This window comes from Convolutriloba macropyga, chromosome 12, assembly GCF_964194025.1.
Source record: "Convolutriloba macropyga chromosome 12, txConMacr16.3, whole genome shotgun sequence".
NCBI classification, from domain to species: Eukaryota; Metazoa; Xenacoelomorpha; order Acoela; family Convolutidae; genus Convolutriloba; species Convolutriloba macropyga.
Genome location: NC_134479.1, coordinates 33815697 through 33959875, shown reverse-complemented (window position 1 = coordinate 33959875; position 144179 = coordinate 33815697). Strand labels below are relative to the sequence as shown.

At 34.9% G+C, this 144179-nt stretch overlaps 1 protein-coding gene across 1 annotated transcript; it reads right to left on the bottom strand.

Moving 5' to 3' along the window:
* Nucleotides 1–39378: 39378 nt before the first annotated feature.
* On the bottom strand, nucleotides 39379–120476 carry LOC142350337 (ubiquitin carboxyl-terminal hydrolase 9X-like). Its single transcript, XM_075402170.1, has 21 exons — nucleotides 119928–120476; nucleotides 119698–119810; nucleotides 119266–119433; nucleotides 109470–109598; nucleotides 107983–108120; nucleotides 104784–105245; nucleotides 93476–95923; nucleotides 93107–93195; nucleotides 85814–86882; nucleotides 83234–84521; nucleotides 82610–82815; nucleotides 78581–78732; nucleotides 78034–78260; nucleotides 76313–77068; nucleotides 75246–75421; nucleotides 72549–72749; nucleotides 67461–67628; nucleotides 56049–56241; nucleotides 55066–55544; nucleotides 52458–52650; nucleotides 39379–40502 (listed from the first exon to the last, which is right to left on the bottom strand). The coding sequence occupies exons 1-21, from the start codon at nucleotides 120412–120414 to the stop codon at nucleotides 40255–40257; spliced, it is 9390 nt and encodes a 3129-aa protein (XP_075258285.1). The 5' UTR covers nucleotides 120415–120476; the 3' UTR covers nucleotides 39379–40254.
* Between the last annotated feature and the right edge of the window lie 23703 nt (nucleotides 120477–144179).

Below are 144179 nucleotides of genomic sequence, written 5' to 3'. Positions count from 1 at the left end.
AATCATTCAAACAAAAAGTCGTGAAAGCCTAAAATAGGTAGTAAGAAGAAGAGAAAGAGCTGGGGTAAATGTAAAAAAAAAACTAAATGTGTTTTGAATACTTATTTTTTATAAGAACATTTTGACTTTGTTTTTGTTTTCAAACAGCGTCGTAAAATCTATTCTTATTATGGTTATATAATCTTCTGGTTATATAATTTAATATCCCTTTCATCCCCTTTTTCCTCTTTTTCGGTTTTCTTTTCAGTTTTTTGAACAAATGTCGTTTTCCAACTTGCGAAAAAATTGAAATTTTTAAAAGATTAGAATTAACTAGTTAGGATTACAAAATGGCTTAAGACTTATGACTTATTGAAAAAGAAGCCGGCCTCACATATATATTTCCTGGTTTTGAAAAACGTTGGAAGAAAAAAATGCGTCACAAAAAATTGTACAAAAAGAACAAAAGAGATATGTCAATCTGGCAAGTTCTGATGAAATTCATTGTTAATCAGGCATGTTTTAAAAAAATTCTCTGGATTTTATTTTAACAAGTAGCGCACTTTGTTGAAACTGCTTTTCTTAGGCAGTCTTAGTATTCAATCTTCAATCTGCTTTCAGATTTTAGTTCAGATCTCTTTTCTAGAATTTTGTATTTAGACTAGGTTAATAGACGGGGAGACTCTACCCCCCGAAATCCTAATACGAAAGATTTAATTTTGGTAGAAAGTTGTTCTTCAAAGTCTACTCTTAATGTCCCCGGTTTGCTCTGCCTCAGGCTTGGAATCAAATCAGTTGCTCAAATGTAATTTGATATAATTCAATAGACTAGATAAACAAATTCGGGAATAAATCAATTGGGTTTTGAGCAACAAAAATTTATTCAAGGTACTAAATTGGAATTTATCAAAAGATCCCAATCTCTCCAAGTCACACTTAATAAGCACAGTTGTCTATTCTAACATCAGCCTCACAAATCTTGAGTCTTAGGCTCATAATATTCTTTATGAAAGTTTTTCTGCTTTAAAGAAAGACCAACTTTACTCGACAACAACAACTACTCTCTCTCTTTCTCTCTCTCTCTATCTCGTTTGGTTACTCCAGTTGAACTCTTCTACGATGTCAGAGTTTTTTTGAGTTTTCTATAACTCCGCTGCTAGACTTCTAGAGCAAACAACCATCGTGTTTTACTCTTCCTTAGCAACTGTTCGAATCACCACGTATTAGAACGAGTGAACAACAACTATAACCAAACTGCTATGGACTGCTATGGACTACAAAAAATGCATCGCCCTTGCGTAAAGTTTGTTATGACTTCAAACGAACAATTGAATAACCTGAACGCCTTCTTTATACATTGCTGACTTCAAAGCAAGCATTCAAATTAAAAACATAATCAGTATCAGACTTTTTACGCTACCAAATAATCAATCGGTCAAACTATGAACTCAAGAATTTAGGCCTTATTTGGAAGTTTAAAGTCCGCCACAGTATCTATAAAACAAATTGCCCAAAAGTGTCAACGATGGAACTTGCCCCAAGCTACGTACTAACACCTTGCCAAGTTTAAAACAAGTTTAATTGAACGGGGGTAAATAACGGATGATAAGAAAAACTTTCAAAAATTTGATCCCAATCAGAAATTCAATATTGCATCCTCACAGCTCTAAATTCCACCTTATATGGTTGCACATATATCCTGTTTGCCAAAGGCCGTTGAAATCCAAGCTAATACTCTCACTGACAATTTATGGGGAACAGAATTTCGAAATTCAAGTTCTATCACTTTCAATTACGACACTTTTGTTATAAAAGTAGGATTTTGAGTAACTTGATGGCAATGCGTAAAATTGTTAAATTGTAAAACTTGCCGATTCATTTTTTCTGTTTAACTCACGAACGAGGTTATGAAATCTTTTCAATTCTCTCTAAATTTTGCGTTTTTTTTTCATCACCCATTTCAAGGCAAATGAGCCAAAATTGCGTTAGAAAAACCATGTGTAATGAACACAAATTATGCTATATATAGCTTTTTGTTACCAGACGGTCTTCACAAAGTTAGTGTCAGTTTTTAAACACAAAAAACCGCTGGAATTTTTAGGCGTAAAAATTTTCCTGAAAAAGCAGTAACGTTAATTATTGATGTACGCGAATCACAACAAAAAATTTTAAGCACAAAAAATTGAACTTACCAAACTTTATGCTTCCATTTTTTCTCCTTCTTATACGCGTCATGATGAAACTCGCTCACGCCGTTTATTTGTTTTTATTCACTGTCGGAAGGAATCATTAATGAAGGTACATACAGCATTAGAACATAACAGATAATACTCTTTTGAATTCGGCTTTTAATCTCAAACTTGAAAGCTTTCAAACTCAATTATTTTTCAATTATACTTTCGCTCAAACGGAACAAGGAAAAATTTGAAGACTGTTAGAGGAATATTTTTGCGTCATTAGGAAACAAAAACAATTTTTGTCAAGTGTTTGCGACGCTTTAACACTTAGAACAATTGAAAGACGTTTATTTCTTTCAACATTTCAGCGTGCTACGAGAAACTAGAATTTTAAGTTGAAGTTTTATTCTGAAATGACGAAAAACAAAAACACGCTTTCTAGTAGGATTGATTTTTTAATACATTTGGCCTATATGCCTTAGTTTTAAAAGACATTTTGTGACGTCACTGGTATACAAACCACGCAAATAGAGAGAATTTTATTGAAAGATTGAAAGAGTTGAAAAGCCATGTTTATTAGTGCTTTTACAGTTTCATCAACATAGCGAAAGAAGGTAGCTGTTTTTTATCAAAGAAATAAATGACAAAAATAAGGTTTCAGAATTCCGTTTTTTCCGTAATTTGAAGGGAGTGTATTCAAGCAACGCCTAAAGCAATATATACATGCGTGATTCTGGTCACCAATAATCAGAAAAGAACAAAACAAGTGGCAACGTCATGCAAGACCTCTCTTATTTAGACATTACGATACAAACAAACAGAATTATTACCAAGGACATTTATCATCGCAATTCTCATTTTCACCACGTTTAATTTTTCTCACCAAATTTTTTACCAGGATTGATTTTTAAATGCTTTCACTATTAAAAAAGTATGAATTGGGCAAAATACGGCGAATTCTTGTAAGGACGAGGGCAAATGCCGCTAGATTCACATCATTTCTTCGCGGTGCTCAGAAAAAGAGTTGTACGGTGTTAGTCGGAAGCGCAGTCAAGCGAAAAAGATTTTAAAAACAAATAGGCAAAAATTGTTAACAAAATGTTTGTGGCCGTGTCCGGACAAAACAGTCCCAGACAAAAAATTGCCAGACAAAACAGTCCCAAATTGCAAAATATTCCCAGACAAAAAATTCCCAGACAAAATAGTCCCAAGAAAACAGACAACAAAGTGCCAGACAAAATAGTCCCAAAATAGTCCCTTGACAAAAAGAAATAATAGAAGTCCCCACCCAATTGTCTTCACATGATACTGACTAGAAGAAGTGAAAGTAAATTAACCCCTTTTTCCAATATCTGATATTAATTGTACTGTAACATCCCAACTGTCGCATAAGATAACTTCATATACAGCTAAAGAAGTAGAGCTTAGAGGACTCGAACACACTATTTCCAGAACCCGGGCACGCGTAATACTGTTGCATCTGTTTCAAGCTCTGATGAAGTAGCAGCTTTGTTAGCTTGATATACAACAAGCTGCGTTACTACACTACACTTATTTCAACACATTAGACCCACCCGGACTGAACGGCAAGTCAACATCAGTACTTGGCACGTCAAATTGCAAGTCTTATATCATTACTGATTCAGAGCAATGATCATGTCACTTTTTACACTTGTCAGTATAAATGCAAGTCTTGACCAAGACGTGCAAGTCTAAATGCAAGTCTTGGCCAAGACTTGGCACGTCTAAAACACGTCAAAAATAGCCCAAAAGAACGTCAAAAAACGCATAGCTATGAAAAATTTATGTTTAAATATACTTTTTCAGCAGCTGGTTTTGCTTTTCGTACAATGAATGGGATATTATCAGCTGATATCTGACGTAATTTCTATTTTATCAGACCTAATTTTCTTTGTCCATTTTGATATATGCATTTGGGTATTTTTCCCCATGGGCATATTTGATAGCTTTTTCCGTTTTGGGCTTGATCTTGGGACTATACAGAGAAGTTCTCTGCTGATTTCAGAAGCTTTTGTTTTATATATTGTGAAAATAAATTTGATCGATTCTAGTAACTCGTTCTGATAATCATCAGAAAGGGTTGACTGATTAAATTAGATTGCTTTTGTGTTTGAGAAATATAATAAGTGTATATAAAATGACTACCAAAAAATGTTCCTGGAAGTCATACGTAAGACATAAATGACGTGCATAGTCTTAGACAACATATTTAGAACCATAAAAAAAACAAATTACAGCTCAAACAATCTCTGTTGGACAGCAGTTGATGTCTTAGTTGTCATAATCGTGTCTACTTTCATTAAAAACAATCAAAAATTTTCAAAGAATAAATCCATTTTTTGGACAAAACTGAATAACAAGAGAAGTGGTTAATAATAGGATATACAAAGCCATGAATTAAAGTAATGTTTTAATGATACGCCGTTATTTCTATCAAAATTTGCATTGAGTATTCGATGGCATATGTCAGACGGTTTATGCTTTGCAGAAACCAGAGCAAAAAACTGCAGAAAATATTATTTCGTCTTTAACGGCACAGTTTTCAGAGGTATGATTGTCCAAAAGGTATGGTTTCATATCTGTTTTATAGGAAAGGCCAACCCGGGATTGTTAACCAACGGTGAGCAACATGGGCTGATCAGTGAAACTGTGAATAATTGTCACCATTAGTGGAATTGAAAACCGATTTTCTCAGTTCTCGATGCAATATAAAGCAATACGTTTATTTCTGAGAAGAAATTTCAAACGCCACAATATTTTTCCCTTTTTCCTGGATCTTATTCAGTCTAATGTAAATACTACCTGGATCTGACGCATCTATTGCAAAAGCAATTTTTCTATGTTTGAGGCTTTTGAGGTTTTTTGCGAACAAAAGTGGCCATACCCTGTTTTGAGGTTTTGTCGCCGCTTTCCGCAATACAAAACCTATACCTACCAATAACTACAGACACAGACAATAGTGACGAAGAAGAAGAAAGCATGAATTTGATTACGCTTATTCTCGGATAACGTAGCAACTGTCTGTGATTTTGAGCAATTTTTAGAGCAAGTTTTGACTTTTTCTCCAGATGTTCTGATGTTCTGAAATCTCCCCATTCAAGTATTAACATATAAATATATGTATATATATATATATATATATATATATATATATATATATATATATATATATATATATATATATATATATATATATAAAAATTTTAAAAATGAGCAAAAATTACGAAAAAATTGAAAAAACAACATCGGAAGTTAGGCTAACGTTTACAAATAGTTTAATCTCCGTAACTCCTCGGATCATACTAAATTCCTAAAAATTGTGTTTTTTGAAATTCTACGATTGACAAGCTTTCTAATAATACCACTCACAATCCTGTAGACGATTACATCGATCAGCGAAAATTGACTAAACAAAAAAACAATTTGAGTATATAGTTCCTCCCCAACTAAAGTTGCTGGGAACAATAATGTAACATTACCTGATACAAACAGTCATAAAAAACGTCTGAATGTATTGAGATGCGGCCGAAACATTAGGATCGTCGCAATTAACCCTTAAAAGTTTTTGGTCTTCGGTACCAATATTAAAGTTACCGAGAACAAAAATGAACAGGCGTGAATTGAATTGTCCTCGGACGAATTTGACATGAAAAAAAATAATGTCTATAAAATGGCTGTTTAAAACAACGAATTGCAATGAAATGATATTAAGAACTTAAATTTTAAATTTACATATATATATATATATATATATATATATATATATATATATATATATATATATAGAAATTCTAAATATCATTTCGCTGAAATCCATTGTTCTGAACAGCCATATTCCAGAGATTGTTGTATTTCATGTCAAACTCATCCGAGGGCAATTCATTTCCCGCGATAAGCATTTGCGTTTTTCGACAACTTAAACCACTAATTGTAAAAAATTATAGTTTATTTTGATATTTTCAGAATTTCATTTGCAAAGAAAACTATGAAAGAGTTTTATTAGATCAATTGCGCTTTTTTAGCAGCCGCGCAGCGATATTAAGGTTAGTTTTTTTCTCATCATTTTTTTCGCAATGAAAAATGATTGGGATTGTACTTTGGGTCTCTCCTCTTGTAAAAATATTTCGCATTTTTTTATTCCAATTATCAGAAATTCTTTTATCAGTTAACGATTCGACAACTAAAAAGACTCTTTATGTTCGAATAAGGTCCAATTCAACAATATTGTGTTTTATGTGTTACACCATGGTTTTTAGGGCTCTGACAAATTGCTTTCATTAATTTCTGGTAAACACTTGAAAAAGATTTGCCAGCACTTGATGTTCTTTTTGTAGCCTTATGACTGAGTCTAATCATTTGCATGTCTAATTCAGTTTCTAAGGAGCTTTAAAGGAATCATCTAATGCTTTCAGTTGATACATAATGGTATTCTGGTAATATAACTCGATAAGTATCCAAAACTCACCATTAGTTTTTGATAGAAACGACTTTGTGGTCAAAATAGCTATTTCGGCAAAAATTGGCATTTTTTTCAATTTAATAGAAAAACAGAAAGAGCGAGACTTATTATGGTATTCTCGTGGAGTTCTATAGTTCAAAAATAATTGGGATAGTAATTTTTGTCAACTACAGACCAAAACTTTTCCAGTTCAAACCTCAATTAATGACAGGTTATATATATATATATATATATATATATATATATATATATATATATATATATGCAAATCACGGTCAACAAACATACATGCTAATTTCAAAGAAAAGCGTATGGTTTTTTGGCTTAAACAACACTTGCACAAAATTTTACCTGAAATTTTGAGCTCTGCCTGTATTCACTGATAATGTTTAGTCTTTTGACTTGTCTCACTAAGGACATGTACAAATGGCTTCCTAAGCAGTTACATATAAACTTATTGGGCAATTATCCGTGGAAGTTTTACGATTGTTATGTCTTACGCTTTTGAAAAATTTGTTTAAGAAAACCGGTCCTTTCAGATTTCCATTTTAATTTTCTTCCGTATTTTTTTTAGCGTAATCTCAGCGATGGAAAATGTCGCTTTCTTTCTCAAGTGAAAAATATGGTAGTCTTCGTTGCTGGTTTTTTGAAGTTGTGGATTTTTGTCGCTGATACTACGAATTAACGTAAATTTTTGATTTTATATGATAATTTTCATGTTTGGAAGTTCTTTTTTGCTGTCTGTTCTGATCAGCAAAATAATGGAAAATTATCGAAGAACAGCGTATCACATTATTGATGTTGAATATGGCACAGTTGGTAAAATTCAATTATGTTGGTGAATGTGTTTTCATCTTATAAGTCGACACCGTTTCATCGCAAAAAATGAAGACTTTTTGATTTTGTTCTTCTTTGCTGTTTTTCTCGGCCAACAATTATTCCTAAGGGTGCTGCAATTGATATAATAACTCATAGATAAACTCATAGCTTAACCAAAAACATAGAACCAAAAAAAATTACCGAAAAATGCAACAAATTTGTAACCTTAAAAAAACACAAAGTTAAGTATATTGATTTACGAAATGGGTTCTCAAAAAACTATTTACGTAATCTATAATGCTTTCAGAGCGCAAGCCGGTTTTTGGCTAAAACAATCAGCATCACATCCAGAAGAAACATATCAAAAATTTAGATGACTTAGGTGCAAAATTGGAGAACTTTTCTTCACTTTGAAATTCAACGCATTTCAATTCTTCTAATAGTTTGGTTAAAACTGGACTCTGTGATTTCCTGAAATTTTGGTGCCTTGATTTGGCACTAAATGCTTACTCAAATAATCGATTTCGATTGTAATTTCAAACCTACAAGGCGGCTCGGTAATGTGCAATGGCACATAAGGTTCCGACCCCGCCCATCCACAATTTTGGCATAATTGTCTACCAAATGAGGAACAGATAGAAAAACCCAAAAATTATTTTTTGCGAATCCCAAAAAAGCCCAAGTCTTCTTCAAAAAATTCTGTATGAACGATAAGATAACCTCCAAAACAAATAACTCAGTGGAGTAAAAATTGATGCATTAGATTGCTGTAATATGTCAATATTAAGAAAGCGAGTCAAAACGAACAGCAAAATCAAACAACAACAACAACAAACATTAATTACATCAAAAAATTTATGTCCCTCTTAAAAACTAAATTTAATAACAAAGTCAACATACCGTCAGATAAACCTGAAACAAAACAAAAATAACTTATAAATCACCAGAAAACATATGCGACCAGTCCATAAAAAGGTTTGGTAACAATTATACAAAAAAGAACAAAAACAGAAAAGTAAAAAAAATTAACTGATTTTTTTGAAACAATTAACTTCAAAGTAATAAATACCATTAGGAATAAATTAATATTACCACAAATTTGCGATTACCACTGCTTCTATAGAAGGGCATTAGGACCTGACCTTATTCATTTTTTAGAGCGGCTAAGAAGAACAACAAAGACAAAGAACAAACAAAATTTCAATTGAAACTTGCCAGAAAACGCTGTCAAAACCGTCAAGCCAAATTTTGGCACTCAAAAAATATTTGATTGCGCCTTCTTCAAACAGCTATAATGTAGTACGTGGCCATTCATTAGTAAGACTAGGTAACAAGTAGACAAAAAAGCGAAGTGCTAAAGTATGTAATACTTTTAATTTTTTTTTCGAAACAAAATTACATTCAATGTCATGAAAGGCATTAATTACAAAAAGAGCTATTTAAATATCGTCGTTTTTTCATGAAAAAGAAATCCTCGAGACCTGTAATTATCCAGAATATTTCTTGCATCTACAAAAAGAACGTCAAATATGACAAAAATCAAATTAATTTAATTTTTTTTTGTGAAAAAGCGGTGTCGAAGCCAGTAAGGTCGTAACAAAATCTTTAAAAAAAAGATTTTGGGACACCAATCCCTTTTATTCCCTTGACACCCATAATGTCATAATTGACCTGTAATCAACTAACGAGATTATGTAAGAAAAAGAAACATAAAAAGAACAAAATTGCGAAGTTAAAAAAGTTTTTTTTTAATTTTGGAAAACGATGGGTTTGAAAGTCATAAAAGCCATCAGCTATCTGCTAATATCAGAATATCGGTTTTTCTATTCTTCCATGAAAAGCCAATGAAAGCTATCACTATACAGGAAATTTCATACGACCGAAACGACAAAGTATAAATGACAGTTAGGACAAAAATTAAAAAACTCAATTGATTTCTTCAAGAAAGAGGCGTCGAGGCCATTAGAACGATGATTTATATCTTTCAGGATTTTAATATGTTCAATTGTGCTTTAATTTGAATGCTAATAAGGTGACATGAGAACTGTCAATAATGTGATAATGTGACAAAATTCGAAAACGTGAAAAACTGGCAAATATCAAAACAAACAAAAATCTAAAATCTTGTAGTATCAAAGCCAGAAAACAATAATTTCAGGCTTAAAACTGCAACCGAGAATAAATGTTAACTCAGTGGAAAGAGGAAGCAGTCTTTTTTTGCTGACACTAAGCTGGAAGTTGAACAAATTAAGAAAAAAATAGAGGAAAAGTTAATTAAGCCATTATTTATTGAAAAGTCAATTATTTTTAAAAAAGAAACGACCATAAACTTTCAATTAAAAAACTAAATGAAATGCATTAGCCTGGAGCTGTTTAGCAAGCGAATTGGTTGGACCTATCACTCCTGAGCTTTGATTTGATATGTTCTGTTCTTTATTATTAAAAAAAGTCTTTTTTTTAAAAAAAAAAGACCGACTGATTACAACCCGATTTTTTTTGGATTGTAACAGTCTAAGAATGGCCCAAAACTACCCTTGTTAATACTTATTGTCCGTTAAGAACAATTGATTTTTCGAATGTTGTAGATATAGATAATTTCTGAGTTGAAACTCAAAATAAATTTTGCATTTTTGATATTCAACGAGTAAAGTTAGCAAAAAACGGCAAATTTTAACTACAAGGCACTCTCTGCGGACTCTGAAGTAGAAATAGCCCCCCTCTGAGTCTACAAAGATTGTATGAGTGTTGTTTGGGGGTGTACTGTAGGCAAATTTAATCAAAGTGGACTAAAGTAGCCTATTTCGTGCTGTTGTTGATGAAAAAGGCTAAATTTTGAAATGTTTATCCAGATTTTTTGACCAAAAAATTAAATCAAAACAATCAAAAATGCTTGTTCGTCTTCAAAAATAAAATCAACGACACTATTCTTAAAAATTATTACAAATTTTAGCAAAATTGACGAAAATTTAGGCAAGAATTCCGGAAAATGTGAATAAAAACAACGTGAATTCACTCTTCTTTTCTCAGAAGTTTAAGCCTCGATAACTCCCTGTAGAAAACGAAAATTAAAAAAATCTTTTTAATTCCATATTCTACGCTGGACGAGCTTTCTAATGATACCAGTCTCAACTCTCTACGAAGAATATATCGAGCGGCGAAAATTCACGGAACAAAAAAAACCCAGTTGAGTATATAGTTCCTCCCCCCTCAAGAGGGTCGGAACAACAAGTATGAAGAATAAAGACGAAATCTTTATTTGAACAGCTGCGTTCTAAAATTAACACAACTATTTGTGCTTTTAACTTTGTCAAGATGTCCAAAATTCTGCTGTTAATAAAGTGAAATATTTGGCGTTTAATTTCAGCTGAAAAAGTTCAAAATGTTAGCATGTTTTATGTTTTCGGCCAAAACTTTTAATTATAAATCAGGACACTTCATAATAAGAGCAAAATGAGCACACGTCACTTTTATTGAAAATTATACAAAAACTGAAAACGACTAGTGACTTGGAAGTTCAATATCAAGTTAGAACTATATTTTGAAAAATCATCCCAGACATTGAATTATCCTGCATAATAATGATTTGTCCGAACAGATCCAAAAGTCTCTAAATTTTGAATTAATTTTTTAAATTAATGTTCTTAACTCCTGGTAGTCTTTCTGATATAATACTAACTATTCCCCCAACTTTTTTCTATTCTCACAACTAATTCTTCTCTGACCTTTAAAGAAAAACATTTGAAAAGTGTAGTTCAAAAGTTTTCAGTTTATTTGCTTTTATATGTTCGTAATTTCTGTTAACTTTTTTGATATGATACTAGCTATTCCGTCAACTGAGTTTGCGAACGAATTCTTATGTATACTCCTTTTAGAACACTGAAAACTGCTTCTCAAAAGTTTTCTAATCGAAATGAACAATCATGCTACAAAAAAGTACGAAATGTTGAAGAGCTCAACTGGAATTAACATAAAAAATAACTTAATTGTATTATGAGACATGATTTGTAACGTGTAACTTAAAAAAATCTTGTAAATTAACCTTATCATATATTGAGTGTGCGAAAACTAGGACTAAACGAAAAAAATTACACAAAAAAGGCATTTTGTTTTAAAAAAAGACAACATTTGTAAGGTGTAACTTAAAAAATTTCAGTTTAATTGTTTTTTGATGTTTGTAATTTCTGCTAATATTTTCGATATGATACTAACTATTCTCTCAGCTGTGTTTGAGAATAAATTCTTATAAAGACTCTTTTTAGAACACTGAAAACTGCTTCCCAGATTATTTTTAATTGAAATGAAAAACCATGCTACGAACGAAAGTTCTAGTGGTAGAAAAGCTCGGCTGGAATTAACTGATAAAAATCTTGCAAATTAATATTATTGTATAATGAGTGTGCGAAAACTGAGATTAAACGGAAAATATAACACAGAAAAGGTTTTTTTTTAAAAAAAAAGACAACATTTGTAAGGTGTAGCCTAAAAAATTTCTGTTTTATTTTTTTGATGTTCGTTATTTCTGTTCATTCTTTTGATATGATACTAACTATTCCCTCAACTGAGTTTTCGAATGAATTCTTATGCACACTCCGTTTAGAACACTGAAAACTGCTTCTGAGAATATTCTAATTGAAAAGAAAAATCATGCTATTAAAAAAAGTACTAGTCGTAGAAGAGCTAAGGCTGAACGAACTTAAGAAGATCTTGCAAAAAAAACTCGAATCGCAACAACTGATAAAACAGCCACTTACAATCAAAACTTACATTATTTCAAAAAAAACTTATTGCAATATATTGCAAATAAATTGCAAACTGTGTTGTTCTATGGAAACTGTATTAACAAATGCGTTTAATTCGGTGTACATCATTTTTAATTATAGATATAAGTTTAAAACAAAATTATTTGAATTCTCTCCAGAAAAATTTCTTATTATGATGGAAAATTCCTGCTAAAACAGACAACGAAAGTTCACTCTTTGATACCAGTTGAAAAAAAACTATTTTATGCTAGCATCAATCTTTCTGTATTTAAATCGATTTGCCAGCTAATCAACCGATAATCGTCATTTTAGCTTCATATTGGAGGATCAGCTTAAAGTCGGAGCGAATGGCGCTAAATACAAACAAGGATGCTCGTTAATGTGCGTTCGCACACGATGCTCCGACCCGAGCTCATCTACACTTTTGACTGTCATTGCCACAAGTTGACTACAATTGCCAATCAAATGAAGACATAATAAAAAAAAGATGTTTGAGTATAAAAAAACGTTTAAGAACCTAACTACTTAATGAATTACATACTGCCATGCCCAATTACAGCGCTCACAAGATCTTTCATTGAAAAAATTAAAAAAAAACAAACAACAAAAGAAGCAAAAACAAAAATTTCACGGCAAAAACAAATTATCTAAATTTGAACGCACCTAGTAAAAACGCCAAAATGCAATCGTATAAAATCTTAGCTGCACAAAATTTCTTTGTCCATGCTATACAGCAGATGTAAATTTTTTTTAAAGAGACTAGGTAACAAATTCGACAAAAGGAAATAATAAGGCGAAATTGAAAAATCAATCAACTTTTTTTCAACCGAATAATTTGCAAAGTCTTAAAAATCACTAGCTTTTAATGAAATAGTACTTAATAAATTTACTGAACATTTATTATGAAACCAATAGGACCTGTCGTTCGTTAGATTTAGCCATAGGAAAGGACTACAGAAGCAGAAAATCTCAAAAAATTAAACAATTTGCGAAAACACAAATTATTGAAGCCATTAAAATCATTAGCTATTATCTGAACACTATGTATTCTTCCTTCCATTTTCATTCACACTACTGCCAATAAAAAGATAATGAAAGATTAAATTAGTGCATTTGGGCCACAGTTGAAAATCATTGGGATCTGTTATTACTCGAATGTGCTAAAAGAAGAGAGTAAGAAACACAAGTACACCACGAAAACTTCTATTTAAACGCATATTGTCCACGAACAAAACATCAGTTATGACATGATATCAATGGACATTTACATTTTTTGAATACAAATCATTGAATTAGACCTCTCAATGAGGACAATAAGCTACAAGTTGACGAAAAAAACGACAAAAACTGAAAAGTTAAAAAAAATCTTGGAAAATGTAAATTATCAAAAATTTTGAAACTATTCGCTATAAAATGACTGCCTCGGCTAAAATCAGTCCTTGATTACTCAATTACAAGCTTTTGAGACCGGTCAGCTTTCTGCGCCTACCTAAAGATTAAAAAAAAATAGGCACAAACCGATAATTCAAAAAAAAATGAGCGAGAAGTGTCGAAGCCATTAAAAAATAACTTTTCGCTAATGACTTTTCTATCAACCATTAACTTTAACAACATGAGGTTCTTTTTATTGAATATGACTTCAAAATATCGAGAAATATGAACAAATACATTAAAACCACGAAACTTCTGAGAAAACCTGTAGTATCAACGCCATTAAACTCAATTTCTTTCAGAGAAAGGCAATAAAAGCTCTCGACGGGAGCATAAGAGTTATGCCTCGTTGGGACAACGAGAATGTTTGTCATTGACAAGTCATCGATAAGACATTACAATAATAAGCAATAAAATATTACAATAAGTCATTGACTAAGAAAACATCAACAAATACAGGCAAAACCAAAAATTCAATAGAAAATTGCAAGATGAAAGTGTCGAAGTCATTTAAATCATAAGCTTTTTTTGAAAACTTTATCTATAATCCATTGAACATCTTTTCTAAGCCAATTGGAACTAACACTAAAACGACAATGTGATGAGATTTCAGAAGAACCAGAAACAAATCCAAAAATTTTCCAAATGTCCAAAATTTTTTATGAAAACTCGCGCATAAATTTATCAAACCAATAGTTAGAAGATAAAATTGAAAATTATATTATTATTGTTGAAGTAAGTAGAATGGAGTTCTGGTAATAAATGAGGCGTTTGTAAGGTTCACGAAGATAAGTTTACAATTGGTTAATGTTAAAAAAAACTTTCGATAATTTTTTTTGAAGTCTTAACAACTGTTAAATCCAATAGCTTTCCAAAGAAGTCAACAAATCATGACTTGACAAAAGGACGAATATGTTTGTCATGCATGGTTAATCAATAAGATATCACAATAAGTCTTACGACTATGGAACAAAAACAAAAACAGAAACCAATAATTCATTAGAAAAGTGCAGGAAGAGAGTGTTGCAACCATATCCTTTTATCTGAAAATTTTACCTATGCTCCATTTAACGTCTTCTCAAAACCAGTGGGAGCTATCAATATTTGGATAATGTGATAGGATTTCAACAGGAACCAAAAAAATCCAAAAATTTAAATTTTTTTTGAAATCTTGTGGCATCGAAGCCATAAAACCAGAAGTTAGAAAAAAATGGTCACCAAAATAATTTAAATTGCTGTAGAAAAAAGAAGAGGTTCAGTTTATTACTGAGAATTCTTAAAAATCATGAAAATAAGTCTAAAATTGGTTAACGTTCAGTAATTTTTTTTGAAAAATTATTTTTAATTATTTCTAAAGTCTTAACAGACAATAAGTTCAATAGCTTTCAACAGAAGCCACAAAATACGCTGAGTAATGACTCGATAGAAGAACGAAGATGTTTTTTATGCATGGGTAATCAATAAGATATCACAATAAGTCTTATGACTATAAAAGCAATAACAAATACTGGCAAAAACCAAAAAATCAGTAGAAAAGTGCGAGAAGAAAGTGTCGAAGCCATTTAAACCACAAGCTTTTCTCTGAAAACTTTATCTATGATCCATTGAACATCTTCCCTAAACCGATGGGAGCTATCCAAATTAGAATTTTGTGCCAAAATTCCAAAAGGATTCAAAAATATGAAAATATCCAAAAATTTTAAAATTGTTTTTGAAATCTTGTGGCATCGAAGTCATAAAACCAATAGCTAGAAGATAAAACCGCAAAAACAGAATAGTTTTAGTTGCAGTAGAAACAAAGGAGATCCTGTTAGTACTGAGACTGACTTACAGTTTACAAAAATAAGTTTATGATCGGTTAATTTTAAAAATAAAAATTCGAAAATTTTTGTATAAAGTCTTAACAGTCATTAGCTGTCCAATCGTAGCACTGAATAGCTTAACTAATGCTCATTACGAAACCCATCGGACTTTTAGACAACGATTCTATGCCATAGGGCTCCCGAAATTCAGTAAAATCTCAAAAAGAACATCAAAATTTCATTAAAAATTACAAAAGCTCAGAGTCGAAGCCATAAAAAACATGTGCGATTCAGGTGTTTTTTGTTCATTAGGCGTCATTTTACTGTATATCAGGTTTCTCGTTAACCAAACATTGATATGAAAAGCAACCATTCTCTAGATGACCTAAAAATTATGAAGTTTTCTAAGAAAAAACAGCTCTGAAATAGAATTAGAATTTTTTTATAGTAAACTTCCATATGAGACCAGAACTAGTCTTTTTTACCACCTTTTGTGTATTAGGAATACGAAATTGATTCCTTTTGTGGCGTGAAATGTAATTTTGAATGAAAAATTTTTAACGAAAAGATCATAATTTGAAAAATTACACTAAAAGTGAACGAAATCATACCAAATATGACGTGTTCACACAAAACTTCAATCCTCGATAACTCCTCGAAAAAACGAAATTCAAAAAAATCTTTTTACTTTCAAATTCTAGGTTGGACGAGTTTTTTAATGATACCACTCACATTTCTCTACGATGAATATATCGATCGGCCAAAATTGACTGAACAAAAAAAACCCATTTGAGTATATAGTTCCTTCCCCCACAAGTGGGGTCGGAACAATAGACGAGCCGACATTTTAGAAATATAAATTGCTCGTAAAAAAACTTTCACTTACTTGTATTTTTGACGGCGATTGCTTTCTTTGCCGTAAAAGGCAGTTGCTTGTAATGAAAGATGGTAAGTTCAGAAGTAACGTTATAAATTCAAATGCTTTTTGTATCAGAACTTGACACGAACATTGCACCAATATTACTATTCAAGTTCATTTAATCCATCAATTCTGCATAATAATTGGTATAGCTATAAATTATGAAAATTACTTTGTATTAATTTTACGGGAGTAAAACATTCATTCAAGCAACTTCAGTCAAATTTACTCAAAACTGATAAAAACCTAACGCTTAAAACGAGATCGAATTGAATTTTGTGCTAAACTTTGAATTTCGAAAAGTAACGAAATAACGTTTCAATGTCAGCCAAGTTCAAGAATCAAATTTAACGTCTTTTGTTTTGATAATCAGTTTAACTTTGATAATTTGAATTTCGAAATTTGGTCGTTTGTATAACGGGTTGTGCGACTCTTAAATAATAGAGCCGTAATTTGATGCGAAACTTTAGTTGCTTAGGTTCAAAATTTCGAATTTGATGGCTCAAACTAATTTTGGTCTTCGCATTAATGTAACAGCCGTTATAATTTTATATAAATAATGAAATGTATTTATAATTATTACCAGATTCGTCATAAGAATACCATGTCATAAGTTACTTCATAGCAAAAGTTTTACTGGAACGTTGAAAGTAAAGATTCTCAGATTGTTTGGGAATGGACGGCATTTCCCGAAACAAAAAAAATTAAGTTGAACTAGTTTATAGTTTTAACATTTAACTCAATTCAAAACCAGGGGCTTAAAATACCAAATATGAGCGTCAAAAAGGTCAAAACATTAGTAATGATTGAACGATAAAACGTTTACGTAAACTCTTGTATACACGTACATTTTTTGCCCTTCGGTGTTTTGAAGTACTGCGGGCAGGGGGGGGGGGTTGTAAATTAAACGTAAAATAGCAAAGAGCTCTTGAAACCATAAAGATTTTGTTTTTAGAGTGGAAATGGTAAAATACTATGATGTTCAAGTTGTAATTAGCAACTTTGGCATTTTAACAGTTGTTCAATTAGCGAAATAATTGCACACGAAAAGAAGTTGTCATTTATAGTTTTTTGTTAAGGGCTATGGTTTTTGTTTATTTCACGCCAAAGTGCTTTAAAATGGTCATATAAGCACGTTTGCGTATAAAACGAAGTCGATACGTAACGCTTTTCTAAAAGGAATTGCCGTAATTTTTTCTTTACAAATAATTGCTTTTATAGCTAAAAATAACGGCGTATAAGCTCGCCTCAGCACGGCTTTCAGTTTTTAGCCATAAAAACTAAACACAAGATGTGAAATCGTGGCAAAGATGTGAAAAAACTAAGGAAAAACACACAATAAACTATAAATACTTACATAAGAGTGGGATTTTTAAGGTATAAGAAGGATTTTTAAGGAATTTTGCGGAGGGAAAAGTGGTAAAACAATCAGAACAAAAGCTAGCTCAATTTTAAAAGTAATGAAATCTAAAACCAGCAATAGATAAATTGCAATGGCATTTTAGAAGCCATAATTTGAGCCATAATTTGTAACCGCGTACCATATACTACATTGTAAATAGCGATACCATTGCGCATTTTGGTAATACAATACGTAATATATTCCTAAAATACACCAACTGAAAAAATGCTCATCTAAAAATAGATGAAAAAATTTCCTTGTCTAAATTGGATTTCTTTTCATGTTTCTAATGAACTCTGCTTTTAATCGCGTTTATTAAGCAAACAATTTATTCTCAACAAAAATTCCCCTCAAAATTTTTTAAGTGAAATTCAGTCCCTTAAATAGATTTTGATAAAACTTAAATTCTCTCCATTTTGCATAAATTTCACTCCGCTCCTCTATTTTTCTTTGATTTAAACTTAACGAGAGTTATCGATGCATAAATTAAAGTAAAAATAGATTATCAGGTCGCTTCAGTTTTCTAGCAATGTTATTTGAAGTGTTTCGTAAAATCTCGTTTCATCTATTGATAATTGAATACTATTTATCGCGAACTTTTAAAAAATGAACTGGTTAAAATATTGGTAAAATTTATTACCAAAGAGGTTTTTAAAAAGCAGTTTTTTACGGTACTTTCGAAGCAAAATTTGAGACACGAAAATTTATATATGAAATTCATACATTAATTATAATGTGGAGAGAAAAAAAGCTGTTATTTTTTTCAGAAAGTTTTCTGGTAATTAAATATGATTAAAATTATATTAAATGTATTGCTAAGAAATAAAAATTCGTACAAAAATCAGCATAAACAACGCATAAATAAATGTTAAGTGAGGTTATGAGAAAAGTATTGAAGTTCGAAAATCACGCAAAACGAACCCGGGTTTAAGTTCGCTCCGCGGAGAAATGAACGCAAAAATGGCAAACGTTGAGCTAATGGAAAATTGGGCTGAATATTTTGGCATTCCCCTTGTGCAATTTTATGCGTGGGTTTGAGCCCAGGAAAATTCAGCGAACATGCGATATTCTTTCAATTGACTAAAGCTAAGTAAAGTAACTTAAACTAAAGCCCCATGAAAGTTCTAAATTCTTGATTTTGTCTCACAAAGCTGGTTCCAAAAATGGTATTTAATGTCTGAAGTTATTATGTAAAGCTAGCCGCATGAAGTTATACTTAATAATATTTAACAAAGTTTATTGTAGTCCAGAATTTCTCTGCGAAAACTGAAGTATTAAAAATTGTATGTGGTCATTGCAAACTGGATATTACCGGAAGATAGGAAAATTGTTGGTTAGAAAGTACCACAAAAGTTAAATTAGGTTTTATGTTTTCGGATTTAAAACAAAATTCTTCGAATTTTCTTCAATTCAACGGAGTAAAAGTTCTTGTAAATTACAGAGCGCATATAGAGTGAAATTTATGTTCGAAATAGCGCTATAAGAATTTCTCTGTGTAGTTATAACTAACGACTAGTTATAACTACCAGTTCGCTATGTGTATTGAAGGAGAACCCGGGCTATATATTGTATAGATTTTGAAACCCTCTTTTCATTTTTTCTTCGAGTAGCACTTTGTATTGTAAACCCATTTAAGAAGATTCAAAGCCCATTTCTTCATTGAACTGCAGGTTTAGTAGAAACAAAGCAGAGCTCGTGCCAGGTAGACGAAAAAAAAATTAGCCGAATTTTCCCAAAATTCTGATTCAAAAAGGTAGGAAGGAACTTATCGTCAATTTTGCCAAAAATTAATCAACTCATTACTAAAAACTAAGAGATAAAAATTTGGAGAAGTGATATGTTGTTCATTGGTAAAGAACAAAATTGGAAAGATGAAAAAAACTGAACAAAAGCAAAAATTTCTGCTGAAATGACAATTAGGCATTTGTTTCGGCTAAACTTTTGGTTAACAAAATTCTCAAGATTATGCAGGTTCGCGCATAAGTAAGAGATCTGTCTATATATTTAGCTACCGTCCATAGAAATAGGAATTTACAAATTGAAAAGCCTTTAAGAGCTTGCTAGTTCCTAATTCTTACTTAGATCAGTCGAATATAGCCTGCGAACAGAAATCGGACTTATTATTATTATGAGAATATGAGAATATGGCCGTTCGTGGAGGAAAAGGAGTGGGGCGGTGGAGCGGGGGGGGGGGGGGAGTTAAAGAGTGCGCGACGATAGGGGGAGGGGTTATCGATAGCCAACCAAGCGTATTTTATAAATTTAGAATTTCAACACTGACGTATGCTTATATATGTACTATGCGCCTGCTTTATATAACTCGCTGTAATGGTTAGCGCTATAATATTATAAATTTAGTTATCTATTCGTGAGGTCACGTTGTAAATAGATACTTTGGTGGTGGTAGGTTATTACAAAATGCATTAGCGCTATCGAGGGTTGAAAAAAGACCCCTCCCCCATCTCGCCCTCTTCCCAATTTCCTAATTCCTCCAATTCGGATGACCATAATCTACCAGCTTGAAATGTGGCACAATTTTGATAAGGAATTACAGGGAGGCGATTTTGAGTTCAATAAATGTCATTACCGATGAACTTTCAATTTGCATATTTTAATATCGCATCTGGAGGTATGCGCACACTGATTTGAAGCTCATCTTGTCATCAATCTATTTTGTTAAATAAAATTTAATATACAGCCCATTTGATTTAACTATTTAATGGAATTAAATGAGATATCTGAATAATAGTGCACTAAAAAGTTTATAAAATAATTTTAAAAAACCAACCACCCTCCGTCCACTCCATGCCCCCTCACCACCAACTTGAGAATCCACACCCCCCCCCCCTCCCATGAAAGTAATCACACACATACTCGCATTATTTAACACTCAATTGTTCTTATTACTTATTGAAAAAAAACTAAGAAACAACTACTCGGAGCCCACATAACGAAGACCCATCACTCCCCCCCCCCCCCCCTCCATTGCCCTAAATCCGGATCTGAAGAACCCTTGCGTGCCCTTTGCAATCACAGCAGGTGTGCGCGAAATTCTATCTCCCAAAAACAGAGACACAAAAGACTATACGTAAGTATACGGAATTGTAGTACTAGTAGTATAATATAGTAATAACAGGCACCACTGTTACACACAGGAGACTGAGATACATTAAGTACGCTATTGTATCTTATTCTCCCCAGGTGGAAATATTGATCGGAAAGAGTGGAAATTTACACTGCGTGATTTGCCCAGAACCAAAATAAGAAATAATACCTGAGAAAATATAGATTAAAATTCGTATAAAAAACTCTAAGTGCAATATAGGGATTGATTCGAAACAAAGTCTTGAGTGAAATAAAACAAAAAGCAACAAAATAATTTTTGAGATTGTTTTCGTGTTTTCTTTGCCTGAAAACGCTTTTATAGTGATGACAATCGTAGAAAGCAATAAAGGAAGATTTTAATCAGTTATATTTCCATTTTTTTATTTTGAAATAATCATTTTTTTCAAAAAAATATTGGTACTTAAATAACAGTTTTAGGTCTAGAAATATGAAAAGACGGTTATTTGACAAATTACCCAATGCCGTTATACCCAATGCATTTTGATATTTTCGTTCAATAATCCGACTACAAATTAGCAGTATTATCAGTTGCTATTACACGTATATTTTACATACTTAATGCTCGACAATGTTCGATCAATGTGTTATGAAAAGACCATGCTTGACTCAAATAGTCTCGATTTTCAGTACATTTTGCAATTTTTTCTATGAAAGGTCATCAAGGATTGTATAGCATTAATGTGCTATTTTAGGTCAAGCTTCGTTACCTGAAGTTAAAACCTGTTAATTGAAACCGCTTTAGTTCATGATTGTCTGTTACACTTTAGACATTTATTCACCGCTTTTTGTCCTTTGAACCTTGTTTGACTTTAATCTAGAACCCGACTATCTTTGATTCACCTGTCGCTTTAATAAGATAGTTTGTTCAGGATTAAACCTTTAGGTACAGTTCGTCGCCTTCAAAGAAAACCACCGATTCCATTTTTCTGTGCAGCTTCAACTTGACCTCTAATGCTTTGCATGCAGGTAACTAAACGCGGCAATCATGAATCATATCTCAGCATGACAAAATCATGACTCAAATTTTATCAATTATTACATAATTGTTATCAACAAACAAAATGCGAAAAACATAGATGACTCTGGGAAAAACATAGATGGCTAGATGATTTTGGGAAAAACAAAAAAAACTAATAACTCATACCAAAAAGAGATCAGCTCGGATTGTGTTTTTGCAACTAATCAATCAGTGTTGCAGGATAAATCTATAGCTGCTGGAACTAGTTACGACATTATTAACCAATTTGAAACACTGGATTTGAAATATTGTTTCGAGATAAAATGTTTGAAAAGGTGCATTTTTGAAGATTAGATCACTATTTTGTCTCTCACCTTTTATATTATGCAACATCTGTTGTCATAATTGCCATCAGAATCTCACTTTCCAATGATACCAATTTTTCAAGTGATACGTTGTTGGAATTGCGGCATGAAAAGAAAAATTAGCAGCAAGTTATTCGAAGTCGACGAACTACAAAACAAAACTAATACTCTTTTTATTGAGCAGATTTCTTTAAATGTCTTGCTCTCTTTGTGATTTCATCCTGCTTATCACACTAAAAAGGGGTCTTTCCATTGTACTAATTTTCCGTTATTTGTTCTATCAGTTATGAATTTTACGTTTAAAATCTTTGTAGCAAACAGTAAAAAAATCCGAACTCATGCAATATATCAAATGACTAAAATAAATAAAACGGCAACATATATTAACAACTAGTCTCTAGCTTAAAACACCCATCGAAATCCCACTCAATTCTTCTTTGAGTACTCTTGTCAAAATATATGTTTCCGAACAATCAATTTTAAAATGAGAGTGAAACTTTTCTAGTTTTTGTACTTCATATTTTTTAAAACTTCGAAAACGAAGTTTTGTTCAAAGTGAAGTATACGGGAGAACTAAATAAAGCAACCAAACTTACATTAGTTATGACCATTCTCATTTTCTCTCAAGTGTGTTTATTTACAAAAATGACGTTTTCAGTTTTATCAGGGCTTTGGAATAAGAGAGCGAGAGATAGAGAGAGAACAATTGTCGAAAAAGAGTTTGGGCAAAAAAAATCGAAATGTTCAGATGTTTCGAAATCCTTTCATGTGCGAATACATATCGAAAACACTCGATCTTTCAACCTAAAAGAAAGTAAAAAATGAGTTGAAAACTCTCCATTTTGATCCTTTTGGTTTCTCTAAACACTTCAACTGGCCAAGAGACTGGACATTTCACTGTTATATTTGACTGTAACAGAACAAAACTGAACATCAATCACATAATTAAAGTTAAAAGAAATAACAATAAACAATAGTTTCCGAAAGAAAGTGCGAAAAAATCTGTTATTTAATCCATCCAACGTTGATTTTGCAATGGACATTCACTTTGGCATCTCAAAAAAAAGCACTGCACTGAACAATTTAATTCCCAATTTTTTTGATCCGCGAGAAAGCTTTCAGTTTGTTCATAATGAAAAACAGAAAAAACTTAGCTTCTCAGGAAGACTTCCTTTAAAATATCTTGCACACTCAGATTCGCTGTATTTGTACTCTTTTATAAATTTACGTATATTATATATATATATATACACTTATATATATATATATATATATATATATATATATATATGTATATATATATATATATATATATATATATATATGTATATATATATATATATATATATATATATATATATATATATACATATTCGAGTTCGGACAATCCATCATTCTTTTTTCGGGATAAAAGACATTTGAATGGGCGGAAACTGTCTGTTAGATTTTTACAGAAAGCATTGACTGTAATTTGGGTGCAATATTTAGAAAATGGCCATCGGAATCTCGTTCTTTCTTGACACAAATTTTCCAATAAATAGCTTGTTGGAATTGTGGCATCAAAGGAAAAATTAGCAACAAGTAATTCCTAGGAAAAGAACTTCAACACAAAATATTTTTTTTCTGCAGACTTATTTAAATGTCTTGCCACTCTTTATGGTTTCTTCGCACTTACCATAAAAAAATGGTTCTTATACCTATTGTCTGTTATTTGTCGGATCAGTTATTATTTTTATGTTCAAAACTTTGTAGCAAACAGTAAAAAAAAATCCGAAATCATGCAAATTATCAAATGACTAAAATAAATAAAACGGAACATGTATTAGCAACTGGTCTACAGCTTATAACGACCTTCGAAACTTCACTCAATTTTCTTTGAGTACTCTTGTCAAAAGATTTGTTTCCTAACAACCGATTTCAAAATCTTAAGTAAAATTTTGTAGTTTTTGTACTTGTGAAAATTTAAAAAGGTAAAAACGAGGTTTTGATCAAACTGAATCATACGGAAGAGCTAAATAAGGCAAAAAAAGCTAAACTTCTTATGACCATTCTCAATTTCTCTCAAGACTGTTTATCTATAATATTGACGTTTTTCGATATATATGGGCATTGGAATGAGAGAGAGAGAGAGAGTATAATTGCTGAAGAAGAACTTGGGCAACTCAAACTGAAATGTTCAGATGTTTCGAAGTTTCTTTCAGTGCTAATATACATGAGATACCAGATATTTGGTATTCGAACCTTAAAAAAAACAAAACAGGTTTAAAAGTTTCCAGTATGACCTTTTCCTTTCTCTAAACACCTCAACCGGCCAAGAGACTGGAAAGTTCACTGTTATTTTGAACAGTCAGAGAACATCATTCACATTATCAGAAATAAACGATAACACAAAAAACAGTAATTTGCGAATGAAAATGAAAAAAACTCCCTGGTGTTTAATCCATCCTAAGTTGATTTCGTTCTGGACATTCACATTCACCGCGCTAAAATGTCGCTGAAAAAATTAATTTGAAATCAATATGATCCAAAAAAAGTTTTCACTTAGTTCAATGATAATATATATATATATATATATATATATATATTCGCTATATATATATATTATATATATATATATATATATATATGTCTTTTATATATATATATATATATATATATATATATATATATATATATTCGAATTCGGACAAACCATCACTTAATTTTTGGGACAAAATACAATTGGATGGGCGGACACTGTGTGTTACATGTTCACAGTAGCCAACGGAGCTAGTTTACGGGCATTATTTTGAAAATTACAGCAAGGCTTTATTTTTCAGCAAGCTAATGTTCCTCTGTATAAATCAAATACTATCGGTAGTGTAATCAAATTAAAGGAGACGGAGGTACTGGAATAGTAATCAATCAATCCCGCCTAAATCCAATTTAATTTTTGTGGACAGTTTCTGAGCAACAGTTACGAAAACAAACAATTCTTCGGATAAAAATGGAGGCAAAATTGTCAGAAATATCACTCAGATGTCGTTATAAACTTGTGTGAAAATATAAAAACAATCTACTAGATGTTAAAGAAGATAAAAACGAATTAACTTGTTTTTTGAGAAAAGATCTGAAAATTTTATGTGTTCACAATTTTTGGTATAGCTTCTCTTTTCACCCATAAACATTAAAAAGTGAGCGTTTGGAACAGTTTGTCTCATTTTACATATATTCTTATATTTCGATCTAAATTTCCACTTAAAAACACTTGAGTGTGTCCTGACTGATTTTTTTTTTTGCTTCTGGCCCAAATTTGTTCTTTTCAGATACTAGCAGAGCAGAATTAAATCCAGTTCAAATTTTAACCTGAATCGTAAAACAAGCTGTTGATCTTTTTCTGTAAGAAAACTCTGTAAAGCAATTAGTTTTGAGAGAATCGAGCTTTGAATTTACTCAAAAAGCAGATGTAAATGACTTAAATGTCATCAAAAATTCGACAAAACTGAAATGTGACAATGAAAACAAACCTTTTGATTATAGTATAATATGAATGAGTTACAATTTAATACAGTATGAAGTAAGCTCAAAATTAACTAAGGTGCATAACGATTACGAAGGATTTAAACTGCTACACGATTTATAAAACGGCAAGTTTGAGGATTTCAATGACCAAATCGAAGACCATCAAAAGGCTAATGTAAACTTAAGGTGTCCCAGTTTTAAATAGTTTAATTGTTTCCCCATAACTTTAAACGCATGCAAATCAAAGTCGCGTTTAGAGCTAACACGCATTTTATGGTTGTACAGCAATCGTAAATCATACACCACTTGCGCGAACCGAGCTTCGAGGAGTGAAAATGCCATGAAAGAAACAATTATGACAAAATTGAAGGTCTAGATATATGCATGGATAGAAAGGGAAAATCCTACAAAACAATTTGAGGTTTTTGCATTTGTCCTGGTCTCCGAAACGGGTGAAAAAAATTCAATATGTTGCATTTTAGTTTAAAATTGGAACTAAAAAATACAAAATCTCGCTCGTATCTATAGTACTTATCTATGCAAAAATATACAGAGCAAATTTTGGATTAGTCTTAAATTATTTTATTTGAATGGCATCTGAATGGTTTTCGGTTCTGAATCCCGGATGTGATTTTCTATTTTCGCTACTTTCCATGAGAAATATACATGGCCGCGATACATTGGAGTTCAGTACAATTTAACTTCTGAAATCTGATTGATAAGTCAATAAGTAATGATAGCGCCAAAAAAGAATTAGAATCAATTTTAGTTTTGTGGCCATTATTTATAAGCTCAACTTTAGAGATCGTAGGGTAAGTTTTTCTTTTTTGCTGAACTTTAATAAAAAAACCTCAGATGTCTTAATGTTTATTCACAACCATCACAGAAAGAAATGCTTATATCATCATTAGGTCACAAAAACAAAAAAACCCGATGACCGTTGATAATCGTTGCAATGCTTTCTTAAGGTTTTAGAGCGATGAAATATATTGCTATTTGGGCAAAATACTGTGGCGCAAAAAAAGGAATACACGTTTTTGAGTACTATAGCCGGTAATTTTTTTTAAACGAAAGTACAAAAAATTTCCTACTGTCGACACAACTCCAGACAAAATTGTTGAATTCATGACGTTTCGAACTTGTTGGATTTTTCAGTTGTCTATTCACTTGCGCAATTTCTAATTTAAAAAAATAATAAGAGTTATCCCAACAAAAAATAGGCCTTTCGGAGAAACAAGTTTGAAAAAATAATTTTTTAAACAATAAGCCAATAAATGTTGCTGTTAAATTGCTACGGCGCTAAGAATTAGAGGTTTAGAATAACTCCATCTTTTTCCTATTTCTCCAGCTACCAAGGGAGTTGGATGTGAAGAGATTGAAATAAATATGGAAAGATAAAGATCATCTTGTATACTTTGTATTGTATAACTGCTAACCAGACTGTGTTTAGTATTGCAAGAGAACCAAAAAAGTGCAAAATAATTCGGTGATTCAAATAACTTGCAAATTTTCAACAATTCAAAGAATATTAAGAATGCATTCTTTCTACTGTTAGAAAACTAGTTTACAGGCTTTTTGATTGTGTGATGACTTGATCATATGTTTAAAACACTTGATAGTTATCACAGCGTCTTTCTTAAGCACTAGATAGTTATTTCGTTGTTAATGTTGCGAAATGGCTAATCCTTATAATTTGCCTTAGTTTTTGTTTTGAAAATGTATTCAACTTGGGCAAAAAATGGTTCTGAGGTATTTAAAATTACTTTAAAGTGATGTGTGGAAAATGGAATAAGTGCGGAAAAAACAGTCGGGTTTTGATGATTGTCAGCTTGCCTCCATTCTACTATCATTCCAATTCCCTCAAAAAAATTGGGCACCCCATGGACTGAAAAATTCATTTAGTGACAAAACATCGTCACGTTGTTAACAAGGAATTTATTTAATTTCAGACCACAGACTAGAAACAAAAATAAAAAATAGGAATCGTGTTTCGATATTGTGGAACATACTGGAAAACTGTTTTTGATTGCAAGCGTTAGCGGTGTTTCCCTCAGAAAAATAGTTTCAGTCCATCAAAAACGATTCACCAAAAGCGTGTACTTTCATAGTAATCAATTTTTACCAATGCTGAGTAAAAACTATTATTAATTTTGTACAAACAATCAATATTTAGGAAATTAGCCGGGCTGCTCGTATTTAAAGGCTTTTTAATGTATTTTTTGGAGCTATTTGTTTTCTCTTTTTGATAGGTAATTTTTTCAAACGATATAATAGTACATAATAACTGTAAACGCTAGTCTCGCCGTTTATAAAGCAAACAAAAGTTATAATTAGTGAAAAGAATCGACAAACTTTTCCAGGAAAGATAGCAAATAGAGAAAAGGTTTCAAAAGGGAATAGGAAACGTATTTTGAAAAATTTAATTAAAATTCATCAAAATTTGATTTTTCGGGATAAAAGGTTCTCATATAGAGAGCCATAAATTATCTTAGTACGGTTACTAAACAAGTTCATCCAGGATACCGAGTCAAAGGTTTTCCATAAAAATAAATTGGAAAAGGGAAAGGGGGTAAAAATAAAATTTATTGCACTTAGAGAAGAAAGAGAGAATTCTAATAACTCTATAGTGTGAGCAAAAGTGAATTCATATCAATCCACTGTTAATTACACGGTGAAAGGAGTGTATGAAGAGTAAAGATTAGAGTGTATTTTTACATTATTACACCATTGCACTCTCTCAAAACCAAAAGTTAACAGTTTATTAGACCTTACTATGCTTTTAGGCTAAACAGTCTTTCTGATCCCTTTTCTGAAAAAGGGTGAAATATGGGGTACTTTTTGGCTATTTTGGCACTGGATATTTTGTTCTGACACCTGCCTTTCACTCTTTTCCCTCGTAAAGGTGAATTAAGGGTGAAACTTTGACCGGGGCAAGCAGGTCATGCACATACTATCATAGCGCGGGGTTAGGAACTCAACATTTAACTCAATTATCAAAATTGACGCAATGAGCTGATAATTCTATACCAGTATATCTTATCCAAAAAATGAAACCCGGATACGACCCAAATTGTTTTGCAACTTAAGATTTGCAATTGAACTTCAGAACTGAATTCTCCGTTTTCCTGAGAACCAAACCATTTATTTCACATAAACCCGCCAGCGTCAAGTTCAATTCTAAGCCCAAAACCATAATATAACTTGCAACCCTTAGTATTTCAAAGGGCTTATTTTTGCGGAGTTCGCGTGCAGACAAGGGTTAACCATTAAAGCCGGCGGAAAACACGCAAAGCGTAAATAAAACACGTTTCGCCGTCAAGACGTCTGACAAAACGTTCCAATGATATACCTCACACGTAAGGACATAAGCAAAAGCAACACAAATTGTATAATTTATTCGGCGTATTTGTTGACTTTGCCCATGAATAATTTCAGGAAAAGGCAAGCTTGACAAGAAACTTTTGTAATCTGCAGTAGAATCATGCAAGGAAAATGCCACCCACCTCGATTCAAATTGACCCCATCACCAAGCTAGCCGACAGTTCTTAAAACAGAAAGTACTCGAACCATTGTTGTCTTAGTTTCCGTATTTTATTGGTCATAGTTACATAATAATATTTAAAACTAGCAGGATATTTGGCAAGTATTTATACCTTTAATTATGTTTACGTGTAGTTTTTTTTAAAAAAATTTGAAGATGTTTTTAGATATATTTCAGTAATATTTTGAGTGTTTTTTTTTATTTAATGACAATTTTACGTTATGCTGTTTACTTATTTTTTGTCTACATTTATTTTGAATAATAACTTGTGGTGAATTCGGAAATTGAACGCACATTGAGTGATATTGAGATATTTTCGGCTTACCTTTCGTTAGGCTTGAAAACAACTAACTCAAACCAAACCACAGTGCTACAATATTTAAACACAGAAGGAAACAAAAACTTTAAGTGGAATATTTGACTCGCGCAGAAGCATAAAAAGAACAATTTAACCAACAAAATGTATTTTAAATAGTCTATGAACACATTTGAGGCAGTTTAAAACCACGTGTGTGAAAGACAAAACGTTCATGCTTTGTAGATTTCTGCACAGGGGGTTTATAAACTTTGGAAGTTTATTTTCTTTACATGCTTGTCGTTTTATGAATCATGACAATGGGTCTAAATTTTATGGAGTACAGTGACTGAATTTAACGTACAAAAAATGGGAACAAAATGCTGCAAGCGTGAACAAATAGGTCCAGCAAATATGCTAAAGAAGCAATTATTCATGAAAATAGTGACAAAGGACAAATAACAAGATCGAAAAATCTGTATAATAAAAATTGCTGTGTGTGAACTTGTTTGTCACCCAATGAGTGGGGACAATGCTAATTTCTTCCGTTCAACCTGATTGTTGGGTTGATGATGACGAAATTTTGAAGACCCAATTGTGAGGGTTTCTGGGAACAAACAAAAGGCAAATACTCAATTGCGTGGGCACCATGGTGATTTGTGGGCACAAGGCTGATCGTAAGAAAACTTCCTGAGAATCGACTGAACTTAGAAATGATTTCAACCATGAGTTACCAGGATCTTTTCAACAATTGCCCCCCCCCCTTTGGTACCTAGTAGAGAATCGTCACCCCTTTTGTGCTATACTTTACCACAATATTAGTTGGCCTACAGTTTAGATAGCCGAATATCAGTTTAAGTGCAATTGCGGACCGCTGTTCACAGCCATGCCTCTCACGCGCTGTGGGATGTAATCCGGAAATCGCGGGTCGGTTATCGCGGCGAAGCCGGGACGCGCGCGAGGCGCGCCCACCGACCCGCCAGTCGGAAATTCTTTTCGCTTTGTATTCCGGTTCGGCTAATTGCCCTAGCATGGCGCACTTTATTCTATCCAGTTTAACACAGTATGAGCATACACGGAAAGTTTAGTCGTCTCTGATTGGTTAATAAATCGCTCGCTTAAATTCTATTCAAGAATAGCCCCCCCCCTTTTGCAAAAGGGGGGCAATTGTTGAAAAAATACAGTTCCCAACCAAGCATACCTTAAGTTTATGATTTTAAAATTTAAAAAAATAATAAAAATTATATTGCATTTAACGACATGGCGGGAAATTTTAAAGTTAAGGTGTTACAAATCAGTTCAAAAAAAATTTTTGTGCATTTTATTGAAACTTTTTGAAATAAATTTCAGCAAATACCTAAGGAAAAACACCTGAGTAGTCAGTACTGTTTCTTGAAGAAAGATATCGAACTTAGAGTATCCCTTCTTTTGGAAAACATTTTACAAGTTGCATCATTTTGCAGATAGGATTAACTAATCAAAAAGCACATCAACAGATTAAATTCAATACACGGAATTGCTCATTTATGACTCAAAATACATGTTTTTCGAATTTCATGCCCCTATCAACAATTAATCCATTAAAAAATAATTACCGCAACTTGTTAGAGATTTTCTAAGTCAGCTCAAAAAAAGCTTGTTACAGTGCTACCGTATTACCGCTTTTCGGGTTCTAAACACGATTTTGGCCCTAGATATTAAGTACTTTACTATCAACAAACAATATAAAATTTACTACTACACAAAACTATGGCAAAATGTTAACATAAGTTAGTAACAAAAGGGCCATAAGACCGATCCTTGAGGAACTCTTGTGCTTACTATTTTAGACGTTTATTTTTTTTCATTTATTTTATTATGACAACTGAGAGCTGTTCAATAAATATAAGCACAATCACTTCGTGCATACGCCTCCTATTCCAAAAACGCCAGGAAAATTATTACAACTTCAGTTTCAAATTTTTTTCAAGTCAATCGAAACTCCTAGTGCTTCCTAATTACTTTCAACTATTTACCAATTTTCAGCAAACAACACATCAACGGTGGTCACTCTTTATAGAAACATAAACGGTTGGAATTGTCGATCAGAGTGCTCATTTCAAAATTCACGCATTCTTGACCAAACACTTTTTTTTCGGAACTTCAAGTGAAGCAAAGCATTAATGAGAGTGATCTATTATATTAAAATCTTCTCTGAAACAACTTTTATGTAGTGGTATTACATCAGCCAATTTTAGTTGCTCAGAAAAAGCCATCAACTTTTTTTTCCATAAAAGGAGTAGGCAAGACATTTTCAGAGAGAATCTCATCATTTTGCAGATAGGATTAACTAATCGAAAAGCACATCAACAGATTAAATTCAATACACGGAATTGCTCATTTATGACTCAAAAGACATGTTTTTCGAATTTCATGCCCTTATCAACAATTAATCCATTAAAAAATAATTACCGCAACTTGTTAGAGATTTTCTAAGTCAGCTCAAAAAAAGCTTGTTACAGTGCTACCGTATTACCGCTTTTCGGGTTCTAAACACGATTTTGGCCCTAGATATTTAGTACTTTACTATCAACAAACAATATAAAATTTACTACTACACAAAACTATGGCAAAATGTTAACATAAGTTAGTAACAAAAGGGCCATAAGACCGATCCTTGAGGAACTCTTGTGCTTACTATTTTAGACGTTTAATTTTTTTCATTTATTTTATTATGACAACTGAGAGCTGTTCAATAAATATATGCACAATCACTTCGTGCATACGCCTCCTATTCCAAAAACACCAGAAAAATTATTACAACTTCAGTTTCAAATTTTTTTCAAGTCAATCGAAACTCCTAGTGCTTCCTAATTACTTTCAATTATTTACCAATTTTCAGCAAACGACACAAACATCAACGGTGGTCACTCTTTATAGAAACATAAACGGTTGGAATTGTCGATCAGAGTGCTCATTTCAAAATTTACGCATTCTTGACCAAACACTTTTTTTTCGGAACTTCAAGTGAAGCAAAGCATTAATGAGAGTGATCTATTATATTAAAATCTTCTCTGAAACAACTTTTATGTAGTGGTATTACATCAGCCAATTTTAGTTGCTCAGAAAAAGCCATCAACTTTTTTTCCATAAAAGGAGTAGGCAAGACATTTTCAGAGAGAATCTCGTCTAACTTTAGAAAAAATGTAAAACCAATAAAAATCTGCTGACTTCGAAGTTTTTATACATTTTAACTGCTGTTTCTAAAACAGTCTGAATAATCTTTGTTTTTCTGGTATGCACACTTTTGTTGAAATTGATAGGCAGCTGTGGAATTTTGCAAACGCTAAATTTCCGTCATTTGTGAAAATATTGTCTCTTGAATTAAAATTTCTCTGAAAATATTGACTCATCCGCTATTTTGAGCTCATCTGTTTTAATCTCACCGTCTATGCTTAGGTTTTTTGCTTGAGAAAGCAGAACATTTGAACAACTAACTCCTTTGAAAGTTTTTGCGCAATCAAAAGATTCGAAGTCGGAAACATTGACAGAAGTTCCCAATTCTTCTGAAAATTGTTCCAATTTATCTTTCTTTTGAAGTACTGAGGAGTTACGATAGAAAATCGACTTTCAAACGAGATGTCCACAGTTTCGCGTTTTGAGCAAATATTTGAAAAACTAGTAAATACAAGATCAATCCAAGTGTGCATAGTACTGGTGACTTCGTAGACATTTTTATGGAGAAAAGGGAAGTTTACAGAGGTCATTCTTTTTTGATCACATTATGATATATTAACCTGTCAATTAGATTTGAGTCAAAGTCTCCAATGATAATCTTATTTCTATTTTTTTTCTTCAAAAAGTTTTTAGAGAATAACCCAAATTAAATAGTTTTTCAGTTTTTATTACAAGAGGTACAAACATAAACTTATATCCTAACCTATCTAAATTTGTTTCTCTAAAAGCATTCATCCTGAAAACGATTCAAAGAAAATAAGATCAATTTCGGTTTTTCGAGGTATTTTCGAATAGATTTTATGTTTGAGCTAAAAATATAAAAAACTTACAGCATTCGCTTAAACAATGTTTTTTTGCCAGTTTTGGAAGCTTTTTCGGTTCCAATTTTAATGCTGAATTTAGAATTTCATCACGATCGACCATATCGAAATTCCCCATCTAAATAGGTCGTAAAATTGAAAACCTTTACATACAACTAACCATACAATTAACTTGATGTACAATTAACTCAATGTACAATTGACTTAACCTACAATAATTTGAAAACTGAGAGATTTAGGTGTTATAGATGTTAGTAGCCCCGGAATTTCCTTTTGTCCAGACAAATTTTGACTTGGTTTGAGAGCAGCGGAGAGTATAATTGGTAGAAGTCTGAAACACTCTGCGCCTCAAATTCAAATTTGTAAACAATTTCTAATATTAAATTTTTTTCCATGTTGATTGTTTTGAAGAATATTATTTTCCATGTTGATTATTTTGATTATTTTGGGTTATAAAGAAATTTTGAAGACCCGATTGTGAGGGTTTCTGGGAACAAATAAAAGGCAGATGCTTAATTGCGTGGGCACCATGGTGATTTGTGGGCACAAGGCTGATCGAAAGAAAACTTTATGAGAATTGACTGAACTTAGAAATGATTTAAACCATGATTTCCCCAACCAAGCATACCTTAAATTTATAATTTGCGATTTAAAAAAATGTTGATTATTCAACATTTTGCTGATTTTGCTGATTGATCGCAAAAACAACTAAAACTTTCGGCATTTCTCAATAAATTGAGCGTTTTGTCGACTGTCTTAAATGCATGTTGCTATAAAATAAATTACTGTCAGCTGTTTATTTCAAATTTTTGGATTGTGACTCACGACCTACATATATTAGTAACTAAACTACAGTTAAAGTCCAGTAATTCAAAACAGAAATCAACGTTCCAAGACAGGTTAAGGTTTGTCAAAAGTTTAATTCAGGAACAAACCCACTTCAGCAGATCTTTTCCGTTTCAGCCCCCTAATTTAGTGGGTGCTCGTGCCTCCAGACGCACAGTAATGGTTACATTGCCACGTGATCTGTGACTGCTGGTCGCATAACAAACGTACTGGGTCATAAACTGAATAGATCCAGAAAACCTGTCGAATGCCAATACTCCTCTCCGAGTTGTAAAAAGAGCGCATGCAGGACTAAAATACTCGCTACAAACTTCGTTAGAGAGCAATTAATCAATCCAGGAAAAGTTTTTGCATAAAAGAGACGCTTAAACGAGTACGATTGCTGCCTCGAGCTTGGTTCGAGAACACTTCAAAAACATAATAAAAGCATACCTTTTTTTACAAATAAAATAATACAGCATCATAAAAAACGAATGGTCCTATTTAACAACGTGGTGTCATGCAAAATCAAAGTGTCATATGCACTTTAAAATTAGACCCTCCAGGTTTGTTCCACTTATCTATATTTATTCATTTCTCTGAGCTCTCTAATGGTCTTCGAAAGCATTTCAACCTTTGAGCTATTGTCGTCACTTTCTTGATCCTGCCGTTCTACTGAACTCAACCTCCCCGCTCATTAAACGATATTGCACATATTAAAACAACCTGAACGCTATAGACAATCTGAAAGCTATTGACAGTCTCATGTTGGAAGCTTTGACTATCTGCAACCACATCCACGCGTCTTATAAAAAATGAAGGTACCGGCGGCTCACGATAGGTGTCTTTGGGTGAGACAGGGTGAGAATGGTAGTGACGCAGCTGCAGGATACGTGCGCAGTTGTGGTCGGGTTGGGAGAACCTTTGAGTGGGGTCGAATACGTGCAGTCTGAATGGAGGTGCCAGAGGTCTGCAGAAGACCGCAATTTCAAGACATGAGGTGTGAAAACTTCCTACACCCTACGGTAAGCAATGCAGAAATTGGACATAATAAATAGAATTTTGCGAATTATTTTTTTCAAAACGAAATATGACACTGTCAGCTTGATTCGCGAACGATACAAAATATTTTCAGCGCAGGAGCTGAATCTCTACGAGTGCTTAATTAAACATCTACTTCATTCTGTTTGATTGTCTTACTAGACTATCGTACCTTTTTCTCACTTTTGTAAATCAAAGTAAATACGGGATACCAAGATCCGTACACGATCTATATTAGCTGCATTTTTCAGAAATTTTGCACGATTGAAAATAAATCGTTCTCAAATATGTATGCAACATCATAGTGACACTCGAAAAAACAGGCATGACCGACATCGTGCGAATTTCTCTCAAACAACTGGCGAGCAGTTGGTTTCTTCAGTCGCTAGCTGGGCCTTAAGGAGGCTAGCTAGCTGCACTTAAGGGGAACATTAGTAGAAAAATGAGGAAAGAGGGGTGCGGGGTGGTTACAAAAAATTGCAAACATAACCGACTAACGTCTGTCGAGTTGCTCTTAAGCGACAGGTTAGCCTTCAGAGGTAGGTGTGTGTGTGTGTGTGGGGGGGGGGGAGGGTGTGTAAGGTGTGTGTGTGTGGTCAAACTCTAAGAACCGCCCTTCTCACCATGAGTATAAGTCTCCAAAACAGATTCTGTGAATCGCATACTTGAAGACTAGTGAGCTGAAAGGCTCTAAGAGTACTTAAGTCCCGCTGGGCGCCACATGTTTATCCTGCTTTTGAGGACAAAAAGTCAAATGCGTCAGACAAAAAATTGGTCAAGCAAAAAGCAAAAAATCGCATAAAAAAGACCGACAGGGTTAATATAATTGCTACAAACTTCGTTTGAGAGCAATTAATATAGACCAGACGAACTATTATAATTTCCACAAAATGTGTTTGAGAGAAGTTAATTAAACGATTCGTTTCATAATCAAAATTTAGGTAACAGATACTTCAATTAAAAACTGCAATCTGAGCTTTTAAAAGTTCTTAGCGGAAAATTTACAATTAGCCCCATCACACACTCTCGTTAGATCAACGCACCACCACCTCTCAAGCGTAGCGGGATCATAACGGAGATGTGAATAGATAATCGATCCAAGTTCTGAGCAAAAATCCGACCAGACAAACTATAACTTACAAACTTTAATCATCTGGTTCTTTCTTTCTCTCCCACTGCTGAACAACCGATTAAGTCAAAACATATAGCTGTCAAATTAAGTCAAAAACACAAAAATATAATCTTTTAACCTCCGATGAATTGCTCAAACAACTCTATTCTATTGAGAAAAAGTTACTACAGAACACCATTATTGTTCCGACCCTTCTTGGGGAACTATATACTCAAATGTTTTTTGTTCACACAATTTTGAGCAATCGACATGTTCATCGTACAGAGTTGCGAGTGGTATCATTAAAAAGCCCGTCTAGCGTAGAATGTGAAATTAAAAATATTTCGTTTTCTAGAGCGAGTTGTCGTGGTTTAACTGTTTGAATATTAGACCAATTTGCGTCAATTTTATTCAAATTTTCTGGAATTTTTGCCTAAAATTTCGTCAATTTTGCTGAAATATGTAAAACTTGTTAACAATAGTACTGTCGATTTTATTCTAAAAGACCAAAAAAGTATTGCTGACTGTTTTGATTTATGTTTTGGCTAAAAATTTCAAAATTTAGCCTTTTTCATTAAAAATTGTCAGAAAAAGGTTTCTTTAGTTCAATTTGATTGAATTTTTCGGAAGTACACACTCAAAAAAACGAGCACAATCTTTTTAAACTAAAGAGGGAGCTAGTGCTACTTCCGTTAAGGGTAGTCTGGAATCGAAATTTTGCAATTTTTGCTAACTTTACTCTATAATCTACAATTGAGCGTTCTTAACGGACGAACAGCAAAAATCAAGGTTGGTTATGGTCCAATCTTGTACTGTTGCAATCCAAAAAAAATCAGATTGTAATCAGTCGGTCTTTTTTTAAAAAAAAAATCGATCTTTTTTTTTAAAATTAAAAAACAGAACAATTCAAATCAAAGCTCACTGTTGATAAGTTCAAATAGCTTCCTAAGCAGTTCCAAATTTGTGTTTCTAGTTTCTTCACAAAAAATTGTCTTTCTGACTTTTAAAATTGTATGATTTTTAAATAAACAATGACTTACTGATCTTTACCACTATTTTTCTTTGGTCAACTTGTAGCTTAATGTCTGCAAAGAAAGAGCGCTTCTTCCTCCTCTTCCTTCTACTGAATTAAAATTGCGGTTTTAGGCGTTAAGTTTTTTGGCTTCGAAACTACTATATTTTACACACATTTTTTTAAAATTTTTAGCCATTGGCCCATTTGTTTTTTTCTCGTTTTACCACAATATCACATCGTTTACAGTTCAAATACAACATTATTGGCAATCCAAACAAGGAAAAATTGATCTTATAAAAGTCTTCAGAGGCATAGATTATGGTTTTAACGACTGCGCCAACCCTTTTTTAAAGATTTTTTTACATTTGTCTTTATCTTTAACTATGCTTTTACTTTGTCTTTTTAGTCGTATGAAATTTTTTCAATTGTTTTCAAAAATTAAAACAACACTTACTTCGCATTTTTGTACTTTTTTGATTTATTGTTACCTAGTCTCGTTAACTACAGGGAACAGATGACAGTATTGATATCAAGGGAAGGTGAAATTGTAAAAAATCTAATGTTTCTAAAGAGTTCGTTCTGAATTTACAGTCTTCAACGACGGTTTTTCGCAAATAAAAGTAAATTTTAGTTTGTCTTTAACTGATGCTCTTTTTGTAGACGTCAGACGTATTGTGAAAAATTAGGTCTCAAGAGCTTCCTTTGGACCAATGAACGGACCTATTTAATTATTTCATTTTGTAGCTAATGCCTTTCATGACTTTGAAAAAAATGTTTTCGAAAAATACAAAGTATTACTTAATTTTGTCCATTCTTTCCCCCTTTTTGTCTTCTTGCCACCTATTCTCACTAAACAGAGGTTGCATACCACCGAGGAAGACTCAATTGAAAGAAAGGAAGTAGAACAAAATATGGCTTTACGGCTTCGGCAGCTTCGACGTTTTAATTGAAGTTTTGTTTGTCGTCTCTATTTGTTGTTTTTGTAACAGCATAAAAAAAGAATGGTCTTAATGCCCTCCTATAGAGGCGTATGTGGTCATAAACATGTTGGATATTTTCATTTGCAATCTAATGGTTTTCATTACTTCGAAATTAATTGTTTTGAATATAAGCCAAATGTTTTGTCTAATTGTTACAGAGCCTAATTATTGAGTGGTCCCATATCGTTTCTAGTGAGGTAAAAGGTCATTTGTTTAGTTTCAGTTTTATCGGACGCTATTTTGACCTTGTTTATAAGATTTTTTTTCAAAGAATGGACAATGTTTTGAATGTAATTAATGTGTATTGTTAGTTGTTTGATTTTGTTGTTCGTATTGACTTGCTTTCTTAATAAAGGCTGATCTCATCAATCAAACGCGGCATTTTTTTTTTACTACACTGAGTTATTGGCGTTGGAGGCGATCTTTTTGTTCATACATATTTTTTGAAAAATACTTGAATTTTTAGGGGTTTTCTATCTGATCCTCATTTGGTAGACATCTTTCCCAAAAAAAGGATGAGCAGGGTCGGAACTTTATGTGCGAACGCACATTACCTGGCCTCCTTGTTAAAAGTGAACTGTTTTCTTTTGACTTCTAGTAGTAAAATTCCGTCTACTTAGTTCTGGACTTTAGAATTTTGAATGAGAGAAGTTAGATCATGCAAACAAGTACTTCAAAACAATTTTTCAAAGTCAATCAAAACTCAAAAACATTTTTTTTGTAAGATACGACTGAAACAATTGCTTCATACTTCGTTCAAGAGCAATTAATAGGGAACAACATGAACTGATTAAGTTGTAGGAAAAGTTCAAAACAAAGTATCAAAAAATATAATTGAATTAGGCAAAAACTATCGTAATTGTTAAGCATTTGCTTTGTATTGTAATTCAAATCAAATGTAAAACTATCATTTCGACGTTTCTTTCACTTCATAGTAAAATCACACCAACGAACAGTCAAAATATATGGTAGCATCGCAAAAATTAATTTCAAATTAATCTAACTCATTTTTTGGGGGGAGAAATTCTGTTTCCATGTGAATCCATAGCAATTTATGAAATGGGCAAATTTTAATATGACAAAATTTGGTTTGAACGAGGGGGTTAATATTCATAATAATACACTATTTCGAAAATAATTAAGACTTCACGAAATTATGAAAAGCCATTTTGTAATTTTTTTAAACAAAGCACAGAAGAAAAGGACCACACATTTATTTAATCTGACAGACGCTAATGTAATTAATAAACAATGATAAGCTGTTTGTATTATAACTACATTAAGAGTTAAAATTGCAACAAATTTAAGGAAACGTTATTTGCTCTGACTAACATTTCCTTATAAAGTATTGTTTTCGCAGGTTTTGAATGAAAAATGACTATTAAACCGAAACTTCGAAGAATAAATATGAAAACTAGATTTAGAGAGAATATTTACAGTCTTTGCTTAAAGTGTAATCTACCCAGCGTTTCACAAGCAGTTTTTTTTATCCAATTCATTGAATGACACTCGTAGAGATGAACAAATTGAGTCGTTCATAAGTCGAGAACGTCTTGATTTTGGACTATAAGGAAAATTTAGTTCATGCTTACAATTTGAAAATTTTTCCTTGTGCTTCATAATCCAGCGAATTGAAGCTTGTAAATGAAGACAAATTTACATTCGTTTCTGAGCAATATCAAAGCTATCTTCAATCATTTCGTATGTTATTACTTTCGACATTGCGGTCGTTGTTGTTGACACTATTTACATCCTGCTTGCTTGTATTATTATTGTTGTTATTTGCTTCGATGTAATTTGGCGGTGATGTAACAGTAGATGCAGAATCAGATTCTTGTGAGTGCACACTGTGAGGTGCAATAGTTATGGGTGATGTCAAGGAGCCATCGCTAATTACCACCACACTTCCGCCAGAATGGACTTCGGCTGTATCTGGTTCTGAAAACAGCAAAAGGTCAACAAGAAAAATATACCCACCACAAGAGTTTAGAACAATAGACGTAAAAAAAACAGGAGATTGAATAACAGACAACCTAAATTCCCATTTGCATCATAAGAGTTGAGAGTTTAGAACATTACATTCGTAAAAAAAACGGGAGATTGAACAACTAACAACCTAAATTCTCATTTGCAACTAAGTAAATTTTCATCTAAAGCATCGTTCAGAAATCCACCGTTAACGTTTAAACCTATTAAAATTAAGCAATATTTATTTTGAAATCGCGTTGAGGAAAACAATTAGAACAACAACGCATATCAGACGGATTGACGGAAAATAGCCGCCATTGACTCCCATAACCCGATTGAGATTGAAAGCAGAAAAGAGTGAAAATTTCTGTAGAAAAAAAAACAATTTCAAAGTGCAAACAAGTTTGATATAATTTTGTAGTTGTACAGACTCCTGTTTCACAATGACTAGACACAGTTGCTAGTATCAGCACCAGTAAGCATTAGAGACGATATCTAAGACTTATAACAAAAAGTTCAAGTAGGCAGCATCTGAAATTGAGCTATATGGATTTACTCTACTTTTGATTTCGTTTTTCGGTGCTAACTCTGTTGATTCATTATTATGCTGAGCAACTAAAGCTTAAAAACACTTTGATCAGAATGAAAGAGGAGTGAAACTCGCCTAACAAACTCCCTAAAACTAGCCAAAAAACAAGTCACAAAAAATATTCAACAAGCTGTGATTTAAGGTAGAGCGAAACAATTTTTTCTCGAGGAAGTAAAGAAAATACACCAGGACAAGTCTTGAACTAAAATTCGAAGAATTTTCATTGACTATAAAAACAGCAAAACATCAAATGGTCAGTGAATGGAACCAAATAAAAGATTAAAAATTTGAAAAACAGGAAAAGCAAAAATCAAATTGCCTCATGTTGAAAAACTCACTAGCGAGCATATTGTTGTTCAAACACCACTTTTTCACTCTAAAATTAGAGTGGAAAAAACTTAAGACAAAACACTTGGTTTTTCGCGACCCTTCCTGTTTCGTCGCGACCAAAATCATCAGTTCAATTTGAAACCAAAAATCAAGAAAATATGTGGAAATCTTTAGAAGGCAGCGCCCCCATAAGACTCCGGAACCGAATCGACGTATATATTACCTCAGGCTCCAACCAACTACTCCCAAAACAAAATCGACCTTCAACTCCATTATAGGTAGCATTCTGAAACAACAACAGTAAAATTAACATGAGAAAAGCCAAATCTGATAAAAACAGAAAAAATATACGGGCATTACTTTCTTCGAAGTTACAACTTCAAAACAACTCCTGGCAAAAAAGTTCCACAAACATAGTTTTCATTCAATAATCAATTACGAGTTGAAAAACAAGTCAACAGAAAACTGAGGAAAGGGAAAGTTAAACGGAAAAGCAAAAATACTTTTTTTACAAAAACTCAGTATTTTAAAACAATTTATTTCAGAAAAACCTTTGAAAATTCTTCTGCTCAATCACTGACCCACTCACTTCCTTCTAGAGACATACTAAATAGCAACTAAAGAAACGAAAAACCTGAAAAAAATACATAATTTGTATCAATCAATTCAGTAAAAACTGAACTGAATAAACTTAACGTGTCAGTTCCAGATGACATCAGCAGATTAAAATCAGAAGATATAGGCCAAAAACTTAGGGCATAAAAACAGATGAAACAGGGCCGTATTCGAATAAATCAAACCCCTTTTATTTACAATTATGGCTCAAAATTAAACTCAATCAAATCTAAAGACGATCAAAAACCACAAAAGTCAACCAACATAAGCGGCAGATTGCCGGAATAGCTGCGAAACAATAGACCTGCGTGCCATATAATAAAGATAGAAACAGATAGATCTAAATTGAAAAAAAAAATCGACGCCGCTCAAAAAACTAGGCTAAAAAACATTCAGCGATAAATTAATAAAGCTTGCTAAAATTCATTCCGTAGAAGCCTCTTATTAGGGACCTTTACTGCACAAATGAGTTCCTTTGACCTTAAACAAATTCAAACTAAACTTAAGTTTTAGAGTTCAAAAGTCATTTTATTGAGTGAGGTAAGTCACGTATGATCAAAATCTAATCACGCAAATAACCTAAAAACTTTCGCTAAAGCGAGTGAGAAATGACGTCACGTGCGCAAATGCCGTTAGTGAGAGGAAGAAGTAATTTTCAGCTTTTCAGCTTTGCTGTGTGAACAAATGTAAAACGAAAAAAGAGCGTGAGACGACGAAACAAAAAAAAACCAAGAGCACCGCAATATAGCTACGCTCAGCTTACAGCTTCGCAGCTATAAAAAACACCCCCCAAAACCTTTTTAAAAATGAGATAGCAAAACTGCTAAAAAGAGCCCAACAAGTTAAAATGCAAAGCTCAAAATTTCATCAGGAAGTCTAATATATGCCTCAAATGGTAAAAAATCTAAAAATACCATTACTAGCTAATATAAATGAGACAAACACCTTTAGATGGGACCGCAAAATATTCCTCGCTTGGCACAATTTTTTTAATCTACTTTTCTGCCTCTCCCAGACCGATGCTTGTACAAAAACTACTCTATATTCTCTGTCTGATTTTGATTTTTGTTCAACAGAGTGAACAAAAGTCAGTTTTACGTGCGGCACTTGGATTCGGATTTAAATGTAAGTCACCATGTAAGCCACCGATTTAAAAAATAGATCCTATTTCTCCTCTTCGAGGCGTTAAAAATGTGGCGCTATAATAGCTGACTGAGAGAATGAAAGCGGCCATTTAAGTTGCTCGTAAAAATTTTCCCAACACAGCCATCATTGATTTCAATAACCGAGATTTGGATTGAAAAAACAGAAAAAATGAAACGATTATTGTACAAAAACATGTTCAAAAAGCGGATAATTCTGATTTTGTAGTTGGGCAAAATCCTGATACTTAATCAGCGAATACAGGTGCTAGTATCAGCGCCAATAAGCATAAGATAGGGTAGCTAAGACTTATAAGGACAAAGTTCAAGCAGCGGGCAACTAAATTGGGCTTTATGGGTATATTCGCTTTCTATTTTTGATTTCGTTTTTCGCTAATGAGTTTGTTGATTGTACACTATTTTTGCTGAGCAATTGTCGCCCAAAATTCGTTTGCCACAATGAGAGAGGAGTAAAACCAGCCTAGCGAAGTCCAAAAGGTTCCACCCAAGATGGGAAAGTTAAAAAAAAACACGGCAGCTATAATAGCCGGCCGAGATGAGAGCGGCTATCAATTACAAAAAATTGCAGGAAAATATTCAGTCCTTAATTAAAACTACAAAAATCTTTTACAAAAAACTAGATCTTGCCCAGGAATGACTTCGAATGCGCTTCACAAAAAACGCATATAGAAACTTGCAAAAAACAGGAAAAGTCAAACTAAGTAAAAACCATTTATAATATCAAAATTCATTGAAAATTGTTATAACAAAAGGCATGCCGCAGAAAATTTATTATTATTAAACGTTTCTTAAATACTTTTCAAACAAAAGAAAAAAGGAGAAGACTAAATGATATCCCGATACAAGAACGACACCACTTATACAAATCTTAATGAAAACATAGCCAGCAACATAGCTGCCGTTGACCGGCTCGGCACACGGATTTCGAAACAGAAAAAGAAAACATACCCGGCAGACTGCCGGAAAATAGCCGCCGTTGATTCCAATAAGCATGATTGGGATTGAAATAACAGATAGTGAAAAAGAAAGATTTTTGTACAAAAACATTTTTTTAAGTCCTATTTATTTTGATGGCATTTCGTAGTTGAACATACTTCTTTTTCTTAGAGAGATGCTACAGGGGCTACTATCAATACCAATAAGCATTAGAGATGGTAACTAAGACTTATAGGAACGACGTTCAAATAGCGGGCATCTAAAATTGGGCTTTATGGATTTATCCCGTTTCTAATTCTGACTTCAATTTTTTATACTGACTTTGTTCATTTTGAATTGCTTTGCTGAGCAACTGATGTTCAAATTCACTTCTAGCAGAATGAGAGAAGAGAGAAACTAGCCTAGAGAAGTCAAAAAGATATCACGCAAAATGTCGAAAAAGCGGCAAAATGGTAAAGCGAAAAAAAGTTTGACGAAGTAAAAAAAAAATACGAGCGCAATAATAGCCGGCTGAGAAGATGAGGGCGGCTATTAATAAATTGACATATTTGTTTAAGTGTCAAAAAGTAATCTAATGTGATGTACAATTAATTCTATAATTATACTTAATTCACCTTCAAAAATGAAGGCAATTGAGCTTCATACTGTCAGCTAGCATCGCTCTTATAAACGTTGATAACTCACTACTGGGAGCTCTAATGAATTGCAGCCTGCTTGTGTGGGGGGAGGAGGGAGGGAGAGGGAGCCTAAATGCGACTAGGAAGTTCAATAGTGGGCTTCAAATAACATTTCAGTTAACATTAGAGGTTAACATATACCACTATTAAGATTCAAAGTAAAAAAAATGGCATCAGTTTCGGCGCACTTTTCGTTTGACTTTTAGTATTAAATTGCCGCCAATTGAGTTCAGCTGCTTGAAATTGTGATTGAGAGAGAATTTTAGATCACACGAAACGCAAAAAGTCAACGGCGGCGTAAAAGTTACTCGAAAAGTCTAAAATTGTCAAGCGAAAATTTTGCATTAAAAAGACACAGACGTTTACAATATTTGCTATGAACTTCGTTCAAGAGCAATTAAAAACTTGATCGAAATGAAAAGCAAATTTAAAAAACTTGCCTTAACGTCATTTACAAACTGTTTTAACTTCGTGTGGATATGCCTCTTCAACGGCTTCCGTGAACAGTACATTTAGAGCCTAGTAAGTTTCTAAGAGAGTTAAACGTTGATTTTAGGTTCTGGGGAATTACTAGTTTACCTCGTATCCTTTCACGAAACGTCAAAACGCTGCTCAAGGAAGCAAAAGAAAACATTAAAAAAACCGGCCAAGTGAACGCAATAATCGCTTCAAACTTTGTTCAAGACCTATAAAACATTTAAATTTATCGGGCGTAGAAAAAGGAACAAATCCCTCAGCTTTTTTTAAAACATACCTCATTAGCGTCTAAAAACACCATTGCTATAAACTGCTCTATATTGCATCTTTGAGTCTACAAAATGAAGGTCAATAAGTCTCGCAAAGGAGCCTATACCTTAATAATGTATGTAAGAGAAGCCACATGCGGTCAAATTTTTCCCGCTCGCTGACTGAAACTGTTTTCACTCGCCTTTCCCGTTATCTTTCAAAATAACCGCCACTCTCCTTTTTACTCTTTTCGACAAATAGTTGAAAACAGTTGCTTTTTCACGTGTTGCATCTGACTTTATGTCCCAAACACAACCCGACTAACGTCAGACAAATTGCTCAGGCGGGGCATTGCCCCTAGTGAGGTTCATGTTATTAGACTCGTTCGCTTTGTAATTCCAACCAGTAGCATAAAAGTTATCCAACTTCAATGTTGCCCTTTACACAATGACGTTTTGCTTTTTCATCAACTTCTGTGAATGGTACACTCACGAGCTTGAAAACTCAGAGATGAACACAGCGAAATAGAGCCTCGGGCTTTACTGTATATCCCATTTCTTGCAAATTGTCAACTTGCTCAAGCAATGTTAAATGAAATCATAGAAAAAACCGGATATGGTATAACAAATGGTAGCAAAAAATGAAAAATTAAGCAAAATTAGAGCAATGAAAATATAGCCTCCAAAGCAAATAACTCAGTGGAGTAAAAAATGATGCAATAGATTGATGATTTATGTCAATATTATGAAAGCGAATCAAGACGAACAGCAAAATCAAACAACAACAAACATTCATTAAATTAAAACTTTATGTCCGTTTTAAACAAAACCTGATAACAAAGTCAAAATAGCGTCAGATAAAACTGAAACTAAACAAAATAACTTGTAATTCACCAGAACAGATATGGGACCAGTCCATAATAAGGCGTGATAACAATAAGACAATAAAGAACAAAAACAATTAATTTCAAAGTAATGAAAACCATTAGAAATCAACTAAAATATCCCTATTGTAGAAAACATTATTTTTCAATAAAAATTATCAACCTCACGATTTTGTTTTTGTGTAAAATGCCATTTGATTGTCAAATATGCGAAATTATGAAAAATGCGTCCTAAATTAGGAACAAACGCCTTAAGATAGCCAAAATAAGCCGACATGCTTCGGAAGTATCATGAATTACGAGAATAGCGCCAAAATTCCTAAAAAAGTTCAAAAAACAAAAAATATTTTCCAGCCTAATTACTGCAGTTTAAACAATGTGCTACAAGGCCCAACATATTCTGTAAACTCAAATCCCGTAGACAAGAGAACTGACCAGAACAACCATCCACGCATTTAAAAAGCCAGAAAGGTCCACATACTAACCAGGAGAGATGCAAAAATTGGTTTGATAAGACTTATAATCCCTACAGATCTGCCAGACCAAATTCACGACTGGCAATGCGACTTTTGACAAGGCGGCTCGGTAATGTGCGATTGAACATAAGGTTCCGACCCCGCTAATCCACAATTTTGGCATAATTGTCTACCAAATGAGGAAGATAGAAAAACACAAAAAATTCAAGTATTTTTTTTTAAAAAAACTGGTGTATGAACGAAAAGATAGCCTCCAAAGCAAATAACTCAGTGGAGTAAAAAATGATGCATTAGATTGATGAGATATGCCGATATTAAGAAAGCGAGCGAAGACGAAGGGCAAAATCAAACAACAACAACAAACATTAATTACATCAAAAAATTTATGTCCGTTTTAAAAAACAAAACTCAATAACAAAGTCAAAATAGCGTCAGAAAAAACTGAAAATAAACAAAATAACTTGTAATTCACCAGAAAAAATTGGTTATTCACCAGTTCATAATAAAGCTCGGTAACAATTAGACAAAAAAGAACAAACTTAAAGTTATAAAATTCGCTGAATTTAAAAAAACAATTAACTTCAAATTAATGAAAACCATTAGGAATCAATTAAAATATCCCATAGGTTTACAATTACCAATGCTTTTATAGAAGGGAATTAAGATCTCTTGGAATTCATTTTTTTATGCAGTTACAAAAATAACAACAAATAGACAACAAACTAAAAATCAATTAAAACTTGCCAGAAAATGCTTTGGAAGCCGTAAAGCCATACTTTGGCGCCCAAATATGTTCGATTGCACCTTCGTCGAACACTGATACTGTATTATGTGGCCGCTCATTAATGAAAAAAAGCAACAATTAGACAAAAAAGAAAATGCAAAATTATGTAATACTTGCTTTCTTTCGAAAAAAAATTATTTTCAAAGACATGAAAGCCATTAATTACAAAATGAAAAAGTTTAATAGGTTCGTCCATACTTCCAAAGGAAGCCCTTGAGACTTGCGATTATCCAGAATATGTCTTACTTGTACAAAAAGAACGTCAAATATGACAAAAAAATTCAATTACTTTTTTTTTTGTGAAAAACCCGTGTGGAAGCCAGTCAAGTCATAACGAATTCTCTTGAAACATTAGATTTTGTGACACCAAGCCCTTTTTGACACCTTCCCTTGAAACGTATTATGTGACCTCTCATTAATGAAACCAGGTAACAATTAGACCAAAAAGAAAAAAAAGCAAGATTATGTAAAGCTTGTTTTTATCGAAAAAAATTTATTTCCAAAGACATGAAAGCCATTAATTACAAAATGAAAACATTGAATAGGTTCGCTTATTCTTCTAAAGGAAGCCCTAGAGACCTGCAATTATCCAGAACATTTCTTACGTCTACAAAAAGAAAGTCAAATATGACAAAAATCAAAAAATCATTTACTTTTTTGTGAAAAACCCGTGTCGAAGCCAGTAAATTCATAACGAATTCTTTAAAAACATTCGATTTTGTGACACCAATCCATTTTGACACCCTAACTTGACAAAAAATAATGTCATCTTTAACCTTTCATTAACGAGACCAGGTAACAAACAGACAATGAAAGGAACAAAACTGCGAAGTCGAAATTTTTTTTTCATTTTGGAAAACAATTGTTTTCAAAGTCATGAAAGCCATTATCTATCTTCTAATATCAGAATATCGGCTCATCTACTTTTCCAGGAAAAACCAATCAAACCGGGTCATTTTACAGGAAATTGAATAAGAATAAAAAGACAAAGTAAAAACGATAGTTAAAGACAAAATTAAAAAATTTAAATAAAATTCTCCGAGAAAGTATTGTCGAAGCGGTAAATAACCACAATCTATATCTTTAAGGATTTAAATATTATCTTTTGTGCGTTATTTTGAACTCGAAAAATGTGATATATGAACTGACAATAACGTGATAATTTGACAAAATTAGAAAACATGACAAATGGGCAAATACCTAAAAATTAAAAAAAAAATTGTGAAATCTAGTAGTATCAAAGCCAGAACACCATAACTTAAAGCGTTAAACCGAAATAAAGACCAATTTTGAAATCAGTAGAAAGAAGGAGCACTCTTTGATTGCTGACACTAAGCTACAAGTTGACTATATTAAGAGAAAAATGGAGTCAAAGTTCAATAAGCCATTTTTTATTTAAAAATCAAATATTTTAAAAGTCAAAACGACCATAAGCTTTCAAGCAATCAACTAGATAAATTAATTTCGAGCTAATTAGGAAGCTCATACGACCTATCATTAGTTAGCTTTGATTTGAAATGTTCTGTTATTTAATTAATATAAAAAAGATCGAATTTTTTTTATAAAAAACCGACTGATGACAATCCGAATTATTATTGGATTGTAACGGTCCAAGATTGGTACAGTACTAGTCCTGCTAATGTCGATTGTCCATTAGTAAAACTTAATTTTTGGAATGTCATTGATATAGATATTTTGTTTGTTAAAAAATCAAAATTCAATGCTGCGTTTTTGATAATCAACGAATAAAGTTAGCAAAAAACGGCAAAGTTTTATTTACAGCGCACTCTCAACGGAAGTTGAAGTGGAATTAGCTCCCTTTTCAGTCTACAAAGATTGTGTTAGTGTTGTTTGGGTGTGCACTTCCTGCAAATTTAATCAGAGTGGACTAAAGAAACTTAATTCGTGCTGTTTTTGATGAAAAAGTCTGAATTTTGTGACATTTTTAGCCGGAATTTGCGACAAAAAAATTCAATGAAAATAGCCGACAATGTATTTTGTCTTTAAACGTAAAATCATCAACATTTTCATGAAAAATTTTATTAAATTTAATCAAAATTGGCAAAATTTTAGCCAAAAATTCCGAAAAAAGGTGAATGAAATCAACGGAATTCACTCTATTTTCTCGAAAGTTTAAACCTCGATATCTCCCTGTCAAAAACGAAAATAAAAAAAATCTTTTTAATTCCATATTCTACGCTGGACAAGCTTTCCAATGATACCAGTCTCAACTCTCTACGATGAATATATCGATCGGCCAAAATTGACTGAACAAAAAAACCCAGTTGAGTATTTAGTTCCTCCCCCCTCAAGAGGGGTCGAAACAAACATAGCCGGCAGATTGCCGGAATAGCTGCGAAAGAATAGACCTGCGTGCCATATAATAGAGATAGAAACAGATAAAGATCTAAATTGAAAAAAAAATCGAAGCCGCTCAAAAAAACTAGTTGAAAAACATTCAGCAATAAATTAATAAAGCTTGTTAAAATTCATTCCGCAGAAGCCTCTTATTAGGGACCTATACTGTACATATGAGTTCGTTTGACATTAAACAAATTCAAATTAAACTTAAGTTTTAAAGTGCAAAATGTAAAACGAAAAAAGAGAGTCAGACGACGAAACAAAAAACATAACCGGAAGAATTCCGGAAGCGACTCGAAGCACCAAAACTTCACAAAAAGTTGAAGCCATTACCTTTTGTATTACACCATTAACTCATTACCTCCCCGGGTCTGATCTAAACATCGGTGAAATTTAAACCACTGTCTCCAAGAGAAAGAAAATGCAGCAAAACTTTATTATTGAAAACGTTTGGTAACGTTATAAAAGTCTGAAATGTTTAGGATGGTAAAAAAACTGATAGCCTGACAAAACTGACAGGGCAGTCAAATGCCCTCAGATAATTAATGATTCTAATCTCAAAAAGATCGCAAAAGCAAACGGCAGATAAAAACTTTTCAAGAAAGACAGGAAAGTCAAAATTATTCAAAAAAGAGTGCTCAATATTAAGAATCAGAGAACCACTACAATTAGATTTCTAATCACGGCAAAAATAATACATGAGTCTTCCTTGTTGTATATATGCTAGACAACATAATTTCATACTAATTCAAAAATTAAATTAATCATAGAAAAACAAAAGCAACAGAATAATATTCAAAGACAAAAAATCGTCTAAAACAATACCAAGCCCGGAAGAAAATTGCAATGAATAGTAATAAGTAGAAATGTTGGAAAAGACTTTCTAGCAAACTCCCAGTACTGCCTTATTTTGAATTAAATCAATTGCAAACCGAAGAAACCAAGATCTAAGAAAAGGCTAGTTTCATTCAATTTTTAACAACTGAAAAAATCAATATAACGAATATAAAAGTATGTGCCAGGACAAAACCAGAATGATACAAACGAGAATGTGAAGACTATGGACACATTGTTAGGAACACCGTAACAAAAAGACAAACTCTTGATTTTTGAAAGTCAAAAAATCAAATTTAAAAAAAAAACAATTTTTAACAACTGAAAAAATCAATATAACGAATATAAAAGTATGTGCCAGGACAAAACCAGAATGATACAAACGAGAATGTGAAGACTATGGACACATTGTTAGGAACACCGTAACAAAAAGACAAACTCTTGATTTTTGAAAGTCAAAAAATCAAATTTAAAAAAAAAAAACAAGAAAAACGAGTACATTTCATTGATCAGCATTCGAGACATAGAAAAGACAACGAGTCATTCGAGACAAAAAAAGTCCAACTTCCTGAACAGAATAAAACAAGAAAAAGCAGAATTCAGACATACGAAACAATGAAACATTTTGCAAAAAAGTGGTAAAAAAATATTTAAGACTGCATTTATGAAAAAAATTTATCTGTTTTTTCAAAAACTTAACACCAAAAAATGATTGAATTTTTCTTGAAACGAAATTAAAAACCCTCATGTTCCCCAAAATACTATTTCTAGTAATTAAAAGAAAATACAAACAAAAAACTGAAAAAAATTGGCAAAAAACTACGAAAATCGGATTAGCAAATGTACAATTTTATGAAACAAATTTACATCGAGGGAGAAAGAGGCATTGAGTATATGAATTATCAAAGGGAAGTTGCCATATTAACTGATTTTTTTACAAAAAAACAGCTAAAGATCCAAAAATGAAGAAATTAATAGAAAAAAAGCCAAAAATTAACTAAAAGATCAAGAAATATGTGCCAATTTCGCATTTGAAACGCAATTTCAGGCTATGCAAAATACTGTGCTATCAATTTCCGGGGTTCACATTTCAACATAGCATCGATTAAAAATTATTTCCACAAAAAACCAAATTACAAGCAAAAAAACTAGGCCACTTAGACGAAAAAACGGCTAAAAACGGTTATCTATATGTGCCATTCAGTCAAAAACTACTTTTCAATGTCAAAAAGTCATTCACTAAACGCCGCGTATGATCAAAAAACTTCTCTCGCTCAGAAAAAATTAGTTCACACTGCAATTTTACTCGCTTTCGCTTTTAGGTCAAAACATCGTCTGAACGAATAGTACTTCCGGTAAAAAAAAAAAAAACCTTAAGAAAACCAATACTCCTCTTCGAGTCGTAAAAAACCAAGAGCACCGCAATATAGCTTCGCTCAGCTTACAGCTTCGCAGCTATAATAACACAAGTTTGTGTTTCATAAGCAGCCGTAAAATTTCACAGCATAGCAATCGCTATTTTTTATTAGCGCAATACTGTAATTTACATACCAGAAGTTGTTGCGTGTTGACCTGCAGTCAAGACCTCCGGATGGCTTTGGTCGCCATGACCAATGAGCTGGTCAGCAGGTGTAGTGGCTGTGGTAGTATTTGAGTTGATGACGTCATCCTCGTAGTCTTCCACTTCGTACTGGTCTTCGTCGTCCTCGTCATCATCGTCGTCGTCTTCCTCATACTCTTCCACCTAGGATCAAATACATCAAGTTTCGGATAAATAAACTTTCAGAGAAATTAGTTTTGAGCCAGATCAAGATGCAGAAGTATTAAGTTTCTTACAAATGAAAAAACGCTGCTCGAGAAATTAAGTTAACAACCCTGCTTAATGTTTACAAAGTAAAAATTGCATTTTCAACGCAATATTATTCCATCTTGCAATCAAATTCATTAAAAAATTAACGTCATTGATTCCCAACATCCGAGCAATGCCCTCTGGGCGCTACCTGTTTATCCCGTTTTTGAGGACGAAAGGTCAAATGAGTCAGACGAAAAATCGGTCAAGCAAAAAACCGCATAAAAAAGACCACAGGACTAATATAATTGCTATAAACTTCGTTTAAGAGTAAACATACCCGGCAGATTGCCGGAAAATAGCCGCCGTTGATTCCAATAAGCATGACTGGGATTGAAATAACAGAAGATATTGAAAAAAAAGATTTTCGTACAAAAACATTTTTTTAAGTCCGATTTATTTTGATGGCATTTCGTAGTTGAACATACTTCTGTTTCTTAGAGAGAGGCTACAGGGGCTACTATCAATAACAATAAGCATTAGAGAGAGGTAACTAATACTTATAGGACCGACGTTCAAATAGCGGGCATCTAAAATTGGGCTTTATGGGTTTATCCCGTTTCTATTTCTGACTTCAATTTTTTATACTGACTGTTCATTTTGAATTGCTTTGCTGAGCAACTGATGTTCAAAATCACTTTTAGCAGAATGAGAGAAGAGAGAAACTAGCCTAGAGAAGTCAAAAAGATTTCACGCAAAATGTTGAAAAGGCGGCAAAATGAGGTAAAGCGAAACATTTTTTTATTCGACGAAGTAAAAAAAACATAGCAGGACAAGTCCTGACGTACAATTCAAAGAATTTTCATTGACTAAACAGAAAACTAGACCTAGAACGGACTATGAATCGATTGGGAAAACCATTTAGAAAAAAGTCCGATCCAAAAAATCGAAAAAACAGAAATAATCAAAGTGAAATTGCCGCATGTGAACAAAAAACCACTATCGATAAAGCGAATTTTTGTTCAAACACCGTATTCTCACTCTACTTTAAAATTAGAGCGAAAAAATTTCACGCCGCAAAACCACTCGCTTTTTCGCTCCATTTCCTGTTTCGGCGTGACCAAAATCACCACTCCAATTTGACTTCAAAAATCATAAAAATGTGTGAACAGATCTTAAAAAGACAGCGCCCCAATACAATTCAAATTCTTTGAATTGTAAAAAATAGGAGCGCTATAATAGCCGGCTGAGAAGATGAGGGCGGCTATTAATTAATAAAAGGCAATGATACCTTACCAGATACCCCAATGCAAAGTTGATGAGCTCTATCCAAGTTTTAAAAGAAAAAGAAAGTTGACTCAAAATGTAACATAATTTCATGTTTATTCAACGTACTTCAATTTTGAACATTAGAGATAAAAGATGTGAAAAGTGTGATTTCGTAATTTTTCTTCTAATGAATCTTGATGGAGTTCATCAATTTTACATTGGGGTATCCGGTAAGATACCATTGTGTTCTACCTTTATTGAATAGGAAGTCAAGATTTACCCCTAATGTAGGGGATCAATGGTGTAAAAACTGTTTCAAAAACTGATGGCAAGTTTCTAATACTGACCACAACCTACCAGATGCGAATAGATTTTACCAATTAGACCTTTTTACAATTTCAGCCCCCCCCCCCCCCCCCCCCCCTCTCTCTATGGTACCAGTAAATTGAGCATTTTAGAAAGTGAAATCATTTTGTTTTGCTCTCTCGAGATATCATATTTTCAAATTTCTGCTAAATCGTCGCTTAGACTACTTAGCTAAACATAGCTGGCAGATTGCCAGAAAATAGCCGCAATAGATTCGTAGATCGGCAGTCTAAAAAAAACAGTAAAAAAGACAGACCAAAAAATTCGTCTTTTCATTGAAGGCTGATCTGTTATATTTTGATTAAAAATCTGTATAAGTTATTGCTGCCTCTATTAGCTGATCTCAAATAACCTTCATTTAGAGTGATACACACCCATTTGACCTTATCTCTTTGAATTAAAGTAAATAAAAGTCAATTTCAAAGTGAGGAAGTCACTTTTGAGAGTGAGGTAAGTCAAGTGTGACCAAAAATTTAATCACGCGCATGAACAAAAAAACTTGCTCCACTAAGAGCGAAAAATGACGTCACACATGCAATTCAAATGAAATTGCATGAACGAATGAACACAAAATGGCTGTGACGTCATATGGTCGTAACAAAAATCATGACGACGAAATAAAAAAAACCAAGAGAAGGCCAATAATAGCCTCAGCTATCGCTGTGCGGCCATTAATAAACGAAAAGATCTTTAAAAATATTCATGGAAGCTATTAATAATGTCGAGTCTCTTTACCGGCGAGTTTGATGTATTGGGCGGAGGATTCACTCTTCTCACTCCAGGGGACAAATGGGAAGCCGGCGGGGTACCTGACCTCGGTATCAACTCGCTCGCCTTCTGAAGGGTAAAATGTGCACTTGGAGATCTCTCAAGCGCGTAACCATTCGCTGTTTCATTCGAACTGGTGCTTAAATTGACATGACCCGTAGTATTATTATTTTCGGACCATGCGTATTGAATGTTGTGCTGGTTAAACTGGAGGTTGCTGGAAGTGTTAGCGCCCGGACCCCCAAATTGGTTTCGGTTCAACTCGGACCGCAGCCAGTCCACTACCAGAGTCCATTGATGTCGGATGTCTCCGTCTCTGCGAAGCACTTCGGCTGCGGAGGGACTCCACGTGAAGAGATTGGTAAGCATTTTGATTGACAGATAGGCTCGTCGGGCGAAGTGTGTTTTGCTTTTGTCGATTGTTTCAAACAGACCGTCTTTTGAATCTAAAGACCAATTGTTTATTAGTATCACTTTCTTTACGCATATATTTTTTAAATTCATCTTTCTTGGCGCTTTTAAACCGTTGTGAAACCTGCCTCTTGGCAGTTTCATTTTATTCAAAAGTATCTTTATCAATATCCCTAATGGTAACAAATCTTTTCTTTTTCTTTTCCCGTTAATTGTTCTCGTTTTCGAAATCCCCACTGTACTCAGCTATTGCCACTGAATTGACTAATTTTTAGTATCAACTACTACTACTCATCTTAGTTCAAGACTTAGATACATTGAAAGACAAAGTAGTTGATTTTAGGTTAAAAAAATAGACGTCAACGAGCGAAAGAAAACTCATCCTACCGCATATTTAATTACAGAACGAGTTCGTAAGGAAATATCAAGCCACTAATTGTAGTCGCAACTAAATTATCTCCATTGGTTCAATACCATTGATCAATCAATCCGCTCTTTGATACAAACACACAAAGGGACCCTTAAGGATGTCAACCAACCTTGCTTATTTTTCTGAGCTCCACCCTTCAGTGACTTAATAATTCTGTGATGTTGCCACGAGTCCGGGATCTTGAGCACCTCCAGCAACAGGTCCAGATACGGCTTCAGTTCCGCAGAGTAAGCGAACGTGATCTGCCAGAGAATGTCAGTTAGCACAGCTGCAGAGAATCCCGCGTTCTCCCACGAAAGGAACTGAAACAGTACGCAAGATACAGAATGTCACATGACTACGCGCACAAATATATAGCTGAAGAGGATCTTTTTTATTTATAAACTCCGGAGAAAAAAAATTTAACATCAACATACAATATGTTGACTTTGTAAGGGGGGGGGGGGGGAGGTAATAACCCTAAAGACTAACTTTAAATTTCATCACGCGACTACAGTGATTATGAGTAAACTTAGATCGATTACAATGATCTTGCTTGTTGCACATACTTAGTGGGAGGGGGGGTTTGGGTGTAGGAATATGAATTATATGCCCACTTTTCTTTTTTCTGGAATATTACAATGGTAGGGTTTTTTTGAGATCTTTTTCCAGCAATTATTGCGGTTAAAGAAAGCTTTTAAAAAAATTTCAATTTTTACGATTATTTTGTCCACTTTTAGAGGAACATTTTAAATAACAACTATTTACTATTAATTTATTTGGTAATCAAAGTTACCAAATTCTTGTACAACAATCATTTTGGACCAATATTTTGCGAAGTCAAAAATTACAAAATTTGACGCCTAATCAAATAATTTTGGCTAATTTTAGTCCCATTTGGCACCAAACAGAGTCCTTGAGAGTTACCACCAAATTTATATTGAATACACAAGAATTTTCCTAAACACTGTTGAGATTGCACAGAATCAATCTTTGCGGTTTTTATTCCCGACTTCATTAGTTTGTCTAACTTATTTTAGTATTTCAGTACAACATTGATTCTACGAAAGTTGTATCGCCTTTGACCATATCTTTAGAATAACTTTTATTCACAACTATATATTCCGTCTAACAATTTTTGCTTTCAGATTTATCGTAAGAACAAAAAACTGCAATGTTTTGAAATTGAGACCATATTCAATGACAATTGCTCTTGTGAACACTGCTAAGAGCAAATGCAAAACCGCTTATTTTCTTCTTAATCGAGTAATAGCATCGAATAGGAAATTTCTCAAAATAGGCTTTCTTTCATTTTCGTAAAATAAATTACCAAGTAGATTACCAACAAAATTACCAAGACTAGGGGCAAAAACTCTCGGATTGAAAACAAAAAACCCTAATTTCAAAACATCCGTTTCTTTCAAAAAAAATAAACAGCTAGCAGATTGCCAGAAAATAAACGCAATAGCTTCGATGATCTACAGTAAAAAGATAGCAAAAGAAACAAACCAAAAAAAAACATTTTATCAAATGCCGAGATGCTATATTTTGGTTAAGAATCTGTTTAACTTATTGCCGCTCCTTTTAGTTGGCTTAAAATACATTTCAATTAAAGTGACACGCACTCACTTGGAATTATCTCTTCCAATAAAGGGTGGCAAAGTCAAATAAAGCCCTAAACTTACACGCGACTGAAAAACTTCTCTCCACTAAAAGTGAAAAATGACGTCACGCACGCAATTCAGTTGAAATTGCATGAACGAAAGACCGAAAAGCAGATTAGAAGAGATTGTGACGTCATATGGTCGAAACAAAAATCTTGACAAAAAAAACATCGAGACGACCAATAATAGCCTCAGCTATCGCTTCGCAGCTATTAAAAAACACTAAAAAGATCCAACACAAATTTATTGCCTTTTTAAACACGATGTCAATAATAAAAAACTTCATAGAACGGTTCGTTAGACAATAAACAACTTTGAGGAAAACTACTAAAGTAAAAGTAAATTACCAGACAATGTAAAAGGACAGCTGAAAATATATGGCAAAAAACTATTTATACGAGTGTCAATGAAAATAAGGAGTCAAAAACAAGGGAACACGCAACTGAAACGTGAACTCTTTCGACATCTATTGCACTCTGTATCGAAAGAAGACATATGTCAACTTGGATTAAAACTATTGGCGGACCACGAAACACAAGTAGAAACAAATGCAGGCAGCAGTCAAAAAGTTGAAAATTGTCAAAAACAAATATTACCTAAGCTAAATAAATCAATAGCAAATAACTTAAAACATTAAATAGATATATTTAAGCCTAATTGGAGAGCAGAGGAGACATATCATAAATGAGACTAACCGACGGGACAAAAAATCAATTACAAACTGACAACCGAAATTAATTAGAACCCACTAACGTCAGGCGAATTGCTCTCAAACGACCAGCAAGCGATTGGCTTGGTCAGTAGCTAGCAACGGCTTAATGAGGCTAGCTTTAGCTTTTTTGAAGGGAGGTGAGCGCAGCGGATGGAGATGAAGTGAGTGAGGGTACTGATGAGGTAGAGGGGCGGCTGAAAGATACTAGTGAGCTGAAAGGCTCTAAAAGCTCTCCCGGCGCTCCTTCTTTAACAAGAAAAAAAGTAAAATGGGTCAGAAAATCAGTCACGGCAAAAAATCACATAAAAGACCCTAGGATAAATACAATTGCGACAAACCTCGTTCGAGAGCAATTAATCACCATAAATTCTCTTCGAGAGTATCGCAATTTAGTTACTCTCAGCTTAAACCTCTAACCAGAATCAATAGCTAGATCACGCACAAACTAAAAAAAGCGTGAACAAATAACCTTAAGAAAAAACAGCCAACTAACGTCGGACAAATGGCTCTCAAACAACCGGTGACGAGCAGTTGTCTTATCTAGAAAACGGCATGATTAGGTAGATTAGGCGTAGGGGTTGCATTAGGAAGGGTTTTGAGCTGATGAGACACCAAAAAAATGCCTTTGCACCATGATTTTGTCCTCTCAGCAGCTTCGATGAACTGAGAATCGTAGATCTCTAAGAGAGGAGTTCAAAGACTTCCGGGCTTCATCTAGTTGTCCCGTTTTTCATGACCAAAAGTGAAAACCGTCAGCCAAAAAAGCGATCAAGTGGAAAATGAAAGAAAAATTCACCCTCAAAAACCCACCTGGCTACTGCATTATCCAATAAAATAGGCCCACAGAAAAAGGCAAAGGTGGAGGGGTAGCTTCTATCATTAGGGACACAACCCTGCTTCAAAAATTTAAACTCAAGACTCCTGGCAAACACTCAAGACTCCTGACTAGAAGTCAAGCCATAGAACTTACCCCAGGTGGTAATAACCTCAAACTAGTGAACATCTACATACCACCTTTGTCTAGCTGTGATGCAGGATAGAAGACATCAATCAGTAAACTACTCGAGTCCTGATTCCCTCATTATCGTCGATGATTTCAATGCTCATACCCCTCTATGGCAATCGAAACTACCGAAAGAAACAAGAGGAAAAAATATTTCAAGTGAAATAGACCTCTCTAATCATGTAGTACTCAACGAAAAAGCCAGCACACGAGTAACTGATTCTTGCTCCCCGGACATCAGTCTCGCCAGCTCAAGCATAGCAATGAACATCGACTGGCGTACGTAGTACGCATTAGGCTGAGACTATTTACCAATAGTTCCATTCATCACCTTAAGAGAACTACTCACCATGATCTAAGGAAATGCGCCAACAAGTTTAACGAACAATACACTCCACACCCCAAGAAAAATGAAAAACAGCAATAACTAGGAGCAAAAAGGAAACTGTAAATAGCGCGGAAGGTTTAAGTGTAACACAGTGACAGAAGCAACGAAGAGAGAACAAAAATTAAGGCGCTGGGCCCAGATTGAATAGCGCCAATCCACTTAAATTATCTAGGCCCCACACCACTACGATACCTCACTGACACCATAAACCTTTCTGTAAAAAATCCGTAACATCTTGAAAGTTGGCCCGGTTATGTCCCTACACAAGCTGGGAAACCCATAGACGAATCAAAAAGCTTCAGACCAATCGCACTCCTCTCCCCCATTGCAAAACTTACAGAAATTTTACTAAGTGACTTTACAAAGCATCCACTAAAAAACAGCATGGCTTTAGACCTGAGCAGTCCACAACAACAGCTCTCAATATTTTCGCAAACAATATACAAAAAGGCCTTAATCAAATCAAGAAAACCTGCAACCGTAATCTACTAGTAGCCTTAGACCTCACTGCTGCTTTCAACACGGTTGATCAAAAACTACTACTATGAGACATACTCGAGGCACCACTACCGAAAAGCACTATAAAATGGGTCGCTTCATACTTACAGGGCAGGTTTTCTTACGTAGAATATAATAATAATAAATCGGAGTAGAGAAAAGTCAAACAGGGTGTCCCTCAAGGTGATGTATTATCGGCAATGTTCTTCAACATCTATATGAGCAAGCTGCCTTTACCCCCCAAAAGATATAAACATCACGTCGTACGCTGGTGAATTAACTTTAACTACATCCCACCAGGAGGTTGAAAAACTACGTGACATGATAACTCCATGCCTAAAAACTTTACATGACTGGCTAGAGTCAAGAAAACTTAAGTTATCAGCTGAAAAATCAAATGCAGCTGTGTTCACAACCTGGAGCAAGGAGACCAAGTTTGACCCACACCTCACTATCAACAATTCACAAATACCAGTCGAGTCCAAAACCAAAGTACTGCGTGTTACATTTAATAGTATGCTCAATTTTGGAGAATATGTAAGAAAAACCAAAAAGAAATTACAAAAGCGCAATTACATACCAAAAACAATGCTAGTAACGACTGGGGATTCACAAAAAAGACACTCTCAATGACTTAGAAAGCTATGCGTCGAAGCGTCCTGAACTACGGTGCTCCCATTTGGGCTTCCACAATCAACAATACAAAATGGAACCACCTGCAAACGCGCAATTACTGGCTGTGTAAAAATGTCCAAGATCAATGACTCACATAATGAGGGTAAAACGGCTGTCTGTTAAAGCTCAGAGATATGTTCTCAGAGCAATTTCTAGCCGGATGTTGTCATCGTGCTGATCATAAAACAACGTCTTTAATCAGTTTTCGTCCCATGAGACCGACACTAAATGATACTTGTAGGGACCGCGTGAAACAACACACAAACCATAAAAAGCAATTAAATCGCAAAAAAACAGCACCAAGAAAAAAATCGCATTAAAAACACCGAAGGTCTAATATAATTGCTAAACGTCGTTTGAAAGCCGCGTGTTGTAAAACTGCTATGTTAATTGAAATTTAAATGTGCCAGTCAGATTCAAGGGAAAAAGAAAATTTAACAACTTTATTTTGACATGTTAAAGAGGAATGCAATGACAAAATATGCAGCTTGTATTACAATAAACAACTACAAACTGGTGTATATTACTAACAGTCACACGCACAAGCCGCAAAAATTAGTATTCAAAATATAGCTGGCAGATTGCCAGAAAATAGCAGCGATAGCTCACGAGACGTGCAGTCTCAAAAAAGACAGACAAAACGGCAGTAAAAAAAACAGACTAAAAATATTCTCGTCTTTGAGGGCTGCGATGTTAAATTTTGATTAAGAACTACTCTATCAACTGCTCTTAAATAACCTTCAATTAGTGATATACACTCAGTTTACCTTATCTCATTGAATTGAAGTATAGAAAAATCAATTCAAGAGTGAAGAAGTCATTTTAAGAGTGATGTAAGTCACGTGTGCCCAAAAAATAGTCACGCCAATTAACAAAATATTCGCTCCACCAAGAGTGCAGTATGACGTTACTCAAAAAATTCAGTTAAAATTGCATAAATGAATGAATTTGAAATGATTGTGACGTCATATGGTCGTAACAAAAATCTTGACGAAATAAAAAAACCAAAAGAAGGCCAATAATAGCTTCAGCTATCGGTTCGCGGCTATTAATCAGAAAAAAAATATAGATCTGATCTCAGCCTTGCCAAATGAAGTGGGGAAATTGACCTCATAAGATTGTCTGTTTCGTTTCTAGGATAGTTTGCCTAAATTCTCAAAACACTAAACTAATTTTCAATTCGCTCCTTCCTCAAAATGATTATTGAACTGAGAACGGAACTACTAGCCAAAAATAGTGGGTTCTGGTATCATGAAAATCAAATAAAATCGAAAAAGATGTCCGTTGGGATATTTATAGTCATACTTAGATAAGCGGATTACTATAAGCGAATAAAGTCGGGCAAATTGTTTTCAACGACCGGCGAGCGGTTAACTTCCGGAGTAGCCAGCTGTCTAAGCGTTGGCTAAAGAGAGTGGGAAACGTCACGCGCGCAAATGTTATTGAGAGAAGTCATTCATAAAATTTGACATTTTCAGCTTTGCTGTGAGAACAAATGTAAAACAAAAGAGTGTCGGACGAGGAAAAAGCATAGCCGGTTGAATGCAGAAAACGAATGGAGGAGTCGTTCATTAAATCTTCTACCTAACACTCCCTATTTCAGAAATATGAAAAAAGAAAACAAAGGTCAATGTTTCATTAAAAGCTGCACAGAAAAGTCAATGAACTACTCTAGCATGCTGAAGAAACTCGCTATACATATTAAGATGTCCGCTCAGAATGTGTACAAATCATTTTAAAAAGGACTGCACCATCAAATGAATTTTAATGCTAGGACTACTCCAAAGTCGGACAGTCTGCTGAAGGAAGCCAAAATCAATTGACAAAAATCTTAACCCTTCAAAGTTGAACCATCCTTCGTACAATGACAAATATCGGTAGCTTTTCCCTCTTCCGGTTAAAGAAGATGGACTAGGCATTCTTCTATCCGTAGACAGAGTAAACGAATATGAAACATCTATTCGGAGATGTGAGGAGTTCCAGAATCAATGCTGTAGATGCAGCACTTCATCAGGAAAATATTCTTCAAAAATTAGAAGAAAAGCGGGAAAAGGCTCGGGCGAAAACGTTGGCTCTGAAAGGTCTCATCAATGAAAAATAGGCCTATTCTCTAGATTTGGCTATAGAAAAAGGACCATCATGCTGGCTAAATGAACTTCCATTGGAAGGATATCATTTCGATTTAAATAAGGGAGTTTGGAGATTGCCCTTAGATATGGATGGGATCCCGTAAAATTGCCATAAAACTAACATGCGCATGCTGAAACCTTAAATGTAGCTTACGCTCTTAATTTTCCAAAAAGGTGGCTATACGCACATCAGACACAAAGACATCCGCTAATCTTTAACCTGCTCAATGAAGATGGGGATGATGTCAAAGTATAGCCCTGTCATCAAACTTTGCAAGGTGAAGCCGTCCCAAATGAAACTACCAATACTGCTGACGACTAGATATCAAAGCTAATGGCCTCTTAGAATAACGTTTCAGCAGAGCATTCTTCGATGTAAAAGTTTTCAATCCGTATGGCAAGAGTTAGCCAAGAAGCATGAGTCCATAAAAAAGCTGAAGTACGAGCAACAATAATCGAAGTAGAGAAGGCCATTTTCTGTCCCTTAATCTTCTAATGTACAGGAGCAACCGGTCCTCCAGCATCAAAAACCATACCGAGATTGGCTTCCAGGATCAACGATCAATAGGAAGATTCATGTTCGGACGTGATCACGTACATAAGGATAACAATAAGTTTCGCGCTTTTACGTAGCTGCATACTCTTCCACCGTGGCGCCCGCTCCATCCGCCGGCGCTTGCAGTAAAAGCATCATTAGGAGCCATTGAAGAGGAAAGGAGGCTGCGGTCTTATATTTCTATACTTTTCTAACTGACTCAAAATCACTACATTTTATTTTGATTGCTATTTATCATATTATTTTGATTATAATTGTGATGCTTGTCAATTTCGCTATCCTGCGCTTCTGTAGCTTTAAATTTGACTTCTTTCAGGATTTATAAATAAACAAAGCAGTTGACTTAATGAAAAAGCAGAAATAGCAAAAACTTAAAAAACAAAAAACTCCACAACAACTCCTTTCTCTATAAACGTTCCAGAAACCTATCTAAAAGACCTAAAAAAAAATTTCATTGGCCCTGAATTGATAAACTTAGCAAATGACTAAAAATCTAACTTTGAAATCAATCGTAATTTTTAATGAGATGTTAGGTATTAGTTTATTCAGAACAACCTCATTCTCACCAGTTGTTATTCAGTAACCCTACTTCAAGCCATAACAAGTTGCATAAGCTCAAAGATCCATAAACTAGGAAAATGACAAAAATTTTCAGAAATTTTGAAAAAATCAAATTTGTAAAACAAAACCGACCAACGTCGAGCAATTTGCTCCCAAGCGACCCGCGAGCTGTTGACTCCGTCAATAGCTAGCCACGCTTCAGTGAGGCTAGCTATATCCTTATTGGAGGGGGCGTGCGGTGAGCGTAAAGGGGGTGTACCGGGAAGCTAATGGGGGGGGCAAGTGTGTGTTTGTGGGGGGGGGGGGGGCGGTGGGAGTGTGCAACGTTGAGAGGGGGCTTTTGGTCGCAAGGGACCCTACAGCTTGAACGAAGCGCAGTGTGGGGGGGATGTGGCGTGGAGTAAGAGAGGGGGCTGATGCGGGGGTTGAGGGGTCAACCTCTATTTACCACCCTTCACACCATAAGTATAAGTCTCCTGAACGGTTCATGTGAATCGCGCCTAGTGCCTACTTGGCACTGTCTGTTTATCTCATTGGAGGACAAAAAGTCAAAGGGTCAGACGGAAAATTGGTCAAGCAAAAATTCGCATTAAAGAAAGACCGACAGGGCTCATGTAATCCCTAAAACCTTCGATTGAGAGCAATTGAAATTTTCAAAAATTTGTGATATTAAAAAGTTGAAAATCTTTGCATTGCCCTTGCAACTATGCGCAAAAAAGCTAGCAAATCAGAAAATCCTAGAGGAGGTTACCTGACCCTGAGACAAGAAAAAGTTGACAAAAGACATTTTTCAAAAGTTTGCTTTTTCAAAAAGTTGCCCAAAATCGTGACATCAAAATGTCGAAAACCATTCCGTCTCAATTAAAAACTTTGCAGAATATTACTATCAAACTCTCGAGTGGTTTTATGGGCCTTGAGCCTGGAAAAACTCAAGAGTGACAAGAATTTTAAGAAACTTAAAAATTGCAATACTTCGTATCATTTTTCTTGTTTATGTTTGCAGTGCTAAAACATATAGCCAAAAAGTGGTCAAAAAAATAATTATACCTTTCCAAAGACCTTTATCCACTCTGACAAACCTCAATTCAAGACTAAACAAACAAAAAACTCGAAAAATGAAGCAAAAACGTGAAAACTTGCACCATATTGGGCTCAAATCTACAAAAATGACATTTTAACCTTGAATTAAGGCCTTCCCAGCAGCAGAACAACTCTAAGCACTTTCTAGTATTAAAGCCAGCTAAGGGCCTCTAATGAAACTAGATGCCCGGTGAGCTTTACCTGTTTATCCCGTTTTGAAAGCTCGAAGTCATAGAAAAAGGTGTGAAAACATCTTCCAAAAAAGTAAACATAGCCGGCAGATTGCAGGAATAGCTGCGAACGAATAGACCTGCATGCCATATAATAGAGATAGAAACAGATAGATCTAAATTGAAAAAAAAATTGACGCCGCTCAAAAAACGAGGCTAAAAAACATTCAGCGATAAATCAATAAAGCTTGTTAAAATTCATTCCACAGAAGCCTCTTATTAGGGACCTTTACTGCACATATGAGTTCCTTTGACCTTAAACAAATTCAAATTAAACCTAAGTTTTAAAGTGCAAAAGTCATTTTATTGAGTGAGGTAAGTCACGTATGATCAAAATCTGATCACGCAAATAACCTAAAAACTTTCGCTGAAGCGAGTGAGAAACGACGTCACGCGCGCAAATGCCGTTAGTGAGAGGAAGAAGTCATTCAGAAAATTTTACTTTTTCAGCTTTGCTGTGTGAACAAATGTAAAACGAAAAAAGAGCGTCAGACGACGAAACAAAAAACATAGCAGGACAAGTCCTGACGTACAATTCAAAAAATTTTCACTGACTAAACAGAAAACTAGACCAAGAACGGACTATGAATGGATTGGTAAAACCATTTAGAAACAAATCCGATCCAAAAAATTGAAAAAACTGTAAAAATCAAAGTGAAATTGCCGCATGTGAACAAAAAACCACTAGCGAGAAAGCGAATTTTTGTTCAAACACCGTTTTCCCACTCTACTTTAAATTTAGAGCGAAAAAATTTCACGCCCCAAATCCACTCGCTTTTTCGCTCCACTTCCTGTTTCGGCGTGACCAAAATCACTATTCCAATTTGACTTCAAAAATCATGAAGTCAGCGGAAAAAGACAGCGCCCCAATACAATTCCGTAAAAAAAACCCGTAGAATACCAATACTCCTCTGGGAGTCGTAAAAACCATGCGCACCGCAATATAGCTCCGCTCAGCTTACAGCTAGAAACATAACCGACTAACGTCGGGCAAATTGCTCTCAAACGACCGGCGAGCGGTTGGCTTGGTCAGTAGCTAGCCACGGGGTGCACCGGGGGCTGATGGGGGCAGCACTGGGTGGGGGGGGGGGGGGCAAAAGCGCGGTGGGGGGGGAGCCAATAGTGGGGGTGGGGGGTCAACAAAGGGGGGGGGGGGTGTCAACCTTTAAGAACCGCCCCTCACACCATAAGTATAAGTATAAGTCTCCAAGACAGTTTGAGCTGAAACAGACCTGAAAGGGTCTAAGAGCACATAATGCCCGCTGGGCGCTACCTGTTTATCCCGTTTTTGAGGACGAAAAGTCAAAAGCGTCAGACGAAAAATTGGTCAAGCGAAAAATCGCATAAAAAAAGACCGACAGGACTAATATAATTGCTACAAACTTCGTTTGAGAGCAATTAATAAGTCGTGCAAACTGTTAAATTGACAAAACAAGATAAAAAATGCGAACAAATCAAATAAAAGACAGCGCACAATACAATTTAAATTCTTTTAATTCTTAAGAAATAGGAGCGCATAATAGCCGGCTGAGATGAGGGCAGCTATTAAAAAGCAATAATATTAAAAGTTGGTTTCTAAACTCATCTAAGTTACATGGTTTGCTTAATAAAATTCGATGAAATTTTTTCACTTACCTTTTTGAATTTTACTTTTTTTCCAATTGTTGCATGAGCGTATCTATTCATTTTGCCGTTAACAGAAAAAGCTTTTCTGTCTACAAAAAGAAGTTGCGCAAATTTTCCAATAATGGATCTTTTCCGTTTGCCTCCCCCCCCCCCAAGTAACAGAGCACGTGCCATTACATGGTAAATCATTATGTAAAAATATGGCACGTGCGGGTGGGGGTGCAACTAATATGCACCCACTAAGCGGGGGGGGGGGACAAACAGAAAAGATCCCCATATGTTGTAATTTTCCAATTATATTGCGCGGTTGGACCATTCTGGATTCATCCAGCTTTCCTCCAGCTTAAGCACAAATAACCTTCAGTGACTTGCAACTTCACATTCAGTAGCTTGAAGATACACTCAGTGAAGTAAACTTACACAAACAAGTGCGACAGTGTCCTCAGAGTTGGGACATTCCTCCATGATCCTCTTCACATACACAGTCTCGTCTATTAGCCTCTCTTTCAATGCAACCGACACTGGTACTCCAACTGTCATCTCCTTATCTCTGTATGGGTTACTCTGCATGTACAGCTCACGCGAAACCTACCGCAAAAAAACTTATTTAGACTATTCCGTAGTGTTGCCCGTCCTCATTACAATAACACCCATCACCCAAATAAGTAAAACTGTCCGATATGGTTTAATCCCCCGACTTTAGGGTGCTGTTTTTGGGGGAATACCAACGTGCTACATAACAAGACGCTTGCAATTGGCGTCCAGGAACGGTAAAGAGGGAGCCAAAACAGATAAGAAGCTTAATTATGAGCCAAATACGTACAAGAACCAAAAATAACCGGCAGATTGCCGGAAATAGCTGCCGTTGACGCGCTTGATGCACATCGGGATTGAAAAAGAAACATACCCGGCAGATTGCCGGAAAATAGCCGCCGTTGATTCCAATAAGCATGACTGGGATTGAAATAACAGAAGATATTGAAAAAAAAAAGATTTTTGTACAAAAACATTTTTTTAAGTCCAATTTATTTTGATGGCATTTCGTAGTTGAACATACTTCTGTTTCTTAGAGAGAGGCTACAGGGGCTACTATCAATAACAATAAGCATTAGAGAGGGGTAACTAATACTTATAGGACCGACGTTCAAATAGCGGGCATCTAAAATTGGGCTTTATGGGTTTATCCCGTTTCTATTTCTGACTTCAATTTTTTATACTGACTGTTCATTTTGAATTGCTTTGCTGAGCAACTGATGTTCAAAATCACTTTTAGCAGAATGAGAGAAGAGAGAAACTAGCCTAGAGAAGTCAAAAAGATTTCACGCAAAATGTTGAAAAGGCGGCAAAATGAGGTAAAGCGAAACATTTTTTTATTCGACGAAGTAAAAAAAAAATAGGAGCGCTATAATAGCCGGCTGAGAAGATGAGGGCGGCTATTAATAAAAAAGAACACATAAACTGACCGAATTTTTTCTGTTTTTTTTTTTCAGTGTCAAAAAGTGTTCTAAATTGGCGTAGAGTTTCAGTTGGGTTCTCAAACTATACATAATTCAGCTTCTAAACTGAAAACTAACAAGCTTAATACCAATGTCAGCTAGCAAACACTCTAATGAACTTTATTAACCTAATTCTCAATGACTTAATGACAGGGCTTTATCGGTCTCTTTCGATTTTGATCTCTTGACTTTGACAGTATTCAACACATTGCGTCATTGAATGCTTAAAAATTCGAAAATCTATTCAATTGAAACAGTGAGTAAAAAACGTCAGAAGTCAAACGTGATTTATCTAAAACGGAAAACGTGATCAAAAGGTAAAGCGACTTAAAAAAACACAGCAGGACAAAACCTGAAATACAATTCAAAGAATTGTATCCAGTTAGGACCTGACGATCATTTACTCCGCTTTAAAAGGCAAATGAGAGGCAAATGAGAGCTGTTAGTATTGAGACTAAGCAATAAAACAACAAAAGTGAGACTAAAATTCAACTTTTATTTTTTGAAATGACAGGATCAACATCAAAAAAACAACTGCTATGAACTCAAACTGCCAAATATATTCTTCTATTTCCCATTAGCAACATGTCACTAAATGTCTATTAGACCTCTCACAAATAATATAAAAGGATAAATAACCAAAAACAGCAATGAAACTCGCTGAAACTTGTTGAAAAAACTTAGTATAAAAGTCAGAGAACGCAACAGCTACCGAAGAATACAATTACATCAATTATTGAGTCCTCAAAAACCACCGTTGAGACCTGTCATCAATGAGATTAAGTAATAAGACAGCAATAAATACAATAAATAGTAGCAAAACAGAAAAATAACTGTTTTTTTAAAAAATGAACAAGCGTAAAAATTACAAAAAGCAATAGCTATGAACCGAAATGAACTACTTAAATTGAACATTTTTTAGAATCCAATGAGACCTGTCAACAAGAGGTAAGACAGTTGAAAAGAAAAACTTTTAAAACTCAAAAAATTCGATAATTATTACTGAAAACAATTAGTGTCAAAGTCATAGAAAGCACTAGCTTTGAACAAAAACGATGAAATCGATAAACTTAACTCCTAATAGCAGCATCAGAGACCTGTCCCCAATGAGATTAAATGATAACACATCAAAAGTACAATAAATACTTGCAGAACTCAAAAATTCACCTTAAAATTTCAGAGAAAAAGTAGTGTCAAGGTCAGAAAAACACTAATTATTAACTCTAGCAATTAATTTTACGCCTCATTAGCGACCAATCAAACCTGTCATTGACGATACTAAGTGATAAGAAAACAGATAATTTTAAGGGGAGTTAAATCCAAAGCAACGACAAATAGGCACAATTAGGACATATATGTACCTTAATAATATCTTAAAAGCAGTGAAGAAGAGGAAACTCTGAAAACAGACGTCAAATTGTTCAAACACCAATTTCTCACTGCAGTTTAAAGGTATTTTGAAAGTTTCACCTCAAACTTACTCGATTTTTCGCTCTCTTTGACCAATATCACCACTCTAAAATTGACTCTTCACTGACGTGAGGCAAAAAAATACGCCTTGAAACAACGCCAAATATCAAACATAACCGACTAACGTCGGGCAGATTGCTCTCAAACGACCGGCGAGCGGTTGGCTAGGTCAGTAGCTAGCCACGTTTTAGTGAGGTTAGCTTTAGCTTGATTCGACTCTGGAACGTTTAGTTTGTCAGCGCTGTTAGTATATAAAGCAAATAACAAACTGAGAATTTAAAAATGCAAAATTTAAAAGAAAAGCTTCCAGATTTCGCAGTGAAAATGTTCAAATTATTTTTTTTCTGTGGAATTATGTCAAGCAAGCCATCTGCAAGACTTCAATCGTCTCGTTGACCAGTAATGACTGTTGAACTCGGAACAGACAAAACGTGCAAATGGACAACGTGAAACTCAGAAAGACAAAGTCAAAATTTTTTAAAACAATCGCAAAGTTTATCAAAATCTTGCTAAAACTCAGGATATTAAAATCTTCAAAGCCATTTTAATGTCGCAGGAGACTATCCATTATCCCCATTTCCCGCTTTAAATAGTTTCACTGGCTCATAAAGATCCATAAACTTGGAACCTGATAATATTTTCCGAAGATTTAGAAAATAAAATTTTATCAAAAAATCGCTAAAGCTGGAGTCATTAAAATATTGATAATAATTCCATTAAGTCAAGAAACTGCGCAACAGCTTATTATCAAACCTTGGAGGAGGTCCGTAGGACCCTGGCGCCGGAAAAAAAGATATATTCAAAATATTCAAAAAACTTGGAAAAGTTGCAAATGTTTTTGAAAATTGCTGATAATAAAATCTTGAAAAATATTCCATTGCATCTAGAAGCTATGCATTAACCTATAATCAAACCCTATAGGAGGTTATGTTGCACTTGAGGCTGGAGAAACCTAAATGAAAAAAAAATTCAAAAAACCTAAAAAAATGCAAGTTGCGTAAAAAAGCTGCCTAATTTTGCGACAATAAAAGTTGAAAACATCCATTTTTTCAAAAATTGAAAAAAATTTGTACGTTTTGCCAAAAGGATGCTAAAATTCGTGATGTTTAAAAGTTGAAACCATTCGACTACCATTAAAAACTACGCAGTAACTTATTATAAAACCCTAGAGGAGGTTCCTTGACACCTAGGGCTGAAACCCTCAAAATAAAAAAAAATTCTAAAAGCTTGAAAGAATGCAAATACGTTTTAAAAAATCATTAAATTCATTATATTAAAATTATGAAAAACATTCCATTACATCTAGAAACTAAACAGTAACCTATTCTCAAACCCTAGAGGAGCTTCCTCGGCTCTTGAGGCCGGAGAAACCTAAAAACTGACAAAACCTTTTAAAAAACTTTTAAAAAAATGCAAGTTTTATCAAAAAAAATTGACAAAATTTATATTAAAAAACTGAAAGGAATTCCTTGGCAAAAAAAATTTTCAGTAACCTATTATCAAACCCTTAAGGACGTTTTCTGGCCCCTGCGTCTGGAAAGACGTGAATAAAGAAAAATAAATGTCAAAAAAATTGAAAAAAAAAATGTACGTTTTGTCAAGAAGATGCTAAAATTCTTGATGTTAAAAAGTTCAAACAATTCAACTACCACTATAAAATATGCAGTAACCTGTTTTAAAACCCTAGAGGAGGTTTTGAAACCCAGGGCTGAAAAACTCAAAATGACAAAAATTTTCAAAAATCTTAAAAATTAGTATAAAATTGCGTGTTTTTAGCGATCGGTTGTTTGTCAGTTGCCACGGGGGGGGGGGATTGCAACAGTGGGTTGGGAGCAAGAGCGTGGTGGGGGGTAAAGGCAATAGTGGGGGGGTCAACAGTGGATATGTCTTCAACCTCTAAGAACCGCCCTTCACACCATAAGTATAAGTCTCCAAAACAGTTTGAGCTAAAACAGAGCTGAAAAAATCTAAGACCACTTAATGCCCGCTGGGCGCTACCTGTTTACCCCATTTTTGAGGATGAAAAGTCAAAAGAGTCAGACGAAAAATCGTTCAAGCAAAAAATTGCAAACATAACCGACTAACGTCGGGCGAATTGCTCTCAAACGACCGGCGAGCGGTTGGCTTGGTCAGTAGCTAGCTTGGTCAGTAGCCGCCCCTCACACCATAAGTATAAGTATAAGTCTCCAAGACAGTTTGAGCTGAAACAGACCTGAAAGGCTCTAAGAGCACATAATGCCCGCTGGGCGCTACCTGTTTATCCCGTTTTTGAGGACGAAAAGTCAAAAGCGTCAGAAGAAAAATTGGTCAAGCGAAAAATCGCATAAAAAAAAGACCGACAGGACTAATATAATTGCTACAAACTTCGTTTGAGAGCAAATAATAAAAATAGACCGACAGGACTAATATAATTGCTACAAACTTCGTTTGAGAGCAATTAATCAGAATAGCAGTTCGATTGCTGGGTTACATAAACAGGTTAACTGCTGTAGTTTTTCGTAGACTAAAACAGGCAATTGCCACTACTCTTCCGTCAACAAACCTCTTTTCCACTCGACACGGCGCAGTAGTATGACAGGTCGCACCCCCTGACCAAATTTGACACAACTTGGTACAATTTGGCAAACTCCGAGGTCTGGTACTTGACGTGTGAACTGGTACTGCTGCTGCAAGCCTCGTCCAACATGAAGTTGATCATGGCTAGAGGTATTTCGCCCCCTCCTTTCAGAAGTTGCATTCGTTCCTAAAAAGTTAAGCAGTTAAAAAGACTATACAAATCAGAATCAACGTAGAGAACATTGTAGAGAATATTTTATAGAAAAGGTCGTTTTCCACAAAAGAGAAGCGGAGTTCTCAAAACTATTGTATTGACTTCCATGTGCTTTCAGAAATAATTTTTGGCGTGTCGTATCATGGTTTTCTTCGCATTTTTTTTCCTGAAGACCCCTTCGATAACAGCTGTAAGATTGAGAAAAATGTTATCAGCCCCTGTAGCCGACATTAGTACTGAGACAGGTAAAAAAAGCAAACAAAAAAGATTGCCCGCTTAATTTGGTGATTAGTTTCATTGCGAGTAAACAACCTACATTGAAAGCTACCATGCTTTATATTAATGTCAATAAACATTTGCGCTAATGAAGTCTGATATCCTAACGAAATAAGGTCCTGTTTTCATCGGTTTATATCGTTTATTTTATTTTGATAATCTGTACAAAAATCCTCACTACAATGATTAAATTTGTGGAACAAAAAAAACTCTTAGGTTGAAAGCAGCGAGTAAACTAATTCAGAGGTCAAGCGTGAGAGGTGTCACCTATCTAGAATAAAAAACGTGAGCAGAAGTTGAAACAAACAACATAGCCGGCAGATTGTCGGAATAGCTGCCAAAAAAAAGTTGCGTGCCCTATAAAAGAGATAGAAACAGGTACAGATATAAGTTGAAGTTATCGATGTTGCTCAAAAAGGTATGTAAAAATCATTCAGCGATAATTAATAAAGCTTGTTAAACTTCACTGCGCAAGCCTTTTAATTAGGGACCTTTAATACACATATGAGTTCCCTTGACGCAGTTCTAAAGTGTCGTCAGTGAGAAGGAGTCATTCCGAAAATTTCATTTCTTCAGCTTTGCTGTTAGAAAAAATGTAAAACGAGAAAGAGCGTCAGACGAAGAAACAAAAAAAAACCAAGAGCACCGCAATATAACACCGCAATTCACTTAATTTTCCTATCCTGCAACCGATTTTATATAAGCAACAAGCTTTACTTCGGAGCACTGGAGATCACTCAAAAATGATGAACGAAAGCGTGAAAAAGTCAGTGGAGAAATCAAAGAATGTTCTAGAAAAAAAGCGCAAAATTGTCAAGCGAAAAATTTGCATAAAAAGGCACACACGTTTACAATAATTGCTATGAACTGCGTTCAAGAGCAATTAAAAATGATTTTTGTACACAAACAATTTTAAAGTGCGAGCTTTTTTGATGTCAATTGGAGCTGAACATACTGCTGATTCGTAGTGAGAAGACAAAGGGGCTAGTATCAAAACCAATAAGCATTAGAGATGGTAACTGAGAGTTCAAGTAACAGGCACCTAAAATTGGGCTTTATGGGTTTATCCCATTTCTATTTCTGATTTCGTTTTTTGATACTGACTCTGTTCATTTTGAATTCTTTTGCTGAGCAACTGCTGTCTAAAAACACTTTTAGCAGAATGATAGAAGAGTGAAACCAGCCTAGAGAAGCAGAGGCGGCTATTGAAAAGATTTGATTCTGAAAAAGCGATACTCCAAAATTTGAACATTGAGCATAAAAAATTGTGCTCAAATGCTTAAAAACATATATGAACAGTTTTTGATCTCAAGTAAGGACCTATGCTTAAAAACATATATGAACAGTTTTTGATCTCAAGTTAGGATCTCAAGTAAGGACCTAAGTAATAAAACCCAAAAAATCGGACAAAAGAGCACCTCTTGGGCTCAAACTGCGCAAACTGAACAATTCATCATGAAAACTGAACAATTCACACAGCTACTTCACTTCACTTACGTTTACCAAAGCGAGCTTTGAGACTATCACAATATATGCCCTCGGTTTTTACATGTTTATCCCATTTTGAAGCTGATTGAAAGCTGGACAATTGAAATAATGAATGGGAAATCACGAAGACTTAAATCTAACTCCAGCCACTACCCTTTTCTCTAAAACTTTTTATTAAACCTGCGTTCCTGAGGGGGAGGGATCGCAATAGAGTTATAATAAATACCTTGATATTGTAACGGCAGTTTTTTTCATTATTTTCCTCTGGAAAAGCGATAACCAAAATTTGGACATTGAGCATAAAATTGTGTGCTCAATTGCATAAAAACATATATGCACTGTTGCCGACCTCAAGCAAGGACCAATTTGTATGAAACCCAAAAATCGGAGAGCACCTCATTGAGCTCAGGCTTCGAAAACTGAACAATTCACCCAGCCACTTCACTTACTTTTACCAGTGCTAGCTTAGAGACTATCACAAAATATGCCCTCGACCTTACAAGTTTATCCCATTTCAAAGTCGAAGTCATATAAAAACTGGGTGAACACATCTTACAGCAAGCTCCCATTACTATCCAAATTCATTTACATTGTAAAAAATATATAGATCTCAATTAATAGGCAATTGATCTGCGCAAGTGATCCGATGCCGGCTATTGAAAATACAATCAACTACCAATAGATCAATCTAGCTACTCTAGTCACCTTTGGGCCAAAGGAGGCGTAGTGGAGATAGAAATGGAAGTAGTGATTGAGCTGTTTGCCAGGTGAACTTAGAGAGGCAATTGATGCAGTGCTGGAGTCAATGGCCGTTCTCACGTGATGGTCTTTCCTCATCAGCTGGGCCATTTCGTATATCACACAGTCACTGATACGGATTTCTGAAACATAGGAGCTTCATCACAATGGATACACACACATACATATGAACACGTTCTGAAATGCCAGATGTTTGCAGCGTCAGATCAAAGATTGCCGAATTTTCTTATCTACAATGCTAAATTTTAAACCTTTTAAACCTCGCGAAGACCATGTTCCAAGTATGGGTTCTGTGACTTTGATGCCACTCAGAAAAATCTGTCTTTAATGGAAAACCACTTAGCGTTTCGAGATGTAAGTCAGAATTTCGAAGTGACTTCAGCGAATCACGTACCCTAGATTGATGACTCGCGCTTGTGATATCTAGCACTGCAGAAGAGATCTGGCATTTTTAACAATGCACGGAAGAGTTTCAAGCACGGTTACGTGACTCTCTTAAAGTCACCTCGTAACTTTGGCGCACATATCGAATCTCTACAACGTTCTCGACTCATGACAGATTTTCTCAGTGACTTAATAAGTTTCGTAACCTATAGAGTAGTGCAACTGCTGAGATATTTCAATAGCTCACGCGAAACAGTGATAAGAGATTGAATGCTTGACAATTGAGCCAATAAAAATGGGAATCAGCCGAAGCCGTAGATCTGACCCAGCCACAACCCTTTTACCTGTGAAAATATGTCTTATATAAACCTATGTTCACCAACTAACGCTCTTAGGACGATGTAAAAATCTGGATAGTAAAATTTCTGAAAGAGGGTGAAGAATCGCAACAGAGTTATGATAAATATCGTGATATTGTAAGGGGGACACCTCGGGATATCATAAACATTAGTTTAAAGCCTATCTTCAACCAACCCGTTTTCTTGATACTTCATCATAAATTGAACGAATGGTTCAAATGCTTGTCAAAACACTACATCGTGCATCATTTTCAAATGATCATAACTTACGTCTCGACCCGTCGTCATATCCGCCATACGACACAAAAGTGTTGTCAAAATTCGAGAAGTGACACAGACAAACCAGCAATTTCACAAAAGCTTGTCTGACCTCAGCCGAGGGTGACTCCAGAACATAATGACCAATCAAATTCTTGTGCTTCAGAATCCAGTTTTCAGCTAGCCAATGACGCGTGCTTGCTACATGTTTCAACAACCCGATCACAAGATCGGACCATTCAATTGCAGGGCCTCGCAAAGGTTTCTTCGTGTGAAGAGCTGTATTGAACATCACGTTACACAAAAGCTGTATTGAAATAATTCCAAAATCCTCCGCAATGCTAACTTTCACCCCACTTGAGTTCCGAATCTCTCTCAGATCTATCAAGTAATTTTGCTGACAATGTGAAATGAGATTTTTGATGAAGTTCAGATACTCGGGCATGAACTGAACTCGATTGTGTGCAAACAGAATTGTTTGACGCTGGACGGCTTTCGCAATTGTTTTTGGCATTAACTTGTCATCTTGTTTCTCAGCATCGCAGGATCTTATGAGTTCATCAGATGTTGACGGTTTCGGATTCTCGACAGAAGAATCGTTTCCCATTAATGCATCGCTGAAGTTATTAGTGGCAACAGACGTTGAATTTAGTTTGTTTTCAGATTTCGTCGATATTGATGTGCAAGGTTCTGTGAATTCCTCATTTAGACTCCTTCGCTCATAGACCAATAAATAGGCATTCCACCATCGCTTTTGTCTCCGTCCAACTGAAATCACAAAACCGTGCTATACATTTGTGCCATGAAATCTATTGCCATCAATCTCAATTAAACCTGGAATAATTTTGTCAGATATCACACAAAGAACTCATATTCGGACAAACAAATGTTGAAACAATAGAATCATTGAATAGATTCTATTCAAATAGCCGCTATTATTTCTGCAAAATAATTTCAGGGCTTGAGATTGATTTTTTTCTTGCAATAAATGCACATCTGATCAATTCCTTCCAAATTAATTAAATCAAGTCAGTCACGCTACACAATTCGATTCATATCTCATTGCGAACTCAAACGTGTCATTAACTCGAACTTTTGCAGATCAAAAGCGCTGTTTTAATTTAAACTCTGAAGGTATTTTATTGGCCACAATTTAAACACGCACGTTCAAATTTTAAAGCGACAAAAGTATACAGTGCCAGAAAATAAAATGCCAGAAGTTGCCTTCCATGAGCTTTCAGCATTATGAAACTTCAAGTTGCGTTTTAAGAACTATAGGTTACGTGAATGCTTGAGGCGAACCTCTGTATCGAGAACTTCTGTCTTTTATCGAGAATTGAGTAGCAGTTCGAGATGTCAAGCCAAAATTTTGAACTCACTTCTATAGAGTCACGTAACCTTGATGAAGTTCATGGAAGTCAACTTCTGGCTATGTATATAGGAACTTTTAGCATTTTAACGACAAGTGCGTGTTTTGAGCAAGTTTGCGTAATTCATCAAAATTCAGCTCGAAATTCTGGCTTAGCCTCTCCAACCGGTAAGCGGTTCTCGATAAACGTCCGAAGTTCTCAGTGACCTCAAGCAGAGTCACATAACCTATTCTTAGACCAAACTAAGATTAGATAGCTTAATTCGAACCATTAGGTTTTCTTTAAAATGTTTTTTTACCCCACCCCATCCCCTGCTTCGGGTTACTTAACCCCGACTTAATGGCATGCAATCCTTCAACGTACTGGAGGATCCTCTTCTATTGAAATTAGAACTCTGCTCGAAAGAAAACGAAGTGTTTCCTCCGTCGCCTCCACCACTTCCACCAGCCCCCACCCCAGTGGCTGAAGTTCCACCAGATGGGTGTGAAGTATTATCTCCTCCAAACCACTGACTCTTCAGCAGTTCGTTCACACTTTCGTCGTCATCGCCAACTTGAAGCTCTGAGACGTCACCATCGTCAAACTTGAACCTGGACAGCACATTCATTCACCCCTTTTTAGGATTATTCAATGCGATAATTGAATTTGCTTTTTTGACTAATCAAGTATTTTAAGACCTTAAAATGCTGTCTATTGATTAACTTTATCAATTTAGAGTTATTAAGGCAAACCTAACAAGAAAGTTTTTCAGAGGTTCCCTTTTTCGACAGCGAAGTTTAGAGCAGCCCAAAAAACAGCCAACCAGCATATATTTCTTCATTATATTTTCATTCAACTTTATACTGTTTTGAGAAAAGAACCGATAATTTCACGTTCATTTCATAGATGAAGAACCATTTCTGTAGATTACCATTTTCCAGCCCCAGACGCCACTTGATTATTGGATAGTGGATCTCTTTGTCTACACTGGATGTAGCTGTTATAATGACCACCAGAGGCCTGACCACTGTGCACGACCACGCCCATAAGCTTGTATACAAACTCGGAGGAGCTCTTCGTAACCTGAACATAATTTAGCATATGTTATTTATAGTTGTAACATCACAAACTAACTTCCAGGCTGTCTAGCTTTGCAAAACTGCAGTACCAAATGATAACTTAAAGCCAGAAGCTGAACAAAAGTGAACTTGATTTTAACATAAATGCTTGGATTAAACCAAAGGTAGAAGTTGTTTATGACAAAAACTATCCTTCATAGAAGCGAGTTGAATGTTTGAAATGCATTTACTTTTGAAACGGATGATAGGTTCAACTTAATCATCAAATGAACAAACAGCACTATTCGCATCTGCTCTCATAGTCATGGAACTAAAAGGTTCATGAAATATGTTAACGGTTTATTAGCTAATAAGTTCACAAAAACTCAATTCCCTCCGCTAGAACGTTAAATACAACTGACTAAAAAAATCTACAATTGCTCTTGAACGAAGGGTGTAGCTTATAATGGTTTTATGGGTGCAAAAAAAGTGGAGCATAAAAAAGTCAATCATGACGTCAGAAAATGTTCTAGAACAGAAGCGCAAAAACGGTCAAGCAAAAATTTTGCATAAAAAGACACGTTTACAATAATTGCTTCGAGAGCAATTAATTATTCTACACATCACTTTGATTTCAATTCATTATTCTAAATATCGCCTTGAGAGTTAAGTATGACAGTGAGCAGTTGTATTAAAAAATTACCCGTTGGCTGTTAAAAAATGGCTGGAAAATTTTTCGGGCGCGCGCTTCAAATATTGTCCATTAGTTTGATGTAGTGACATTCAACTCCACTTGCTTTACTCCTTTATTCACTTTAATTTAAGACGGCAAAACTCTAGGTCAAACTCTAACAACCACCCTTGACAACATGAATTTATGTCTCCGAAATAGTTTTGGTGAATCGTTTTAGAGTCTAGTAACGGAAAGGCTCTAAGAGAAGTTAATGCCTCCTGAGCGCTACCTGTTATCCTGTTTTTGAGGCCGAAAAGTCAAAAGGGTCAGATGAAAAATCTTTTCAAGCGAAATATCGCATGAAAAAGGACCACAGGACAGAGAAAATTGATGCCAACTTTGCTAGAGAGCATTTAAGAACTTAACTCCAATCAATTTAACTTAATAAATTGAATACACCTCTCCTAATTCAGGTATCCAAAAAGTTTTAATTGAAGTATAAAGAATAGTCTCGGGAGTACAGATTGCCAGTCTTGCTAGTTCTTTTTTCAGGAGAAACACAGATTTTTGTAAACAATTTAATCGACTGCTACCTGACCATTGGTACTTAAACGATGATTGGGCCTCAGAATACAAAGCAGATTCTAAAATACTGAGCGTCAATAAAATCTCGTTGTCCAAACACCTTGGTCGCACGAACTTGGTGACAAATAAGTTTGCACATCAAACCAATTACTGTTTCGGCCTTTTAATGTTCCACATAACGAATTGAAATATGGGAATGCATCTTAATAAATATCAGGACGATCCCCAAACAATGCAGGTGATAATTTACGCCATTGACGTCTTAACACGAATAATAAAAATCACCCTTCTGCGAGTTTTCACCAAAACATTGAAAACCTAACAGACTAACGTCGGAAGAATTGCTCTCAAACGACCAGCTGTCTTCGCCAGTAGCAAGGCACGGTTTAGTGAGGCTACCTTTAGCTTAATTGAAGAGGCGTAAGTGGGCGCAGCGGGGGGATGCACCGGGGGGCTGATGGGGTGGAAACAGTTGGGGGGGGGGGTCCAATCTCTAAGAACCGCCCTTCCCACCATAAGTATAAGTCACCATAATCGCATACTTGAAGACTAGTGATCTGAAAGGCTCTAAGAGCACTTAAGGACCGCTGGGCGCTACCTGTTTATCCCGTTTTCGAGGACGAAAAGTCAAATGCGTCAGACGAAAACTTGGTCAAGCAAAAAATCGCATAAAAATACCGACAGGACTAAAATAATATCTACAAACTTCGTTTGAGAGCAATTAATAAACATACCCGGCAGATTGCCGGAAAATGGCCGCCGTTGATTCCAATAAGCATGGTTGGGATTGAACGAATAGAAGATATTGAAAAAAAGACTGTTGTACAAAAGAATTTTTTAAGTCCGATTTATTTTGATGGCATTTCGTAGTTGAACATACTTCTGTTTCTTAGAGCATTAGAGATGGTAACTAAGACTTATAGAAACGACGTTCAAATAGCGGGCATCTAAAATTGGGCTTTATGGGTTTATCCCGTTTCTATTTCTGACCTCAATTTTTTATACTGGTTTTGTTCATGTTGAATTGCTTTGCTGAGCAACTGATGTTCAAAATCACAGAGAAACTAGTCAAAAAGATTTCACGCAAAATGTTGAAAAAGCGGCAAAATGAGGTAAAGCGAAACATTTTTTTGTTCGACAAAGTAAAAAAAAACATAGCAGGACAAGTCCTGACGTACAATTCAAAGAATTCTCATTAACTGAACAAAAAACTCGACCTAGAACGGACTATGAGTGATTTGGGAAAACTAATTCTAAAAAAATCAGATCCAAAAATCTAAAAAAAAAAACAGAAAATCAATGTAAAAAAACAGCATCTGAACAAAAAACCATTAGCGAGATATTGACAATTGTTTCAAAAAAACTAGGCCTAAAAAGAACTATGAATGGATTGGGAAAGCCATTCAGAATAAAATCCGATCCAAAAAATTGAAAAACAGCAAAAACCACAGTGAAATTGCCGCATGTGAACAAAAAAACCAATAGCAAGAAAGCGAATTTTTGGTCAAAAACCGTTTTCTCACTCTACTTTAAAATTAGAGCGAAGAAATTTCACGCCGCAAAACTAATCGCTTTTTCGCTCTATTCACTGTTTCAGCGTGGCCAAAATCGCTACTCCAATTTGACTTCAAAAATCATGAAAATGTGTGAACAAATCTTAAAAAAAAAACATAGCCGGAAGATTTCCGGAAACGACTCGCAGGAGAAAAGTGCCCATACTTATGACTAAACAACTACAACAACTATTGTGAACCCTGAACCACCACAAATGCCATACAAAATTTGAAGAAGAATAGAAACGGCCTTCGAGAACAAATTAAAACAAAAAAAAACAAGAACTTTTTTAGAAAGTTTTTAACTTGAGTTTTTATTATAGTACAAGGAAACATAAAGTCGAATAAAGTTCCTTTGCCAATGAAAAACTGGCAAAACAATTTGCAAGTAATAATAGGCTAAAAAACTTATCTAATATTAAAAAAGAAAAGCTGCAAAAAAATAAGAAAAATGCTTTATTCCAAGAAAACTTTAGCCAATTCGCATCTGAATATTCTTTAAGTAACAAGCTTCTATTCAAATCCCACTTAAAGCATAAAAACAAAAAACAAGCAAAAAATCATTAAATTTCGTCTAAAAATCAGCAAAACTGATCAAAAACCTCCAATTTAGCATTCAACTCAAATAAACTACTTGAAACCTTCAATTCCTATCAAAACAAGCCTATAACTAATACAATATCATAATTAAACCTCATAAACATCAAAAGTTGCAAAAAACCTGCTTTTAAAAGCCGCATGTTAACAAAAAAATTTCACTCGCTTAGAGAAAATTTTTTCACACATCAATTTCTCGCTCTCTCAAAACAGCGGTATGAACAAAAACCACTCTCTTTCCGCTCCGCTCTTCACTTTTGTTCAGCACCAAAATCACTCCAAAATTTTTTCACGCGTTTCATTTCCCGCTTCAGAAATCACTCCAATAAAATTGATTTAAAAAAGGACTTCTCCAATACTCCTCTTCGAGTCGTAAAAAAGACAGCGCCCCTGTCGTAAAAGACGTAAAAATGATGTAAGGAACAATTCCTGGCCTAAAACCGATGTATAAACAGATAAATTTTTATGTTTCAATCGAAAACAAAACGACTAACATCGGTTCCGCTTTCAGCATCTGCTAAATTGGCAATAATTTCTATTTCCTCTGAAGTCAGTTGTTCACTCATCAGAGAGGTGGTGGCGCTTGTAACCCTACTCGTGCTCGTTCTCTCGCCAGTTGAAGAAGCTGATGGAATTGTAGAGGTCAAAGGAGACGGCAGTTCAGGCGGTGTCTCGAACGAATCATCTCTGATTATTTCACCTGTAAACCCAAACGGGTGGAAAGAACGTGCGAAATACCTTCACTATCTTTCATCATACTTTCTTCGACTCAAGTAAATCAAAAACGAGTTTAAAACAAGTTAAAAATCGAGTTTAGCTCCATCCCTTTGAAATGCTCTACTCTTTTAGACTTGAGTTAGTGATTATAAAATTCAACGTCTTATTTAAGTCTTGCGTGATCAAAATATTTTTCCCCTTTCAGGTCAAACGTGTATACATTACCTGATTAAACAGAAACCAAGCGAAAGTTCTCGAAAACAACGTCATCGTCAAAGCCCTGAATAAAATAGAACAGCCATGCCAAAGCTCATGCTTACCAATACAACCAATAAGCGTTTACATTAATCTCGCCCTGAACTAGTGTTGACTTAACTATTCGGAAGGGATCAAAAACATACCCTCAATTTTGGCCAATCCATCTACTGTGTAAGGTTCTATGTCCAATTGGAACGGAAATTCGAAGTAATCGTTGAATTTGATAGCACAATCACGCTCCCAATCGTAATCGAATCTCTTTAACTGAATAATGAGAACAGGTGGCGCTTTCTTAATGCACATTCGCTTGACGGTGTCCACCTTCTTACCACACTTTTCGCAAAAATAGGCGTTGTCACCCTCCAGTAAGTCACCCTTCACGTATTGCTCCAAGGAATCCTTCAACGTCTGGTTATTTCGGATATCAACGCTCAAAGTTGTAAAGGGTTCCTCGCGTGAATACCTATGCGGACAATCTTTACAAATCTTCTGGTCAGCAAAAGATCCCCCGATAGTTGAAGAAAAAACCGAGGATTGCGAAACATAATTTCCCGAAGTTGAAGACTTCGTTTTATTCATGTGTTTCGTTGCCTCATCTACGCTATCGACAATACTGTTAAGGAATTCTAGTGCATCTTGCTGTTCACGCAGATTGACAGGTTCACCAGCGAACCGGAAATGCTTCCAGAAACCTTCAGGCGTGTAAAACTGAAGCTGGCTCGAGGTCAAGTAACCAAAGATTACTTGCAAATATTTCAGGACGTCTAGATGGTACTGCACTCTCGGATCGACATTTGTGCTGTTTGACTTCGATATATTCAACTGAGCCGAAAGACTTGATGATAGAGACGTCAGTTCTGACGTTGTTGCGGAGTCAATTCCTGAATCCGTTTCGGTGCCGTGTTCTGCAGACGATAACGCAGTCGGAGATGAACATTTATTCAAAGATATTCTAGAAAGTTCAGTACCCATGCCACACGCAACCGTAGCCGCTTGGTCGCTTTCGAAGTAATCATCAGCAACACCTGGGATGTTGAGAATCCCTTTTCGTATCTCTGGTACCATAAACAACTGCTGTATGACAGAGTTCATGTAGCATGTAGCGCCTGCGTTTTTTAGTCCAACAAATCCTCCGAGAGGTTTGCAACCAATAGGAGGCTGGAATTCCCATTCAGAAATGGTCGTGACATTTTTTGTGTAGAAGTACTTTTGAAGTAGCGCCACCAACAATCGGTAGTTATTGAAATTGATACCAGCAAGAGCAACCAACAGTTGGAATGCGGCATTCTGGGTCATAGGTTGATCACATATTGGTTCTGCTTGTGTAATTAAGTGATTCTCGCAAGCCTTGTGCTGAGGTGAGGCGTCAGGAGTTTGTTGTACATCAACCAGCTGAATAGTTGCTGGGAACAGGAAGTGACAGAACAGATCCTAAAACAAAACTGCTGTACATCGGCAAACTTGGAAATTTAAAATGCGATAAACAATGCTCTCATGGCTAAAAGATATTTCATTAAACAAACGACAGTTAGCTAGCCGATCTTAGGCGTTATCAGTTTAGTCCATTTCTCAAGACATAAGTCAGACGCAAAATCGGTAGTAGAAAAATCGCATCAAAAAGACTTGTAGGACTAATACAATTACTACTTGCTAACAAATTTGCTTAAGAGCAATTAACAATACCTAACAAAAACAAACTGACTAACGTCGGAAAAATTCCCCTCGAATGACAGGCGGGGCGTATTCATTACGGGTGCACAATCATCAGACGAAGGTAGGGTTTGAACCTGACGTCCTAAGCCCAATTAGTTCACCTCGACAGAGGTATTAACCACTCGGCTATCAGGGCCTTGTCATTGTATCTCTAACAATCGGTTTTGTTTGAACAACATTTTAGTTCGGAGTGAGAGCAATTGAAATCACTCAAAAAACAAGAAGGAGTGCGTGACAAAGTCACTTGAGAAGTCAAAGATTATTCTGGAAGAAAAGCGCAAAAACTGTCAAGCGAAAAATCGGCGAACAGACAAAACAGTCCCGGACAAAACAGTCCCAAATAGCAAATTATTCCCAGACAAAATGGTCCCAAAAAAGCAGACAAAAGAGTCCCAGACAAAATAGTCCGAACTAAACATAGAGTTAAACATATGCACACAAATTAACAAGGGAACCACTTAAGTTATTCATATAATTGCAATTCATTGAACAAATATTAAGCTGATTACAACATAGTTTTAGCCAAAATATGTTTTTTGAAACAATTTTTTGGTATAATCCTCGTTCATATCAATTAAAGACAAAACATTCAGAAAATTAACTCATAGATTATGGTTGCTAATTGTTTCTAGATTATTTTTTACAATTGTTTCGATATTTATTCGGGACTATTTTGTCTGGGAATATTCTGTCTGTTTTTCTTGGACTAGTTTGTCTGGGACTGTTTTGTCTGGGAATATTTTGCAATTTGGGACTATTTTGTCCGGACACGGAAAAATCTGCATAAAAAAGACACGGTTTACAATAATTGCTTCTCATTCGAGAGCAACTAATAAGGGTTCAATATGTTATACTCCGCTGCCCTTCAATGTCACATAGTGCACAAACTCAAAAGAATGTTGTTCTAGAAGGAAACGATCAGACAAAAAAATGGAAAGAAAAAGTCAAATTTAAAATAATTGCTTCAAATTTCGTTCGAGAGCAATTCATAGGACCATTTAAAATATTACCTTGATAAGCTGCGAGAGCTCTTGAGATTTACTCAAGCTCTGGTCATCGGCCGTCGTCTTAAGATCATCAAACGAAACTAACTCACGACACAAATTCAATCGCCCACAGAGATAAAAGCCATTCGTAGGTTTTCTATGATTTGACGATCCAGCATTTGCTGTGTGAATATTCTCCAACGCATTATCTTCGAGAAAAGCTGTGCACGTTTCGCAATGACTTCGTTTAATTTCTTTCAGGAATTCTATTTCTTGGGAAAGATATCGACTCAATTTGGGAACTTGAATTTGCAAACATCTAGCATATTCCAACAATTTGCAAATCAAGTCAAAAAACGAGTCACTCCTTTCCGCATTTTCTTGACAAGCTTTCGGAATTTGTTCAAATAAAAGCGAAATGAAAAAATTAATGACATGACAACTCGACTGGACATTAACATGCGTAGAAAGCATTAAAATTTGTCGATAACAGTTCAACCTTAGCTCTCTATTTTCGCATTTTAGCAAAGTTTGTTCGATTAATTTATTCCACTGATCGGACGATAGCACCATTTTTTCGAGCAAACTTGAATTCAGCACAAAACACAAAGTTAGAGCTTGCAATGCCTCGCTAGATAACATTACAGTTTGTTTCTCCGAGTGGCTAATCAAGTTGAAATTTTCTTCATTCTCACTGTCAGAATCCAATATCGTGTCGAATGACAAATTTTCCGAAACTGTCATTTCGTACAAAGCCAGAAGTTCATTTTCGGTTGGAATTAAACGTTTGAGTTGAGAAACAGTGGAATACTTCATTAGCATGGGCTTCACCATTTCGGCCGAAACTTGTCGGAGAATTGTCTCTTCAAGGCAAGCCGGAACAGACCGCAAGGCTGATTCCAGATTATCAATCTGAATTTCAATCTGAGCTTCAAATTCTTTCTGACGGTTTTCAGTGCTGTCACCAGAGCTTGCGGGTCCAGAGGAAAGAACTCTGTTTTGATTTGACAAATCCTCTGATTTCCGCAGAACTGCGAAACCAACGAGACAATATAGTAACTTGCTGATTTTTACTATGACCGTTCTTATCGTCCTGAAAAACAAAACCTTCTACGATAGTTAAATATTTTTTTGAATGGTACCAGCATGCGGTTACTTGTATGAGAACCGATTGAAGCAGTGTCAAAAATTTATTGAAAAGGTTAAGTGATAAATTAAAATACGTCTCACAGCCAATTAAAATTGCTTATGAAATAAGACCGGAAAATCGAAAATTATCAGCCAATCATTACCGCGTATTTGAGAATTGAAAATTCAATATTTGCCAGCAACAAATCTAAAGCGATTGAATGAATAATTATGGAAAATCTATCGGGCTAGGGGTATAAGCGACACACAAATTAGAAGACAAACCAACTGGCCGACCAATTTCATCAGGACGACGTGAAAATGACAGAACTGTTATTAGAAGTTTCGAGTTAATTATTCTCAGTCGTGATAATTTGCTCGGTTGTGGTACATTCATATCAAGTCCCACGGGCCGCTGAGGCATGGCCAGACCAGCTTGTAGATATAGCCAATGGTTGCCTTAAAACTAAGGGACGCTACTTTACCCGCTCAGTGCGCGGTTAATCATCATGAATTCTGGTTTTCGAGTGTCTATTTTTGTTCTAGTTGTCTAAAAGCTGTGTCGGCTAATTGCTATGTCGACCAAGAGACCAGTCACGGTAATTATCGTGTTACACGGCCATGCCTTAGCAACTCATAGGGCTTGATATGAAGCTATCAAAACTGAACATGATATCAATTTACACAAATAACTTTTCATGATACTTAAAAGTTTAGGGCAATTAAAGGCAACCTTCTGCATTCGGCTTTTTAAATCAAGTCAGATTTTGGCGCTTTCTTACGTCGGCTCTATTACACGTATTCCCAGCATGTACTTGGTTCCATAAAAAGGACACCGACAAAAAGTTTTGCGTTTACTAGTCAACAAATGTGGCAAAAACGACCCCTATAATAGGCAACAATTTCACCGAGATATTTTAACCGTATTGCAGCCAATCGCAACATTTATTTGAGCAGCAAAATAATCTGAGCTCTGGCCTTTCAGAACAATAACTTTTATTTTGGGCAAATTAAGAAACAACTGGCGGATTGCCAGAAAATAGCTGCGATAGCTTTGCAGACCTGTAGGTTCGAAAATTGAGAATTTGAAAAAGTTTTTATACAAATTACCGTGATATCAAAAATTGATTTTAAGTTATGTGCTGAAAAGTTGCCTCAAATAACGATCAACAAGAAAATACCTGTTTAACTTTAAATCACCATATTAAAGCAAGCAAAACTCAACTCAAGCAACAGGAAAAATCAATTTAAAAATTTAACTTATATTGCAAAATTAAAACATAGCCGACAGATTGCCGGAAAATAGCCGCGATAGAAGCTTGTGGCCTACCATGAATTGAAACAACTAAAGAAATAAGATTGACAGATCGACCACCAGCTTTTTAATAGACCACTGACTTTTTGGGTTAGATTCGGACTGTCAATTTTATGACACATTTGCTCTACAAGGAAAAAACCCTAATGGAGCTTTTTCAAATTAATATTCGATTACTCAGGAATTAGGGCATATAAGTTTGGCACTACTTAGATGCACACTATTGACCTTTAATTAGTAAATGTTCATGAAATTTTAAGTTCTATAAGTGAGTTCAGAAGTCTTTTTTTGAGCGAGGTAAGTCACGCAATTGACCTAAAAGCAGCAATGACGCCACGAACACAAATTTTAACTGCAAAGCAGTAGAAGTCACTGAAGTCATTGAAAAAGTCAATTCCAAGAAGTCAGGGTAAGACGAAACAAAAATCTGTTAGACGAAGTTAAAAAACATCGCAGGACAAGTCGTGATGTACAATTCAATAAAAATTCATCGACTAAAAAAGAGACCTAGAACGGAATATGAGTGAATTTGAAAAACCATTTTGAAAAAAAATCAGATCAAAAAAATTAAAACATACCCGGCAGATTGCCGGAAAATAGCCGCCGTTGATTCCAATAAGCATGATTGGGATTGAACGAATAGAATATCTTGAAAAAAAAGATTTTTGTACAAAAATATTTTTTAAGTCCGATTTATTTTGATGGCATTTCGTACTTGAACATACTTCTGTTTCTTAGAGAGAGGCTACAGGGGCTACTATCAACACCAATAAGCATTAGAGGTGGTAACTAAGACTTATAGGAACGACGTTCAAATAGCGGGCATCTAAAATTGGGCTTCATGGGTTTATCCCGTTTCTATTTCTGACTTCAATTTTTTATACCGACTCTGTTCATTTTGAATTGCTTTGCTTAGCAACTGATGTTCAGATTCACTTTTAGCAGAATGAGAGAAGAGAGAAACTAGCCTAGAGAAGTCAAAAAGATTTCACGCAAAATGTCGAAAAAGCGGCAAAATGGTAAAGCGAAAAAAAAGTTTGACGAAGTAAAAAAAAAATACGAGCGCAATAATAGCCGGCTGAGAAGATGAGAGCGGCTATTAAAAACAGAAAATCAATGCCACAAAACCGCATGTGAATAAGAAACAACTAGCGAGAAATGACAATTTGGTTCAAACAAAAAATTAGGCCTAAAATGAACTATGAATGGATTGGAAAAACCATTTAGAAAAAAATCCGATCCAAAAAATTGAAAACAGAAAAAATCAAAGTAAAATTGCCGCACGTGAACAATAAAAACAATAGCGAGAAAGCAATTTTTTTTTCAAACTCCGTTTTCTCACTCTACTTTAAAATTAGAGCAAAAAAATTTAATGCCGCAAAACCACTTTTTCGCTCCACTTCCTGTTTCGGCGTGACCAAAATCACTACTCCAATTTGACTTCAAAAATCATGAAATTGCATGAACAGACCTTAAAAAAGACAGCACCCCAGTACAATTCAAATTTTTTGAATTGTAAGAAAATAGGAGCGCTATAATAGCCGCCTGGAATTGCTTACGCGGCTATTAATGAACAAAAAGCTGATTTAGGTGAGTGTGATTTCACTGGTAATAAAAAAATTGACGAAAAACCATGAACCGAATAACGACGGAACAATTGCTCTCGAACGTCACGCGGGGCAGCATAGTTGATGAGTCAATAGCTATTTGGCAAAATTCAGAAAAATTGTAATGGTGCAAAAATTTCCCATCCAGATGGGGTTCGAACCTGAGGTCTGAGAAAATCACCCCAAAGCTTTAAGGCTCTACAACTTTCAGTGCGTATGCACACTTAATACCTTTGTCTAGAAATTTCTGAATGAGAGCAATTTAGATCACAATAATTTCAAGAACTCAAGCGTGAGAAAGTCACTCCAGTAGTCAAATCATTCACGTGAGCTGAAGAATAACCTAGAACAGAAGGGCAAAAATGGTCAAGCAAAAAACTACATCTAGAAAACTACAATCAGGAAAGCGTATTCGTGTTCAAACATGTAAGGCAATTAATGATAGGCAAACAAACTTCTCTAATTTCAAAAACAAAAGAGAAATCTGCAAATAGTGTCGAAATTAATTTTGTTTGTTATATTTTCAATAACAATTGATTACAAACAAAACTAAAACATTGGTTGTTGGGCTAATAAATGCCTGAAACAGCCTAAAAATCTTATAAAAATTGAATCTTAATTAAATTCCCAAAAATAGCTATAAAAACGTTAATCTGGTTACTATATCATTTTCAAACCATTAAAGCAGCAAACAATGGCTAAAACAAAAAACTGCTCGGAAATACCACGTATAAAATTTTACACGCTTAAATAAACTTTTTTCACACCTCAATTGCTCGCTCTCTCAAAACTAGCGACATGAACAAAAAAAACACTTTCTGCTGCTCTTCTAATTTGACCGACAATTTTTACGCGTCTCACTTCCTGCATTAATTTCACTCGAGAAACAGTTATTGATAAAAAAGGCACTTCCAATACCATCCAAGTAAAAAAAAGCAACCCAATACATTACAGATTCTGAGGCTTATACATAGATTCTATAGCTTAGAAAACAATATTAAAGAACATAGCCGGCAGATTGCCGGAATAGCTGCGAAAGAATAGACCTGCGTGCCATATAATAGAGATAGAAACAGACACAGATCTAAATTGAAAAAAAAATCGACGCCGCTCAAAAAACTAGGTAAAAAACATTCAGCGATAAATAAAGTTTAATAAAATTCATTCCGCAGAAGCCTCTTATTATGGACCTTTACTGCACATATGAGTTCCTTTGACCTTAAACAAATTCAAATTAAACTTAAGTTTTAAAGTGCAAAAGTCATTTTTAGAGAGGTAAGTCGCGTATGATCAAAATCCAATCACGCAAATAACCTAAAAACTTTCGCTAAATCGAGTGAGAAATGACGTCACGCGCGCAAATGCCGTTAGTGAGAGGAAGAAATCATTCAGAAAATTTGACTTTTTCAGCTTTGCTGCGTGAACAAATGTAAAACGAAAAAAGAGCGTCAGACGACGAAACAAAAAAACATAGCCGGAAGAATTCCGGAAGCGACTCGAAGCACCAAAACTTCACAAAAAGCTGAAGCCATTACCTTTTGTATTAAACCATTAACTCATTGCCTCCGCGGGTCTGATCTAGAAATTGGTGAAATTTAAACCACTGTCACCAAGAGAAAGAAAATGCAGCAAAATTTTATTATTGAAAACGTTTGGTAACGTTAAAAAAGTCTGAAATTTTTAGGATGGTCAAAAAACTGATAGCCTGACAAAATTGACATGGCCATCAATTGCCCTCAGATAATTAACGATTCTAATCTCAAAAAGATCGCGAAAGCAAACGGCAGATAAAAACTTTTCAAAAAAGACAGACAATAATTCGAAATGTTGGAAAAGACTTTCTAGCAAACTCCCAGTACTGCCTTATTTTGAATTAAATCAATTGCAAACCGAAGAAACCAAGATCTAAGGAAAAGCTGAATTCATTCAATTTTTTAACAACTGAAAAAAATCAATATAACGAATACAAAAGTAGGTGCCCGGACAAAACTAGAATGATACAAACGAGAATGTGAACAATGTTAGGAACACCGTAACAAAAAGACCAATTCTTGATTTTTGAAAGTTAAAAACCAAATTTAAAAAAATCAAGAAAAACGAGTACATTTCATTGATCAGCATTCGAGACATAGAAAAGACAACGAGTCATTCGAGACAAGAATCCAACTTGCTGAACAGAATAAAACAAGAAAAAGCAGAATTCAGATATACAAAACAATGAAACATTTTGCAAAAAAGTGGTCAAAAAATATTTAAGACTGCATTTATGAAAATTTATCCGTTTTTTCAAAAACTTAACACCAAAAAATGATTGAATTTTTATTGAAACAAAATTAAAGTCCCTCATGTTCCCAAAAAAAAAAACTATTTCTAGTAATTAAAAGCAAAATACAAACAAAAAACTGAAAAAAAATTGGCAAAAAACTACGAAAATCGGATTAGCAAATGCACAATTTTATAAAACAAAATTACATCGAGGTAGAAAGAGGCATTGAGTATCTGAATTATCAAAGGGAAGTTGCCATATTAACTGATTTTTGACAAAAAACAGCTAAAAGATCCAAAAATGAAGAAATTAATAGAAAAAAAGCCAAAAATTAACTAAAAAATCAAGAAATATGTGCCAATTTCGCATTTGAAACGCAATTTCAGGCTATTCAAAATACTGTGCTATCAATTTCCAGGGTTTATATTTCAACATAGCATCGATTAAAAATTATTTCTACAAAAAAACCAAATTACAAGCAAAAAAACTAGGCCACTTAGACGAAAAAACGGCTAAAAGCGGTTATCTATATGTGCCATTCAGTCAAAAACTACTTTTCAATGTCAAAAAGTCATTCACTAAACGCAGCGCATGATCAAAAAACTTCTCTCGCTCAGAAAAAATTAGTTCACACTGCAATTTTACTCGCTTTCGCTTTTAGGTCAAAACATCGTCTGAACGAATAGTACTTCCGGTAAAAAAAACCTTAAGAAAACCAATACTCCTCTTCGAGTCGTAAATAAAAAACCAAGAGCACCGCAATATAGCTTCGCTCAGCTTACAGCTTCGCGGCTATAATTATCTAACCCAGATAAATGTATAACAAACTAAAGAGTTCTCGCACTAATAATAGTCTGTACAGCCTAGTAAAAGGTTGGACTATCTATTTATAAACGTTTCGGTTGAAGATAACCTATACCATTAAGAAGGAGTAAAAATATCATTCCATGATCATTCTACTGGTGGCATGGGTTCCAGCAAATTCATAGCAACTGACTGACCTTTGCAAAGGAGGAAACATGGTTGTGAAGTGGTCTCCAGTCAACATGCTCAGAATAATCTCCACACCGTCTGCGGCCACAAAGTCACGCTAAAACCTCTGACATGAGTACCTTCATTAATTAAGAAACTAATTTATCCTGACCTAGTTTGATACAAAAATGAATGTTATTCAACACAAAAAAACTCGAGTTCAATTTATTCGAAGGCATTACAACCAAATACAATTTTAATAGGATTAGACAGCTCATTGCTGTCTCTATAAGCACCCAAATAAGAAATAATTTGCCTCGGATCCTGTATATTCTACCACGAAATATCCTGTCTCAGAACATTCACATAGCAATGAAAAAATCTTGAAACAAACTTACCCTGAATTGCACGGCCGCAGCTACGAAGGGTTCTGACGATGGTAGCAACAAACAATGAAGCACCTCCAAATAATAGAGCACCTGATTTGGAGATTTGCAACTCAGAAACAGTGACGTCACAGATGGCATCAGTGACTGATGGTGATGACTCTGATCTTCCGAATCAGACGAGCAAGCATGATCCGCGCAAACCTCCCGGATGCGATCTACAACATGGGAATCGCAGGGCAGAATTGATATCAAATTTCGTATTGACCGAAACAGTTGCGTTGACCTTTTTCGGTCAATGCAAACGTCATCATCGTCATTGATATTAGTTTGTCCAACGGTTCCCCCAACGTCGTCAATATCACGGGATCCAACACTTACTGACGACGATTCAGGGGTTCCTGCTTCTTGACTGGTTCTCGCGACCCAGTCAGCAACCATCAGTAAAAGCTGAACATGTTCATTCTGTTGACTGAATATAGTAGACGGCAGCAAGCTTTCAGCGTTCTCGATATTTCCGGAGTTCTGATTCTGACTTCCTGTGGATCTCGATGAAGATGCCAGACCCCCAGAGGAATCAACCGGGTCATCATCTTCGTCACTCGAAAGCGCCAGGGCTGTGGACGTAGACGCGGCTCCAGATCCACAAAGGGCCAAACTGGGCGAACAGGACATAACTTTCGCCAAAACCAGACTTCGCTGGTTCAAGTTGTAGCTGCCCAATGTTGTCGAGTCGAGTGTCGGCTCAATAATTGTATTGCTGAACCCGATTTCACAAATTGCATTTAAAGGTGTAAAATGAAACTTCTGCAAAATTAATTTTCGCAAATTTCCAACCGTGGCGTTCGCGTGCGTTGCTACTGAAAAATCATCCATTTGTTTATTAGAATTCATAATTCGAACAATTAATACCAAATATTTTCCGCTGTTAGCCCGATTCAATGCAACACATTTGCGCTCGGCTTGATGCAAAGAATCTGTTTTCGAAATGAATTCACGTAATGCAGTTAACACTCGGATCATTCTGATTTTGAAATTCTCTAGCTGATTTTTATTTTCTGAATTATCGTCTGAAACATTCTTCGCAGACATGAAAAACTGTTTGAACCAGTTCATACATTGACTAATAAATTCGTGATAAATTTTAACCGCTTGTGATTTGAGTTGCGGTGATAAACTAGTATAAGTTTCGATCAAAATTTGAACCGCTTTTGATGCTAAATCGTCGTTACAACTAACAATTATTTGCCAGAGATAATAGAAACCAATCAAATTTGTATCCATCAAAACAAAACCGTGTTTATTTCTCGATGTTCTCCGTAATTTATTTGCTCTGTAATTTACAAACTTGAAAAAGTGCTCGAAACATTCGACGCCCTCGTGGCATAGCAATGTTGCTTCGAGTTTCAAAACTTTCTCTGTGAAAAATTGCTGGCATATTTCCGGATCCAAATCCGGTTCGTCTTCGCCGATCAATTTCGAAAACCATCGAAAGCAACATTGGCGATCTTCATCAAAAATTGAATTTTCACACAAACAACACCAGATATCAACAGCCTGCGCTAAACATAGCCAAAGTTGACCATCCTTTAGGACAAAACAGAGAAAATTCAAGCGTTCTTCAACTTGCTCTAAATGCGAATACCGATTTCCTTTCGCTCTAACATTTGGGTTCATTTCTGTAATTTGCCCAATTTCTATGAAGTACTTTTTCCTCTGCATATATTCTGTTAGACTATTAGCTACCACTGTAACTAGCCCGTGTTTCTCCTGTATTCTATTAATTAACTTATCACGAAAATTTAAATTAGAAACTCTTGATTGGGAAAAGTTATTTTGTGACGAATTTGATAACGAATTGCTTTCGGGAAACTGTCGACAAATTAGTCGGATCATTCGCAGCGATAAAATCACCCAATCATCGTTAGTCGGACTTTTTAACTGATCAATAAACGCTTCAATCCACATGACTTTCTGTTGGTCTCGGTTTTGAGAAACGCTGCAGTCGAGAATTTTGATATGAGCACATAATGCTAGATCAACTATTTCAGCGGCTGAATTTTCTTCGCTTTTCGCTAACGTCCACAAAAGAGACAAAACTTTTTCGGCCATTTCACCCTTTTTATCATCTTCGGCTAGTTTTCGTATTAACGACAATAACTTTTCACGTTGTTTCCGGCTATTCGCGCTATGCCAACTTTCTTTAAATTTTGTAAAAAGATGATCTAATTGTTCGGCGGAAAAATCCCACGCCAACTTTGTTAATAATTCGTGAACATTTTTAGCAATTGCTTCGTGTTTACCGACTTGAGCGTTCCATGTGGAATCTAAATCTTTCATCGTTAGTGTTTTCTCTTTGATAGCAAATCGGATGATTTTTTCGAGCTTGTCAACGTATTGTGGCTGGTGTAAGTTGTCACGTAGAACTATTGTTAGGACATCATTTTCTGACAACCAGTTCTAAATAAACAGAAAACCTTCAGAATTGGCAAAAACACTGAGAGAATTGTTTTGCAAGAATAAATTTCGTTTCTCCTTTACTGTGAGAGCTATATGTTCAATACTATGGTAATGTTTCTTTGCCGACGAAATAATTATCTGCTCACCTTAAAAACGACCACTCAAAAAGTCAAGACAACATACTATATGATCATAAAACAATCGCCTAACCTCAGAATTTCTTGGAGGGATTGAGAAGAGTTTATCATTCACCGAAAATACTTCTACCACAGTAAAATTGAACCTCATAAGCAGTTTCCGCAACTCGCACAATTAGAGAATAGTAAGGCTCTATTCTGCCCCCAGTCTTTTTATGACATTACAAATTATGATTGTTTCGTTATATGGCAAGTTACTACTTAAAATAGAATTTTCGCCTGGGGGTCTAAGAGTTAAACCCACTAAGCTGGAGGGGGCGGGGACACAACAGATCCAAACTGTACAGTTAGTTCATATCACTTCATTATTTATCCATTTATCTCTTAGAAAAACGTACAACCAAATCATTTAGACGCAAAAAAAAAAACGATCGACCGAGAACTGCATTAAAAGGGCCCAAGTAATTTCAATTTTTTTTTCAAAGCAAAAAATAACCTAAGTAACTCCTTTAAAAAATTAAAAGATTACCGAAAAATAGCCGCCCCTGACGCGCTTGATGCACATCGTGATTGAAACAGAAAAAGAAAAAAGGAGATAAATTGACCATTTTTTTCGATTTTTTTCAGTGTCAAAAGTGTTCTGATGCGGCGTGCAGTTTCAGTTTGATTCAATAACTATACTTAATACTGCTTCTAAACTGAAAGCTAATAAGCCAATGTCAGCTAGCAAACCCTCTAATGAACTTTAATAATCTAATTCTCAAAGACTTAATGACCGGGCTTTATCGGTTTTTTTTCGTCTCTTTTGATATTGATCTTTTCGCCTTGACTGTATTTACTATCTTGCTTAATTCATTGAGTGAATGGATTTAAAAACCATTCAGTTGAAACAGTGAGTGAGGTAAGTCAGAAGAAAACGTGAAAGTCGTGCCTTATGTAAAACAAAAAACGTGACCAAAAGGTAAAGCGAATAAAAAACATAGCACGACAAGTCTTGACGCACAATTCAAAGAATTTTCATTGACTAAACAAAAAACAAGACCTAGAACAGACAATGAGTGAATTGAGAAAACCATTTCTAAAAAATCAGATCAAAATAAAAAAAAACAGAAAATCAACGTAAAAATGCCGCATGTGAACAAAAAACCATTAGCGAGAAATGGAAACTTGGTTCAAACAAAAACCTAGGTCTAGAATGAACTATGAATGGATTGCGAAAACCACTTAAGAATAAATCCGATCTAAAAAATTGAAAAAAAAACAGTAAGAAATTAAAGTGAAATTGCCGCATGTGAACAAAAAAACCACTACCGAGAAAGCGAATTTTTGTTCAAACACCGTATTCTTACTCTACGTTAAAATTAGAGCGAAAAAATTTCACGCCGCAAAACCACTCGCTTTTTTGCTCCACTTCCTGTTTCGGCGTGACAAAAATCACTACTCCAATTTGACTTCAAAAATCATGAAAATGTCTGACCAGATCTTAAAAAAAAGACATCGCTCCAGTGCAATTCAAATTCTTTGAATTGCAAAAAGGAGAGTGCCTAGATAATAGCCGTTGAGAGGCTGACGGCGGCTATTCAAAAGAATATAATCGAGGTTCTATTGATTTACGGCACCTTCAATCCCACACTTCAAAAATCATTGTTAATCATATTTGGGAAAAATAGCTGAAACCCCTATTGCCGCGATATCATTGCTCACGTCTTCCACACCAATACCCTTTTCCATAAAGAAAATTCAGAACTCTTTGAACAAGTGAAGAAAAATTACCTATAAACGGCTTGGAAGGAAAGAAAATTTGGGAAAAGTTGAGTTTTTTGTACCACGTCATTTTGTACCACGCCACTGTCATAGCCTCGACTGCAAATTTAATTAAAAGATCGTTGTTTTTGCGAGCATTGAATTTCTTTCATGTTTTTAAGAATTAAGCTCAAATACTAGTTTTTTATTGGCACCGAATAAATCAAAAATCCAATTTGTTAGCTTCGGTCAAAAGTTAAATTACAATACTTAATTCAGCTTCTAATAAACTATACTTAATTCGGCTTCTAATAAACTATACTTACTTCAGCTTCTAAACTTCAAGCTATTAAGCTTAATGCTAATGTCAGCTACCAATCACTCTAATGAAATTGAAACATAACCAACTAACATCGGGCGAGTTGCTCTCAAAAGAACCGGCGAGCGGTTGGCGTCGTCAGTAGTTAGCCACGGTTTAGTGAGGCTAGCTTTAGCTTGATTCGACTATGCAACTTTTAGTTTTCTAGCCTTGTTAGTAAATAAACAAAATAAAAGCTGATTTTCAAAAATTTGCAATAAAAATGTAAAGTTTAAAAGAAAAGCTTCCAAATTTTGCTGTAAAATTCTTCACAACTATTTTTTGTCGCCGGAGTTATGACAAAAAACCCATCTGCGAGATTTGAAAAGCTTCCTTGGCCAGAAAGCAAAAGGACAAAAAAAAACTTTGAAAACAATCGCAAATTTTAACAAAATCTTGCAAGAAATCAAGATATCAAAATCTTCAAAAACATTTCATTGTCTCAAGAGACTATCACGTAACTCTATTTCAAGCTTTAAATAGTTTCACTGGCTCATAAAAATCCATGAACTTGGAACAAAAATTTGAAAAATATTGCTAAAGCTAGAGTTATTAAAATATTGATAACGATTCTATTAACTCTAGAACCTGTGAGACAGCTTATCATCAAACCTTGGAGGAGCTCCCTAGGACCCTGGTGTCGGTAAAACGATGAAAAAATTTAAAAGATGAAAAAAATTTGAAAACATAACAAATTATTTTAAAATTTCTGCTATTAAAATCTTGAAGATTCCATTAAATCTAGACGCTATGCAGTAACCTATAATCTAACCCTAGGGGAGGTTTGTGGCTCTTGAGGCTGGAAAAACCTAAAAAAATGTCAAAATTTCAAAAAAACTCAAGAAATTTTAAAGAAAATTTGCATTAAAAAAGCTGCTAAAATTTGTGTTAATTAAAGTTGAAAACTAATCCATGACCAGAAAACATTTTCAAGTACCTTATTCTCAAATCCTAACGGAGATTTTCTGTTAGGCTGAAAAACCTGGATAATGACAATAAATATCAAAAAGATAAAAAAAAAATTAAAAAAAATAAAAACGCTAAAAACGCTAATTTGTTGAAATCTTGAAAAACATTGCATTACATTTGGAAACTAGCGAGTAACCTATCGTCAAGATCTAAAGGAGGTTCCTCGGCTCTTGAGGCTGGAGAAACCTAAAAACCGACAAAAATTTTCAAAAAACTGAAAAAATGCAAGTTTTATCCAACAAATCGCTGAAATTTGTCATATTAAAAAATTGAAAGCTATTCTATGGCAAACGAAATGTTTTCCGTTACTTATTATCAAAACCCTAAGGACGTTTTCGGGCCAAAGCGTCTGGAAAGACGTGAATAATGAAAAATAAATGTCAAAAACATCAAAAAATTTGCACGTTTTGTCAAAAAAAATGCCGAAATTCGTGATAATAGAATGTTGAAACCATTCCACTACCACTGGAAACTATGCAGTAACCTATTATAAAACCCTAGAGGAGCTTCGTTGACACCTAGGGCTGTAAGAACTCAAAAAATGCAAAAAGTTTCAAAAAGCTTGAAAAAATTGTGTTTCCAAAACAGTTTGAGCTGAAACAGAGCTGAAAGACTCTAAGAGCACTTAATGCCCGCTGGGCGGTACCTGTTTATCCCGTTTTTGATGACGAAAAGTCAAAAGCGTCAGGCGAAAAATCGGTCAAGCGAAAAATCGCATAACAAAGGCCGACAGGACTAATATAATTGCCACAAACTTCGTTTGAGAGCAATTAATAACAAAATGCTTTATGATTTAATGAGCGGGCATTATCGGTTTATCCCATTTCTTTTGATATCGCTCTTCTGCCATTGACTGTATTTACTAGATTGCGTAATTAAATGCGTTAAAGAATTTAAAATCCATTCAGTTGAAACAGTGAGGTAAGAAGTCAAGCGTGAAAATCGTGAAAATGTAAAACGAAAAACTTGATCAAAAGGTAAAGCGAATTAAAAAAGTAGAGCACCTAAATAATAGCCGTTGACTGTGGCGATTAATAAAACATACCCGGCAGAATGTCGGAAAATAGCCGCCGTTGATTCCAATAAGCATGATTGGGATTGAAATAACAGAAGATATTGAAAAAAAAAAGATTTTTGTTGAAAAACATTTTTATAAGTCCGATTTATTTTGATGGCATTTCGTGGTTGAACATACTTCTGTTTTAGAGAGATTCTACAGGGGCTACTATCAATACCAATAAGCATTAGAGATGGTAACTAAGACTTATAGGAACGACGTTCAATTAGCGGGCATCTAAAATTGGGCTTTATGGGTTTATCCCGTTTCTATTTCTGACCTCAATTTTTTATACTGGTTTTGTTCATGTTGAATTGCTTTGCTGAGCAACTGATGTTCAAAATCACAGAGAAACTAGTCAAAAAGATTTCACGCAAAATGTTGAAAAGGCGGCAAAATGAGGTAAAGCGAAACATTTTTTTATTCGACGAAGTAAAAAAACATAGCAGGACAAGTCCTGACGTACAATTCAAAGAATTTTCATTGACTAAACAGAAAAACTAGACCCAGAATGGACTATGAGTGAATTGAGAAAACCATTTTAAAAAAATCAGATCAAAAAATTAAAAAAAAAAACAAAAAATCAATGTCAAAGAGCCGCATGTGAACAAAAAAACCACTAGCGAGAAATGAAAATTTAATTCAAACAAAAAACTAGGCCTAGAATGAGCTGTGAAATGATTGGGAAACCATTTAGAAAAAAATCCGATCCAGAAAATCGAAAAAAACAGTAAAAATCAGAGTGAAATTGCCGCATGTGAACAAAAAACCACTACCGAATTTTTGTTCAAACACCATTTTCGCACTCTACTTTAAAATTAGAGCGAACAAAATTCACGCCGCAAAACCACTCGCTTTTTCGCTCCATTTCCTGTTTCGGCGTGACCAAAATCTCTACTCCAATTTGACTTCAAAAATCATGAAAATGTGTGAACAGATCTTAAAAAAAAAAAAAACATAGCCGGAAGAATTCCGGAAACGACTCAAAGTAGAAATCTGACTATTCTCACTAATCAGATGCATCACCAGCATATTACCAACCAACAGACATTGTAACCAATTCACAAAACATAGCTGGCAGATTGCCAGAAAATAGCCGCAATAGATTCGTAGATCGGCAGTCTAAAAAAAACAGTAAAAAAGACAGACCAAAAAAATTCGTCTTTTCATTGAAGGCTGATCTGTTATATTTTGATTAAAAATCTGTATAAGTTATTGCTGCCTCTATTAGCTGATCTCAAATAACCTTCATTTAGAGTGATACACACCCATTTGACCTTATCTCTTTGAGTTAAAGTAAATAAAAGTCAATTTCAAAGTGAGGAAGTCATTTTTGAGAGTGAGGTAAGTCAAGTGTGACCAAAAATTTAATCACGCGCATGAACAAAAAAACTCGCTCCACTAAGAGCGAAAAATGACGTCACACATGCAATTCAGTTGAAATTGCATGAACGAATGAACAAAAAATGGCTGTGACGTCATATGGTCGTAACAAAAATCATAACGACGAAATAAAAAAAACCAAGAGAAGGCCAATAATAGCCTCAGCTATCGCTGTGCGGCTATTAATAAAAGACTGGAGAAGTGGAAACTTGACAAAGAACAAAAGCAAAAAATAATATTCTCTAAAAATCCAAACAAAATTCTCTACAAAAAGATAACATGCAGCTTCCTATCCATAACTCATAGAAATCAATTAGTTATATATTTGGCTTGATCAATCGCCCACCTAGTACTTGCAGAGAAACGTTGAACAACAAACTAAAAAAAGACTAAGAAAAACTCTTTAACGAATTAGAGTTTTGTATAATTTGTTGAAATGAAAACTGCCCTGCTAAGCCTTCAAGTGCAAAATCATAGAATCAACACCTACAAAAATGCTCCTAATTGGGAAAAATTTAAAAACAAAAAAACATTAAATTGGAAGAAATAGGCAAAAAACTTAGAAAAAAGACAAAAAGTGGCCAAAATTTGTTCTGATTTACTCGATTTTCTTTAACAAAAACAACTCAAAACTATTATCAATCAAAATGAGAGACATCCAAAAGAGCTACAACAACTGAATTCCACTAGAAAACTCCCCAAATGCTATCAAAGGTTGAGGAAGAAAAGAAACGACATTTAAAACCAAATTGAACAAAAAAAAACGAGAAAAAGTAAGGTGTTTTTTTTAATTTTACAAGAAAAAATAAAGCCAAATAAAGTTACTTTGAGCAAATAGAGCAAAGAATTTCTCAAGAAATAATGGGCAAGTCATAACAAGCTAAAAAAAATTGTCTACGATTGAAAAAAAAACGAAAAAAAGCAAAAAATAAAAAAGTGGTTAAAAAATTTTCTATTTTTCTTCAGAAAAAAATGTTTTATACCAACAAAATTGTAATCAATTTATTTCCTTGATATTCTTTGGGCAACGAGCTTCTATGCAAATTGCACTTAACGCAGTAAAACAAAACAAAAGGCCAAAATACAATAAATTTCGTCGAAAAATCAGCAAAACTGATCAAAAACCTCCAAATTTGCATAAAACTCCAATTAACTACTTGAAACCTTCAATTCCTTTCAGAACGAGCCCAAATCCAATACAATATCAAAATCAGACCTCATAAACAAGAAAAATTGCAAAAAACTGCTTTGAAAAGCCGCATGTGAACAAAAAAATTTCGCTCGCTCAGAGAAAATTTTTTCACACATCAATTTCTCGCTCTCTCAAAAACAGCGGTATGAACAAAAAACCACTCTCTTTTCGCTCCGCTCTTCGCTTTTGTTCAGCAACCAAATCACTCCAAATATTTTCACGCGTTTCATTTCCCGCTTAAAAATTTACTCAAATAAAATTGATTAAAAAAAAAACATAGCCGGAAGAATTCCGGAAACGACTCGAAGTAGAAATCTGACTATTCTCACTAATCAGATGCATCACCAGCAATATACCAATCGACAGACATTGTAACCAATTCACAAAGAAAAGACTGGAGAAAAGGAAACTTGACAAAGAACAAAAGAAAAAATAATATTCCCTAAAAATCCAAACAAAATTCTCTACAAAAAGATAACATGCAGCTTCCCATCCATAACTCATAGAAATCAATTAGTTATATATTTGGCTAGATCAATCGCCCACCTAGTACTTGCAGAGAAACGTTAAACAACAAACTAAAAAAAGACTAAGAAAAACTCTTTAACGAATTAGTTTTGTATAATTTGTTTAAATGAAAACTGCCCTGCTAAGCCTTCAAGTGCAAATTCATAGAATCAACACCTACAAAAATGCTCCTCATTGAGAAAAAGTTACCAATAAAAAAAACATTAAATTGGAAGAAATAGGCAAAAAACTTAGGAAAAAGACAAAAAGTGGCCAAAATTTGATCTGATTTACTCGATTTTCTTTAACAAAAACAACTCAAAACTATTATCAATCAAAATGAGAGACATCCAAAAGAGCTACAACAACTGAAATCCACTAGAAAACTCGCCAAATGCTATCAAGGGTTGAGGAAGAATAGAAACGACATTTAAAACCAAATTGAACAAAAAAAACGAGAAAACGTAAGGTGTTTTTTAAATATTACAAGAAAAAATAAAGCCAAATAAAGTTACTTTGAGCAAATAGAGCAATGAAATGCTCGCGAAATAATGGGCAAGTCATAACAAGCTAAAAAAATTGTGTACGATTGAAAAAAAAACTAAAAAAAGCAAAAAATTTAAAAAGTGGTTAAAAAATTCTCTATTTTTCTGTCATTTTTCTTCAGAAAAAAATGTTTTATACCAACAAAATTGTAATCAATTTATATCCCTGATATTCTTTGAGTAACGAGCTTCTATGCAAATTGCACTTAAAGCAGTAAAACAAAAAAAAGGCAAAAATACAATAAATTTCGTCGAAAAATAAGCAAAACTGATCAAAAACCTCCATAAATTTGCATAAAACTCAAATTAACTAGTTGAAACCTTCAATTACTATCAGAACGAGCTCAAATACAATACAATATCATAATCAGACCTCATAAACAAGAAAAATTGCAAAAAAAACTGCTTTTAAAAGCCGCACGTGAACAAAAAAATTTCGCTCGCTCGCTCAGAGAAAATTTTTTCACACATCAATTTCTCGCTCTCAAAAACAGCGGTATGAACAAAAAACCACTCTCTTTTCGCTCCGCTCTTCACTTTTGTTCAGCAACCAAATCACTCCAAATTTTTTCACGCGTTTCATTTCCCGCTTAAAAATTCACTCCAATAAAATTGATTAAAAAAAAAAGGACTTCTCCAATACTCCTCTTCGAGTCATAATAAAAAGGACTTCTCCAATACTCCTCTTCGAGTCGTAATAAAAAAAGACAGCGCCCCAATACAATTCAAATTCTTTGAATTGTAAAAAAAAAAATAGGAGCGCTATAATAGCCGGCTGAGAAGATGAGGGCGGCTATTAATTATATGTAAGAACCAAGAAGTCAAGCGTGAATAGAAAACCACTAGAACTGACTACATTTAAAATGCTAATTGGACTAACAGGATCAATATAATCGCTACAATTTTGGTTTGAGGTTACTTGTAAGCTAAAGCTGGCATATTAATGAGAAATTCCAAGATTAAACTAACAGCAAGTTTTTTGGACGGAATAGAATCGATGGAAAGCAAACTGTTGCTGTTATAGAATGACGAATTTGCGGAATCAAATCCATTCGATCCCGAAGGTGTGGCAGATTGCAACATCTTGTTAATCTCAATGAGCGCGTTCATCTTCCCGTTAAAGGACGAAACCCTCAGCAACCGCAAAATCATCTCTAGTCGGACACCTGTGACGTCAATTGACGCCTCATCAAAAACTAAACTAGCATTTTGTTCCGATGCCGAGTTGCTAGAATTCCGATTGGAGGCGATCATTAGTTGCCGTTGGATTCGCTTCATGGCTGTCAAAATTGTGGAAATGTGGTCATTTTTAGTCTCAGAGGATGTTTTCGATTCCTTTTTCAAGTCGGCGTCTGAGAGACTTAGAAGATAGTCTTTTGCAATTGAGAGGATGGGAAGGAAGAAAGTTGTAACACACGAGTACGTCAGCACCTAAAAATAACAAGATAATAACACGTAATCTTTATTAGTGCTCTGATGACATAATAGAAAATTTGCAAAAGGTAGTCAAAAATGATCTGTTCAAATATGAAAGCAATGAAAGCTAAAACTTTCACGAAAAAATCTTTTGATTGCACAAAACCTTGCCAAATTTTCATAATTGTGTCCAACAAACATTTTCCGCAATTTGAGATTCGATAATTAAGGGTTTGCTGAATTTTTTCTTTTCAGCTATGTTGTTTTGACACATGTTAATTAAGGCCACAGATGACTTCAATTACGGCTATTTAAAGTAATTTCTAACTACATGTTTGCCTGCGAATCAGAATGTGCGTAATTCAACAATTGAAACAACCAAAGAAAACATAGCCAGCAGATAGCCTCCGTTGACGCGCATGATGGCCATCGGGATTGAAACGGAAAAAGAGATAAACTGCCCAAATTTTTTTTTCTGTCAAATTTTTTCAGTGTCAAAAAGTGTCCTAATTTTGCGTGCAGTTTCAGATTGATTCTATAACTCTCAATGAATTAATGACCGGGCTTTATCGGTTTATCGTCTCTTTTGATTTTGATCTTTTGACTTTGACAGTATTCACCACATTGCGTAATTGAATGCTTGAAAGAATTTAGAATCCATTCAGCTGAAACAGTGAATTAGGTAAGTCAGAAGTCAAACGTGAAAATCGTGTCTTATTGAAACGAAAAACGTGATCAAAAGGAAAAGCGAATTGAAAAACATAAGACAAGTCCTGAAATAAACTCCAAGTAATTGAATGAAGCACTGAGAAGTGCTCTAATTGACCAGCAGGCCAATTGAATAATGCCAGCCAACAAAATAAAAAAAAACTAAAAATATACTCATTGCTAAAACTCAAGCTTTTACCCTGAAGGCAAAATTTGATCCCTTTAAAAACACCTATTTCAAAAATATATGTTCAAAACCAATTTTTGTTTCTGAAATTGGTTCAGTATTATATCTGCAAGTCCTGCCAAAAACTCATGGGCCCTTGAAGATCGATTAACTCAGAAAATGACATAAAACTCAAAAAAAAAATTGACATCAATTGCAAACTTTAAAAAAAATTGCTGAAAATTGTGATATCAATATCTTGAGAACCATTTCTGGGTCTCTAAAGGATATCCAGCAACCCAATTCCAAGCCTTAAAAAACTAATTGGCTCAAAGACCGATAGACTAGGTAAAAGACAATAACTTTTGAAAAAAATTTCAAAATATATTAAAAAACGAACTTCGTTCTAATAAAATGTTGAAAACCATTCCATTGCCGCAATCAATTATGTAATAGCATACTATAAAAACCGGGAGGAGTTTAACAGGCTACTGACGCAAGAAAAACAATAAAAAACAAATCTTATCGAACAAAACTTCAAAAACTCGAAATCTTAAATTATTGGAAACAATTCCATTGACACTAACAACCATGCAGTAACTTTTTATCAGACCGTTGGATAGGTTTTCTGGCCCTTGAGGCTGTACAAAAATCAAAAATCGACACATTTCAGGAAAACTTGAAAAAAAATGCTAAAACTTGACCCAACCATTCCATTGTTACTAGAGAGTATGCAGCGCCCTATTATCAAACCTTAAAGGAGATTTCAATGCCCCTGAAAAACTGAATAAAATACAAATTTTATCAAAAAAACTTCAAAAACTCGAAATCTTAAATTTTTGGAAACAATTCCATTGACACTAACAACCATGCAGTATTTTTTTATCAGACCGTTGGATAGGTTTTCTGGCCCTTGAGGCTGTACAAAAATCTAAAATCGACACATTTCAGGAAAACTTGAAAAAAAATGCTAAAACTTGACCCAACCATTCCATTGTTACTAGAGAGTATGCAGCGCCCTATTATCAAACCTTAAAGGAGATTTCAATGCCCCTGAAAAACTGAATAAAATACAAATTTTATCAAAAAAACTTCAAAAACTCGAAATCTTAAATTTTTGGAAACAATTCCATTGACACTAACAACCATGCAGTATTTTTTTATCAGACCGTTGGATAGGTTTTCTGGCCCTTGAGGCTGTACAAAAATCTAAAATGTACACATTTTAGGAAAACTTGAAAAAAATGCTAAAACTCGACCCAACCATTCCATTGTTACTAGAAAGTATGCGGCGCCCTATTATCAAACCTTAAAGGAGATTCAATGCCCCTGAGGATGAAAAACTCAAAAAATGAAAATGCTAAAATTAGTATTACTTTGCGTGTTTGTTAGATAGTTTGCGTGTTTTTATATAGTTCATAAAAAAGTCACAACAAGCAATTTTGAGTCGCAAAAGACCTTCATCAACTTTTTAAAAACTTCAACCTAAGACTAATCAAACAAAAACTCAAAAAATCACAAAAAACAAGAAAAATTTCACCATTTTGAGCTCAAAACTCCTAAAAACGACCATTTAACATTAAATTAAGGCCATCCCAGCATCTGCACGACTCTAAGCACTTGGAGGACTACTAAAGCCCACTTTGGTCCTCTATTGAAACTTAATGCCCACTGGGCTTTACCGATTTATTGCGTTTTGAAAAATCAAAGTCATTGAAAAATGTGTGAAAGCATCTTAAAAAACACAGTGCACCAATTCAATCCAAACTCTTTGGATTGTAAAAAAGGAGAGCACCTGAATAATAGCAGTTGAGAGGCTGACGGCGGCTATTAATAACAATTACTAAAAAATCAAACGCAATCTCTTTCTGCTCTCACCTCTTGACAATTTGAGAAAGGTTTGAGAAGGGCGGCAAGCAGGGCTACAGATAAAGTTTCTCTCTTCTCAATTCTGTTGACCAGAAGCTGGAATCCATTTAACTGACCAAATCTGTTGATTAGATCAACTAGCCAACCCTGAAAATGACACACTTTTACAGTTAGCTAGAAAAATAGATGTTGAAGCTCTAGCGCTTTAAATTTCTCTACACATTGGAAAATTTTGAGACGAAACATTTTAAACTGATATAATAATGCACAAAAGCAGATATAGCCCAAAGCAAAGGCCGAAAATTTTTGTTTTGAAAATTTTGAATACAGTTTGAAAACAATTTGGGCAGTTCCATTTTGGAATGCCATGCAACACTTTCTTATACAAAGTTGCAGATTTTGAAAACGCAAGGTTTGTCTTTCAAGGAAGGCTACGTGAATCTCTAAGTCACTTCGAAGTTATAGCTCATCTCAAACCGCTATATGGTTCTCAACAAATACCAGAATTTCTCTCAGCCAAGCAACCAATGCATACATACTCAATGGATCTGATTTTTGGGTGTCAACACAATTATACTTAGCTAGTAAGTTACTTAAACCCATCAGACATGATTAAGATAAAAAATATCTCACACGTTACTGCTTTATGGAAAAATGGCGAACTTCTATCTGAATTTTTTCCGTAAGTACAAATGTCATTTTTCTACAATTAAGAGCAATTAAAGATCTATCGATTTTCCATTGATTCATATAAAACTAAAGGAAAACGGAATTTTGATGTATCTGCTCGTCAGAAACAGTTACTTTACAATGTATTTTTGCCGTTTGAGCATTTAATTTCGTTAAAGAGTGAAATACGCAATGGTAACTCACCAGATACCCCCATTTAAAGTAGCTGAACTACATCCCCTAAAAAAGTTGTCACGAAATTGCAACTAATTCATATCTTTTCTCTCTCTAATGTTAAACGCAAATGCAAGCTCAATCAAGGTTGAGCAAGACAACATTTTCAGGCATCTTTCCTTTCCCTGTGAAATTTGATTAGAGTTTATCAACTTTATATTGGGGTATCTGATAAGTTACCATTGTCCATCATCTCAGAATGTAGGAAGGTAAGAGTACTAGCGTAAGCGAAAAGTGTGAATTTTGATGTAATATTGCGACAAAAATGAATTTTTGCTTTGTGAAACCAGGGGGTGCTAACTTGCTTTTGATCAATATATTTTTTATTCAAAAGCTCCTTCGCAATGAAGTACCATCCATCATTACAACTCTCTCCGCCATTTTGAGGCTAGGCCAAAGCATACTAGTTATGATACAATCAATGCATGGATGAGTCTAATTCGCTACGATTATTTTGAGGCAAGTCCAAAGCATACAAGTTACGATAGACAATAAATGCATAGATGAGTTGAATTCGTTACAATTATGTCACAGACAGTTTAAAGAAGAGTACTTAAACCAGCAACAGAGAATACCTTAATATGGCAACTGACCTTGGGCGATCTGTTGTCGACACTTATTGCGTATTTCGTCATGACACTTGCACTACTCATGTCGACATCGGCATCTCGCCTTCTAGCCGAAGAACCACCCGCTAGTCTCTCATTGTCGTCTTCAATAATCTGAAGACAGAACATAGGAACTATTGCCCGTCAGTTTACAAAATACTTGTCCATAAGTAAAAAAAAAGATGTGCGGTTTTATCCAAACATGGGAGAAAAGCATTTAATTCTTCCTCATTTTTTCTTATTCTCTGTCATAGGAGTTTCTCTGTAAAAACTAAATGAGAAATTAATTTTGAGCGCAATTTCTTAGAGAATTCAAACTGCTTCAAGAGATTCTAGGCTTATCGAGAAATGAGCAGAAATGTATATTATAGATTGCCCTACTTCACTGTGGGGGCATTTTCCACTGCTCATTGTGGTGATACAACTTTCATTCATTAGTGAAAACTTATCTTGGTCAGAGCTGTTCAGAAGCGTTTGATTTGTATGCTTTGCAAGAGTACACAAAAACAGTATACTGTGACATGCACTGAATGTGATGCAATCGTGATTGTGTTCATTAGGCAAAATACACTTCTCAAATCAAAAGTTTTAATTTATTTGTACACTCTCTAAATTCGAGAGTTTTTCTTAGTTCAAGCATTAAATCATGATATCTAACGTACATGAAGTTAAATATTACACAGAATTCGTGTAAATCTGTGTTCTCTTAAATCCGGAATAATTCACAAATCATAACTAATGGGTATTAAACTTACGGTGCAAAAAGGGAGAGCATTTATCACGAGATGAAAATGCATTTTTACAGGAAACATCTTGATACGATCAACTTATCAGAAGTTTCTTTTGTTGAACATTATCGACTAACATCGGACAAATTGCTCTCTTCCTACAGACCGAATATAGATTCTAGCGTTAGTGGAGGGTAATGACTTCAATAAGGGGCTTAAAATGACATTACCAGACCAATTTTGGCGTACTTTTCATTTGACTGTGTAGTGAACTGCCGACAAAGGAGTTCAGCTGTTAATTGTGAATGAGAGGAATTTGAATCACGGAAAACTCAAAAAACGGGCGAAAAACTCAATCAATGTCTAATCGATCAGGACAAAATTTCGCATTAAAATGACACACGACTGCACGTACTTCTGCTTCTTTTGTTCTGTGTCTCCGATAAATTTCACTGATTGTACTGCATGAAGTTCTCGGGTAAAAAGAAATCGTCGTAAATTATGTTTTGTTCTTAAGGACCTAATTTTCGAATAATTTTTAACTATTTCAAAACTCTTCAAACGCGAATTGCTGAAAAAAACGTATGAGCCCTCGTCAGTAAAGTTAAAGAGATATTAGCATAAAAAGGCAAACGCCTCAATAGAGCATTTTGACTACTGAACAAACAAAGGGCTCGGAAATGTGCGTTCACACAATGTTCTGAGCGCGCTCATCCAAGTTTTTGACTCAATGGTATACCAAATGAGGAAGAGATAGGAAACTTTTAAAAACTGGCACATTATTCAACAAACCAGTAAATGAAAAAAACTAATGCCGCATTAGAGGGTTGATGAAACCTGCCAATAATGAGACTACGAGACAAGACAAAAATTAAAGTCCAATAAAAACAAATATCAATTACACTCAAAACTCGATGTCTATGTTTAGAAAAAAAAACAAATTCAAATTAACAAAATCAATATGGCATCAGATAACAACTAAACTAAACAAATTGATCTGTACATTACCAACTCAAAAGTAAACAAACCGTTTTTTAAGAAACAAGTATTGAAGCCATTAAGACAAATTATGAATAGTCAATAAAAATAGGATCAACTGAATGTTTTTTTTTTTCATTTGGGTCTCATTCAACTATCAAATGGTCCTCTTTTTAAAGGGTCTAAGTGAGAAAGACAAAAAAAACAAAACATCTACCAGTATAGAAAACTCACAAAAACTCTTTTGAAAACAAACTGTCAAAGCCATAAAGACATCAGTCGACAGACATAACGAACAGCAAATTGAAAATTTGGTTGAACAGAACAAACTAATGAGACTAAGTTAGAAGATATCAAAATAAAAAACAAAGGGGAAGCTTCAAAAATACTTGTTTTTTGAAAAAATTTTATCTGAAACTCAATTAAAGTAATTAGCCATATGAAATCAATGAATTGGTTCAATTAAGCATTCAAGAGAAGCCACTGAGATCTTTCATACTAACTGTCTTTACTGAGAATAAGTTGCAGATTGAGAGATGTAAGCTATACAAGATGCATTGTTCAGAAGTTCACTGATAATTTCTTAAAACAAATTTATACAAAGTCATAAGAGCCATTAGATATCAATACGGTAGGGCTTCATTTATACCAGAATTACAATTTCTGATTAGTCAGACAAAGCCACAACACCGCAAAAAAAGCGCAGGCAAAAAATTAAAATCAATTTAAGTTTTATTTTAAAAACACTTTGCAAAAGTCTTAAGAACCTTGAACTCATTCTCAAAAGCTAATCTGTTATGTACATTGGAGCTCAACTTCATATAAATTAGACTTGAGTTAATTGAGACCTGATTTGCGTGTCAGTATTTAATGAAAAAATGCAAAGTGATTTCGAAAAAAAACGTGCCCCAATACAATTTCAACAGTTTTTATTTATGAGATTCCATGACGAGAATAAAACTAGCCCAGATATAACTGCGCGCTCAACTAAACAAATAACTTCAACACATAGTTCCAGAACAGATAGTTAGGAAACATTAATATATATCAAAAACAAATCATTCCTTTAAGATACAAATCGAGTTCAATTAGAAAAAACGGGCAATATTTTAAAATATAACCAACTAACGTCGGGACAATTGCTCTCTAACAACCCGCGAGCACGGTTTATTCAGGCTAGTATTAGCTTAATTGAAAGTGCGTGAGGTGAGCTCAGCAGGGAGGGAGGGGGAGGTGATGGGGGTAGGTGCGGCAACAGTGGGGACAACAGGGGTGGAGATTGGGGTAAGTGAGCGCGGGGCTGATGTGGGGGGTTGTGGGGGTCAACCTCTAGGAACGGCCCTTACACCATAAGTATAAGTCTTCAAAAGAGTTTGTGAAACGCAAACTTGGAGACTAGTCAGCTGAAAGGCTCTCAGAGCACTTAATGACCGCTGGTCGCAACCTGTTTATCCCGTTTTTGGAGACGAAAAGTCAAATGGGTCAGAAAAAAATGAGTCAAGCGAAAGATCGCATAAAAAAGACCGACAGGACTAATATAATTGCTACGAATTTCGTTTGAGAGCAATTAATCAAGAAGACTCTTATAAGAAGCGGAAACAAAAAACCTCTTTCGGAGTTTTAAACATTTCTATTAGCAGTTCCCATGTCTTTAATTCTGGCAAAATAAAACAAGTCGCTAAAAAAATCAAAATTGGCACTATTTTTGATGACAGAGTCTGAAATTCGAAAAATTTAGCAAAATTTTAAAAAAAAATCCGATCAAACATTTAAGCAGCCCTCTTCTATCTTGAGAGATAAAACCACTAACACTATTGATCGGAATCTTAAAAACATAGCCGGCAGATTGCCGCAAAATAGCCACCGTTCACGCGCTTGATGCACATCGGGATGGAAACAGAAAATGAGATAAATTGACCAAACTTTTTCCCAATTTTTTCAGTGTCAAAAAGAGTTCGAATTCGGCGTTCACTTTCGATTGGACTTTAAAACAAAGCTTAATTCAGCTTCTAAACTGAAAGCTAACAAGCTCAATACAGCTACTGAAGGATACAATAACCTCATTCAACTGAGTCCACAATGACTACCGTTGAGACCCGTCATCAATGAGATTAAGCGATAAGACAGTAATAAAAGTAACAATTACTAGCAAAACCAGAACATAGCCAACACATCGCCGGAAAATAGCCGCCTTTGCCGCGCTTGATGCATATAGGGATTAAAACAGAAAAAGAAAAAGGAGATAATATGATCAAAAACTTTTTATTTTTTTTCAGTGTCAAAAAGTACTAACACTTCGGCGTGTAGTTTCGTTTGGATTCTAAAACTAAGCTTAATTCAGCTTCTAAACTGAAAACCAATAAGCTCCAAAAACCAATGTCAGCTATTAAACACTCTAATGAACTTTGATAATCTAACTCTCAATGACTTAATGACCGGGCTTTATCAGTTTATCTCGTCTCTTGATTTTGCTCTTTTGACCTTGACTGAATTTTCTATCTTGTGTAATTCATTGAGTGGATGGATTAAAAACGATTCAGCTGAAACAGTGAGTAAGGTAAGTCAGAAGTCAACCGTGAAAGTCGTGACTTATGTAAAAAGAAAACCAAGATCAAAATGTAAAGCGAATTTTAAAAAAAATACAGCTGGACAAGTCCTGAAATACAATTCAAGGAGTTGTATTAATTTATGATCTGACAATCATTTACTCCGCTTTAATAGGCAAATGAGTTGTTAGTATTGAGATTAGGCAATAAAACAACACAAGAACAAAACAAGCAAGACAAAAAATGCAACTGATTTTTTGAAGACAGGATCAACCTCAAAAAAATAACTGGTATGAACTCAAACTGGCGACTCAATTCTTCTAATTCTCATTAGAAGCTTGTCATTAAATATCGATGAGTCCTCTCACTAATAATATTAAATGATGACAAAAATAACCAAAAATCGAAAACAAAGCCTTAAATTTTTTTGCAAACACTTAGTATAAAAGTCGCAGAACGCAACAGCTACTGAAGGATACAATAACCACATTATATCCCGTCTCTTGATTTTGTGCTTTGACTTATTCATATTTGATTTAAATTTGACTTTATTCATGATCTTGTGTAATTCATTGAGTCAGTTGAATTAAAAACCATTCAGTTAAAACAGTGAGTGAGATAAGTCAGAAGTCAAACGTGAAAGTCTTGACTTATGTAAAACGAGAAACGTTATCAAAAGGTAAAGCGAACAAAAAAGAGCGCCTAAATAATAGCCCTTTAACGCTTACGGCGGCTATTAAAAAACAACTAAGATTTCTTTTAAAACCGAACAATCGTATAAGTCACAAAAAGCAATAGGTATGAGCTGAAATGACTTGCTTTAATTGAAGCTTTTTTGAAAACCAATTAGACCTGTCAATAATGAGAGTAAGAGTTCAGACGAAAAATGCGATAATTATTATTGAAAACAATTAGTGTCAAAGTCATAGAAAGCACTAGCTTTGAACAAAACCGATTAAATCAATGAAATTAACCCCCTAATAGCAGCATCACCTGTCTCCAATGAGATTAATTGATAAGACATCAAAAAGTACAATAAAAACTTGCAGAACTCAAAATTTCACTCAAATTTTTAAAGAAAAATTAGTTTAGAATCGTGAAAACCACTAGCTATTAACTATAGTGACAAAGTCATAAAAAATTTTAGCTGCCCCTAATGAAATCAAGCAAAGTCAAATAGGCACAATTATAACACATGTACTGCCTTAAAAGCACTGAAGGAGAGGAAAATCTGAAAACAGAAGTCAAATTGACGCACCTGAAAAAAAATCCATCTCAAAAACCGCAAAAAAATTGGTGTTTGTTCAAACACCAATTTTTCACTCCACTCTAAAGGTATTTCGAAAAAGTCACGCTTCAAACCCACTCGATGTTTCGCTCTGTTTACTATCTTAGTGTGACCAAATCACCACTTTAGTTTGTCTTCTCACTGACATGAAAATGCCGAAAAAAGCGTGAACAGATCTTAAAATAAGACAGCGCACCAATACAAGTCAAATTCTTTGAACTGTAAAAAAAAGGGGAGCGCCTATTAATTAGAAAAATTAACAAAAATTTGGGCAAAAAATACGGAAAATGTGAAACATACCCGGCGGATTGCCGGAAAATAGCCGCCGTTGACGCGCTTGATGCTCATCGGGATTGAAACAGAAAAAGAAAAAAAAGGAAGACACAAATTTACCAAGTTTTTTCTGTTTTTTTTCAAAAACTTACATTTTGGCGCGCAGTTTCAGTTGGATTCTAAAGCTAAATTTAATTCAGCTTCTAAACAGAAAGCTATTAAGCCTAATACCAATGTCGGCAGAGAAACTGATAAACTAATTCTCAATGACAGGGCTCTATCGGTCAATCCTGTCTCTTTCGATTTTGATCTTTTGACTTCCACAGCATTCACCACATTGCGTAATTGAATGCGTAAAAAATCTAAAATCCATTCAGTTGAAAAGTGAGTAGAGTAAGTCAGAAGTCAAACGAAAATCGTGATTCTTTTAAAACGAAAAACGTGATCAAAATGTAAAACCACTTAAGAAAACACAGCAGGACAAGTCTTTAAATAAAACTAAAAACAAGAATTGTATTAAATTATGACCTGACAATCATTTACTCCGCTTTAAAAAGCAAATGAGAGCTGTTGGTAATAAGACTAAGCAATAAAAACAACAAAAGAACAACAAAAACAAACAAGACTTAATAGTCATCTTTTATTTTTTTTTTTGAAAAGACAGGATCAACATCAAAAGACAACTGCTATGAACTCAAACTGCCAAATAAAATCCTCTATTTTTCATTAGGAACCTCTCATTAAACGTTTATTAGACCTCTCACAATTATTAAATGATAAAAAAACAAACCGTAATAAAACTCTCTGAAAGTTTTTGAAAACACTTAGTATAAAGGTCATAGAACGCAACAGCTACTGAACGACAGAATTACATCAATTAATTGAGTCCTCAATGACCACAGTTGAGACCTGTCATCAATGAGAATAAGTGATGACAGCAATAAGTACAACAAATACTAGCAAACGAGAAAAAAATGAAAGGCTACAGGGTCTAGTATCAATACCAATAAATATTAAAGATAGTAACTAAAACTTATGAGAACAAAGTCCAAGTACCGAGCATTTAAAAATGGAGTTTATGGTTTTATCCCGTTTCTATTACTGACTTTCAATTTTTTATACTGACTCTCTTCATTTTGAATTGCTTTAATGAGCAGCTGAAAAGGACTTTGAGCAGGATGACAGAAGAGTAAAACTAGCCTAGAGAAGTCAAAACAATTTCACGCAAAATGTCGAAAAAGCGGCAAAATGGGTAAAGCGAAAAAAGTTCGACGAATTAAAAAACATAGCAGGACAAGTCCTGAAATACAGTTCAAAGAATTGAATCAAAAACTTAGAAGTACTCTACCTGACCAGCAGCTCACGTGAACAATGCCAGCGAAAACAGAAACAAAATCATCTCCAAAATACTGAGAAATTAAAAAAATAAAAATACTGAACAAAGATATATTAATTGCTCGGACTGTCATTTTTATGAGACACATTTGCTCTACAAAGACAAAGCCCTAATGCACCTTTTGAAAATTAATATTCGATATAAACTTTCAAGATTATATTACTCGGGTAAAAAGTTGCCTCAAATAACGATCAACAAGAAATTACCTGTTTAACTTTAAATCACCATATTAAAGCCAGCAAAATTCAAGCAACAGGAAAAATCAATTTGAAGACTTAACTTATATTGCAAAATTAAAACATAGCCGACAGATTGCCGGAAAATAGCCGCGATAGAAGCTTGTGGCCTACCATGAATTGAAACAACTAAAGAAATAAGATTGACAGATCGACCACCAGCTTTTTAATAGACCACTTGACTTTTTGGGTTAGATTCGGACTGTCAATTTTATGACACATTTGCTCTACAAGGAAAAAAACCCTAATGGAGCTTTTTCAAAATTAATATTCGATATTAAAACTCCAGACTCTATTACTCAGGAACTAGGGTATATAATTTTGGCACTACTTAGATGCACACTATTGACCTTTAATTAGTAAAGGTTCATAAAATTTTAAGTTCTATAAGTGAGTTCAGAAGTCACTTTTTGTGTGAGGTAAGTCAGGCAATTGACCAAAAATCAGAAATGACGTCACGAACAAAAATTTTAACTACAAAGCAGTAGAAGTCACTGAAGTCATTGAAAAAGTCAATTACGAGAAGTCAGGGTAAAACGAAACAAAAATAAACTGTTAGACGAAAAAACATTGCAGGACAAGTCCTGAAAAACAATTCAAAGAACAAAATGAAAAACTTAGAAGTACTTTACCTGACCACCACATCAATTGAACAATGCAAGCCAAAACACAAACAAAATCATCTCAAAAAATTGAGAAACTAAAAATATACTTTATGCTAAAACTCTAGAAGCTTTTACCCCTAAAGCAAAATTTGATCTTTTAATTATACCTATTTCAAAAATACGTTCAAGACCAATTTTTTATCTCTGAAATCGGTCCAGTATTATATCTGCAATAACCGAAAGAAATTCATTGGCCTTTGAAGATCGATTAACTCGAAAACGACCGAAAAATTAAAAGAAAAAAGAAACCAATTGCAAATTTTAATTAAATGTTACTGAAAATCGTGATATTAAAATTTTCAGAATTGTTTCTGTGTATCTAGAGGCTATCAGACGCCATCCCGTAACCCAAGCCTTCAAAAGTTCATGGGCTCAAAGACCGATAGGCAAAAATTTTTAAAAAATTTCAAAAAAGAGAAATTCTTTCGAATAAAATGTAGAAAACCATTCACTTGCCCCCTAGCAACTATTTAATAACATACTATCAAACCTTGGATGAGATTAGCTGGCTACTGAGGTGAGAAAAAATGACAAAGACAAATGTTAAAAGACAAAAACTTACAAAAATTGCAAATTTAATCAAGAAATTTCTAACATTCGAAAGGTTAAATTGTTGAAAACAAATCCATTGAAACTAACAACCATGCAGTAATTTTCATCAGACCTTGGAATAGGTTTTTTGGTACTTGAGAATGAACAAATACGAAAAACTGACAAAAACTTTAGAAAACCTTGAAAAAAATTGCAAATTTTATCAAAAATGTGTTAACATTTGAGACATTAAAATCTTGAAAACCAATCCGTTGTTACTAGAAATTATGCACTGACCTATTATCAAACCTCAAAGAAGATTCCTTGGCCCCTGAAGATGGAAAAACTCAAAAAATAACAAACATTTTCAAAAAAAATTGAAAAAAAATTGCAAAAATTAGTATCATTTTGCGTGTGTGTGTTTGTAGTACCAAAACATATAGCTCATAAAATAGTCATAAAAAGTAAATTTGTCTCGAAAAAGGCCTTCTTCCACTTTTAAAAACTTCAACCTAAGACTAATCAAACAAAAAAACTCAAAAAATCACAAAAAACGTGAAAAATTGCACCATTTTGTGCCCAAAAACTCCTAAAAACGACCTTTTAACCTTCAATTAAGGCCATCCCAGCAGCTGCACCACTCTAAGCACTTGAAGGACTACTAAAGCCCACTTGGGGCCTCTAATGAAACTTAATGCTCGCTGGGCTTTACCTGTTTATTCCGTTTTGAAAGATCAAAGTCATTGAAAAATGTGTGAACACATCTTAAAAAAAACACAGCGCCCCAATACAATTCAAATTCTTTTAATTGTAAAAAATTATCAGCGCTATAATAGCCGGCTGAGAAGATGGGGGTGGCTATTAACAAAAATAACGGAAATCGGTCTACTATTCACAAACCTTTAAATCTCGATAAATCTCCGTTGAAAACGAAATTCAAAAAATCTTTTTCTGTATTCTACGCTGGACAGGCTTTTTCATGATACCACTCACAACTCTCTGCATTGAATATATCGATCGGCGAAAATTGAGTGAACAAGAAAAAACCCAATTGAGTATATAGTTCCTGTGGGGTTGGACAAAATATTCAAATATCGGGGACGCTTTGGATACATTTCCATTTGGACAGGTTAGGAATACCTGTTCAATATCTGGCTCAAACTCGGCAGGTCGCTGGGCGTTGAACTGGTGGAACCGACTTCCTTGATTGAATACCAGAGCCAAAATGTCCAGAAGTGCAAAATTGTCACAGTTGAACTTGAGGATGATCAAATGAATCAGTTTCTCACAGTTGTTTCTGATGGCCCTCTGAAATTTTAATCAATAATACTTCGTAATGTAAAATTTGAACAAGATTTTTTTAATTGATTTTTTTGTTCTTAGTGTATTCAGCGTAATCATTTTCGCCGAATAGATCAAAACAATTGGAAAGAAAAGATATTAAGCCCAGAAACTTTACTGTAGTTTCGAATATATCCTTGAGTTAATTAAAAATTACAACCAAACAAAATATGGAACAGTTCGATTAGCAATATATGGCTATCCGCTAAAAAGCTCGGATTAGCTTTTTACCTGAATGTCAACCTTCCAGTTTTGAACAGCCTCGTCATTTAGAATTTTAAGTGTAGACTGATGAAGCCCTTCTCTGTAAAACCGAAGACATTCAGCGCTCTCTTCATCTTGACCTAAAATTACTTTCTGTTCTCACTGAACTTTAAGCCAATCAAGCAAGCCAAACTCGTTTATTATAGACAATGACGCTATAAACTATAATTTTTAAACGGTATTGTACTTTTAATTACCTGTTTTCGCTAAACTGATGCTGGCGTCTAATAGTACTTCTAACTCCCCTCCAGGTAACACCGGAATGACCCATCGCGGCCTGTTAATCATTTCATCCAATTTATAGAGCACTTGGACAGGAAACTCATAAACGAGATCAATAGTTTCGCCCTCTGTTTCATCCAGAATAGAAACATCGACGTTTTCCGTAGTGTCATCTCTGATAGTGGTCTGATTGTTCTCAATGACCAAATCTTCCGGCGAAACAGTATCATCAGTTGTATTTCCACTGATGTCTAAGGGACTTTCATGCTCTGCATACGGCGGTGGAGGTTCGTCTGGTAAAGGGACGTCCAGTTCTGGGCTCTCAAGTAATGTTATCTGATTCTCAACAGAATGCATTGTGTTTTCAATGTTATGTTCTCCCCTCGATTCATGCTCTACGTATCCAGGATTCTGAGCGATTTCAGGAACTTCCGGAATGGGCGGTCCATTTGAAATATTCATTAAGATTGCATCTGAAACATACCGCGAGGACGCATTCGGGAGGAAAGTTGCTCTTCAACGTGAATACTCTACAACAACAAAACAACGAAATTCACAGGTTCTGTACACGCTCTCTTGAATTCTGTTTGAAGCGTCATCCAAATAACTCCGTACAATTGTGTCCATCTCAAGAAAGTTCAGCATACAGCAAAAGCATGTCAAATATTATATTATAGGGATGAAAGATGCCCCTGGAACTCCAAAAGCCTATTACTACTTAAATTATTAAATTACTAATTATTAAATATTTTTCAAGACTGCATTAAAAAAGATTAAATCAGCCCTATCTACAAAAAAAGCTGACCCGATGGATGCAACCAACTACCGCCCAATATCAATCACAAGTGCGTTTTCAAAAATTTTTGAGTGAATGAACTACAATATCCGTGCACTTTATGCTGATACGGTTTTTGGTTGCGGGTTTTCTAAAGCACTTTACTTGTCGGGTGTGAGCTAGAGAAAAGTTTTAAGTCAGACTTTTTTTAATTGAAGAATTAGAATTGTTGAACAAAAGTTGGAGTTAAAAGTTACAGAGTTATATATATAAAAAAAGAAATAAAGGTCTGAAGAATAAATTGATGAGCTGTTGTTAAAGATGAATAAGGAGTTTTAAGGCAGCTGATTTAATAAGTTGAGATTTTAGTTATGGTTGTTGGTTGTGTTCATATCAATGGTTAATTTTTCTTCGTTTAATTTTACCAATTTCTCTAATTGGTGTGGGATTTTCGCATGATTTTTCTTACCCGCACGGGTTCCTGTTAGTTAAACAAACAGAAAACAGGTTTACCTGTTTGACGAATCCCGTCAAGAAACAATCCTTGACGTATCCCGTCAAGGTCTAAATCCGTGATAGTTCCCATCATAATTTATGCTATGGCTTTTTCTGTTATAAATCGGTTTACTGTTGGTTAAATATGTTTCGAATGCTTAATTTTATTTAAGAAAATTTCGATTGGTGCGTGCAAATTGTAATTTTTAAGCTTATCATACTTTCTGTTCTGAGGGTTACTGCCTCCCTCTAAAAAATGAGTGTTCAACACACTCCGAAGCTTCTTTATGGGCCCATATTTGTGTTCAATTACTGTTCTGATTTACCTATTCCATATTTATCATGAAAACTCCGGTCTATATCGTCCTCCATGATATTTTTCGCCTGCAAAAAGTTCTTGAAGTGGTCCTCCCGGTCACCCTTGTCCGGATGACACAGCAAAGACAACGTTTTGTAGTTTCAAAATTGTGGTCGTTGTTGCCCCCTGCGGCAGGAATAGCAGCTCGTGTAGATTGGGTGATCGACTGAAAGGGCTTTGTGCATTTATAGCCTCCAGCCTCCTCTGGATGACCTTTCTTGACGTCTGCTCCGTTTTCACCCTACTTCAAAGCTTTCTGATATCCTTCTCGTCATTTTCCTGCTTCCGAGCTAAAAACTTTTTCTCAACTACTAGAGCGAAACATTCCTTTGTGTTAGTTAAACCAACAGATAACAAGTTTACCTTTTTGACGAATCCCGTCGAGAAGAAACAATCCTTGACGTATCCCGTCAAGGTCTAAATCCGTGATAGTTCCCATCATAATTTATGCTATGGCTTTTTCTGTTATAAACCGGTTTACTGTTGGTTAAATATGTTTCTAATGCTTAATTTTATTTAAGAAAATTTCGATTGGTCCTTGGAAATTGTAATTTTTTAGCTTATCATACTTTCTGTTCTTAGGGTTAATACCTCCCTCTAAAAAATGAGTGTTCAACTCACTCCGAAACTTCTTTATGGGTCCATATTGGTGTTCAATTACTGTTTTGATTTACCTATTCCATATTTATCATGAAAACTCCGGCCTTTCTCGTCCTCCATGGTATTTTTCGCCAGCAAAAAATTCTTGAAGAGGTCCTCCCGGTCACCCTTGTCCGGATGACACAGCAAAGACAACGTTTTGTAGTTTCAAAATTGTGGTCGTTGTTGTCCCCTGCGGCAGGAATAGCAAATCGAGTAGATTGGGTGATCGACTGAAAGGGCTTTGTGCATTTATAGCCTCCAGCCTCCTCTGGATGACCTTTCTTGACGTCTGCTCCGTTTTCACCCTACTTCAAAGCTTTCTGATATCCTTCTCGTCATTTTCCTGCTTCTGAGCTAAAAACTTTCACCCAACTACTAAAGCGACACATTCCTTTGTGTTAGTTAAACCAACAGATAACAGGTTTACCTCTTTGACGAATCCCGTCAAGAAGAAACAATCCTTGACGTATCCCGTCAAGGTCTAAATCCGTGATAGTTCCCATCATAATTTATGCTATGGCTTTTTCTGCTATGAATCGGTTTACTGTTGCTTAAAGATGTTTCGAATGCTTAATTTTATTTAAGAAAATTTCGATTGGTGCGTGCAAATTGTAATTTTTAAGCTTATCATACTTTCTGTTCTGAGGGTTACTGCCTCCCTCTAAAAAATGAGTGTTCAACACACTCCGAAGCTTCTTTATGGGCCCATATTTGTGTTCAATTACTGTTCTGATTTACCTATTCCATATTTATCATGAAAACTCCGGCCTTTCTCGTCCTCCATGGTATTTTTCGCCAGCAAAAACTTCTTGAAGAGGTCCTCCCGGTCACCCTTGTCCGGATGACACAGCAAAAACAACGTTTTGTAGTTTCAAAATTGTGGTCGTTTTTGTTTCCTGCGGCAGGAATAGCAAATCGGGTAGATTGGGTGATCGACTGAAAGGGCTTTGTGCATTTATAGCCTCCAGCCTCCTCTGGAGGACGTTTCTTGACGTCTGCTCCCTTTTCACCCTACTTCAAAGCTTTCTGATATCCTTCTCGTCATTTTCCTGCTTCCGAGCTGAAAACTTTCACTCAACTGCTAGAGCGACACATTCCTTTGTGTTAGTTAAACCAACAGATAACAGGTTTACCTCTTTGACGAATCCCGTCAAGAAGAAACAATCCTTGACGTATCCCGTCAAGGTCTAAATCCGTGATAGTTCCCATCATAATTTATGCTATGGCTTTTTCTGTTATGAATCGGTTTACTGTTGGTTAAATATGTTTCGAATGCTTAATTTTATTTAAGAAAAATTCGATTGGTCCTTGGAAATTGTAATTTTTTAGCTTATCATACTTTCTGTTCTTAGGGTTAATACCTCCCTCTAAAAAATGAGTGTTCAACTCACTCCGAAACTTCTTTATGGGTCCATATTGGTGTTCAATTACTGTTTTGATTTACCTATTCCATATTTATCATGAAAACTCCGGCCTTTCTCGTCCTCCATGGTATTTTTCGCCAGCAAAAAATTCTTGAAGAGGTCCTCCCGGTCACCCTTGTCCGGATGACACAGCAAAGACAACGTTTTGTAGTTTCAAAATTGTGGTCGTTGTTGTCCCCTGCGGCAGGAATAGCAAATCGGGTAGATTGGGTGATCGACTGAAAGGGCTTTGTGCATTTATAGCCTCCAGCCTCCTCTGGATGACCTTTCTTGACGTCTGCTCCGTTTTCACCCTACTTCAAAGCTTTCTGATATCCTCCTCGTCATTTTCCTGCTTCTGAGCTAAAAACTTTCACTCAACTACTAAAGCGACACATTCCTTTGTATTAGTTAAACCAACAGATAACAGGTTTACCTCTATGACGAATCCCGTCAAGAAGAAACAATCCTTGACGTATCCCGTCAAGGTCTAAATCCGTGATAGTTCCCATCATAATTTATGCTATGGCTTTTTCTGCTATAAATCGGTTTACTGTTGGTTAAATCTGTTTCTAAAGCCTTATTTTATTTAAGAAAATTTCGATTGGTGCGTGCAAATTGTAATTTTTTAGTTTATCATACTTTCTGTTCTTAGGGTTACTACTTCCCTCTAACAAAATGAGTGTTCAACTCTCTCCGAAGCTTCTTTATGGGTTCATATCTGTGTTCAATTACTGTTCTGATTTACCTATTCCATATTTATCATGAACACTCCGGGCTATCTCGTCATCCATGATATTATTCGCCTGCAAAAAGTTCTTGAAGTGGTCCTCCCGGTCACCCTTGTCCGGATGACACAGCAAAGACAACGTTTTGTAGTTTCAAAATTGTGGTCGTTGTTGCCCCCTGCGGCAGGAATAGCAGCTCGTGTAGATTGGGTGATCGACTGAAAGGGCTTTGTGCATTTATAGCCTCCAGCCTCCTCTGGAGGACCTTTCTTGACATCTGCTCCGTTTTCACCCTACTTCAAAGCTTTCTGATATCCTCCCGGTCATTTTCCTGCTTCCGAGTTGAAAAAATTTCACTCAACTACTAGAGCGACACATTCCTTTGTTTGCTTTTGCTTGGCTTTTACCATCCTCCAACTCTGTGTTCAACATATCAACCTAACTCCTGCAGGACTCCCGCTGATTCCCAGCGTTTACAAGTAATCTTTTTCTCTCTAGGAGTAGCTCGTGGAACTTTTGACTTTCTAGTTTTAACTGCCGAAGCTCCTTTTTGAGCCGAGCCCCAGCAGGTCCGAGCATTTCGCTGTTGTTTATCTTTTTCTTTTGCTCTTCAATTTTGGCTTGCAGCTCATTCAGTTCTATCACACTGATTGGAGTTCTATCTACAATATTGGATGGTTGAAGCTGTCTCAAGGGTACTACAAAATTTTTATTGGATGTCACTCCAACAATCCTATAAAGCTGATGCCTGACGATTGACTTCACTTTGTAGAGCTCGGGTAAGTAATATCAATAATCGACCATTTTTGCTTCTGCCGTTCGTATGTATAATAAAATACAATTAATCCATTAATCCACTGTATCAATTTCAATTTCGGCTGTTTCGGGAATAGATTTAGCCTTTTTTACATTACAAGATTAGTATCACCGTCACAGAGTTCAACTGTTGTATTTTTTTTTTCAAATTTTTTCACTAAAACTTTGTTTGAGATGAAGAAAACACCCTAATTCCCCCATTGGATTAATTGGCTGCAGTGCAATTACAGGATTGGTGCCAATCCGTAGCACATCGACTGACAGGAACACACGCATAACACAAATAATAGTTTTTAAGCCGATAAAAACAGTCATCAAAATTATGGTGACTTCCCTGGCCACATGTCAAACTTGTTTCACTTTATTACCAAGGTAATTAAAAATTAAGAATTCGTGCCACCCGTACCTCCAGTCTATGTTGAAATACTGTAAGGTCTCATGTTCATATGAGCCCCCTTGTCCAGGAAAACCCCTCTCTTATTATTGTTTTTCTCCAGTGGCTTAACCTTTGGGTTGTCTTGCTAAGTTCAAGACGATCATCATTGAACGGTCCCTCCACTGATGCAGTAATTGACCAACTCACGTTATTTCTCTGATTGTGCATCTCATCGGGCTTGTCAACCAGTTCTAGTTGTTGGCCATATGTAATCAATGACCCGTTCTGCACCTCAAGCGCGTTCGGGTACAAGGCGTTGCAATTGGTTATTGTAAAATGTCTATAGAGCACTTCAGATATCGGGTCCATTTATCTTATCCTGTCTGAACTGTTTTCAGAAGATACACTAACTGGTATTTCCTTGGTACAAAAAGAAATTTCTATGACACGGACGACAATTTTAGCGCACTTATGGACTTAAAGCACTTCTTCCGCTCTTTCGGCGTGTAATCCTAGAGCGTTCTGTTGACATAAGAATACTTGGTGTTCGTTTCCATTTATTGGTGTAGCCAGAATCATTGCTCTCTGATGTTTTTCTATGAGACAATTCAATAGTTCTGTTTCTTTCAAGTTTTCGAACATACCTCGAAAATCCCACACAAAGAGTTGATCTAGTTTTTTGTCCCTGAGATCTGTCTCAGATATATCTGCTGATGAAAAATTATGTTCTTTGATACTCACGGATTCATTTGTGTAATACAAGTTTCTGTGGTTTGTTTCAAAAAGTTGAAACTCGTCTACCTGTTTGGTTTTGTTTTTTACCTGATCTGCTAAGTTTCTTTTTTCGTCTAAATTGTTGGTCAAATAACTAATGATTCAAGCGTTGATTATCTGTGCTGTTGTCGAGCTCGAAAATAATTTTATATTTCGTTTTGTATCTCGGTCAAATATATATTGTACTAAATCTAATTCAAACGTATCTCCTTGATATAACAAGGTTTGTACTTGTTTCACAGGTTCTTTAAAATATAATCAAGTTCCTTCAGTTGTTTCCTTTATTTGAATAAAAAAAATTCCCATGAAAATTTCAGAATTTATCAGGATGTTAATTATTGGTTTTCTATTTTTTGCATCGATCCAGTCCACGAGGTAGACAAAATTCACTCCCTTCTCCTCCCCACCTTTGATGAATGATTTTGATATTTTCTGAACAAACTCTGAGTCGCTTCCGCCACATCCCATTAAGTGTTTCTTTAGGAGCATTAACTTTTAAGTCACCGAGTCCCGGTAACACTATCTGTGTCCCTGCCATTGTATTTGGCAGACCGATTCTTTTTAAGAGTAAAACGTTGGAATTATTTGGGTTTTCTCGATGAGGTATTTTGAATCGTCATACCAATCAATTTTTTTAGTGAAGTTACAGTATATGTGGCTCTGTACATGCAGTATTTACTCATGTTGTTCTCAGCGTAGATGACTCCTCCTTGGTTCACCTGCTCCTAATTGATATGTGTCGTTTCGAATTTGGTCCGTTCAGAAGTGACAAATTTATGCGTCTGCGGAATGTTCTCGAAATCAAACCGCACAATCTTTAAGGGTTGTGAAAAACCTAAATGCTACACAATTGGAGCAGTTTCCAGTTCAGCGGCACGCTCCAATGTGAGTTGCTCGCCCTCTCCATTTTGTCGGATCACCTTTTTAAAAAATGCGTCGTTATCAAGTTTTTTCACCGAATCGTTAAACTTGAATAAAAAAAAATTCTTTCAATTTCCCTGGTCTTGTTATTCCCGAAGCACTTTTTGTTTGATATCGTCGTTCAGTAACAGTTTGCTAATTAGAAGCCGCGCTTCTATTTGAAAATTCTTCGCCTTCACTTCTTTCGGTTGTTTCCAGCAGGCTATGCCGCTTCTGCTGTGTGGCTACTTTGGGCGCAGGTATCTTTGTGCTTCTGCTCTTGTATTTTGTGTTTGCAGTTTTTGAATCTATTGTACTACCACTCATTTGTGTATCAAACATTTCCTTCATGACTGTCTCATTTTGAGTTTCAGTACTAGGGTTACTTTGATCATTATTCTCTTCAGGATTAACTTCGCTTGTGTCATCCGTTTTTGGAGTGACTACTTCAATGACCACAAAATTGTTGTCCTCCGTAAGGTCATTTTGTGATATGCTCGGTTCACTCTTTGCCTTTTTAGGTTTTTTCTTCAGTGGTGGCACTTCTACTGTTAAAGCGTTTGAGTCGATAGTAGTGGACGTTTTGTCGTTTTTTTTTGTTTTCACATCTTCAATAACAAAAAGTAGATCGTTGATTGATTCACGTATTTTTTGCGGTCCAAAGTAAAAAGATTTCAATTTCCTTGTCTGGCCAATTTTTGTGGTGGGGTTGAACACCATTACTAAATCACCTACTTCATATTGTGGTACAAATGTGTTAGGTTATAGTAGGTTTTTTGTCTTTCTAGGCCAAATCCATGCTTTCTCGTACCAGTTCATGTTACGTTTGTAGTTCGGCTTTCAAGCAACCAACATAATCACTCAAGTTCAGGTAGATTTTGGATTGTACTGTCAGAGCGCATGATAGACCAAAAAGGAGGTAAAAAGGGCTGTACTTGGTTACAGAGTTAGGTGTTGATCTGTATGCCATCATTGCTAGCGGAAGGTAGTCGCTCCAGTTGTTGTGATATTCACCTAAGTATTTTACAAGACTCTCTTCGATTGTGCGATTGGTGCCAGCTATCATTCCTTTTCCTTGAGGAGCATTAGCTGTTGTTGATGTCCTGTTGGTTCCCAGTACTTTACATAAGTTCTTGAAAAGATTCGGCATCAAGTTACCGCCCTTGTCACTATGGAGATCCGACGGACAACCAAATATTGAAACCCATACGTTTGAGAGGGCCTTAGCTACCGTTGAAGCTTCTTGGTTGCTCTTGTGTTTTGCTTCATGCCATTTTGTAAGCTGATCTCCATTCAACGGAAAGTTGTTGTTTCCACTTGACTCGGATAAAGGTCCCATAATGCCCCAGGCAACTTGTCGAAACGGATGAGTTAGTTTCCAAGTTGTCAGGCTGTGTATGTTTTTCTGGTGTGGTGACTTCTTTAGGCAGCAAGATTCTCAGGAACGTACCCACTCGTGAGCATCTTTTCTCAACCCGGGCCAGTAGAATCGTTCTTGAACCCGATCAAATGTCTTAGCCATACTAAATTGTCCGAAATGTTCATGAAGGAGAGATAAAATTTCAATTAAAAGTGATCTTTGAATAATTATTTGTGTTGAGTTGTTAAATTGGTCAAAACGTTTGTTTCTCTTAATCAAATCATTTTCTATTTGTAAAATTCTGAAGTCAATTCAATGATTCCACAATGCCCTGGAGGCTCCTGCCATGTTTTTCCTTTGAGGACGTTTCCTGCTCTCAATCCAGTTTCTCAATATAATAAGTTTGGCTGCAATTTTCTTATGACCAAACAGTTGTTCCACAGACTTCTCTAGTCCAACGGTCCAGATATTTTCGTCTTCAGCGTTTACTTAATTCACTTGATTGCAATCTTTGACTTCCTCTCTAGTCTGTGGAACTCTCGGGAGACAGTCAGCATGACGTATCTTCTTTTCGGCTTCGTGTCTGATTTAAAAATTAGAATGTCCGAGTTTTTCCATCCATTTGGCCTATAATCCGTCTGGTTCCTCATAACTATATAACCACGTGAGAGCCCTATGGCCGGTAACAATTAAAACGTTTTCTCCCAGCAGATAGTTTCTTAAGTTTTGAGTGAAATAAACTATCGCAGAAAGTTCTCGTTTTGGCGCTTAGTAATTTTGTTTGATTTTGTCGAGCGTTTTGCTTGCGTATGCAATAACTATTTCGACCCATTGTTGTCTTTTATGTATCTTCTTCAAAAACCAACTAGTCCTAATTTAGCTCTGAATTCTTTTATTCTGCGTGGGCTTCTTTTACGGACTGCCACTATTTTCTTCGGATCCACTTCTACGACTTTTTTTGATACAATGTGTACCAGGAAATGAATTTCTTTTGAACAAATTTTAAATTCTGAGCCTTTTATTTCCAATTCAGCGTCTTCAAGTATCGGATCTGGATGGTTGGGATGCTCCCCAAAGGATCTACCGAAAATGATTATGTCGTCTCGGTATACTAAAGCCACTTCATATGAGAGTACCGCCATGGTCAATTCCATTATTTTTTGGAAAGCTACTGGCGCTGACGCCAAACCCATTGGTAGTCTCTTCGACTTGTAGCGTACCATTGGAGTTACAAAAGCTTTCACGTTCTGCGACTCTTCAACCAGCGCCATTTGAAAAATCCCGATGTCAAATCCATATTAGAAAAAAAACAATTTCCGTTTATAGAGTCAATAACTTCATTTATAGTTGGTAGCAGCCAACTGGTTTTTTCGATTTGTTCGTTCAAATCCATGTAATCGACAACTATTCTGTAGCTGCCATTTATCTTTTTTACCGATATTGATGGTGCTGCCCAATATGATTGGGTTTGTTCAATTCACTTTGAATCCTCTAAATCGTCGACAATTTTTTTCTTTGCTTTTTTTTTATCAAAACTCATACTGCAATAACACCTTCTGAACGGCTGTGCATCATTGTTGAATTTAAATTGGTGTTTAATTTTGTCACAATATCCTAAGTCATTCGAGTTTTGGGAGAAAACTTTTTGATGTCTCAAGAACAATTCCTGCACTTTCTCTTTCTGCAGGTTATTTAGTTTAGGACCTTCCAAATCTGCGTGTTTTCCCCTTTAAAAAGTTTCCAATGTCTTTGTCTGTCTTTGAATTGTGAACATTCCATTCACAACAAAGTTCTGTTTGTTTTCAAGATAGCTTCCTCTTTTCCTCTTTAGTGCTTTTATACACGGTCACTGGTGCGTCAGTTAGATTTAAAACTTTTAGCAAACCAAAACAATCTTTCTTTGATATCATACAGGCGGCTAAAAGCAAGCCAAACTTTAATTCAAATCCTCGGTTGCTTCTACTAATCCTTCCACTCCCAAATTTTTTTCTGCGTTTGCATCAGCTAATCTAATTTTCATCATACATTCGTGTAAACTCTTTATATCATTTTTTTTCTCCCGCATTTCTAAAAAGCGGAACATCTTGCGTTTTCTCTGTGGTAAGCGGTATTGAAATTTTAAACAGACTGCTTTATAGTTTCTCTTCGTGTATGTTCAATACACCTTTATTGGCTTTCAGAAATTCAATTCCCAGCAGACACTCTATGCCTTTGTCTGCCATTATAACAAAATCTTGTTCAAGCTGCGGTTGTCTTGGTAGCAACTGTATCAACAGCGTTACTCTTCCTATTATTTTTACAGCTGAGCTTTTGGCTGTTCACGCTCGTTTTGTTTATGTTTGCATAATTGCTTGTTTGCCCATTTTGCGAATGCGGACAAGCTCAAACGCTATTTACGTAATTGTTGAACAAACTCTAATGACATTACAGTTCTCGGTGACTTTTTTTGAAAGGGCAGTTTCTTTTGAATAGTTGGGAAATTCCACAGAGGAAACAATATCGACAATTCCTCGAAATGTGTCCTTCTAGTACGCAGGCTCTGCACTTGAATCCATGCCTGTCGTTTCTCCTAGACGGATCATCTCTTCCGAAAAAGCTGTCTCTTCTATCACCTCTTTAGTCACCCCACCGTCCCCCAGAACTACTTCGTTCCCCCGATCGATTCCGACGGTTTTCACGCTGTTTGGCATCTACTGACAATTGGTTCCCCATCATGGTGAAGGCCTCCACTAAGTTTTTCGTTTCACCTCGTCTAATAACCGCAATTTTTGATGTCTGCTCTTCCTCTTCTGTTCTGGTAACAGCTTCCAGATACAAAACAGCTTCTCGTTTCAAAACTGTTTCGATTTTCATATCTCTTTCGCCGATTATTTCCTAAACTCACCTGGCTATGGTTAATTCCTTCCAGAGATTCTCTCAAAATCAGATGATTTCTGATATCTTGCGACACCGTTGGATAAGCCTTACAAAGCCAACTGCTTTAAATCTCCAAGAGAGTCTGTTAGTTTTCTCCTGGCTGCTGTACGCGTTGAGCTATTCGCCCCCGGAAAACGACCGGTTTTTCACTAGAGTATTCTCAAAAAGATTTAAACGCTCTTCATAGATTTTTCTTGTAGCTTGCGGTAATGTGTGATAGAACTATATAATAGATTTTTGTAGCCTAAGTGCAAAGTAATGTAGCCGTTCATCAATTTGGCGGGCTGGATCTCCTTCTATTCTTTTCCACTTTTGTAGTTCCGCTAGTAGCTCAAAATTCGTCACGTAGTTCTCCAATTGGTTTTAACCGGCAAACGTTTCCTGTAATAGATTTTTTGAAGTCGAGCCCGTTGCCACATTAACGTTCCCTTACTTGATTTATACATTTTTAAGACCCTTTTTTGTTTAAAAGACTAGTTCCTCTAAGATATTCAGAGAGTTGATTGATACTAAAATCTGTCTCCCTTATTTTTTCCCATAAATTTTAATTTACTGTTTAGAAATTAAAAAATTGAACTTTTTTTGCTTCAAATTTTAATAATTTTCATTATACAGTTTTAATACTGATGACTGTTCCAACTAAATTTTTTATAAATTTTGAAATACTTTCAACTAAACTGGAATTCCTCTTTCTATTTAAAATTATATTTCTCTATTGTTTTGCTATAATCTGCAGAAAAGCAGCTAAATTAATGAATTGAAATTTTAATTATGGTGGTTGGTTGATTTCAAATCAATGATTAATTTATCTTGTTTATTTCTATTATTTTTAATTGGTTTGGGATACTCTCATGATATTCTTACCCGCATGGGTCCCTGTTAATTAAACTAATAGATAACAGGTGTACCTGCTTGACGAATCCCGTCAAAATCAAACAATCTTTGACATATTTCGTAAAGGTCTAAATCCGTGATAGTTCCCATCATAATTTATGCTTTGCTTTTTCTGTTATAAACCGGTTTACTGCTGGTTAAATATGTTTCTAATGCCTAATTTTATTTAAGAAAATTTTATTTGGGTTGCTCAAGGTAACATAAAGCTTGTCGTTTTTCCACTATCTTCAAATGTTGTCTAAACGCCATCCAGAAACCATTACCTTTTGTAACACGTTGGGGAAAGACAATTGTGTCTAATAAGGGTTTAATTTCTGTGAAAAACCTTGGATATTGGTTTCATATTGCGCACTTAGATTGGACAATAATATTCTCTTCTTAGGTATTTACTACTTCCATAGTTAAGTAGCTTGGACTGCCTATTTGTACTTTTAGTTTTGCACAACCATGTACATAATTCATGGCAACTGCTGACTCTACATGCTTTCCTATGGCTTCCTTTTTTCTTATTATTAGTGAATGAGAATCACAGTTCTCCATTAATGCAAACTTTTAGGCATAACATTATCCTGTTGCAAATTTTTATGTTGCTTGCCTAATTGAAGAGAAACAGCTCCCATCTTCTTGCTGTTCTCATCCCAGACATTCATTAGATTGTACTCCGGTTGATCAAAGGCCACAAACGTTCAAAAAACAATTCTGATAACGCCAATCTTGTAGAGTCCTCGACTGATGACTAATTGTACTTCAAATATTTATGGGAGATAATTTACTGACTCACCCACTTCTGGTTTCATTCGGCTTTCAAAACAAATACTCATATTGAATTTGATTACAAAGCCGAAGAACATCTCACACTTTCAATAGAGGCTAAAAATTATTCATTTTATAGGGGGTTGGTTATTTCTTGGCTAGCGTCCCCCGGCTTAAATTCCGCTTTGTCGGTACCGGACACTTCGTTTTCTTTTGGTTCAAAGTTTTTATTGATGATTTGTGTTTTCGGCAGCTTTAAAAAGTATATATCTAAGTAACCTTCATACAATAAGCCAGAAAATAGCGCCATTCGTATAGAGACGATCAACATTTTTGCAATAAAAAACAATGGCAATGAATTAAAGGTCATTTCCCTCAGTTTGTGTCAAACAAATTTGTTCAACAAGTTTTTTCAAACTGCGTTTATCCAAGGGAAGTCATCCTAATTATTGAAGATTTGTGTTTTCGGCAGCTTTAAAAAGTATATATCTAAGTAAAGTCTAAAAATGTAATGTCACTTTTGGTTCAAAACCCTCATACCATAAGCCAGAAAATAACGCCATTCGTATAGAGACGATCAACAATTTTGCAATAAAAAACAATGGCATTGAATTAAAGGTCATTTCTCTCAGTTTGTGTCAAATAAATTTGTTCAACAAGCTTTTGCCAACTGAGTTTATCCAAGGGAAGTCATCCTAATTTTTGAAGATTTGTGTTTTCGGCAGCTTCAAAAGTATATATCTAAGTAAAATCTAAAAATGTAATGTCACTTTTGGTACAAAACCCTCATACAATAAGCCAGAAAATAACGCCATTCGTATAGAGACGACCAAAAGTTTTGCAATAAAAAACTATCGCAATAAATTAAAGGTCATTTCTCTCAATTTGTGTCAAACAAATTTGTTCAACAAGTTTTTTCAAACTGAGTTTATCCAAGGGAAGTCATGCCAATTTAGTTCCCTCGGGTATTTGTAAAAAACCAATAGCTGGTCATGTATACAGTGACTACTTGGGCCCAAAAAAATTATTGTCCCGATTTTGTTCTTCAATTTTACCGGTACACACAGGCAACTCTCTACTAACTGTTTCTCTGTGAACAGGGCATCAACCGCTTCCTCAAAAATAAGAACTTCACCTTTGGGTTGCTCAGGGTAGGATTCAACTTGCGGACTTTCTACTCTCTTCAAATGTTGTCCAAACGCCATCCGAAAATCATTACCTATTTGAAACACGTTGGGGAAAGAGAATGGTGCCTAACAGGCGTTTATTTCTACAGAAAACCTTAGATATTTGATTCATATAGCGCACAGATCTTTGACTATCATTTTGAATTTGGATATTTAGTACCCTCTCAGTGAAGTAGCTCAGATTGCTTAATTGTTGTATTACTTTTGCACAATCATGTACCTAAATCATGGCACCTGCTTACTCTGCATGCATTCATAAGGCTTCCTCTCTAAACAGAGAGTGAGAATAGTCGTTCTTCATTAATGCTAAAACGTATTGCCTCAAGCGTAAAAAAATGTATTATAGTTGCCAACCAGAGAAGCAGAGAAGACTACCTTTACAATGCGTATAAGATTTATTATGAACCGTGAATTTCAAACTTCTCAGGTTTTATCCACCGGCGTTATCATTTTTTGCTTTGGTCCCATAGTCCTCGGTCTGTTTGATTTTCCCAAAACACAGTGTTTGGTCGCAACGATTAAGTTTCGCATCATAATCATTCTCAGAAACATTCTTGGCAATCGGTTGAAAAATTTGTAATTCGTGGCAATTAATTGTCACTTTTAAGTGTTGTTTTTTATTAAAAGCCATTGAATATGTAATTTTGAAAACTTTCCAATTGAAATAATTCATGAGCGTATTTCAATGAATTTTGGAAGGCTCACTACAGAACTAAAAGAAAGAAGAATTTCGATTTTCCCTAATGTAAAGAATTTTCTATCTAGCAGAAAGCAGAAAGCCAAAAAACCTGTTAAAAGTTACAACCAACTCCCCCTAAAGATTTATCGTGAAACCAGTTTTATGTGAAATCAGTAACACCCTATAGAAAATAATAGAGAAAGAGCTGAACCATTCAAGAAAGCTGCATACAAAAAACCGGAAGCGAAAAGCAGCAAAGGAATTTAGTCCAGCAGAAATTTAAACTGATTTTGTGACGCTCCTAGGATTATGTTCCGTGGTTAAGAACCAATCATGTTACGCCTCAGAGTCCCAATTACCAGCCTGATTTGTTTTTTGTCGTTATTATTAAGATTGGCGAAAATTAGCGAAAATTGGCTTACTTGCAAGAAAACCGCCACAATGAATAAAAAACTTGAAAAATCTAGTTTTGTGTGTTTTGTGCAGTTTTCAAATGCGCACAAAACCAGAATGTTCTGCCGTGTCACACAATGCCTCAAACAGAATAAGAAGTTGAAGCTGCGGGCCATGTTTTTGTGTAACGATTATCGTTAGAAAAATTTAATTTGACCACATTATTCGATGTATGTACTGCTTGCAAGCAAACGCGATAATTGAAAAATTAGACATCAATGATAATTTGAAGAACATGGAAAGCCTCCTGAACAACATTAGTCAAAAAACGAATCAAAAAGACAATAAAAAATATGTCATAAAGTCGAGAAGACCTCTGTAGCAGTCCTGTGAAGACCTCTACTGAGACGAGCGCGGAACTTGTGATGAGAGGAAATAATTAAGTCATATTATAAACCCACAAGTTTCGGAATATAAGGGCTTTTCTAAGACCCAACGAAAGCAAAACTGCAAATTGCTACAAATGACAAAATCAACAAATTACTGAAGACATCTGAGGTAGAATCAAAAGTTTTTGAACAAAAATTAATCAAAAGTTTGATCGAAATACGAAAAGAACCACAAACAGTAACGGTTATACCGGTTACAATGTCCAGTAAATTTGAAATCAGACTAGCAGCCCCAAAATTTTTGATTTCAGAGACTAATGTTCTCCAGGAAAACTTACATACTGCCGACCCCCAAAAAGGAGCACTTGATTCTGATGAAGATGCAAGAGCTCCTAAAAGAATGAGTACAGCGAAAAAAATTTAAAGTCAGAAAATTAGAAGCAATTAACGATGGAGTGGATGAAGAAACTGAGTCGCAGAATGCACGTTTTGCGAATGCCATTCCCAACTCTGATTTTAAATGTTTTCTTATGTGAAATCTGGCTAAATCGGAATATGCGATCCTCAGAGCTTCTTCTATATAATTTTTTCAAAATATCGAAGTCACATAGAGTTAAAGGGTAACAAAAATTGTTATGGAAGCACTCTCAGTGCTATCAAAAGCAGCATACCATCTGAACATATGGAGCAAGTTTTTCGAACTTTTGTAGCGTGTAATTTCGTTTGCAGAGTTTTTGAAAAAATCAATTGCAGAGTAGTGAAATTGTCGTTCAATTGGACCTTTGAAATATTGCATAACAATGCAATTCCAACAGGTAATATCTCCAGAAGTCAAATCATACCAAAAAGATTCCAAAAATTAGTTGGCCTGTTTTCTTCTGTTGCAATATGAATTTTCCAGAAACGAACTCGATGCAAATTTTTTTTACAGATGTACAAGTGTGCAGATGTTGTACAAATGTATAGATGTGTCGACAACCTGATTGAATCGTTTGTCCCAACGAGAAACCAAACATCAGTAGCTGGCGGCATTGATAACAATGTCAACCTCAAATCTCATGAAAAAACTAAAAAACCAAAACATATCGTTCAAGAGAAAATCTACTTCCCATAGGAGGTTAAAGGTTCTTAGAAAGCTGAAAGATAAAAACTGTCACTGAAACTATCCAATTGGATCAAAAAGTACCAAAAAATATTTTGGAAAACAAAAGACAATGAACTAAAATTAAAGCACCTGAAGAGTCTAAACAAAGTCTTCAGTTTACCAAAGCAAATGATAGCTGAGGGTAAAAAGAGCAGGATTATCAATGAGAAAATTTTTAATGCTGAACTATTTTGCTCAATCAATATTTTCGCGCAAGCAAAATTCCAGCAAGGGCAACCTCGTTTTAGAAAACCAAGAAACGACATATTTTGACATCGCAAAGAAAACGCTTTCAAAAAATATCTCCACACTAGATATTGCAAAATTGAGAGGATCGAATGGTTTAACGTCCATTTAATTTTCAAAAAATTTTAAACAATAATGTTTTCCTTCATAAAAAGAATCTATGAAGCCTTAGACAAGGATGCTAACAATGAAATAGTATATTTCTACACAGATTCATTTAATGAGTACCTTTGATAATTTATTTCAATTTCAACTAGCACAGAAGCTGGCATTCAACAGGGTAGGTGGCTGCCTGCTGGAAGTTCTAAGAGACTATTTGAACGAAATAAAACAGTTCGACGACGGTGGCTCACTGTAACGATGTGTAGTTCACTGTACCCAGTAGGCTACTGCTGGGTCTGATTGTGTTTTGGGTTTTCATAAACTATTTGCCTGATGTCCTCCATTTTGCTTAATTGTTTATTTTTGCCAAAGGTTTAACGCTTCTAACTGTTAACAGGAATTGAATTGAAAGGTGGATACTTTAAAGTAAAATAAAACTAACCGTTAACAAGTAAGCGAAACTGAGTTTCAGAGGGACTGGCGAGACTTCAGGTTGCTAGGAGAGAGGCTGGAACCAGAAAAAATTGTCCGTGAAGATTGTCCATGATATAGGCTTTTTCGTATCAACAGACCTAAACGGAAATTTTATCTAGGAGAGAGAAACTGAAAGAGGCCAGCTTTATTTTGTATCATTTTTGGAGAAACCTGTGCTCTAATTTGAAAAATTTTTGGAAGGCAAGATCTTTGGAAGTTTTTGGTACTCTCTGTGTTAGTAAATGGCGTCCATTGGATGTCAACTTATCGCTCCGAGACAGTTTATATGGAGAAACGTCATAAAAGGCGGGAAATAGTATAGCTGGATAGTATCATGTATTCAAATTTTTTATGATCTTGTCTTTACTGTTTTTTATAAAGCTAAACTATTTACTCTTTGTTCGAAACTGTTTAGAGAGTAAAATGAATTCATTTAGCTGCAAGATGGAAAGTAGGGAGACGAACGGACACATGAAATTTTCAAATTTGGAAAAACAGGAACAGAATTAGTGGAAACTGAATTAATTTGCAAAATTTATAGAATTGCGAACAAAATAGATAAAATAAGTGAATTTTGAAATGCACAGGGTTAAAATGAAGAATTGTTCAACCACGTGGAAACTTTTCAGTGAAAAATTAACAGAAAACTTTGTCTGCACTTGGCAATTGCATTGTGATGTGTTCACAAACAAATGTGTTCAGCAAATCCATAAAACAACAACAATAATACTACTAGTAGTAAAATTTGCTTTAGGGCTTTGAAGTCATCCTGCGTTTGCATTCACGATTTGTCGACAAAAAACCCAGGCTGAGGTGCCAGACGGAAGCAAGTATGTCCAGACCGTCCCAGACGGAAAGTACCTATGTCCAGACCGTCCCAGACGGAAGTTGCCTATGTCCAGACTTTCGTGCGTTCATGAATTTATTTACCAGCTTGCAAATTTAATGGAGACAGTTTTTTTCGCCAGTTGCGTGTATCGTTTTCATCAAATTTTGCTCGGTAAAACTGGCCGTGACGCCCGAAACATACTAAACAAAACTGGTCTAATTTTGCCATCATAGATCAAGCGGCTGTACAGATCGAGCCCTGTTATTGGTCACCATATAATTCCAGGAAAATGTCTCAGCACAGCTTATAAGAAAAATGCTTTTCAAATATATGAATTTATGATTTCCCCAAGGACAGCAGCGTGTAAATTTTAAAAAAGAAATCTTCGCCCAAATACCCAAAACGGACTCCATTTCGTTAACACAAGTCCCCGGTGTTTTTGCCGGTACTCCTTGCTCCAAACTTAAAAGGCAATACTGGTTCTGGTAGCGTTTCTTATACTGATTGTTTTGGTTTTACTAAAGCTTTCCATTATGTGACTTGCAAATTTCTTGTAGAAAAATTAGCTTCCATTGGCTTCGGCGTCAGCTTGATGAGACTTAATTCTTCCTGCCTGACTTTTCGCTATCAAATTGATGTTTTTGACAATTGCTTGTCATCGCTTTTACCAAAAAGATGTTGAATACCGCAGAGCTCGAATTTAGGCTCACTCTTCTTCATTTATTTCAATAACAATTTACCTGAAGTCTTGCATGATTGCTTACTTTTTGTATGTGCCGACAAAAAATTGTCTACTGTAAAACCGCTGCTCTCTTAAGCATTTACAGCAACGGAGCAATCCAAGTTGCATGTATTTTAGTTAAAAAACAATGAGTGGTCATTAGCAGATCTGAGGTGGACACTCAATTTTCTTATTGAAACAGTACTCTAATCGCTTCAGATGTTGTTTGTTAGTCATTGGAAAGAGAATAGTCATATTCCTGGTAAAATCAATGTCTTAAAAAAACTTTTTTTCTTCTCAAAAGTTGCCCATTACGCTCCCAATTTTTCTAATAATCTCAATGACCAAAATCGGGAAACGACGCTATAGAGGCGTATAGGAGAATAGATAAAATGCAGATGCGTACAAATTTTGCTTGACTTTATTTGGTAGGCTATATGGCACATTGTGTCAGAGATAATTAAAACTTCTTTGAGTTTTCGATAGCTTATTACATATGTGCCTACTGCGCTTTAAATTGCTACAAATTTCAACACCTAAATCGGTTGTATTGTGAACTTTCTGTAAAGACTTCTAGTCCATCTTGCAATCTTAAATTTCTGAAGACCAGTCTACAAGTTTATAGAGATCTCTCTGACAGTCAGTAAAAATGTCAGAAGTTGCACATGACATTTTGGTGTCATCTGCAAAACAAAAACTGCTTGATCTTTACGTTAGTGATATCATATCATCGATGTAACTTCAAAAAGCAGAAATCCAAGAACATTACCTTGAGAAACACCACTGGTAATCGTAATTTCATCTGAAAATATTCCATTGATGTCAGCACACTGGTTTCTTTCGGTTAGGTATGAAAACAAAAGCGGCTGGAAATCATTGTTTATCTTTATTGTTTTCATTCAAATCCTTGCTTTCATTCAATACTGTTTACCTTTGTTGATTATTACTCAAATATATCAGTGCTGCAATTGCATTTTAATATATATCATCATAGATATATTATCAACTATCATCATAGATATCTTAAAAAACTCTGTTAGCAGCTTATTTGACCTTTTATGGCTATGAAATTTTCCCATTGATTTGGTTTGTCTGACAACGTTCAACGGTTTTCTATTAGCTGCAACGCCGTTAGTTGATGGAAGCGCACTTCCACTTTCTGTCCAATTTTTCTTTACTTTACTTCTATTGACTGGCAATGACAGTATTCTTCTTTGAAGCATCTGTGCATGTTATTCAAAATTCTAATGACTGATAATGACAGTATTCTGCTCTAAAGCATCTGGGCAAGTTATTCAAAAATCAGTATCTATATTAGACACAATGTTTTTCTGTTTTTCTGTTTCTTTTTTGGCGTCTCTCTTTCTCTTTCCTCGCCTATTTTCAGTTTCATCTCGCTTTTCCTGTCTTTCTTTTACTGTTTCTCACACTTCAGAATTTCTTCTGTGACTCAAGTTTCTTGTTTCGTTCGATTATTTTCTTGATTTTTCTATTTTCTATTATCTGGGTCAACTACCATCGTCAGCTATATCTTCAGCTTTCACACTGACCTTCCATTTCTTCAAAAAATGCACACTGTTTTTTGTACCTCTTGTTTACCTGTTTTTTTTTATTCAGTGTTTTTCTCGCTCTCACTTTTAGGTTTTTAATTTTTCGCTTTCGGTCTTTCACACATTATGTCTTGGTTTTTTTCTGTTTCCCAATTGTGCCATCGGCTCACTCATTTCCTTACTTTTTCCTTTATTTTCTTTTTTTATTTCTTTCAAACTTGATTTTTGTGATCTCGTCGTTTGCCTATGTTTTTGTTACTTATCCATCTTCACTGTTGTTCTCTTCCTGGGACTTTTTTCTGGCTTTCTTTTTTTCTGTCTTTTTCTCTTCAAGTTTAAAAATCTAATTTGTATACACCCTCTCTCCCTCTCTTTGAGTTTTTTGACAAGTTCCTTGAGTCACATCAATTGTTTTGAGTATCGAGTCTTTAAAAAGCAAAGATTTGTTCAATTATCACTTTTAGCACATTTAAATTTTATTGCTAAATAACACTCAGAACTGTAAATTATTTAAACGTAACAGAAAAATAAAAATGCCCGTTACATTTCTGTAAAAGATGGAAAAAGGACAAGTGTTAAAACAAAAAGTAATGTTTTTTGCCGCTTTAGACAAAATGTTCCAATTTTACAATGTCAAAGTTATAATTTCTAACAAAAATTTTAATTCTAATTGAAGAAAACAAATAATTTGAAAAGCAGTCAGAAAAATACAATAAAATAATACTTAAAAAAATAAAATAAAACAAAAAACAATACATAAAGTTAATTTTGGACAGTTGGTTTTCCTCAATTCCAGAGCATCATATTAGGTGAATCAGAAAAAGGTATTTGTTAAATTTTTCCGAAAAAAAATCAAGTGATAGCATTGGTAAACTGAATAAGAAACCAATTGGAAAGAAAAGTAGTGGTCAGAAAAGAACCAAAGAACTTTTTATCTTAACTTCAAAGTCTAAGCTATCAAATAAAGCAAACTAAATCGAATCACATTTTCTTTATTGTAAATGCACAGGACAACAATATGTGACAAAACATTTAGAGAGATTTTTATTTCCACCCGAGTCTAAGATTTTATTTCCACCCGAGTCTATTTCCACCCGAGTCGTTGAATTTGGCGTACATCTTATATATTTTGCGTTGAAATCGTCGTAGATCTTACGTATTTTGCGTTGATTTTAGCGTAGATCTTACATAATTTGAGTTGAATTTAGCGTTGACTTTACATAAAATCAATGCGTAACACTCTGTGAATGGGACTCGAATAACTGACCTCCTGTGTTCATGTCGTCTCTTCTAACACTGTTCCGCATAACCCTAGTTTTCTTGCGAACCGCACTCGGATTACAAATCGGATTTCAACATAACGTTACACATAGTTTTGGCGTTTCTAAGCTAATATCTTACATAAATTTGCGTTAAATTTAGCGTTGATCTTACATAATCTTTCGCTGAATTGAGCTTAGATCATTTATGATTTTTGTTCAATTTTTGCTCTACTTTTCTCTCCTTTCAACTATTTCTAGTTTCTCTTGCGCGCAACCGGTTTCTGAATTCTTTGAAAAAATCGCAAAAACTTCCCCCACGTACCCCCCCCCCACTAACGTATTCCCCACTAGTACCCCCAACATACGCATCTCTCCCACTCGTAACCCCCCCCCCCCAATTATCCCCTTCTCCCCCACTTACCCCCAGCCCCCCACGAAAAAAAAGAAAAATTATGTAATGTCAACATTAAATTGAACGCAAAATTTTGTAAGATCTACGCTAAATTCAACGCAAAATATGTAAGACCTAAGCAAAATTCGATGCAAAATATGTAGGATTGGCGGTGAATGCTTCGAATTTATGCAAGATCTACGCTAAATTCATCACAAAATAAGTAAGATCTACTCTAAAATCAACGCAAAATATGTAAGATTGGCGTTTAATGCGATGAATAAATTTATTTAAGATCTACGCTATAATCAACGCAAAATATCTAAGATATACGCTAAATTCAACGCAAAATATGTAAGATCTACGCTAAATTCAAAGCAAAATATGTAAGATTGGCGTTGAGTGCGTTGCTTTAATGTAAGATCTACGATAACTTCAAAGCAAAATGATTAATATCTATGCTATATTCAACGCAAAATTTGAAAGATTGGCTTTGAATGCGTTGAAGTTATGTAAGCGGTCCAGCGTTGTTCTTAGAAAAACAAAACGCCTTCAACGCCAAGCTTACATAATTTTGCACTTGTTAGCGTTGAAAACTCGGCCCGGGTTGGAAACCATGAATAGTTTTGAGCTAACCCGAAAGTTTGATATCTCCGACAGTTTTCAAGAAGTCGGTGAACATTAAGCAAAATAACTTGTAAACGAGACGAACAAATTAAAGCTGATTATTTATGGAAGGGCCGAAAATTTGATCGAAAACAGAACTTAAACCCAAGTAACTGACAAAGAAGGTGTACAAACTTAGCAATATGGCCGTGAACTGCGCAAGATAAGGCCTAGATTATTTCATTGGATACTGTAACAACAAAACTATATTGTCACACTGCCTAAACATTGTTTAAGTTTGAAAGTGCTTTTCTATTAGTTTTTCGAGATTTTTAGGAAAAATTTGTTAAATCTTTGTAAAAATATTCTAATACTCCTCCAATTGTTGTCATGCTAGGATTGACTAATGTTAGGTTCAAATGTTGGGTTATGAAGCGCCTGCAGTTGATGTTTAATTACTTTTCTTGGGTAGAACTTAAGAGTATATAATTTCGGACAAGGAGTTGAAAAAAAAGAAAAAAATTTTTCGGATCGAAATGAGGCCAAAACATCTAAAACTTTAGCTTAGCTTACCGCGCAGAACAAGTATCTTTTTTGTTGGCTTTTGGATTGCAATGGTTACAAGTGAATTTTAAATATCACATAGTGAATCTGTTTGATTGGATCCATTCTTTTGTTATAATGAAGTTAAACAAACTAATTAACAAACTAATTCTTATTAGCCAACTGATTAACCTTTAGTTTTCCTTAAAGGCTAATTAGTTTGCTTCACAGCTATATAAAAAACAAATAAAATATTCTAAAATATTCGATTCATAATACTTTCAGACATAATTTCAATAGCAGCCGAATTTTCTAAATCCTGGTTAATATGGTAATATTCATGTCTTTGCTGTTATTCGACATTAGTATCTTTGCTGCCCTTTTCTCCTGTTTCGAAATTCAAAATTCAAGTATAAACTGCCCTTTTCTTTGCTGCCCTTTTCTCCTGTTTCGAAAATCAAAATTCAAGTGTAAACTTCATCTTGAGTTCAAGTACCTCCTCAAATACATTATACATTATC

What these genes read in the sequence shown, in the direction of transcription:
- LOC142350337 (XM_075402170.1), bottom strand. Translation starts at nt 120,414, where the DNA reads ATGAATATTTCAAATGGACCGCCCATTCCGGAAGTTCCTGAAATCGCT. An exon ending in CATCAGTTTAGCGAAAACAG is followed by an intron (nt 119,811 to 119,927) that starts GTAATTAAAAGT and finishes AAGTAATTTTAG; the next exon opens with GTCAAGATGAAGAGAGCGCT. An exon ending in TGGATTGGCCAAAATTGAGG is followed by an intron (nt 82,816 to 83,233) that starts GTATGTTTTTGA and finishes TTGGGTTTACAG; the next exon opens with GTGAAATAATCAGAGATGAT.